The sequence below is a fragment of the Pseudophryne corroboree genome, chromosome 6 (genome assembly GCF_028390025.1).
Source record: "Pseudophryne corroboree isolate aPseCor3 chromosome 6, aPseCor3.hap2, whole genome shotgun sequence".
Taxonomy (NCBI): Eukaryota; Metazoa; Chordata; class Amphibia; order Anura; family Myobatrachidae; genus Pseudophryne; species Pseudophryne corroboree.
The window spans coordinates 810,178,841-810,323,019 of NC_086449.1; positions in this window are offsets into that span (position 1 = coordinate 810,178,841).

The following is a 144,179-nucleotide window of genomic DNA, read 5'->3' on the forward strand; positions in this document are numbered from 1 at the left end:
TCCTAACTGCATAGCAAATTTACTTGGCGCAGTCGCAGTGCGAACATTGCGCATGCGCAATTAGCGGAAAATCGCTGCGATGCGAACAAAATTACCGAGCGAACAACTCGGAATGACCACCATAGTGCAATGCCATACTGACAATTTGGCATTAGTGGGGTACATGAAGCGTAAATGAACCTACATGAACTTAACATTTCCGTCAGGTCGAGAAATCAACCGGGTGCTTTTTCTGGAGCCTTCAGCCCGTCTGAAGAGGGAAAGGAGCACAGTGGTTAGGTGTGCAGCTGAGATATGGACAGAAGCCGCACCCTGACTCTACTGTCCCAATTACTGTGGCTGGAGGCTTTATTTCCCTATGCAGTGGGAATTCAGCTCTGTATTGGTGGGAAAACAGAGGGAAGGTCTGCACAGCTCCCAGTGTGGATGAAATGACTAAAGTCAGCCGCATACTTACCTACATTTTAATTCTCCTTTCCGGAAGAAGCCTGGAGAGGAGACGCAGCAGGTGTCTTCGGGGGGGGGGGGGGGGGGGGGGGGGGGGGGCCGGACTGTGACATCACTAAGCCCCGCCCCCCGCATCGGGAAAATGCCGCGATTTGCGGGTCCGCGGGAAGGGGCGGGGCTAAAATGACGCGATTTGCGTCATTTTAACCCCATCTCCACCCAACGGACCCGCGAATTCGGGAGGTTATCTCTCATCCTGCTCGCATCACTAGGGTGCGAGCAGGATGCGGGAGACCTGCCCACTCTTCCGGGGGTGCGGGGGGCTACCCCAAAAAACGGGAGCCTCCCGCAGCTTCCGGGAGAGTAGGTAAGTATGAAGTCAGGCCTAGGGCCTTATGGAGTAGTCTGCCAGATGCAACATGGGGGGTAATTCAGACCTGATTGCTCGCTAGCGTTTTTTGCAGCGCTGCAATCAGGTCAGAACTGTGCATGCGTATGCACCACAATGCGCAGGGACGTTGCACAGGTACAAAGCGGATTGTTGCTGTGCGATGGGTTTTTACGAAGAATCCATTCGCACAGCCGATGGCAAGGTGATTGACAGGAAGAAGGCGTTTGTGGGTGGCAACTGACCGTTTTCTGGGAGTGGCTGGGGAAATGCAGGCGTGTCCAAGCATTCGCAGGGGCGGGTGTCTGACGTCAATTCCGGCCTCGGACAGGCTGAAGAGATCGCAGCGGCTGAGTAAGTTCTGGGCAACTCAGAAACCGCACAAAGTTTTTTTGTACCCCTCGGCTGCACATGCGTTCGCACACTTGCCAAAGCTAAAATACACTCCGCTGTAGGCGGCGATTATCTGATCGCTGGACTGCAAAAAACTGCTAGCGAGCGATCAACTCTGAATGATGGCCATGATCCTTGTATAACAGCGGTTCTCAACTCCACTCCTCAAGTACTCCAAACAGGTCATGTTTTCTGGATTTTGTCAATCATGCTCAGGTGAGTTGATTTATGTTGCTGTGTCAGTAATTATTCCACCTGTTTCCATATAAATAAATCCTGAAAACATGGTCTGTTGGGAGGGGGTGGGGTGCTTGAGGTCTGGAGTTTAGAATCATTATTGAAGATCTAAGGCGGATTCATTGCTGATTTAAATAGCTACAACATATAAAGATTTCCCCGGTATATGTTCTAGAGTTTAATTTGCATTTGGTTTTTATAACTGCTACAAAACGTAATGAGCCACCGCTGAGGTATGCTGAACAAATATATAGGAATAAAATAAACGGAGCCAATAAACAGATTTTTAGCCATCATTTTAATTACCAGGCATTTGGTCGGGGCAAAAACATTCCGCTCTAGAACATTCTATCATATAAACATCTTTAACATTAACTGCAGAGATAACAGAAGTCTATGACGAGAGTATATTCTCAGGTCATAGGCAATAAGTTGAAATATTTGGATATTTGCAGCAAGGTACAGGAGTGCTGCATGTGTTTCCTGCAATATGTGAACAGTGTATTAAAGGAGGGAGGTCGTTTTTTACCTGCTTACGCTGTAAGAGTCATTTACCGGGCATGATGTGTCACTGTGCCCGTTTATACAGAGAGCGAATTGCTGATCGCGCCAAGATGTGCAACGTCTGTCAGATACACCAAATGTTATTACTGGGAAGAGGATCTGGGTGAATCTTAACAGATTGGGGCAGAGGTTCCCAAACTCGGTCCTCAAGGCATCCTTTCAATTCAGGTTTTAAGGATATAAATAGAAGAGACAGGGGCGGGCTGGCAGGGCTGTTGTCTAGGTCGCTGTGGCCTGGGGGCGCAGTCAGTGGCGGATTTAGCGGGGGGCGATTAGGGCGAATGCCCCCCCCTACACATACCGGCACCGGGATGGAGGCCGGGTCCCGCCGCGGTGTTGGGAACGAGGTGGAGAGCGGTGCAGCGGCGGGGGGGAAGGGGAGAGAGAGAGAGCGTCCTGACGCGAATACAGCGGCTGAGCGGCCTCTGTTCTGACCACGCCCCCTCTTCCTGTACGCGCGTCAGGACGCTCTCTCTCTCTCTCCCCGTCCCCCGCCGCACTGCACCGCTCTCCACCTCGTTCCCAGTGCCGCGGCGGCACCCGGCCTCCATCCGACTCCTACATGCTGCTGGCTGCAGCAGGGTGTCACTGTCAGTGTATGCCATGTCTCCTACCCTCCAAACTAAAGTAAGTGTGTGTGTGTGTGCCCCCCTCTGTGTTCCATGTCTCCCCCCTCCGCTCCTAGCTAAAGTGTATATGTCCCTGCATTATTTTGGCTCATTCAGTGTACTGTAATGTGAATTTTGGCTCATTCTACATGCTGTAATGTGAATTTCGGCTCATACATTGTGCTATAATGTGAATTACGGCCCAGTCAGTGTACTATAATGTGAATTTTGGCTCATTCTGCGTGCTATAACATGAATTTTGGCTCATTCTGTGTGCAATAACGTGAATTTTGGCTCATTCTGCGTGCTATAACGTGAATTTTGGCTCATTCTGCGTGCAATAACGTGAATTTTGGCTCATTCTGCGTGCTATAATGTGCATTTCGGCTCATTCTGCGTGCTATAATGTGCATTTCGGCTCATTCTGCGTGCTATGATGTGCATTTCGGCTCATTCTGCGTGCTATGATGTGCATTTCGGCTCATTCTGCGTGCTATGATGTGCATTTCGGCTCATTCTGCGTGCTATGATGTGCATTTCGGCTCATTCTGCGTGCTATGATGTGCATTTCGGCTCATTCAGTGTGCTATGATGTGAATTTCGGCTCATTCTGCGTGCTTATAACGTGAATTTTGGCTCATTCTGCGTGCTATAATGTGAATTTTGGCTCATTCTGCGTGCTATAATGTGAATTTCGGCTCATACAGTGTGCTATAATGTGAATTTCGGCTCATACAGTGTGCTATAATGTGAATTTTGGCTCATTCTGTGTGCTATAATGTGAATTTTGGCTCATTCTGCGTGCTATAACGTGAATTTTGGCTCATTCTGTGTGCTATAATGTGAATTTCGGCTCATACAGTGTGCTATAATGTGAATTTTGGATCATACTGTGTGCTACAATGTGAATTTTGGCTCATTCAGTTTGCTATAATGTGAATTTCGGCTCATTCAGTGTGCTATAACGTGAATTTTGGCTCATTCTGCGTGCTATAATGTGAATTTCGGCTCATTCTGTGTGCTATAGAAACACAGAATTTGTCGGCAGATAAGAACCACTTGGCCCATCTAGTCTGCCCCTTTTTTTTTTTACATTATTTTTTATCTCTAACCTTATCTGATCCTTATTTCTTTGTAAGAATATCCTTATGTCTATCCCATGCATGTTTAAATTGCCCTACTGTCTTAGCCTCTACCACCCCTGATGGAAGGAATGGCGATTCGCCAGTCTGTATCACCGGTGCGCAGGGTTCTCTCCACTAACTGGCAACATTTTATTAGTAATGGCAACAATAGGAAATTTAGAAGCGAACGGGAAGGGCATTACTAAGTGGGAGGGGCTATGATTAGGGGGAGGAGTCATAATTCTTAAACCGCCCCCCCTAAAAGTTAAGTCTAGATCCGCCATTGGGCGCAGTCGCGGTCAACCTGCCAGCGCTGTGTACAGGAAGCCAACAGCCGCTGGCCTCTAAGACCCAGCGGTTCTCAGAGATGCGCCTTATGCGCATGCATGGCTCAACGCCGCTCATCCAAGCCATGTTCTTGATTAGGTAAGAGAAGAGGACTCAGGAGCAGGAACAGAAGATGAGCATGTAAGCTGATAAGGGGAAGGTAAGACGAGGCTGGAGTGACAGAGGCCAGGAGGCTGGAGTGACAGAGGCGAGGAGGCTGGAGTGACGGGGGCAGGAGGATGGAGTGACAGGGGGCAGGAGGATGGAGTGACAGGGGGCAGGAGGATGGAGTGACAGGGGGCAGGAGGATGGAGTGACAGGGGGCAGGAGGCTGGAGTGACAGAGGGCAGGAGGATGGAGTGACAGGGGGCAGGAGGATGGAGTGACAGGGGGCAGGAGGATGGAGTGACAGGGGGCAGGAGGCTGGGAGTGACAGAGGCGAGGAGGCTGGAGTGACGGGGGCAGGAGGATGGAGTGACGGGGGCAGGAGGATGGAGTGACAGGGGGCAGGAGGATGGAGTGACAGGGGGCAGAAGGATGGAGTGACAGGGGGCAGGAGGCTGGAGTGACAGGGGGCAGGAGGATGGAGTGACAGGGGGCAGGAGGATGGAGTGACAGGGGGCAGGAGGCTGGAGTGACAGAGGCGAGGAGGCTGGAGTGACGGGGGCAGGAGGATGGAGTGACGGGGGCAGGAGGATGGAGTGACAGGGGGCAGGAGGATGGAGTGACAGGGGGCAGGAGGATGGAGTGACAGGGGGCAGGAGGATGGAGTGACAGGGGGCAGGAGGATGGAGTGACAGGGGGCAGGAGGCTGGAGTGACAGAGGCGAGGAGGCTGGAGTGACGGGGGCAGGAGGATGGAGTGACGGGGGCAGGAGGATGGAGTGACAGGGGGCAGGAGGCTGGAGTGACAGGGGGCAGGAGGATGGAGTGACAGGGGGCAGGAGGATGGAGTGACAGGGGGCAGGAGGATGGAGTGACAGGGGGCAGGAGGCTGGAGTGACAGGGGGCAGGAGGATGGAGTGACAGGGGGCAGGAGGCTGGAGTGACAGGGGGCAGGAGGATGGAGTGACAGGGGGCAGGAGGATGGAGTGACAGGGGGCAGGAGGATGGAGTGACAGGGGGCAGGAGGCTGGAGTGACAGGGGGCAGGAGGATGGAGTGACAGGGGGCAGGAGGATGGAGTGACAGGGGGCAGGAGGATGGAGTGACAGGGGGCAGGAGGCTGGAGTGACAGGGGCAGGAGGCTGGAGTGACAGGGGGCAGGAGGATGGAGTGACAGAGGCCAGGAGGATGGAGGACAGGGGCAGGAGGATGGAGTGACGGGGGCAGGAGGATGGAGTGACAGGGGGGCAGGAGGAAGGAGTGACAGGGGGCAGGAGGATGGAGTGACGGGGGCAGGAGGATGGAGTGACAGGGGGGCAGGAGGATGGAGTGACAGGGGGCAGGAGGCTGGAGTGACAGGGGGCAGGAGGATGGAGTGACAGGGGGCAGGAGGATGGAGTGACAGAGGCCAGGAGGCTGGAGTGACAGGGGGCAGGAGGATGGAGTGACAGGGGGCAGGAGGATGGAGTGACAGGGGGCAGGAGGCTGGAGTGACAGGGGGCAGGAGGATGGAGTGACAGGGGGCAGGAGGATGGAGTGACAGGGGGCAGGAGGCTGGAGTGACAGGGGGCAGGAGGATGGAGTGACAGGGGGGCAGGAGGATGGAGTGACAGGGGGCAGGAGGATGGAGTGACAGGGGGCAGGAGGCTGGAGTGACAGGGGGCAGGAGGATGGAGTGACAGGGGGGCAGGAGGATGGAGTGACAGGGGGCAGGAGGATGGAGTGACAGAGGCCAGGAGGCTGGAGTGACGGGGGGCAGGAGGATGGAGTGACGGGGGCAGGAGGATGGAGTGACAGGGGGCAGGAGGATGGAGTGACAGGGGGCAGGAGGATGGAGTGACAGGGGGCAGGAGGCTGGAGTGACAGGGGGCAGGAGGATGGAGTGACAGGGGGCAGGAGGATGGAGTGACAGGGGGCAGGAGGCTGGAGTGACAGGGGGCAGGAGGCTGGAGTGACAGGGGGCAGGAGGATGGAGTGACAGAGGCCAGGAGGATGGAGTGATAGGGGGCAGGAGGATGGAGTGACGGGGGCAGGAGGATGGAGGCAGAGGCTGGAGTGACAGGGGGCAGGGAGGATGGAGTGACGGGGGCAGGAGGATGGAGTGACAGGGCGCAGGAGGATGGAGTGACAGGGGGCAGGAGGATGGAGTGACAGGGGGCAGGAGGATGGAGTGACAGGGGGGCAGGAGGCTAGAGTGACAGGGGGCAGGAGGATGGAGTGACAGGGGGCAGGAGGCTGGAGTGACAGGGGGGCAGGAGGATGCAGGAGGGCTGGAGTGACAGGGGGCAGGAGGATGGAGTGACAGGGGGCAGGAGGATGGAGTGACAGGGGGCAGGAGGATGGAGTGACGGGGCAGGAGGATGGAGGCAGAGGCTGGAGTGACAGGGGGCAGGAGGATGGAGTGACGGGGGCAGGAGGATGGAGTGACAGGGGGCAGGAGGATGGAGTGACAGGGGGCAGGAGGATGGAGTGACAGGGGGCAGGAGGCTAGAGTGACAGGGGGCAGGAGGATGGAGTGACAGGGGGCAGGAGGCTGGAGTGACAGGGGGCAGGAGGATGCAGGAGGCTGGAGTGACAGGGGGCAGGAGGATGGAGTGACAGGGGGCAGGAGGATGGAGTGACAGGGGGCAGGAGGATGGAGTGACAGGGGGCAGGAGGCTGGAGTGACAGGTGGCAGGAGGATGGAGTGACAGGGGGCAGGAGGATGGAGTGACAGGGGGCAGGAGGATGGAGTGACAGGGGGCAGGAGGCTGGAGTGACAGGTGGCAGGAGGATGGAGTGACAGGGGGCAGGAGGATGGAGTGACAGCGGGCAGGAGCCTACAAAGGCAGGAGGCTGAGAGGACAGGACTGAAGACATTGCCGAGGGAGGATCAGTTTCTTCAGAGCTTCCCCATTGCAGAGAAACCACCATATACGTAAGGAGTATTTTTTTTTTTAATATACACAAAAAACAGTAATGTTTTTTTTTAAAGGGGGCGCCAAACTTTTTTTTTACCCTGGGCTCTACTTGGTGTAGATCTGGCCCTGATGAGAGAGCCTGGCTCAGGTACTATGAGAAAACCTGACCTAGTTTATATCAGAGAGCCTGGCCTAGTTTACTGTATACTGTGGGGTCTATTCATCATTACTTAAATGTCGCAATTTCTACAGTCCCCGGGGGATGTAGAAAGAAACTGTGACAATCATCAAACTCAGGAAAAAACATTTTTTCAGAGTCTGACTGTGAAACTGTTCACCATCCCGAGATGGCGAACAGCCTCCGAATCTCTGCACAAGCTGCTATTTATACGGGAGCTTGTGCAGCAGAGAGGAACGGTGGCAGCGCGATCTCTGCAGTCGGACACCCCCAGTTATAAGGTGCCGGCAGCAAGGGGGTGAGCGGGGGGGGGGGGGGGGGGGGGGCGGCGCGGGTGGCAGCATGATCCCGATAGCATGGGGGTGTGAGCGGGAGGCCACATGATTCTGGCGGCAGGGGTGGCCACGGCTGCAGCACACGATCCTGGTGGCAGGGGGGGCCACGGCTGCAGCACGATTGCTGCAGCCGGGCACCCCCCAGTAATAAGGTGCCGACGGCAAATAGCCTGGCCTAGTTTATATGAAAGAGTCTGGCCTAGTTTATATGAGAGAGGATGGCCTAGTTTACATGAGAGAGGCTGGCATATTAGAGATGAGCGGGTTTGGTTCGTCGAGATCTCCGAACCCCCCCGAACTTCACGTGTTTTACACAGGTCCGAGGCAGCCTCGTATCAACCCGCCTTGCTCGGTTAACCCGAACGAGGCCGAACGTCATCATCCCGCTGTCGGATTCTCGCGAGATTCATATTCCATATAAAGAACCTGTTATGAGCCACGGCTGTGGCTCATTCCTGTTTTGCATTTTTGTTAGGTATTTCATGTTATACTTCTGTTTATGTTCCCCGTGGGTGTCATGGGGTGCTCGGAGCTCACCCTTAAGGAGGGGATACTGTTATGAACCACAGGTAGTGGTTCATTTCTATTTTATGTTTATTAAGTTGTCTTGCATGCCAGGATTTCCTGTTGCTCCGTTTTAGTATGCTCTTGTCTGCTGCCGCTGGTTAGTCTGTGTAATTGCAGCTTGTTCCATGTGTTCAGCCTCACCTGGCTGCTAATTGCATCTTGTCAGTTGGAATCATGCAATAGGCCAGCTGCTCTGGATTATTAATTAGGCCTCTCTGTTATATGCTGGCTGATTGCAGTTCACAGACGCTGGTGATATTTCTGGGTTTTCAGTCTGCTTGAGTTCTGAGCTTGGTTCCTGCTAGTTCCTGAGCTTCCTGTTTGCTGTATCTGTTGCAGAGAGTGTTTCCAGTCCTGCTCTATCCGGTCGTTCCTGTCCTCAGTGGTCCAGTACTCGGAAGTTGTCATCTGTTCCTGGAGTCCTGACCGAGCACCTTTAACATCCTGTGGTGTTCGTGAGTCGCGGCGTAGCCGTGTGTTGCGGCTTGACCGCTTACTATTAATTATTTGTTATATTTGTGTTCTGGAGCTTTTGCGGAGGATTCCGCTCCCACAGATCCACTCTGGTATCCAGCGGTGCTGGATAGGAGTAACGGATCAGTGGATCTTTGGTTGTCCTTTTCCCTGGCGGCTAGTCCGCACATACCTTTGGTTTAAGTTAGTTAGTTTGTAACCCCTGGCCTGGTTGCTTAGTCAGAGGGCCCCTTGTTATCACCCTGTCTCGGATTTCCCTTTGTCTCCCATTAAGACCTGCGGGGGCATCGGGGTTGGGCAGACATAATCCGCCCTTCGAACGCGGCTGCCATGGGCTCAAGCAACCATAGTCTCGCAAGGGATCTCTGATAACACGGGCGAGACAACGGAGTTAGGGCGCCAGGGGTTACTAGGCTCTCCTGCTCCCACAACCAGCATATATTCCCAGTACTCAGACCTCTGTCATAAGATCTCTTCTGGTCTGGAGTACGGGAATCATAACAGAACCGCGCGTCACCGCCATTTTCTCTCGTGCATTGTCGATTGAGCGGAGAGGACGTGGCTACGTTCTCTGCCTGAAAAGCTCAAAAGTTCAATATCTGTGCTCAGTGTGCTGCATTGTGGTGACCACCAGTATATTATAGTAGTACAGTACAGTAGGCCATTGCTGTATCTTCAACCTCCATGTCTCTTCAAGTATCCATATCTGTGCTGCATTGTTGTGAGCAGTATATAGTAGTACAGTGCAGCATTTTGGTGACCACCAGTATATAGTAGTACAGTACAGTAGGCCATTGCTGTATCTTGCAGCTCCGTGTCACTTCAAGTATCCATATCTGTGCTGCATTGTTGTGAGCAGTATATAGTAGTACAGTGCAGCATTTTGGTGACCACCAGTATATATAGTAGTACAGTACAGTAGGCCATTGCTGTATCTTGCAGCTCCGTGTCACTTCAAGTATCCATATCTGTGCTGCATTGTTGTGAGCAGTATATAGTAGTACAATGCAGCATTTTGGTGACCATCAGTATATATAGTAGTACAGTAGGCCATTGCTGTATCTTGCAGCTCCGTGTCACTTCAAGTATCCATATCTGTGCTGCATTGTTGTGAGCAGTATATAGTAGTACAATGCAGCATTTTGGTGACCATCAGTATATATAGTAGTACAGTAGGCCATTGCTGTATCTTGCAGCTCCGTGTCAGACTCAGTTCTAGTATCCTGATCAGCGCTCAATATCTGCTGCATTGTTGTGTGACCAGTATATACTATATAGTAGTATAGTGCAGCATTTTGGTGACCACCAGTATATAGTAGTACAGTACAGTAGGCCATTGCTGTATCTTCAACCTCCATGTCTCTTCAAGTATCCATATCTGTGCTGCATTGTTGTGAGCAGTATATAGTAGTACAGTGCAGCATTTTGGTGACCACCAGTATATAGTAGTACAGTACAGTAGGCCATTGCTGTATCTTGCAGCTCCGTGTCACTTCAAGTATCCATATCTGTGCTGCATTGTTGTGAGCAGTATATAGTAGTACAGTGCAGCATTTTGGTGACCACCAGTATATATAGTAGTACAGTACAGTAGGCCATTGCTGTATCTTGCAGCTCCGTGTCACTTCAAGTATCCATATCTGTGCTGCATTGTTGTGAGCAGTATATAGTAGTACAATGCAGCATTTTGGTGACCATCAGTATATATAGTAGTACAGTAGGCCATTGCTGTATCTTGCAGCTCCGTGTCACTTCAAGTATCCATATCTGTGCAGCATTGTTGTGAGCAGTATATAGTAGTACAGTGCAGCATTTTCATGACCACCAGTGTATATATAGTAGTACAGTACAGTAGGCCATTGCTGTATCTTGCAGCTCCGTGTCACTTCAAGTATCCATATCTGTGCTGCATTGTTGTGAGCAGTATATAGTAGTACAATGCAGCATTTTGGTGACCATCAGTATATATAGTAGTACAGTAGGCCATTGCTGTATCTTGCAGCTCCGTGTCAGACTCAGTTCTAGTATCCTGATCAGCGCTCAATATCTGCTGCATTGTTGTGTGACCAGTATATACTATATAGTAGTATAGTGCAGCATTTTGGTGACTACCAGTATATATAGTAATACAGTACAGTAGGCCATTGCTGTATCTTGCAGCTCCGTGTCACTTCAAGTAACCATATCTGTGCTGCATTGTTGTGAGCAGTATATAGTAGTACATTGCAGCATTTTGGTGACCACCAGTATATATAGTAGTACAGTACAGTAAGCCATTGCTGTATCTTGCAGCTCCGTGTCACTTCAAGTATCCATATCTGTGCAGCATTGTTGTGAGCAGTATATAGTAGTATAGTGTAGCATTTTGGTGACCACCAGTATATATAGTAGTATAGTACAGTAGGCCATTGCTGTATTTTGCAGCTCCGTGTCACTTCAAGTATCCATATCTGTGCTGCATTGTTGTGAGCAGTATATAGTAGTACAGTACAGTAGGCCATTGCTATTGATATAATAATATTACTGGCATATAATTCCACACATTAAAAAATGGATAAAAAAAAGTGGCAAGGAACGGCTGAGGCCCTGGCCTATGTTTATGGCTAGTGGTTCAGATTCACATGAGGATGGAAGCACTCATCCTCCCGCTAGAAAAATGAAAAGAGTTAAGCTGGTAAAAAAGCACAGCAAAGAACTGTGCGTTCTTCTAAATCACAAATCCCCAAGGAGAGTCCAATTGTGTCGGTTGCGATGCCTGACCTTCCCAACACTGGACGGGAAGAGCTTGCGCCTTCCACCATTTGCACGCCCCCTGCAAGTGCTGGAAGGAGCACCCGCAGTCCAGTTCCTGATATTCAAATTGAAGATGTCAGTGTTGAAGTACACCAGGATGAGGATATGGGTGTTGCTGGCGCTGAGGAGGAAATTGACAAGGAGGAATCTGATGGTGAGGTGGTTTGTTTAAGTCAGGCACCCGGGGAGACACCTGTTGTCCGTGGGATGAATATGGCCATTGACATGCCTGGTCAAAATACCAAAAAAATCACCTCTTCGGTGTAGAATATTTTCAACAGAAATGCGGACAACTGGTGTCAAGCCGTGTGTTGCCTTTGTCAATCCGTAATAAGTAGGGGTAAGGAAGTTAACCACCTAGAAACATCCTCCCTTATACCTCACCTAGAGCACATTCATCAGAAGTCCTTGACAAGTTCAAAAACTTTGGGTGACAGCGGAAGCAGTCCACTGACAACTAAATCCCTTCTTCCTCTTGTACCCAAGCTCCCAGTGCAAACCACACCACCAACTCCCTCAGTGTCAATTTCCTCCTTAGACAGGAAAGCCAATAGTCCTGCAGGCCATGTCACTGGCAAGTCTGACGAGTCCTCTCCTGACTGGGATTCCTCCGATGGATCCTTGAGTGTAACGCCTACTGCTGCTGGCGCTGCTGTTGTTGCTGCCGGGAGTCGATTGTCATCCCAGAGGGGAAATCGGAAGACCACTTCCAGTAAGCAATTGACTGTCCAACAGTCCTTTGCGAGGAAGATGAAATATCACAGCAGTCATCCTGTTGCAAAGCGGATAACTCAGACCTTGGCAGCTGTGTTGGTGTTAGACGTGCGTCTGGTATCCGGCGTTAGTTCAGGGACTTAGAGAATTTCTTGAGGTAGTGTGTCCACGGTACCAAATACCATCTAGGTTCCACTTCTCTAGGCAGGCGATACCGAGAATGTACACAGACCTCAGAAAAAGAGTCACCAGTGTCCTAAAAAATGCAGTTGTACCCAATGTCCACTTAACCACGGACATGTGGACAAGTGGAGCAGGGCAGACTAAGGACTATATGACTGTGACAGCCCACTGGGTAGATGTATTGCCTCCCACAGCAACAACAGCAGCGGCGGCACAAGTAGCAGCATCTCGCAAACGCCAGCTCGTTCCTAGGCAGGCTACGCTTTATAACACCGCTTTAAATAAGAGGCACACAGCTGACAACCTCTTACGGAAACTGAGGAACATCATGGCAGATTGGCTTACCCCAATTGGACTCTCCTGGGGATTTGTGACATCGGACAGCATCACCAATATTGTGCGTGCATTACATGTGGGCAAATTCGAGCACGTCCCATGTTTTGCACATACAATGAATTTGGTGGTGTAGAATTTTTTTAAAAACGACAGGGGAGTGCAAGAGATGCTGTCGGTGGCCCGAAGAATTGCGGGCCACTTTCGGCATTCAGCCACCGCGTGCCGAAGACTGGAGCACCAGCAAACACTCCTGAACCTGCCCCGCCATCAGCTGAAGCAAGAGGTGGTAACGAGGTGGAATTCAATCCTCTATATGCTTCAGAGGATGGAGGAGCAGCAAAAGGCCATTCAAGCCTATACATCTGCCTATAGGCAAAGGAGGGGGAATGCACCTGACTCAAGCGCAGTGGAGAATGATTTCAACGTTGTGCAAGGTTCTGCGACCCTTTGAACTTGCCACACGTGAAGTCAGTTCAGACACTGTCAGCCTGAGTCAGGTCATTCCCCTCATCAGGCTTTTGCAGAAGCAGCTGGAGAGATTGAAGGAGGAGTTAAAACGGAGCGATTCTGCTAGGCATGTGGGACTTGTGGATGGAGCCCTTAATTCGCTTAACCAGGATTCACGGGTGGTCAATCTGTTGAAATCAGAGCACTACATTCTGGCCACCGTGCTCGATCCTAGGTTTAAAGCCTACGTTGTATCTCTCTTTCCAGGAGACACAAGTCTGCAGATGTTCAAAGACCTGCTGGTGAGACACTTGTCAAGTCAAGCGGAACGTGACACGCCAACAGCTCCTTCTTCATTTTCTATCGCCACTGTAGCTGCCAGCAAAAGGATCAGATTTCAAAACCACCCGCTGGCGGTGATGCAGGGCAGTCAGAAGCGAAAACTGACATCTGATCCGGGCTGAAGGACCTGCCGATTACTGACATGTCGTCTACTGTCACTGCATATGATTCTGTCACCATTGAAAGAATGGTGGAGGATTATATGAGTGACAGCATCCAAGTAGGCACGTCAGACAGTCCGTACGTATACTGGCAGGAAAAAGAGGCAATTTGGAGGCCCTTGCACAAACTGGCTTTATTTTACCTAAGTTGCCCTCCCACAAGTGTGTACTCCGAAAGAGTGTTTAGTGCAGCCGCTCACATTGTCAGCAATCGGCGTACGAGGTTACTTCCACAAAATGTGGAGAAGATGGTGTTCATCAAAATTAATTATAATCAATTCCTCCGTGGAGACATTTACCAGCAATTGCCTCCAGAAAGTACACAGGGAGCTGTGATGGTGGATTCCAGTGGTGACGAATTAATACTCTGTGAGGAGGGGGATGTACACAGTGAAAGGGGTGAGGAATCGGAGGAGGATGATGAGGTGGACATCTTGCCTCTGTAGAGCCAGTTTGAGCAAGGAGAGATTGATTGCTTCTTTTTTGGTGGGGGCCCAAACCAACCAGTCATTTCAGCCACTGTCGTGTGGCAGACCCTGTCACTGAAATGATGGGTTTGTTAAAGTGTGCATGTCCTGTTTATACAACATAAGGGTGGATGGGAGGGCCCAAGGACAATTCCATATTGCGCCTCTTTTTTTTAAATTTATCTTTGCATCATGTGCTGTTTGGGGCCAATTTTTTTAAGTGTCATCCTGTCTGACACTGCAGTGCCACTCCTAGATGGGCCAGGTGTTTGTGCCGCCCACTTGGGTCACTTAGCTTAGTCCTCCAGCGACCTCGGTGCAAATTTTAGGACTAAAAATTAGAGATGAGCGGGTTCGGTTCCTCGGAATCCGAACCCGCCCAAACTTCAGGTTTTTTTACACGGGTCCGAGCGACTCGGATCTTCCCGCCTTGCTCGGTTAACCCGAGCGCGCCCGAACGTCATCATCCCGCTGTCGGATTCTCGCGAGGCTCGGATTCTATCGCGAGACTCGGATTCTATATAAGGAGCCGCGCGTCGCCGCCATTTTCACACGTGCATTGAGATTGATAGGGAGAGGACGTGGCTGGCGTCCTCTCCGTTAGAGAAGAGAGTGAGACTAGAGTAGAGAGAGACACAGTATTTACTTTAGTAATTTTGGGGAGCATTAGGAGGAGTACTACTACTTGCTGAAGTGATAGTGTGACTGTATATCTGACTTGTGGGGGAGACAGTGGGGAGCAGTTAGAGTCTGAGAGCAGGAGTACATATTTTAACGTACAGTGCACACTTTTGCTGCCAGAGTGCCACACTGCCATTGTGACCACACTGACCACCAGTATATATTGTGATTGTCTGCTTAGGAGTACTACTTGCAAGTTGCTGATAGTGTGACCAGTGACCTGACCACCAGTTTAATTAATCACCACCAGTTTAATATATATATATATATATATATATATATATATATATATATAATTGTATATAATATATATATAATTGTATACCACCTACCCGTGTTTTTTCTTCTTCTTTCTTCTTGATACATACTACTATAGTAGCTTACTGTAGCAGTCTGCGGTGCTGCTGAGCTGACAGTGTCCAGCAGGTCCGTCATCAGTCATTACATAATAAATATATATACCTGTCCGGCTGCAGTACTAGTGATATTATATATATATATATATATATATATTAATTTCATCTCATTATCATCCAGTCTATATTAGCAGCAGACACAGTACAGTAGTCCACGGCTGTAGCTACCTCTGTGTCGGCAGTCGCTCGTCCATCCATAATTGTATACCACCTACCCGTGTTTTTTTTTTTTTTTCTTTCTTCTTGATACATACTACTATAGTAGCTTACTGTAGCAGTCTGCGGTGCTGCTGAGCTGACAGTGTCCAGCAGGTCCGTCATCAGTCATTACATAATAAATATATATACCTGTCCGGCTGCAGTACTAGTGATATTATATATATATATATTAATTTCATCTCATTATCATCCAGTCTATATTAGCAGCAGACACAGTACGGTAGTCCACGGCTGTAGCTACCTCTGTGTCGGCAGTCGCTCGTCCACCCATAATTGTATACCACCTACCCGTGTTTTTTTTTTTTCTTTCTTCTTGATACATACTACTATAGTAGCTTACTGTAGCAGTCTGCGGTGCTGCTGAGCTGACAGTGTCCAGCAGGTCCGTCATCAGTCATTACATAATAAATATATATACCTGTCTGGCTGCAGTACTAGTGATATTATATATATATATATATATATATATATATATATATATTAATTTCATCTCATTATCATCCAGTCTATATTAGCAGCAGACACAGTACGGTAGTCCACGGCTGTAGCTACCTCTGTGTCGGCAGTCGCTCGTCCATCCATAATTGTATACCACCTACCCGTGTTTTTTTTTTTTTCTTCTTGATACATACTACTATAGTAGCTTACTGTAGCAGTCTGCGGTGCTGCTGAGCTGACAGTGTCCAGCAGGTCCGTCATCAGTCATTACATAATAAATATATATACCTGTCCGGCTGCAGTACTAGTGATATTATATATATATATATATATTAATTTCATCTCATTATCATCCAGTCTATATTAGCAGCAGACACAGTACGGTAGTCCACGGCTGTAGCTACCTCTGTGTCGGCAGTCGCTCGTCCATCCATAATTGTATACCACCTACCCGTGTTTTTTTTTTTTCTTTCTTCTTGATACATACTACTATAGTAGCTTACTGTAGCAGTCTGCGGTGCTGCTGAGCTGACAGTGTCCAGCAGGTCCGTCATCAGTCATTACATAATAAATATATATACCTGTCCGGCTGCAGTACTAGTGATATTATATATATATATATATATTAATTTCATCTCATTATCATCCAGTCTATATTAGCAGCAGACACAGTACGGTAGTCCACGGCTGTAGCTACCTCTGTGTCGGCAGTCGCTCGTCCATCCATAAGTATACTAGTATCCATCCATCTCCATTGTTTACCTGAGGTGCCTTTTAGTTGTGCCTATTAAAATATGGAGAACAAAAATGTTGAGGTTCCAAAATTAGGGAAAGATCAAGATCCACTTCCACCTCGTGCTGAAGCTGCTGCCACTAGTCATGGCCGAGACGATGAAATGCCAGCAACGTCGTCTGCCAAGGCCGATGCCCAATGTCATAGTACAGAGCATGTAAAATCCAAAACACCAAATATCAGTAAAAAAAGGACTCCAAAATCTAAAATAAAATTGTCGGAGGAGAAGCGTAAACTTGCCAATATGCCATTTACCACACGGAGTGGCAAGGAACGGCTGAGGCCCTGGCCTATGTTCATGGCTAGTGGTTCAGCTTCACATGAGGATGGAAGCACTCAGCCTCTCGCTAGAAAAATGAAAAGACTCAAGCTGGCAAAAGCACCGCAAAGAACTGTGCGTTCTTCGAAATCCCAAATCCACAAGGAGAGTCCAATTGTGTCGGTTGCGATGCCTGACCTTCCCAACACTGGACGTGAAGAGCATGCGCCTTCCACCATTTGCACGCCCCCTGCAAGTGCTGGAAGGAGCACCCGCAGTCCAGTTCCTGATAGTCAGATTGAAGATGTCAGTGTTGAAGTACACCAGAATGAGGAGGATATGGGTGTTGCTGGCGCTGGGGAGGAAATTGACAAGGAGGATTCTGATGGTGAGGTGGTTTGTTTAAGTCAGGCACCCGGGGAGACACCTGTTGTCCGTGGGAGGAATAGGGCCGTTGACATGCCTGGTGAAAATACCAAAAAAATCAGCTCTTCGGTGTGGAAGTATTTCAACAGAAATGCGGACAACATTTGTCAAGCCGTGTGTTGCCTTTGTCAAGCTGTAATAAGTAGGGGTAAGGACGTTAACCACCTCGGAACATCCTCCCTTATACGTCACCTGCAGCGCATTCATAATAAGTCAGTGACAAGTTCAAAAACTTTGGGCGACAGCGGAAGCAGTCCACTGACCAGTAAATCCCTTCCTCTTGTAACCAAGCTCACGCAAACCACCCCACCAACTCCCTCAGTGTCAATTTCCTTCTTCCCCAGGAATGCCAATAGTCCTGCAGGCCATGTCACTGGCAATTCTGACGAGTCCTCTCCTGCCTGGGATTCCTCCGATGCATCCTTGCGTGTAACGCCTACTGCTGCTGGCGCTGCTGTTGTTGCTGCTGGGAGTCGATGGTCATCCCAGAGGGGAAGTCGTAAGCCCACTTTTACTACTTCCACCAAGCAATTGACTGTCCAACAGTCCTTTGCGAGGAAGATGAAATATCACAGCAGTCATCCTGTTGCAAAGCGGATAACTGAGGCCTTGACAACTATGTTGGTGTTAGACGTGCGTCCGGTATCTGCCGTTAGTTCACAGGGAACTAGACAATTTCTTGAGGTAGTGTGCCCCCGTTACCAAATACCATCTAGGTTCCACTTCTCTAGGCAGGCGATACCGAGAATGTACACGGACGTCAGAAAAAGACTCACCAGTGTCCTAAAAAATGCAGTTGTACCCAATGTCCACTTAACCACGGACATGTGGACAAGTGGAGCAGGGCAGGGTCAGGACTATATGACTGTGACAGCCCACTGGGTAGATGTATGGACTCCCGCCGCAAGAACAGCAGCGGCGGCACCAGTAGCAGCATCTCGCAAACGCCAACTCTTTCCTAGGCAGGCTACGCTTTGTATCACCGGTTTCCAGAATACGCACACAGCTGAAAACCTCTTACGGCAACTGAGGAAGATCATCGCGGAATGGCTTACCCCAATTGGACTCTCCTGTGGATTTGTGGCATCGGACAACGCCAGCAATATTGTGTGTGCATTAAATATGGGCAAATTCCAGCACGTCCCATGTTTTGCACATACCTTGAATTTGGTGGTGCAGAATTTTTAAAAAACGACAGGGGCGTGCAAGAGATGCTGTCGGTGGCCAGAAGAATTGCGGGACACTTTCGGCGTACAGGCACCACGTACAGAAGACTGGAGCACCACCAAAAACGCCTGAACCTGCCCTGCCATCATCTGAAGCAAGAAGTGGTAACGAGGTGGAATTCAACCCTATATATGCTTCAGAGGTTGGAGGAGCAGCAAAAGGCCATTCAAGCCTATACAATTGAGCACGATATAGGAGGTGGAATGTACCTGTCTCAAGCGCAGTGGAGAATGATTTCAACGTTGTGCAAGGTTCTGCAACCTTTTGAACTTGCCACACGTGAAGTCAGTTCAGACACTGCCAGCCTGAGTCAGGTCATTCCCCTCATCAGGCTTTTGCAGAAGAAGCTGGAGGCATTGAAGGAGGAGCTAAAAGGGAGCGATTCCGCTAGGCATGTGGGACTTGTGGATGGAGCCCTTAATTCGCTTAACAAGGATTCACGGGTGGTCAATCTGTTGAAATCAGAGCACTACATTTTGGCCACCGTGCTCGATCCTAGATTTAAAACCTACCTTGGATCTCTCTTTCCGGCAGACACAAGTCTGCTGGGGTTCAAAGACCTGCTGGTGACAAAATTGTCAAGTCAAGCGGAACGCGACCTGTCAACATCTCCTCCTTCACATTCTCCCGCAACTGGGGGTGCGAGGAAAAGGCTCAGAATTCCGAGCCCACCCGCTGGCGGTGATGCAGGGCAGTCTGGAGCGACTGCTGATGCTGACATCTGGTCCGGACTGAAGGACCTGACAACGATTACGGACATGTCGTCTACTGTCACTGCATATGATTCTCTCACCATTGAAAGAATGGTGGAGGATTATATGAGTGACCGCATCCAAGTAGGCACGTCAGACAGTCCGTACTTATACTGGCAGGAAAAAGAGGCAATTTGGAGGCCCTTGCACAAACTGGCTTTATTCTACCTAAGTTGCCCTCCCACAAGTGTGTACTCCGAAAGAGTGTTTAGTGCCGCCGCTCACCTTGTCAGCAATCGGCGTACGAGGTTACTTCCAGAAAATGTGGAGAAGATGATGTTCATTAAAATGAATTATAATCAATTCCTCCGTGGAGACATTGACCAGCAGCAATTGCCTCCACAAAGTACACAGGGAGCTGAGATGGTGGATTCCAGTGGGGACGAATTGATAATCTGTGAGGAGCGGGATGTACACGGTGATATATCGGAGGATGATGATGAGGTGGACATCTTGCGTCTGTAGAGCCAGTTTGTGCAAGGAGAGATTAATTGCTTCTTTTTCGGTGGGGGTCCAAACCAACCCGTCATTTCAGTCACAGTCGTGTGGCAGACCCTGTCACTGAAATGATGGGTTGGTTAAAGTGTGCATGTCCTGTTTATACAACATAAGGGTGGGTGGGAGGGCCCAAGGACAATTCCATCTTGCACCTCTTTTTTCTTTCATTTTTCTTTGCGTCATGTGCTGTTTGGGGAGTGTTTTTTGGAAGGGCCATCCTGCGTGACACTGCAGTGCCACTCCTAGATGGGCCAGGTGTTTGTGTCGGCCACTAGGGTCGCTTAGCTTACTCACACAGCTACCTCATTGCGCCTCTTTTTTTCTTTGCGTCATGTGCTGTTTGGGGAGTGTTTTTTGGAAGGGCCATCCTGCGTGACACTGCAGTGCCACTCCTAGATGGGCCAGGTGTTTGTGTCGGCCACTAGGGTCGCTTAGCTTAGTCATCCAGCGACCTCGGTGCAAATTTTAGGACTAAAAATAATATTGTGAGGTGTGAGGTATTCAGAATAGACTGAAAATGAGTGGAAATTATGGTTTTTGAGGTTAATAATACTTTGGGGTCAAAATGACCCCCAAATTCTATGATTTAAGCTGTTTTTTAGTGTTTTTTGAAAAAAACACCCGAATCCAAAACACACCCGAATCCGACAAAAAAAATTCGGTGAGGTTTTGCCAAAACGCGGTCGAACCCAAAACACGGCCGCGGAACCGAACCCAAAACCAAAACACAAAACCCGAAAAATTTCAAGTGCACATCTCTACTAAAAATAATATTGTGAGGTGTTCAGAATAGACTGGAAATGAGTGTAAATTATGGTTATTGAGGTTAATAACACTATAGGATCAAATTGACCCCAAAATTCTATGATTTAAGCTGTTTTTGAGGGGTTTTTGAAAAAAAACACCCGAATCCAACAAAAATTTTTAAGGGAGGTTTTGCCAAAACGTGTCCGAATCCAAAACACGGCCGCGGAACCGAATCCAAAACCAAAACACAAAACACGAAAAATTTCCGGTGCACATCTCTAGTTTATATGAGAGAGGCTTGCCTATTTACTGACTGCTTGCACAGGAGGAGGCGGTCAGGGGGTGTGGAGATGTGATTGCATCATTGTAGCCCTGCCCACCGCTTTAAAATGCCCATATTACCTGGATTGTAAAGCAGGGGCGAGGCTACGATGACGCAATTTAGCGAGAATCGTGTCATTGCACAAGGGGTCAGCTGAAGAAACTGGGGGTGCAGGTTGAAATGTGCCCAATTTCCCGGGGGGCTTGGGTGTGCCACACGATTTTTGGGAGCCTCCCGGCCATTCCAGTAAGGTAGGCAAGTATGGTTTATATAAGAGAGCCTGGCCTAGTTTATACTGTACGAGAGAGCCTGGTCTAGTTTATATGAGAGAGGCTGGCTTAGTTTATATGAGAGAGCCTGGCCCAGTATATATGAGATAGGCTGGCCTAGTTTATATGGGAGAGCCTGGCCTAGTTTATATGAGAGATGCTGGCCTAGTTTATATGAGAGAGGCTGGCCTAGTTTATATGAGAGGATGGCCTAGTTTATATGAGAGGCTGGCCTAGTAATATATGAGAGAGCCTGGCCTAGTTTATATGAGAGAGGCTGGCCTAGTTTATATGAGAGAGTCTGGCTTAATTTTTATGAGAGAGCCTGGCCTAGTTTATATGAGATAGGCTGGCCTAGTTTATATGGGAGAGCCTGGCCTAGTTTATATGAGAGATGCTGGCCTAGTTTATATGAGAGAGGCTGGCCTAGTTTATATGAGAGAGGATGGCCTAGTTTATATGAGAGGCTGGCCTAGTAATATATGAGAGAGCCTGGCCTAGTTTATATTAAAGAGGCTGGTCTAGTTTATATCAGAGAGCCTGGCCTAGTTTATATGAGAGAGGCTGGTCTAGTTTATATCAGAGAGCCTGGCCTAGTTTATATGAGATAGGCTGGCCGAGTTTATATTAGAGAGCCTGGCCTAGTTTATATGAGAGAGGCTGGCCTAGTTTATATGAGAGAGGCTGGCCTAGTTTATATGAGAGAGGCTGGCCTAGTTTATATGAGAGAGGCTGGCCTAGTTTATATGAGAGATGCTGGCCTAGTTTATATGAGAGAGGCTGGCCTAGTTTATATGAGAGAGGCTGGCCTAGTTTATATGAGAGAGGATGGCCTAGTTTATATGAGAGAGGATGGCCTAGTTTATATGAGAGGCTGGCCTAGTAATATATGAGAGAGCCTGGCCTAGTTTATATTAAAGAGGATGGTCTAGTTTATATCAGAGAGCCTGGCCTAGTTTATATGAGATAGGCTGGCCTAGTTTATATTAGAGAGGCTGGCCTAGTTTATATGAGAGAGGCTGGCCTAGTTTATATGAGAGAGGCTGGCCTAGTTTGTATGAGAGAGGTTGGCCTAGTTATATATAAGAGAGCCTGGTTGAGTTTATATCAGAGAGGACATGGGGTCCAGAATGATGTCTCTTTCATATATTCTCACATAGAATGCACACTACCGCGACAGTAGCAACTTGATGTTTCTAATTAATGTGTCCAAAATGTTCAGATTTTATTGGAAAAAATATCACTTGATACTGTATGCGTGGATTATCCATGTGTGGCTCACAATACGTAACTTGCGGATCATTGAATCTGCCCCTTAATGTCACCCTCATTTCGCTGCCAGCCTAGGCACGCGATTCTACGTGCTTATAGAGAAAATATGGCTGCGGATGAATTCTCATTTGTCCTAACGTACAATATTGGTTGTGAGGTACGATATTGGCTTTGAGGTATGTAATTGGCTGTGAGGTACGATATTGGCTGTGAGGTACGATATTGGCTGTGAGGTACGATATTGGCTGTGAGGTACGATATTGGCTGTGAGGTATCATATTGGCTGTGAGGTACGATATTGGCTGTGAGGTACGTTATTGGCTGTGAGGTACGATATTGGCTGTGAGGTACGGTATTGGTTGTGAGGTACTTTATTGGGTACCATATTTGTTGTGAGGTACGATATTGGCTGTGAGGCACCATATTGGCTGTGAGGTACGGTATTGGTTGTGAGGTACGATATTGGTTGTGAGGTACGATATTGGCTGTGAGGTACGTTATTGGCTGTGAGGTACGTTATTGGCTGTGAGGTACGATATTGGCTGTGAGGCACCATATTGGCTGTGAGGCACCATATTGGCTGTGAGGTACGGTATTGGTTGTGAGGTACGATATTGGTCGTGAGGTACGTTATTGGCTGTGAGGAACGATATTGCTGCAAAGGGTTTCAGCGCTCATTTCATACCGCTGGTCCACATACTGTTAATACACAGTGTCAAGTGCACTCTGAACTATACAATTATGACAGTATGAATAGAAAATAGTTATAATTCAGTCATCAAGGAACAGAGACCTCTATAGCTTGTGCACACCCTTCAAAGGGTTTTCAAGAAGTAAAGTGAGGTAGCTAATTGCTGTTCAGTGCTAGAAATGTTCACCCTTTATAATAAGCATTTACTTCATAAAATTATTGGATTTGTTTTTCCCTTGAAATAAGTTACCTGAGCAACAGCTGACAGGAATAGCGCCATCTTTTCTCAGTATATTGAATATTGTTTAAAGGGTCATGCTACTATACCTTAAATGGTTGTTTTAAATTGCTCTTCCGAATACCACATGGAGCCACTATCCTGGGGCAGGAGTGGTATATTTTGTCGACATTCATCATTGGTGATCTAGTGATGACTTACCTGGAATGGTAGGTCCGGCGCCTCTAGCTGTGTTTTCCAGATCTGTTGGTGATCTGCTGATGACTTCCGGCAGATCCTGCATTGTTTCCAGCTGTGAGTATAACTAACCCTAACCCTCCCCCTAGTGCCTGACCCTAACCTCCCCTTTTGTAGCCTAACCCTGACCCTCCCACCAGTGCCTAACCCTAACCTCCACTCTAGTGTCTGATTCTAAACCTCCCCCTAGTGCCTGACCCTAACCTAACCTTTTGTAGCCTAACCCTGACCCTCCTACCAGTGCCTAACCCTAAACTCCACTCTAGTGTCTGATTCTAAACCTCCCCCTAGTGCCTGACCCTAACCTCCCCTTTTGTAGCCTAACCCTGTCCCTCCCACCAGTGCCTAACCCTAACCTCCACTCTAGTGTCTGATTCTAATCCTCCCTCTAGTGCCTGACCCTAACCTCCCCTTTCATAACCTAACCCTGACCCTCCCACCAGTGCCTAACCCTAACCTCCACTCTAGTGTCTGATTCTAACCCTCCCTCTAGTGCCTATCCCTAACCTCCCCTTTTGTAGCTTAACCCTGACCCTCCCACAAGTGCCTAACCCTAACCTCCACTCTAGTGTCTGATTCTAACCCTCCCTCTAGTGCCTAACCCTAACCTCCCCTTTTGTAGCCTAACCCTGACCCTCCCACCGGTGCCTAACACTAACCTCCACCCTAGTGTCTGATTCTAACCCTCCCTGTAGTACCTAACCCTAACCTCCCCTTTTGTAGCCTAACCCTTCCACCTAGTGCCTGACCCTAACCTCCCCTTTTGTAGCCTAACCCTGACCCTCCCACCAGTGCCTAACCCTAACCTCCACTCTAGTGTCTGATGCTAACCCTCCCCATAGGGCCTGACCCTAACCTAACCTTTTGTGGCCTAACCCTGACCCTCCCACCAGTGCCTGACCCTAACCTCCACTCTAGTGTCTGATTCTAACCCCCCCAGTGCCTGACCCTAGCCTAACCCCTGACCCTCCCCCTAGTGCCTGACCCTAACCTCCACTCTAGTGTCTGATGCTAACCCTCCCCATAGGGCCTGACCCTAACCTCCCCTTTTGTAGCCTAACCCTTCCACCTAGTGCCTGACCCTAACCTCCCCTTTTGTAGCCTAACCCTGACCCTCCCACCAGTGCCTAACCCTAACCTCCACTCTAGTGTCTGATGCTAACCCTCCCCATAGGGCCTGACCCTAACCTAACCTTTTGTGGCCTAACCCTGACCCTCCCACCAGTGCCTGACCCTAACCTCCACTCTAGTGTCTGATTCTAACCCCCCCAGTGCCTGACCCTAACCTAACCTTTTGTAGCCTAACCCTGACCCTCCCACCAGTGCCTGACCCTAACCTCCACTCTAGTGTCTGATTCTAACCCCCCCAGTGCCTGACCCTAACCTAACCTTTTGTAGCCTAACCCCTGACCCTCCCCCTAGTGCCTGACCCTAACCTCCACTCTAGTGTCTGATTCTGATTTTGTAGCCTAACCCTAACCCTGCTTCTATACCGCCTACTAGTGCCTAACTCCAACCTCCCCTCCCACAGCCTAACCCTAACCGCTATAGGGGGAGATGTACTACGCAGTGAAAAGAGTGGAGAAGTGAGCCAGTGGAAAAGTTGCTCATGGCAGCCAATCAGCACTGAAGTAACATTTATAATTTGCATACTATAAAATTATACAGAGCAGCTGATTGGTTGCCATGGGCAACTTCTCCACTGGCTCACTTCTCCACTCTTTTCACTGCTTAGTACATCTCCCCCTTAGTGCGTAACCATAACCTCCCCTCACATAGCCTAACCTTCCTCCAGTTACTTATCCAATTCCATTCCTCCTGCAGCCTTACACTAGCCTCTCCTCCCATAGCCTAGCCCTAATGTCCCTCACCCCGCAGCGTATCCTGGAGGTAAGTACAGAGGTTGGAGGTTAGGCACTAGGGGGAAGGTTAAGGTTAGGCTGCGGGGGTAGGGGAACTTAGGGTTAGGCTGCGGTAGGGGAGGGTTAGACTGCGGGAGGGGGAGAATAGGGTTATACTGTGGGAGGGGAGGGTTAGGTTGTGGGAGGAGAGGGTTAGGCTGTCGGAGGGGAGGGTTAGGCTGTGGGAGGTGGAGGTTAGGGATTGACTGCGGGAGGGGGAGGATAGGGTTAGACTGTGGGAGGGAGGGTTAGGCTGTGGGAGGGGAGGGTTAGGTTGTGGAAGGGGAGGGTTAGGCTGCGGGAGGGGATGGTTAGGTTGTGGAAGGGGAGGGTTAGGCTGCGGGAGGGGAGGGTTAGGCTATGGCTGCGGGAGGGGGAGGTTAGGGTTAGACTGTGGGAGGAGGAGGATAGGGTTAGGTTGTGGGAGGGGGAGATTAGAGTTAGGTTGTGGGAGGGGGAAGTTAGGGTTAGACTGCGGAAGGGGGGGGTTTGGGTTAGGCTGCGGAAGGGGGGGTTTGGTTAGGCTGCGGGAGCGGAGGGTTAGGGTTAGGCTGTGGTAGGGGAGGGTTAGGGCTAGGCTGCGGGAGGGGGAGGTTAGGGTTAGACTGCGGGAGGTGGAGGTTAGGGTTAGGCTGCGGGAGGTGGAGGTTAGGGTTAGGCTGCGGGAGGTAGAGGTTAGGGTTAGGCTGCGGGAGGTAGAGGTTAGGGTTAGGCTGCGGGAGCGTGAGGTTAGGGTTAGGCTGCGGGAGGTGGAGGTTAGGGTTAGGCTGCGAAGGGGAGGTTAGGGTTAGGCTGCGGGAGGGAGGGTTAGGCTGTGGGAGTGGAGGGTTAGGGTAAGGCTGTGGGAGGGGGAGGTCTGGGTTAAGCTGCGGGAGGGGGAGGATAGGGTTAGGCTGCGGGACGGGGAGGATAGGGTTAGGCTGCGGGAGGGGGAGGTTAGGGCTAGGCTGCGGGAGGAGGAGGTTAGGGTTAGGCTGCGGGAGGGGAGGTTAGGCTGCGGGAGGGGGGTTTGGTTAGGCTGCGGGAGGGGAGGGTTGGGGTTAGGCTGTGGTAGGGGAGGGTTAGGGTTAGGCTGCGGGAGGGGGAGGTTAGGGTTAGACTGTGGGAGGGGGAGGTCAGGGTTAGGCTGCAGGAGGGGGGGTTTGGTTAGGCTGCGGGAGCGGAGGGTTAGGGTTAGGCTGCGGGAGCGGAGGGTTAGGGTTAGGCTGCGTGAGGGGGAGGTTAAGGTTAGACTGCAGGAGGGGGAGGTCAGGGTTAGGCTGCGGGAGGGGAGGTTAGGGTTAGGCTGTGGGAGGGGAGGGTTAGGGTTAGGGTTAGGCTGTGGGAGGGGAGGGTTAGGGTTAGGCTGTGGGACGAGGAGTTTAGGGTTAGGCTGCGGGAGGGGGAGGATAGGGTTAGGCTGCGGGAGGGGGAGGATAGGGTTAGGCTGCGGGAGGGGGGGTTTGGTTAGGCTGCGGGAGCGGAGGGTTATGGTTAGGCTGCGGGAGGGGGAGGTTAAGGTTAGACTGCAGGAGGGGGAGGTCAGGGTTAGGCTGCGGGAGGGGAGGTTAGGGTTAGGCTGCGGGAGGGGGGTTCGGTTAGGCTGCGGGAGCGGAGGGTTAGGGTTAGGCTGTGGTAGGGGAGGGTTAGGCTGCGGGAGGGGGAGGTTAGAGTTAGACTGCGGGAGGGGGAGGTCAGGGTTAGGCTGCGGGAGGGGGAATTTGGTTAGGCTGCGGGAGCGGAGGGTTAGGGTTAGGCTGTGGTAGGGAAGGGTTAGGGTTAGGCTGCGGGAGGGGGAGGTTAAGGTTAGACTGCAGGAGGGGGAGGTCAGGGTTAGGCTGCGATAGGGGAGGTTAGGGTTAGGCTGCGGGAGGGGGGTTTGGTTAGGCTGCGGGAGCGGAGGATTAGGGTTAGGCTGCGGGAGGGGGAGGTTAGGGTTAGACTGCGGGAGGGGGAGGTCAGGGTTAGGCTGCGGGAGGGGGAATTTGGTTAGGCTGCGGGAGCGGAGGGTTAGGCTGTGGTAGGGAAGGGTTAGGGTTAGGCTGCGGGAGGGGGAGGTTAAGGTTAGACTGCAGGAGGTGGAGGTCAGGGTTAGGCTGCGGGAGGGGAGGTTAGGGTTAGGCTGTGGGAGGGGAGGGTTAGGGTAAGGCTGCGGGAGGTGGAGGTTAGGGTTAGGCTGCGGGAGGGGGAGGATAGGGTTAGGCTGCAGGAGTGGGTGGTTAGGGTTAGGCTGCGGGAGGGGAGGTTAGGGCTAGGCTGCAGAAGGGGAGGTTAGGGTTAGGCTGTGGGAGGGTGAGGTTAGGGTTAGGCTGCAGGAGGGGAGGTTAGGGATAGGCTGTGGGAGGGGAGGTTAGGGTTAGGCTGCGGGAGGGGGCGTTTGGTTAAGATGTGGGAGCGGAGGGTTAGGGTTAGGCTGTGGTAGGGGAGGGTTAGGGTTAGGCTGCGGGAGGGAGAGGTTAGGGTTAGACTGCGGGAGGGGGAGGTCAGGGTTAGGCTGCGGGAGGGGGAGGATAGGGTTAGGCTGCGGGAGGGGGAGGATAGGGTTAGGCTGTGGGAGGGGGTGGTTAGGCTGCAAGAGGGGAGGTTAGGGTTAGGCTGCGGGAGGGGGAGGTTAGGGTTAGGTTGCGGGAGGGGGGGTTTGGTTAGGCAGCGTGAGCGGAGGGTTAGGGTTAGGCTGTGGTAGGGGAGGGTTAGGGTTAGGCTGCGGGAGAGGGAGGTCAGGGTTAGGCTGCGGGAGCGCAGGGTTAGGGTTAGGCTGTGGTAGGGGAGGGTTAGCCTGCGGGAGGGGGAGGTTAAGGTTAGACTGCAGGAGGGGGAGGTCAGGGTTAGGCTGCTGGAGGGGAGGGTTAGGGTCAGGCTGTGGGAGGGAAGGGTTAGGGTAAGGCTGTGGGAGGGGGAGGTTAGGGTTAGGCTGCGGGAGGGGAGGATAAGGGTTAAGGGGTAGGATTATGGCTAGAGCTGAAGTACCCGGAAGCCGTCGGGATTCCTGTTGTTGGTCTTCTGACTGTCGGGATCCCAACTGGTATTTTGTACCCAGCAGTAGGTAACAGGTACTCAGCGATGGTTTACTGCATTAAATTGTACAAAACTTCCTATATTAAAATATCCTCATTAATATTGGCTAATAAAGAGGGCCTGATTCTGCGTCACAAACACTTGCAGTCACAGGTCAGTACAGCCGTGGTAACCTACTCACTTCTTTATGTTAATGTGAGAATCCACCCGTGTTTGACAGAGAGCTATGCGTCGGCATGTGGAAGCCCAGACCACCTTTTCTCTTACGTCCTAGCGGATGCTGGGGACTCCGTAAGGACCATGGGGTATAGACGGGCTCCGCAGGAGACATGGGCACTATAAAGAACTTTTAGTATGGGTGTGCACTGTGCAAGGAGGAGGTGGAGCAGATGATTGTGGTGTCTCCGTCGGCAACGCCGACACCTGATTGGTTGGACATGTGGAATGTTTTAAATGCAAATGTAAATTTATTACATTTGAGATTGGACAAAGCAGAGTCCAAGTATTTGACTGTGTCACAGGGCCCTTCAGGGTCTCAAAAACGTCCCCTGTCCCAAATAGTAGACACTGATACCGACACGGATTCTGACTCCAGTGTCGACTATGATGATACAAGGTTACACCCAAGGGTGGCAAAAAGTATTCATTATTTGATTATTGCAATAAAAGATGTTTTGCATATCACAGATGACTCCTCTGTCCCTGACACGAGGGTACACAGGTTTAAGGTAAAGAAACCTGAGGTAACGTTTCCCCCATCTTATGAGCTGAACGCATTATTTGAAAAAGCTCGGGAAACTCCAGAAAAAAACTGCAGATTCCCAAAAGACAGGTTACGGTGGGAATCATCACCCACGGTCGACAAGGCCTTAACACGCTTGTCCAAAAAGGTGGCCCTACCGTCACCGGACACGGCGGCACTAAAAGGTCCTGTGGATCGCAGGCATGAAGCTACCTTAAAATCAATTTATACACATACGGGGGCTTTGCTCAGACCGGCAATAGCATCGGCTTGGGTTTGTAGCGTGGTAGCAGCTTGGACAGATACCTTGTCAGCTGATATTGATACCCTTGATAGGGATACCATTTTATTGACTTTAGGTCACATCAAAGACGCAGTCTTATATATGCTGTGGACCAGCCAATGAACGGGTGATGCCGACTCAGAGAGGCATATGGAAATTTTGCCTTACAAGGGTGAGCTTTTAATTGGGGATGGTCTCGCGGACCTGGTTTCAACAGCTACCGCGGGTAAATCTACCGTTTTTTTGCCTTATGTTCCCCCACAGCAAAAGAAAACGCCGCAGTATCAGATGCAGCCCTCTCGGTCGCATAAGTCCAGAAGAGGTCGGGGCTCTTCCTTACTCGCCAGAGGTAAGGGTAGAGGGAAAAAGAATGCCTGCTACGGCCAGTTCCCAGGAACAGAAGTCCTCCCCGGCTTCTACTAAATCCACCGCATGACGCTGGGGCTCCACTGAGGGAGTCCGCTCCGGTGGGGGCACGTCTTCGACTCTTCAGCCACGTCTGGGTTCAGTCGGATGTGGGTCCTTGGGCGATGGTAATTGTGTCCCAAGGTTACAAGCTGGAATTCAAAGACGTGCCTCCCCCCCCCGATTCTTCAAATCGGCTTTACCAGCGTATCCCCCAGAGAGGGAGATAGTGTGGGCTGCCATTCGAAAGCTGTGTCTACAGCAAGTGATTATTAGGGTTCCCTTAATGCATCAGGGAAAAGGGTACTATTCAACCCTATTTGGGGCAACCGAAACCGGATGGCTCGGTCAGACCCATTCTCAACTTAAAATCCCTGAACCTGTACTTAAAAAGGTTCAAGTTCAAGATGGAATCGCTCAGGGCAGTGATCTACAGCTTGGAAGGGGGGGATTTTATGGCGTCACTAGACATAAAGGATGCATACCTTCATGTCCCCATTTATCCTCCTCATCAAGCGTACCTGAGATTCGCTGTACAGGCCTGTCATTTCCAATTTCAGATGTTGCCGTTTGGGCTTTCCACGGCCCCAAGGGTTTTCACCAAGGTAATGGCGGAAGTGATGGTACTCCTGCGCAGGCAAGGAGTCACAATTATCCCGTACTTGGACGATCTCCTGATACAAGCGAGATCAAAGGAACAGTTACAGAAAAGCGTGTCGTTCTCCCTGAGAGTGCTGCAGCAACATGGCTGGATTCTAAATCTACCAAAGTCACAGTTGGTTTCAACAACTCAGCTGTCTTTCTTAGGCATGATTCTGTACACAGAACAGAAGAGGGTTTTTCTCCCAATGGAAAAAGCCCAGGAACTCCAGAATGGGGTCAGAGACCTGTTAAAACAAAAAATCCATCAATGCACTCGAGTACTGGAGAAAATGGTGGCGACCTACGAGGCCATCCCCTTCAGCAGGTTTCAGGCGAGGACTTTTCAGTGGTACCTTCTGGACAAGTGGTCCGGGTCTCACCTTCCAATACATCAGAAGATAACCCTGTCCCCCAGGGCCAGGTTGTCTCTCCTGTGGTGGCTGCAGAGTGCTCATCTTCTAGAAGGTCGCAGGTTCGGCATTCAGGACTGGGTCCTTGTGACCACGGACGCGAGCCACCGAGGATGGGGAGCAGTCACACAAGGAAGGAATTTTCAGGGACGGTGGTCAAGCCAGGAGGCTTGCCTACACATCTACATACTGGAATTAAGGGCCGCTTACAATGGCCTACGACAAGCGGAGAATCTTCTTCGCGACCTACCGGTTCTGATTCAATCAGACAACGTCACAGCTGTGGCTCATGTAAACCACCAAGGCGGTACGAGGAGCAGAGTGGCAATGGCGGAAGCCACCAGGATTCTGCGGTGGGCAGAAAATCACGTAAGCGCTCTGTCAGCGATATTCATTCCGGGTGTGGACAACTGGGAAGCAGTCTTCCTCAGCAGACACGATCTCCATCCAGGAGAGTGGGGACTTCATCAAGAAGTCTTTGCAGAGATAACAAGTCGTTGGGAGCTTCCTCAAATAGACATGATGGCATCACGCCTGAACAAGAAGCTTTAGAGGTATTGTTCCAGGTCGAGGGACCCTCAGGCAGTAGCGTGGACGCCCTAGTGACACCATGGGTATTTCAGTCGGTCTATGTGTTCCCTCCTCTGCCTCTCATCTCAAAAATATTGAGAATTATAAGACGAACAAGAGTGCAGACAAGGGCCCTCATTCCGAGTTGTTCGCTCGCAAGTGAATTTTAGCAGATTTGCTCATGCTAAGCCGCCGCCTACTGGGAGTGAATCTTAGCATCTTAAAATTGCGAACGATGTATTCGCAATATTGCGATTACACACCTCGTAGCAGTTTCTGAGTAGCTTCAGACTTACTCGGCATCTGCGATCAGTTCAGTGCTTGTCGTTCCTGGTTTGACGTCACAAACACACCCAGCGTTCGCCCAGACACTCCTCCGTTTCTCCGGCCACTCCTGCGTTTTTTCCGGAAACGGTAGCGTTTTTTCCCACACGCCCATAAAACGGCCTGTTTCCGCCCAGTAACACCCATTTCCTGTCAATCACATTACGATCGCCAGAACGATGAAAAAGCCGTGAGTAAAAATCCTAACTACATAGCAAATTTACTTGGCGCAGTCGCAGTGCGGACATTGCGCATGCGCATTAAGCGGAAAATCGCTGCGATGCGAAGATTTTTACCGAGCGAACAACTCGGAATGAGGGCCAATACTCATTGTTCCAGATTGGCCTCGAAGGGCCTGGTATTCAGATCTTCAGGGGATGCCCACAGAAGATCCGTGGCCTCTTCCTCTCAGAGAGGACCTGTTGCAGCAGGGGCCCTGCGTGTTCCAAGACTTACCGCGGTTACATTTGACGGCATGGCGGTTGAACACCGAATCCTAGCGGAGAAGGGTATTCCGGAAGGAGTCATCCCTACTCTGATAAAGGCTAGGAAGGAAGTGACGGCGAAACATTATCACCGTATCTGGAGAAAGTTTGTATCTTGGTGTGAAGCCAGGAATGCTCCTACGGAAGGTTTCCACTTGGGCCGTTTTCTCCACTTTCTACAGACAGGAGTGGATATGGGCCTAAAGTTATGCTCCATTAAGGTACAGATTTCGGCCCTGTCTATAGTCTTCCAGAAGGAATTGGCTTCACTCCCAGAAGTCCAAACTTTTGTAAGGGGAGTGCTACACATCCAGACTCCTTTTGTGCCCCCAGTGGCACCATGGGACCTTAACGTAGTGTTACAGTTCCTTAAATCGCACTGGTTTGAGCCTTTTCAAACAGTTGAATTGAAGTTTCTCACTTGGAAAGTGGTCATGTTATTGGCCTTGGCATCTGCAAGGCGGGTGTCCGAATTGGCGGCTTTGTCTCACAAGAGCCCCTATCTGATTTTCCAGGTGGATAGAGCGGAATGGAGGACTCGTCCTCAATGTCTACCTAAGGTGGTTTCGTCTTGTCGCATGAACCAACCTATTGTGGTGCCTGTGGCTACGGGGGACTTGGAGGACTCCAAGTCCCTGGATGTAGTCAGGGCCTTAAATATTTATGTAGCCAGGATGGCTAGGGTTAGGAAAACAGAGGTTCTGTTTGTCCTGTATGCAGCCAACAAGGTTGGCGGTCCTGCTTCTAAGCAGGCTATTGCTCGCTGGATCTGTAACTCGATTCAGCAGGTTCATTCTACGGCTGGATTGGCGTTACCAATTTCGGTGAAGGCCCGTTCCACTAGGAAGGTGGGCTCTTCTTGGGCGGTTGCCCGAGGCGTCTCGGCATTACAGCTTTGCCGAGCAGCTACTTGGTCGGGTTTAAACACTTTCGCAAAATTCTACAAGTTTGATACCCTGGCTGATGAGGACCTTGCGTTTGCTCAGTCGGTGCTGCAGAGTCATCCGCACTCTCCCGCCCGGTTGGGAGCTTTGGTATAAACACCATGGTCCTTACGGAGTCCCCAGCATCCTCTAGGACGTAAGAGAAAATAAGATTTTAAACCTACCAGTAAATCTTTTTTTCCTAGTCCGTAGAGGATGCTGGGCGCCCGTCCCAGTGCGGACTAAATCTGCAAGACTGGTATATAGTTGTTGCTTACATAAGGGTTATGTTACAGTTGGAATCTGTCTTGATACTGTTTTTTGTTCATACTGTTAACTGGTTGCGTATATTCCAGGTTATACGGTGTGGATGGTGTGGGCTGGTATGTATCTTGCCCTTAGATTAACAAAATCCTTTCCTCATATTGTCCATCTCCTCTGGGCACAGTTCTCTAACTGAGGTCTGGAGGAGGGGCATAGAGGGAGGAGCCAGTGCACACCCATACTAAAAGTTCTTTATAGTGCCCATGTCTCCTGCGGAGCCCGTCTATACCCCATGGTCTTTACGGAGTCCCCAGCATCCTCTACGGACTAGGAGAAAAAGATTTACCGGTAGGTTTAAAATCTTTTTTTTTTTCTTTTACGTCAACCGATGCAGCTGTCATCATTAGTATCTGGGTGCAAGTTCAGATCTGTCAGAAACAGCCGTTGCATTTCCATCTGCACACAGCGCTCAAGCAAGGAAGTCTACTTGCACACCCCCATGTCTGTACCACAAAGCAGAACAATTCTATGTGCCCCTCCCCGAGTTGGTGTTGAGGTATGGTTTGTTTGTTCATGTGCAACTGGCAGCTATACCGAATGTCCCTCCAGAGAGATTTTGAAAAGGAGATAATGATATGTACTGTAGGAGGAAAGTTATTGACTAGTTGAAGGATGCTTTAAAGGTACTCAACTTGGTATTTAAAATGCATTTTGCATCCTTGTCACATTGTTAGAGTGAAATTCCATTTAGAATGGAAAAATATGTTTCCTCTATGCTCCTTTCTACTTTTCTAGAGCAATTGTTTTGTTGCAGAAATGTATTTTAAAATTGTGTGTATTGTGGGTTACTTTAAGCCTGCAGAATGCGTTCAGTATAAATGAATCTAAGCTCTTATTTCAGCTCTATTGCAAAGGGCTGGATGAACTGAACCCCCCTGTGTTGCAGACTTTACATACAAGGCTCATCTTACTGTATTTGCGATCATGGGTGGGTAGCACCCAGAGGCATTTTAAGAGGTGGGGGACAATAATCTCACACTCCTTCCTGTTACCAGTGTCGTCATACTGTATTTATGGCAATGCCTTCAGAAACATGGTGCATACGTTGGCAGAGACTTTGGCACTTTGGTCCTACTTCTCCCCATATTCTAAACCATTTATTTTAAAGTCACTTGAAAAAAAATATCAATTTAAACTGCAGAATCTCAGTACAGCAGATGAAATTGGAACACGCTGTTTCCAATGGCTCCATTCCCACTTGTATTGTTCCTTACTTCCAGGTACGTCACATTTTCTCTGAAACTCTACGTATTCAGGTCACCTCCAAGCGCAAGTGAAAACATCATTAACAGCCGCATGCCCAGCGGAGAGTAATCCACATTAACAGAGGATTAGCGCTAAGGGTCCAAGCGTTTGCGGTTTCTCGGCAGCTTACAGCAAACGGCAGCGAAAAAGTTAACGTTGAGACACTGAAGCAATTAAAACTTGCAGTAATTCTGCCAAATAAATCGTATTAGTTGGCTCTTATGAGAGGATTGATGCAGCCTTCCCGTGAGGAGTGGAAAGTAGCTGATAATATCCAGCCAATGATAGTTGCTGATGGGAAGAAGACAAGCCGCGGTTTTCACTTAATTAGGTTACCCTAAATCTTTCCTATAGAATGATTTTGCTGGGGCCTGGTGGGAGACGGGGAGAGATGCAGTGCCAGCGGTCTGCACAGTATCTGTAACACAGCTGACTCTTTCTATTGCTCAACTCCCTGAGATGCAGCATCAAACACAGGAAATCTGTTCCACTTAATGTGCCGCCGTGCTTAATGCCTGACTTTTCTATTGGCTTTTTCCCGTGTAATTTACTCTATTGTCTTTTTAGTTATTTACCAGTTTTAAATCTAACTCCTTCTCTGCCGGATTTCTGTCACTAGTGGCAGCGGCCTACCGTATGCAAGGAAGAGAGCGGAGACAGGTTCAGCGGCACACTGGTGGCAATAGACGTTTGACTACTTGGGGAGAGATTGTAGTCATTTTCAGTTGCGCCAAACCTTGATAACAAATGCCTCAAAGGGGCATGTAATCCACACACACTGTGCCGGCTCTGGGAGAGGCGCGGGGCTCTGCTGCAGCTCCTGGAGTGCTAGGCGACCCCCAGCATGACAAAAAAAAAGGGGGACATGGATTTCCAGCTTGGCAATCCGCTCGAGACCACTCCCCCTTGCCACATTGCCACGTCCCCTAAAGCACGTATTTGTCCCGACCATCAAGACTCACAAGCTGGGAGGTATGGAATAGCAATAGCGCAAACACAAAGGATTTAGGGGTCTATTCATGGCAACCAATCAGCATTGAAATAACATTTATCATTTGCATACTGTACAATTGTACGGAGCAGCTGATTGGTTGCCATGGACAACTTCTCCACAGGCTCACTCTCCACTCTTTTCACTGCTTCATGAATAGACTCCTAATTCACAAACTGAGTCAGTGTTTGGGGCTAGAAAAAAACAGGCGTGGCAGGACCACTTTCTGAACATTGCCTAGTCAGCCACTTCAATGTCGTTCACAGCTAGAGCGGCCCCGTCGTCTTCGGGGAGCTGCTCAGTCTGAGGCAGCATAGGTTGCTCAGAGTTCAGATGGTGCCACATATATTCCCGTTTATGTACATACAACTGTACCTCTGAATAAGGCCCGTTCTTATTGTCGCTTATCACAGCAATAAGAAATGAAGACATATTAGCCTACTCTCCCGAAACTCAAAGATGCAACAGAATAGAGAAACCAATCCACCAGCGCAAATTCAAATAAATAGTAATAATGAATACTTATATTCGTATTGGAGTAAATATTGTCACTCTCTTCTCCCAATCGGATGGCACAGATATTATAGGAGAGATAATAAAAGTGACATAGTGTAATTCCGTTTTTTTATTACAAATACACATTTAAAACAATTAAAAAATGACCCATCAAGGGTGATAAACAATTGGACACACACAGATTAAAAACAATGAACAATATGCCACAAGAAGCTGATTAATCGATGTAATTACCGAAACAATTGTGAGGACTATCTCATTGGTCCTCTAACACACATGAATCACAATCACTTTGTGTAAAACAGCAGCATGTGGTATATCAGAAAGCCATGGTATCCTGCATCAAACGGTAAGGTGGATAATTACCATATAGATGTAAAGAAATGGCAATGCTGGAATCTTATTCGCACAGGAATCAAGGGAGTCCAAGGCTGCAGCTCCTAGTCTCTCTGCCCAATCCGCCTTCCCGATGGTCCAGTCACCAGGCCACGGCACCCACGCATTCCGACCCTGCCCTGGGGTCTTTCTCAAGGTAAGCCTTAAGCAGTGTGTCCTCATTCATTCAGGGGCACTTATAAATCCCCCGCTCTAGTCCTATTGGTCCCGGCGCGTGAATCCCTAGACAGCTGTGACTACGAGTCCCATGATTCCTTGCGCCAGGACCGTCACTTCCGGTTCCTCTTAATCGCATCTCGTTGTCATAGCGACGCGTATGTACACGGACTTAGCTGTTACAAAGCAGAGAATAGTGTACAATGTTACTGAGACCTATATATTGCAGACAGCATCATCCCATCACCTTTTTTATGCTATATAGGGACAGACGAGCCAAATTATAGTACAAGGTCAGGAATAAGCTTCAAGGTTCTAATGAGGAATTATGCAGCAAGTTCTTTAAAAAAAATCACCATAGCACCCCGTGATACTTTTAGATGACTATTTATAACTCTGCTTTATCCCTATCGCAAGAAACACTGAAACTGCCAAAGAATAAATTATATACCGAACTGAAGACAGAAAAAAGTCTATTAGTCTGGCATCTCGGGGATTGAAAAGGCAATGCATTGTGAAAAGGAGACCTAGCCAGAAAAATTAAAGAAACCATTTTACTTCAAAGTCGGCATTTAAGCCGCCTGGTTTCAGTGTTCCTAATTGGTATATTCTCTTCATTTCGGCTTTTGCTACAAGTCAAAGAGGTGCACCGATATCTCTGTGCGCACTATGCAGCTGGTGATAAGTCTCTCAAAACGGAGGTTTTCCCAGCCCTCCACCAGAAAGTCAAAGATGCAACAGAATAGAGAAACCAATCCACCAGCGCAAATTCAAATAAATAGTAATAATGAATACTTATATTCGTATTGGAGTAAATATTGTCACTCTCTTCTCCCAATCGGATGGCACAGATATTATAGGAGAGATAATAAAAGTGACATAGTGTAATTCCGTTTTTTTATTACAAATACACATTTAAAACAATTAAAAAATGACCCATCAAGGGTGATAAACAATTGGACACACACAGATTAAAAACAATGAACAATATGCCACAAGAAGCTGATTAATCGATGTAATTACCGAAACAATTGTGAGGACTATCTCATTGGTCCTCTAACACACATGAATCACAATCACTTTGTGTAAAACAGCAGCATGTGGTATATCAGAAAGCCATGGTATCCTGCATCAAACGGTCAGGTGGATAATTACCATATAGATGTAAAGAAATGGCAATGCTGGAATCTTATTCGCACAGGAATCAAGGGAGTCCAAGGCTGCAGCTCCTAGTCTCTCTGCCCAATCCGCCTTCCCGATGGTCCAGTCACCAGGCCACGGCACCCACGCGTTCCGACCCTGCCCTGGGGTCTTTCTCAAGGTAAGCCTTAAGCAGTGTGTCCTCATTCATTCAGGGGCACTTATAAATCCCCCGCTCTAGTCCTATTGGTCCCGGCGCGTGAATCCCTAGACAGCTGTGACTACGAGTCCCATGATTCCTTGCGCCAGGACCGTCACTTCCGGTTCCTCTTAATCGCATCTCGTTGTCATAGCGACGCGTATGTACACGGACTTAGCTGTTACAAAGCAGAGAATAGTGTACAATGTTACTGAGACCTATATATTGCAGACAGCATCATCCCATCACCTTTTTTATGCTATATAGGGACAGACGAGCCAAATTATAGTACAAGGTCAGGAATAAGCTTCAAGGTTCTAATGAGGAATTATGCAGCAAGTTCTTTAAAAAAAATCACCATAGCACCCCGTGATACTTTTAGATGACTATTTATAACTCTGCTTTATCCCTATCGCAAGAAACACTGAAACTGCCAAAGAATAAATTATATACCGAACTGAAGACAGAAAAAAGTCTATTAGTCTGGCATCTCGGGGATTGAAAAGGCAATGCATTGTGAAAAGGAGACCTAGCCAGAAAAATTAAAGAAACCATTTTACTTCAAAGTCGGCATTTAAGCTAGGAGGCTCCCGAAAATTGGGTGGCGCTATTGCCACCCCCCCACCCCTCCGCCCCAGCAAAGTGGACATGTCTCCTGAATTCGCCTGCACCTCTCCACTCAGATGCCCACTTACTAAGTGAAGTAGGTAGGCCAATGACGCAATTTGCGCTGAATTGCATAATCATAGCCACGCCCCAAGCTGTACAATTACGGTAATCTCAGCATAGCATGGGGGTGTGTGGCTATGATGACGCACTCATCAATTAACGACCCAACCCACTGCTTCCGTTGCATCATGCCCCCTCCCCACCCACTGTGCCAAGCCATGCCCCGCCTGCATCTCCCGTTGTGCTGGGACTCAATTCACCTCAAAACCAGTGTGTTCAGGTTTTCAGCAAAACCAAACCCCCTCTTCTGTACCTATAGGTGAATGAATCCACGCCATTCTAGTTTTGATCATTTTATCTCCGTGAAGGATCCTGCCCTTCCATACTGGGAATCTTTGCGCTGTGCTGATCTGGCTGGCAGAAAGTCGGCAACTATGAATGAAGTATCAACCGAATGCAACAATTTTTACAACCAAGTGTACACCCTCAAACAAAATTGCTCAGAATACGTCCCTCAGTGTTACAGTATGTGTACACAGAACACATCCCTCAGTGTTACAGAATGTGAACACAGAATATGTCCCTCAGTGTTACAGTATGTGTACACAGAATACGTCCCTCAGTGTTACAGTATGTGTACACAAAATACGTCCCTCAGTGTTACAGTATGTGTACACAGAATACATCCCTCAGTGTTACAGAATGTGAACACAGAATATGTCCCTCAGTGTTACAGTATGTGTACACAGAATACGTCCCTCAGTGTTACAGTATGTGTACACAAAATACATCCCTCAGTATTACAGTACGTGTACACAGAATAAGTCCCTCAGTGTTACAGTATGTATACGCAGAATACGTCCCTCAGTGTTACAGTATGTGTACGCAGAGTATGTCTCTCAGTGTTACAGTATGTGTACACAGAATACGTCCCTCAGTGTTAACAGTATGTGTACACAGAATACGTCCCTCCGTGTCACAGTATGTGTACACAGAACATGTCCCTCAGTGTTACAGTATGTGTACACAGAATACGTCCCTCAGTGTTACAGTATGTGTACACAGAATATGTCCCTCAGTGTTACAGTGTGTGTACACAGAATATGTCCCTCAGTGTTACAGTATGTGTACGCAGAGTATGTCCCTCAGTGTTACAGAATGTGTACACAGAATACGTCCCTCAGTGTTAACAGTATGTGTACACAGAATACGTCCCTCCGTGTCACAGTATGTGTACACAGAATATGTCCCTCAGTGTTACAGTATGTGTACACAGAATACGTCCCTCAGTGTTACAGTATGTGTACACAGAATATGTCCCTCAGTGTTACAGTACGTGTACGCAGAATACGTCCCTCACTGTTACAGTATGTGTACGCAGAATACGTCCCTCAGTGTTACAGTATGTATACGCAGAATACGTCCCTCAGTGTTACAGTATGTGTACACAGAATCTGTCCCTCCGTGTTACAGTATGTGTACACAGAATACGTCCCTCAGTGTCACAGTATGTGTACACAGAATACGTCCCTCAGTGTTACAGTATGCGTACACAAAATACGTCCCTCAGTGTCACAGTATGTGTATACAGAATACGTCCCTCAGTGTCACAGTATGCGTACACAGAATACGTCCCTCAGTGTCACAGTATGTGTATACAGAATACGTCCCTCAGTGTCACAGTATGTGTACACAGAATATGTCCCTCAGTGTTACAGTATGTGTACACAGAATACGTCCCTCAGTGTCACAGTATGCGTACACAGAATACGTCCCTCAGTGTCACAGTATGTGTATACAGAATACGTCCCTCAGTGTCACAGTATGCGTACACAGAATACGTCCCTCAGTGTCACAGTATGTGTATACAGAATACGTCCCTCGGTGTCACAGTATGTATACGCAGAATACGTCCCTCCGTGTTACAGTATGTGTACACAGAATACGTCCCTCAGTGTTACAGTATGAGTACACAGAATACGTCCCTCAGTGTCACAGTATGTGTACGCAGAATACGTCCCTCAGTGTTACAGTATGTGTACACAGAATACGTCCCTCAGTGTCACAGTATGTGTTTACAGAATACGTCCCTCAGTGTCACAGTATGTGTATACAGAATACGTCCCTCAGTGTCACAGTATGTGTACACAGAATACGTCCCTCAGTGTCACAGTATGTGTACACAGAATACGTCCCTCAGTGTCACAGTATGCGTACACACAATACGTCCCTCAGTGTCACAGTATGTGTACACAGAATACGTCCCTCCGTGTTACAGTGTGTGTACAAAGAATACGTCCCTCAGTGTTACAGTATGAGTACACAAGGGGGTCATTCTGACCCAATCGCACGCTGCAGTTTATCGCAGTGGTGCGATCGGGTCAGTATTGCGTATGCGTATGTGTACTGCGTACTGCGTATGTATACTGATTGACAGAGTCGGTTGCTGGGCCGGGGGGACGAAACAACAGCGTTTGGCCGCCGTTTCGTGGGCGCGGTTCGGCCAACGCAGGCGTGGCCGCACAGAACGGTGGGTGGCCCACAGCGGCTGGGTGACGTCACACGAAGCTGCTGCGGGCCGATAAGTAGCTCCCGGCCAACACGCTAAAGCTGCGCTGGTCGGAAGCTACCCTTGAAGTGCAAAGGCATCGCCGCTGTGCGATGCCTTTGCACTTCTGTGGAGAGCCGGCACTGACATGCAGGGTGGGATAGCCCTGTGCTGGGCGTCCTCCCGCATGTCAGTGTGAATGATCGTAGCTGTGCTAAATTTAGCACAGCTACGATCATCTCGGAATGATACCTCAGTGTTACAGTATGTGTACACAGAATCCGTCCCTCAGTGTTACAGTATGGGGGTCATTCCGACCCAATCGCTCGCTGCAGTTTGTCGCAGCGTAGCGATCGGGTCGGAACTGCGCATGTGCCGGCGCCACAGTGCGCCGGAGCATGGCAGCTTTCGTTACCTAACGATCGCCTCTGAGACAGAGGCAGTCGCTAGGCGGGATATGAATGAACGGCGGCGTTAAGCTGCCGTTTAGGGGGAGCGGTCCGGCCAACGCAGGCGTGGCCGGACTGTTGGGGGGGCGGGCCGCGGTGGCTGCGTGACGACTCACGCAGCCGCTGCGGCCAGCGGGAGCGACAAGCAACTCCCGGCCTGCCGCAGGAGCTGCGCTGGCCGGGAGTTACTCCTCAAATACAAAGGCATCGCCCTTGTGCGATGCTTTTGTATTTGGGTGGGGGAGGTCGGCACTGACATGCGGGGCGGACCAGCCCTGTGCTGGGCGTACCCCCGCATGTCTGAGTTTACGATCGTAGCTGTGCTAAATTTAGGGCAGCTACGATCAACTCGGAATGACCCCCTATGTGTACACAGAATATGTCCCTCAGTGTTATAGTATGTGTACACAGAATACACCCCTCAGTGTTACATTATGTGTACATAGAATATGTCCTTCAGTGTTACATTATGTGTACACAGAATATGTCCCTCAGTGTTATAGTATGTGTACACAGAATATGTCCCTCAGTGTTATAGTATATGCACACAGAATACACCCCTCAGTGTTACAGTATGTGTACACAGAATACGTCCCTCCGTGTTACAGTGTGTGTATACAGAATACGTTCCTCAGTGTCACAGTATGTGTACACAGAATACGCCCCTCAGTGTTACATTATGTGTACACAGTATATGTCCCTCAGTGTTATAGTATGTGTACACAGAATATGTCCCTCAGTGTTATAGTATGTGTACACAGAATATGTCCCTCAGTGTTATAGTATGTGTACACAGAATATGTCCCTCAGTGTTATAGTATGTGTACACAGAATATGTCCCTCAGTGTTATAGTATGTGTACACAGAATATGCCCCTCAGTGTTATAGTATGTGTACACAGAATACACCCCTCAGTGTTACATTATGTGTACACAGAATATGTCCCTCAGTGTTATGTGTACAGTCACAGGGTATGCATTGAGTGTTACTGTACCCTGTGATTGCTTCTCAGCATAAAACATTTTGAACACGTCAATTTAAAACCCACAAATTAACCCTTCTACGGCATCTCTACAATCAGCTACTAAACTAACTTGCTGTGATACAGTGTAACCTCCCTGATAGTCATTGCGATTCCTTCACCAATCAATGACACCTCTTATTTCCCATGCGCAGCATCTTTATAAATGGCACAAGTAGAACTGGCTGTTACATAAGACTTCACTAAGAAACCGTGCGCAGGTCTTGTAATCCGTCTGCTCCTCCATGTTGTGCCCCCTACCTCCATTCCTCACTCTTCAGTGTGACCCTTCCCCTTAATTCTATTTTCAAATGTAATTATCTACAGCAATTAGATGCTTCCCTTCCACTAATGACGGCTTAATGACAGCCATCTTTAAGAAGAGCCCTTAACACTAACGTTATTACTTCATGTGCATTTGTCTACAAACTACATTAATGACACTGATGTTGCATCGAGAGTCATTGAAGAACCATATTTATTTCTGTTGTGAAACTAGCAAAATGTGTATTACAGAACAAAACGTCAAATAAGCGCAACGAAACATCCCAAACACCAGCCAATAGCCCTGAGAACTGGGTGCCTAAGTTCCTTTGTAGTGTTGGAACCTTTGCTGGCAGAGTGGTCATGGTTATACCTCCCCTGCATTGATATGCCCCTACAGAAGCCTGTGCCCGAGTACTTTGTTTCCTCTTACCCACTCAGTGCCCCCATGAATACATCAGAAACAACTGACCAATGCCAGGAATCAGGGGCGTAACAAGAACTTTGTGGGCCCCAAAGCAACATATTGAAGGTGCCCCTGTCCCAATGCTTCTATAGAAACACCTCTCCACAGCAGTTATTAATTGTATGCCTCATAATAGTGCCCTAGCTCATTTTTGGAGCCAAAGTAGTGCCCTAGTTAATGTTATGCCTCATTGTAGTGCCCTAGTTAATGTTATGCCTCATTGTAGTGCCCTAGTTAATGTTATGCCCCATTGTAGTGCCCTAGTTAATGTTATGCCCCATTGTAGTGCCCTAGTTATGTTATGCCCCATTGTAGTGCCCTAGTTAATGTTATGCCCCATAGTAGTGCCCTAGTTAATGTTATGCCTCATTGTAGTGCCCTAGTTAATGTTATGCCTCATTGTAGTGCCCTAGTTAATGTTATGCCTCATTGTAGTGCCCTAGTTAATGTTATGCCCCATAGTAGTGCCCTAGTTAATGTTATGCCCCATAGTAGTGCCCTAGTTAATGTTATGCCTCATTGTAGTGCCCTAGTTAATGTTATGCCCCATAGTAGTGCCCTAGTTAATGTTATGCCCCGTAGTAGTGCCCTAGTTAATGTTATGCCCCATTGTAGTGCCTTAGTTAATGTTATGCCCCATTGTAGTGCCCTAGTTAATGTTATGCCCCGTAGTAGTGCCCTAGTTAATGTTATGCCCCATTGTAGTGCCCTAGTTAATGTTATGCCCCATAGTAGTGCCCTAGTTAATGTTATGCCCCATAGTAGTGCCCTAGTTAATGTTATGCCCCATTGTAGTGCCCTAGTTAATGTTATGCCCCATAGTAGTGCCCTAGTTAATGTTATGCCCCCTTGTAGTGCCTTAGTTAATGTTATGCCCCATAGTAGTGCCCTAGTTAATGTTATGCTCCATGGTAGTGCCCTGGTTAATGTTATGCCCCATTGTAGTGCCCTAGTTAATGTTATGCCCCATAGTAGTGCCCTAGTTAATGTTATGCCCCATTGTAGTGCCCTAGTTAATGTTATGCCCCATAGTAGTGCCCTAGTTAATGTTATGCTCCATGGTAGTGCCCTGGTTAATGTTATGCCCCATTGTAGTGCCCTAGTTAATGTTATGCCCCATAGTAGTGCCCTAGTTAATGTTATGCCCCCTTGTAGTGCCTTAGTTAATGTTATGCCCCATAGTAGTGCCCTAGTTAATGTTATGCCCCATTGTAGTGCCCTAGTTAATGTTATGCCCCATAGTAGTGCCCTAGTTAATGTTATGCCCCATTGTAGTGCCTTAGTTAATGTTATGCTCCATGGTAGTGCCCTGGTTAATGTTATGCCCCATAGTAGTGCCCTAGTTATGTTATGCCCTATAGTAGTGTCCTAGTTAATGTTATGCCCCATTGTAGTGCCCTAGTTAATGTTATGCCCCATAGTAGTGCCCTAGTTAACATTATGCCCCCCGGTAGTGCCCTAGTTAATGTTATGCCCTAAAGTAGTGCCCTAGTTCTAAAGAAGACAATTGGAGGCGTTGCCCATTGCGCCTCTTTTTCTGTTTCTATAGTATACTCTCTAAGGGCGGAATGTATCACTTTGCGATACATCCCGCCCCCTGCCGCACGGATACCGGTATGCATGATTAGTTACCACCAGTCTCTTCCAATGTAGATCTGTCCTGGCGAAATACTGACGTTATGACACGGGAACCCTACAGCACATGTGCAGCGGTCGGCCGGCAGATGTGGAAGCTGTGGGGGATGGAGAGGGACTCTTTGGATTCCTCTCTGGGGCTCATTGTGGAAAGAAGCCCATAGGCCTCTATAGGCAAAGCCAGAGCTTAATGCAGCTGCACATTTTGGAGGTTTCACTACATCTTAGCTAATGATCCATACCGTTAGTAGTGCCCTAGTTAATGTTATGCCCCATAGTAGTGCCCTAGTTAATGTTATGCCCCATAGTAGTGCCCTAGTTAATGTTATGCCTCATTGTAGTGCCCTAGTTAATGTTATGCCCCATAGTAGTGCCCTAGTTAATGTTATGCCCCGTAGTAGTGCCCTAGTTAATGTTATGCCCCATTGTAGTGCCTTAGTTAATGTTATGCCCCATTGTAGTGCCCTAGTTAATGTTATGCCCCGTAGTAGTGCCCTAGTTAATGTTATGCCCCATTGTAGTGCCCTAGTTAATGTTATGCCCCATAGTAGTGCCCTAGTTAATGTTATGCCCCATAGTAGTGCCCTAGTTAATGTTATGCCCCATAGTAGTGCCCTAGTTAATGTTATGCCTCATTGTAGTGCCCTAGTTAATGTTATGCCCCATAGTAGTGCCCTAGTTAATGTTATGCCCCGTAGTAGTGCCCTAGTTAATGTTATGCCCCATTGTAGTGCCTTAGTTAATGTTATGCCCCATTGTAGTGCCCTAGTTAATGTTATGCCCCATAGTAGTGCCCTAGTTAATGTTATGCCCCATTGTAGTGCCCTAGTTAATGTTATGCCCCATAGTAGTGCCCTAGTTAATGTTATGCTCCATGGTAGTGCCCTGGTTAATGTTATGCCCCATTGTAGTGCCCTAGTTAATGTTATGCCCCATAGTAGTGCCCTAGTTAATGTTATGCCCCCTTGTAGTGCCCTAGTTAATGTTATGCCCCATAGTAGTGCCCTAGTTAATGTTATGCCCCATTGTAGTGCCCTAGTTAATGTTATGCCCCATAGTAGTGCCCTAGTTAATGTTATGCCCCATTGTAGTGCCTTAGTTAATGTTATGCTCCATGGTAGTGCCCTGGTTAATGTTATGCCCCATAGTAGTGCCCTAGTTATGTTATGCCCTATAGTAGTGTCCTAGTTAATGTTATGCCCCATTGTAGTGCCCTAGTTAATGTTATGCCCCATAGTAGTGCCCTAGTTAACATTATGCCCCCCGGTAGTGCCCTAGTTAATGTTATGCCCTAAAGTAGTGCCCTAGTTCTAAAGAAGACAATTGGAGGCGTTGCCCATTGCGCCTCTTTTTCTGTTTCTATAGTATACTCTCTAAGGGCGGAATGTATCACTTTGCGATACATCCCGCCCCCTGCCGCACGGATACCGGTATGCATGATTAGTTACCACCAGTCTCTTCCAATGTAGATCTGTCCTGGCGAAATACTGACGTTATGACACGGGAACCCTACAGCACATGTGCAGCGGTCGGCCGGCAGATGTGGAAGCTGTGGGGGATGGAGAGGGACTCTTTGGATTCCTCTCTGGGGCTCATTGTGGAAAGAAGCCCATAGGCCTCTATAGGCAAAGCCAGAGCTTAATGCAGCTGCACATTTTGGAGGTTTCACTACATCTTAGCTAATGATCCATACCGTCTTATCAGAACCTATCTGACATTGCCTGCAGATTAGGGATGTATGGGCTGGGAGAGATCACTGGGCCAGATGGGGTAGGGTTTCTTGCATTCATGCCTAGAACAGTGAGCACAAGGATAGGCACCCATTCAGATTTGTGGGATTCTGGCACTTACACTCGCACGTGATTGGATAAGTGGAATAGGGCGAGATGGCGGTGGTCTAGAATAGGCCAAGTACAGTAAGTGTGTGTCTGTGCATTTGCAAACTAGGAAAAAGACGCATATACTCCTGAGAAAGCCATAGTATGTACCGGTGGCCGGGAAATATACAACTAGATGTGTTCCGGCGGATAGAGGGGGCAGGTACTAATTACCCAGGCCCAGACTCGTTGGATCAGGCTGGAGGAGCCGAGTCTGCCGCCACTTCCTCCCTTACCTATCAGCAGCAGCAGCAGCCACTCTCCCCGGCCCAGCACGCTGCAACGGGACCCGGTAGGCTGTTGCAGCAGTAGCCGCCTACGGAATACATATGATATACCGGCTGTTGGGATAGCGGCAGCAAGTGCGAGTCCCCTGGTGGGCTCGCTGCGCTCACCACGTATTGAGCCCGGTGGTTGGGATTCCGACCACAGATTATATTCCCACTCGGATTGTGGCGTGGACATACCACCCGAGGGTGGTTGGGATTCCGACCACCGGTACTTAGTCGCCAGTCGGGATTCCGGTGTCAGGATCCTGAACACCGGGATCCCAACAGGTGGTATATTTACCGCATACCGCCTCGTACACAGCTGTTTCTACTGCAGTTAATTACTGTGTTTCAACTTACATATGAAAACGATGATCATTATCACCTGGTATGATTGGTTAATCCTGACTATAGTCCTACAAAATCCCTGACTTTGCGCAAGTGTACCTAGAAGAGTTATTATTATTATCCTTTATTTATATGGCACCACAAGGGTTCCGCAGCGCCCAATTACAGAGTACATAAACAAATAATCAAAACAGGAAAACAGCGACTTACAGTTGATGACAATATAGGACAAGTACAGGGTAAATAAACATAGCTACATCAGCAGATGACCCTGAAATAAGAATCAGGTGGCAGAAGCCTGCTGGATTTGGTGCAGTTGAAGATTATTAAAGTAAGAAAGGATAAGCACATGAGGGAAGAGGGCCCTGCTCGTGAGAGCTTACATTCTAAAGGGGAGGGGTAGACAGACAGGGGTGAGACAGATGGGGTACATAGAGAGCGTGGACGAGAGGGTTAGGAAGAGATTTGGCTGGGTTTGGTGAAGAAGTGGATTTTGAGAGCCCGTTTGAAGTTTTGTAGAGAGGTGGAGAGTCTGAGGGGTAGAGGTAGGGAATTCCAGAGAAGTGGTGCAGCACGTGAAAAATCTTGGAGGTAGGAGTGGGAGGAAGTAATCCGTAGGCAGGAGAGTCGGCGTGCATTAGCAGAGCGAAGAGGACGGGTGGGAGTGTAAAGGGAGATAAGGTCAGAGATGTAGATGGGAGAGGAGTGGGTGAGGGCTTTGTAAGCGAGTGTGAGAAGCTTGAAATGGATTCTGAAAGGGAAGGGGAGCCAGTGAAGGTCTAGTAGGAGAAGAGAGGTGGACGTAGTGCGTTTGGTGAGGAAAATGAGCCGGGCAGCAGCATTGAGGATAGACTGAAGTGGAGAGAGGTATTTGTCAGGGGATCAGTAGTAAATGCCGCCGAGTTGATGATGTTTTGAAGGCAACGGGTGGTCACACCAACTATTGATTTGATTTAGATCTCTCTTCTGTTCATTCACTGTGCATTTTGTTAATTGATTAAAATAAACTATTACAGGTTGAGTATCCCTTATCCAAAATGCTTGGGACCAGAGGTATTTTGGATATCGGATTTTTCTGTATTTTGGAATAATTACATACCATAATGAGATATCATGGTGATGGGACCTAAGTCTAAGCACAGAATGCATTTATGTTACATATACACCTTATACACACAGCCTGCAGGTCATTTTAGCCAATATTTTTTATAACTTTGTGCATTAAACAAAATGTGTGTACATTCACACGAATCATTTATGTTTCATATACACCTTATACATACAGATTGAAGGTCATTTAATACAATATTTTTAATAACTTTGTGTATTAAACAAAGTTTGTGTACATTGAGACATCAAAAAAACAAACGTTTCACTATCTCACTCTCACTCAAATAGTCCGTATTTCGGAATATTCCGTATTTCGGATATTTGGATATGGGATACTCAACCTGTAATACTTCTATTTTTGAAAGCATTCTTACTTTGCAGCATTTTTTCCACACCTGCCTAAAACTTTTGCACAGTATTGTAGTTCCAGCTCTGCATAATGCACAATTTTCAAATATAACATTTTAAATTGCAAAGGAAACTGATTGTGCGTCCCAAATCTGCATCTGCGGCTTTATCCGTCATGGGGGTCTACATGCATGCACGCGGGCCCAAAATGATGTCTCTCTACAATAAAGAATTCGGAGGACTGTAGGACAGTAGGCAACGGAATCTAGGAATACTCCATCATGGTTGGCATCTATTTCGATTTGACCATCTTTAGGAATCGCAAATCAGTACAAGAAATGAAACACCGGAAATTTGCTGAGAGATGGCTCCATCATTACATTACAATAATTGCAGTTTCAATCAGTTACTGTACATTGGGGGTAATTCAGACCTGATCGGAGCAGCACATTTGTTAGCAGTTGGGCAAAAAACCATGGGGCTAATTCAGACCTGATCACTCGCTAGCTATTTTTTGCAGCACTGCGATCAGATAGTCGCCGCCTATAGAGGAGTTTATTTTAGCCGTGCAAGTGTGCGATCGCATGTGCAGCCGAGCGGTGCAAAAAAGTTTTGTGCAGTTTCCGAGTTGTCCAGAACTTACTCAGCCGCTGCGATCACTTCAGCCAGTCCTGGCCCGGAATTGACGTCAGACACCCGCCCTGCAAACACTTGGACACGCCTGTGTTTTCCCAAACACTCCCAGAAAACGGTCAGTTACCACCCATAAACGCCCTCTTCCTGTCAATCTCCTTGCGATCGGCTGTGCGAATTGGCCCTCCGTAAAATCCATCACACAGCAACGATCCGCTTTGTACCAATATGACGCGCCTGCGTATTGCGGTGCATATGCATGCGCAGTAGTGACCTGATCACAGCGCAGCGAAAAAACCTAGCGTGCAATCAGGTCTGAATTAGCCCCCCTGTGCACTGCAGGTGGGGCAGATATAACATGTGCAGAGAGAGTTAGATGTGGGTGGGTTATTTTGTTTCTGTGCAGGGTAAATACTGGCAGCTTTATTTTTACACTGCAATTTAGATTTCAGTTTGAACACACCCCACCCAAATCTAACTCTCTCTGCACATGTTACATCTGCTCCCCCTGCAGCGCACATGGGGGGTCATTTTGAGTTGATTGTAGCTGTGCTATATTTAGCACAGCTACGATAATCTTCCCTGACATGCGGGGGGACGCCCAGCACAGGGCTTGACCGCCCCCGCATGTCAGCCCCACCCCTCTCGCACAAGTACAAATGCATCGTACAGCGGTGATGCTTTTGTACTTGAAGAGTAATTCCCGGCCAGCGCAGCTCCTGCAGCTGGCCGGGAGTTACTCGTCGCTGCCCTGGTTGCAGCGGCTGGGTGTGACGTCACCCACCCGCTCCGGCTCGCACCACTAAAATGGCGGCCAAATGCAGCCGTGCCGCCCCCTCCCGCCCAGAGACCGCCTCTGCCTGATTAACTGGGCAACAACGGCCGTCTGGCATGCGCAGTTCTGACCCGATCGCACCGCTTCGAACAACTGCAGCATGCGATCGGGTCGGAATGACCTCCATGGTTTTGCCCAACTGCTAACAAATTTGCTGCTACGATCAAGTCTGAATTACCCCCATTATGCATAACTTTTACTTTTATGTTACCCTCCCAATATCCTAAACCCTCACTGAAACAAGACTAGAAGACGTTCTCATTGAGTTGACGTGATTGAGTTACTGTTTTAGGGACTATTACCTGCCAGTGTAATCAATAATCCGCTTCAGGAGATGGACTGCGGGATCTTTCAGAGTATAATAGATACGCTGGCTCAGACCCAATACAAAGGTGAGTGAATATATTGCTGGATAAAAGGACTCTATTTCCTATACACAGATAGATAATGAACCTATACATCAGGCATTTACACCGAAATAATCTATTTATACAATAAAAAGAACCGTGAGTGTAAATTGTTTGTTTTTCTTCTTCTTCTTTCTTCAGATAGAGAGACATTCCAGACAATCGCTGAGATTTGCAGCAGATAAACCTCAGAGGCTGGCATAAATATCTTTCCTTCTTTCATGTCAGTGCCTCATCCCCAGTACTTTGCATGAGGTGCAGGAGATTTATGGGAATGCAGCGGCCACTAAGTAATTGGTGAGCCGCTAGGCAGTGCCTCTACGTATAACCATATATTACACTGGCCCCCACACCCTGAGCTTTCTCACCGAGATGTATGAGTTCAAGAGGAATTACAGCTTAATACAATTATTCCTGTATGAGTCCCACCTATGTGTATTATTGGAATACATATGAAATCCCGCCGGTCACATGACAACAGCGATATCCCGGCACTGAAGAGGCCCAAAACTGGACTGGGGGTAGAATCATTCACCTATAGGTACATATGAGGGGGGTTGGTTTTTGTCGAAAACAGAACACACCCTAATTTTGCAGTTTGGAGGAGAACAGAGTCACAGCTCGGGTCACTATGGGGTTCTATGTCGAACCGAGTCCCAGCTCGGGTCTTCCCGCAAGTTTGGATCTCGAATCTTAAAAACAGATCTCACGTGTTTTGGATTGCATGTACTTTAAGAGTTCAGGTCAGTAGGACAAAACTGACCAGGAATGGCTGGAAATGAATGTTATTGGTGTCAATAATACTACAGGAACGAAAACAGGTCCAGGTTACATTATTTTAGCTGTTTCTATCCAGATCCAAAACCAAAAAACAATGATTTAGAACCAAAATCATAGCATGTATGAGGGTAGCAGTACAGCAAGGCAGCGTTTGGGATTCAGGATCCAGCAGGATACTTGCAGGTGCTCTGGAGATAAGTGGGCACTGTGGTACTCAAACCAAGTAACAAGATGGCGCTTGGTTAGGAACAGATGCTTCAATTGTAGAGCATCATGGAGATAGTACAGTAGCTGACTCAAAATTTCTATATACTTCCAATATATATATATATATACTAGGTGCTTCATCGCGCCCTACGGGCGCTCTTCACACCGTCGCAAGGGGCTACGCCCCCTTAACCCTTGCATGCCTATCTGGGGTTTAATATTTGTATTATATGGAGTATTACCTGCATTCCTTTGTTAGTGGTTAAATATTGCACAATGAAAGGGCGTGCGATGGTGAAGGAGGCGCAGCCCCTTGCGACGGCGTGAACAGCACCTGCAGGGCACAATTTACAGAATGTAGCGGGTGCGGGGCGGAATGCGGATGGGGGAGGGTGTCTGTATATGCTGCGGGTGGAGGGGGGGGGGCTGATGCGGGGGGGGGGCCCGGATAGGGAAGGGTCGGGAGGTGCTGTGGGTGGGGGAGGGGCAGAGGAGTGGGGGCTGCAGATGGGGGAGGGGTCCGGAGGCACTGCAGGTGGGGGAGGGGCAGGTGCAGGGATGTTGCGGATGGATGAAGGGTTCCGGAGGTGCTGTGGGATGGGAAGGGGTGGGGTAGGGGGTCCGGAGGCGCCGCAGGTGGAGGAGGGGCAGGTGCGGGTGGTGCAGCGGATGGGGAAGGGGGTCCAGAAGTGCTGCAGGTGGTGGAGGGGCAGGTGTGGGGGTGCCGTGGGTGTGGGAGGGGGGGACCGCGGATGGAGAAGGGTGTCTGCAGATGCTGCGGGTGGAGGGGGGGCAGGTGTGGGAGGAGACATATATGGGGGTGGATGGTGGAGGGGGTCTGGAGGTGCTGTGGGTGGTGGAAGGGTGGGGGAGTGGCAGCCGCGGGTGGTGTAAGGGGTCTGGAGGCACAGCGTGTGGGAGAGGGGTGGAGTGCCACATGTGGTGAAGGGGAAGGTGCGTCGGTGTTTTGCATTGGGGAGGGGTCTGGAGGCACTGCGGGTACTGTACCTGCCAAAAAGGTAGTTGGAGGGTATGCAGTAACAGGGTCAGGACAGGGGTGACAGGGTCAGAACAGGGGTGACGGGGCCAGGACAGGGGTGACGGGGCAAGGACAGGGGTGACGGGGCCAGCACAGGGGCGATGGGGCCAGGACAGAAATGACAGGGACAGGATAGGGGTGGCAGGGTCAGGGTAGGGGCAGCAGGACCAGGACAGGGGTGACAGGGCCAGGATAGGGTTGACAAGGCAAGCACAGGGGTGACAGGGCCAGGATAGGGGTAACAGGGCCAGGATAAGGGTGACAGGGCCAGGATAAGGGTGAAAGGGCCAGGATAAGGGTGACAGGGCAAGGCCGGGGGTGACAGGGACATGACAGAACACAGGGCACGGGAGAGATTGGTATTAGGGACAGAACAGTGGTGACAGACAGATGTGTCTTACCGGAGTCACTGCTGCTGGCTGCTGCTGTTCCACTCCAACCTGTTGGGATCTGCTGCTGGTGGAGACTTGGCATGGCTGACTCTCTCAGGCTGGAGTCCTGCTTCCTCTGCCTGTCCGCATCCCTCCCCCCACTCCTCAGTCACACACCGCGGACCTCGCGCGGCTGCCGGGCACTGTGGTAAGGGGAGACTGGGAGTGACTGGTTAGCCCCCAGGAGACGCTGCGGCTGGAGGGAGGAGGGGGTCATAGCATGCCAACGGCGCGGACCTCGCGGCTGCTGGACACTGTGGTAAGGGGAGACTGGGAGTGACTGGTTAGCCCCCAGGAGACGCTGCGGCTGGAGGGAGGAGGGGGTCAGAGCATGCACGCGGCGCGGACCTCGCGGCTGCTGGGCACTGTGGTAAGGGGAGACTGGGAGTGACTGGTTAGCCCCCAGGAGACGCTGCGACTGGAGGGAGGAGGGGGTCATAGCATGCACGTGGCGCAGACCTCGCGGCTGCCGGGCACTGTGGTAAGGGGAGACTGGGAGTGACTGGTTAGCCCCCAGGAGATGCTGCGGCTGGAGGGAGGAGGGGGTCGGAGCCTGCAAGCAGCACGGACTTCTGTAGCGCTGCCCACCGGCTAAAGTGTGTGAAGGAGCTGGGCGCACCTCACTGCGGGCGGCAGCGCTGCAGCTAGCAGTGGGGTTGCCGGGGCTGGAGATAACAGAGGCAGTACGGAACCTGCACAGCGGCAGGTGCCCCACAAAACTGCAGCTAAGAAGCGTGGAGTGTGCCAGAAAGTGACGCTCCTCCACGCCAGAGAGACCCTGCTGAGTTTGCTGATGTGGGGGGTCAAGCACACAGTGAGCCGGTGCCCGTCTGTCTGTACGGCATACCCCCTCACACACCCCCATACCTCCCAACTGTCCAGATTTTCGCGGGACAGTGCCATTTTTGGGGGTCTGTCCCGCTGTTCCACCCGTGGGCCAAAGTGTCCCGTGGGGGGGGGGGGGGGCAGTTGGGAAGCTCCTGTACTCGCTGTTCTGCTTAGCATGCGCACAGTGTCTATTTAGTGGAGACGGACGGAGAGGGGGCATCAGGGGGTACGGATTAAGGGGGGGGGGTCTGGCAGCAGATCCGGATTAAGGGGGGGGGCCCGGGGTACGTACCCCGGGCCCCACAGCTGGAGTAGCTCTGTCCCAGCTCTGAAGCTCCCCCGTCCTGCCAGCAACAGCAGCAGCATTGTGCTACAGTCAGCACACGCTTCTGCGTGTTGGCAGGTCTGTGGTGTTGCAGGGAGGTAGCAGCCTCCCTGCTTTCTTCTGCCTGTGCGGGTGTGTAGGTGGGAGCGACCACCCCCTCTGGATTTACCCCTAGCTGAGGGGCTAAAATCCTATTAAAAAAACACAATTCCTGGAATTTGCATAAGGGGGCGTGGCCACGTGGGCCACGATTAGGCCACGCCCCCAAACCCACAGCAGGCACAGCAATGAGATAGGGCCTCCTGTCTCAAGTGACCTGGAACCCCCGGACTCATTATCCGCCCCTGGGGGCATGCCAGCAGCTCAGAGCGCTGGGCATGCCCCCTCACTGACGAAAATGGGGCGTGGCTCGCGATTGTGGGTCCTCCACGAAGCCACGCCCCCCTTGCGTTGACCACGCCCTCTTTTCACTGCACGTGTGTCCCTCCTTCTGCCTGAAGAAAGCTGGGAGGTATGCACCCCTGTCTGCCTGAAGAAAGCTGGGAGGTATGCACCCCTGTCTGCCTGAAGAAAGCTGGGAGATATGCACCCCTGCCTGTGCCATGCCCATACCATCTGCTTCTGCTCCTAGTCTCCTATAGATTTGCCCAGATCTGTGACTCATTTGACTAACTCCGCCCAGTGTTGTGACTCCGCCCAGCGTTAGCAAATGAGGCACAAAGTCACAGATCTGAGCTATTATATAGGATAGATAGATAGATAGATAGATAGATAGATAGATAGATAGATAGATAGCAAAGAGAAGTATTCGGCACTCCAGTACTGTAAAGAAAAACAGCTTGCTTCCGGTGCCCTGCTTGCAGATAGCAGATAATGGGAAACAACAGTAGCCGGCACTCGTGGAGACTCAGACAATAACTTGACACAGCACAGTAGCTATAGTCAACGTTTCAGGAATAAATCCTTTTATCAAGACCAACAGCAAACTGAGAATACAAACATATAAATACCTTACCAATCCCCACGTGTGAACACCAACCTCCGCTCTCCGGGACTCACAGTGACGTCATGGGCGCGCGCCGGCGACCTGCATCCACAGCGGAGCTACTGTGTACTGAACCCATCACCATGGAAACCCGGCTGTAGATGCCTAACGAATGGAATGCAGTCCATGTAAATACATAATATGCGGGTACTTGAGATCACTAGCGCAGCAACATAGTAAATGATACTGAAAGTAATAAACTGGTCTAAAGACATCATACAAAGACAATTGGATCAGTGGCGGATCCAGGGGGGGGGGGGGGGCACCCAGGCACGTGCCCCCCCCTGTCATTTAGAAGATTCCACTTAGCTGCTTTGAGAGCCGAGGATTCGGGAGCCACCGAGCGCTGTGCTCCTCAGCATCAGCGCGCTGGCTCCTCCTGCTGTGTGACCTGGTGCCGGTGGTGATCTCCGTGCTCTGATCGCGGTCCCGCGGATGTCACGTGGTTTCCGGCCGCGACACAGAGCCTGACTGGGGAGCCGTCTGCGCTGTGCAGTGCGTGCGGGACTTGGGAGTGCAGGGAGGATGCGGCTGTCATTGTGCAGGTGGGCGGGAGAGTGTGTAACTATGTGGCCCAAAATACAGTGGGAAGGGGGGATAGTGTATTAATGTTTTAACATTCTGTGGCTGTGTTTGTGTGTATATGTGTGTGGGTGCATATGTGGTTGTTTGTATATATGTGCTGTGTGTGTATATGTGGCTGGTTGTGCTTATGTGACTGTATACTGTATATGGCTGTGCTGTCTGTATATGTGACTGTGTGTGTGTGTGTGTGTGTGTGTGTGTGTGTGTGTGTGTGTGTGTGTGTGTGTGTGTGTGTGTACTGTATATGGCTGTCTGTATATGTGACTGTGTGTGTGTGTGTGTGTGTGTGTGTGTGTGTGTGTGTGTGTACTGTATATGGCTGTCTGTGCATATGTGGCTGTCTGTGTATACTGTATCTGGCTGGCTGTATACAGTATGTGACTGTGTGTGCATATGCAGCTGTCTGTGTACACGTAAACTGTATGTGACTGTGTGTGTATACTGTATGTGACAGTCCGTGCATATGTGACTGTGTATTGTATGTGTGTCTGTATCTGTGCATATGTAGCTGCGTATATGAGATTGCATGTGCATATGTGACTGTGTGTGTGTGGCTATTTATGTGTGTGGCTATGTATGTAATTGTGGCTGTGTGTGTGTGGCAGGTCCCCTACCAGGCCTGTCCCCGCACACTCGCCCTGTCCCCGCACACTCACCCTGTCCACTACCAGGCCTGTCCCTGTACACACACCCTGTCCCCTACCAGGTCTGTCCCCGCACACTCGCCCTGTCCCCTACCAGACCTGTCCCTGTTAGTGATGAGCGGGTTCGGTTTCCGAGAAACCGAACCCACCCGAGCTTTACCTTTTTTTACACGGGTCCGAGCAGACTCGGATCCTCCCGCCTTGCTCGGCTAACCCGAGCGCGCCCGAACGTCATCATCCCGCTGTCGGATTCTCGCGAGATTCGGATTCTATATAAGCAGCCGCGCGTCGCCGCCATTTTCACACGTGCATTGAGATTGATAGGGAGAGGACGTGGCTGGCGTCCTCTCCGTTTATAATTGAAGAAGAGACAGTTAATTGCTTGTTTTATTACAAATTGTGGGGAGGATTTGGGAGCAGCTGTTAGGACTCGGAGTAGAGTGCAGAGTTTTGCTGATAGTGACCACCAGTTTTTTTTTATCTGTTCTCTGCCTGAAAAAAACGCTCCATACCATATCTGTGCTCAGTGTGCTGCATGATATATCTGTGCTGAGTGCTCACACTGCTTAATTGTGGGGACTGGGGAGCAGCTATAGCAGGAGTACAGTGCACAGTTTTGCTGACAGTGACCACCAGTATACGTTTGTCTGCCTGAAAAACACTCCTGTGGTGGCTTTTTTTTATACTAGTTTAGCAGTCTGCTGACAGTGTCCACCAGGTCCGTTATACTGTATATAGCAGTACGGTAGGCCACTGCTGTACCTACCTCTGTGTCGTCACTCGTCGTCCATAAGTATACTATCCATCCATCTACATTGTATACCTGTGGTGGCTTTTTTTCTTTATACTAGTAGTACTAGTTTAGCAGTCTGCTGACAGTGTCCACCAGGTCCATTATACTGTATATAGCAGTACGGTAGGCCACTGCTGTACCTACCTCTGTGTCGTCACTCGTCGTCCATAAGTATACTATCCATCCATCTACATTGTATACCTGTGGTGGCTTTTTTTCTTTAAACTAGTTTAGCAGTTTGCTGACAGTGTCCACCAGGTCCATTTATTATACTGTATATAGCAGTACGGTAGGCCACTGCTGTACCTACCTCTGTGTCGTCACTCGTCGTCCATAAGTATACTATCCATCCATCTACATTGTATACCTGTGGTGCCTTTTAGTTGTGCGCATTAAAATATGGAGATCAAAAATGTGGAGGTTAAAAAAATAGGGAAAGATCAAGATCCACTTCCACCTCGTGCTGAAGCTGCTGCCACTAGTCATGGCCGAGACGATGAAATGCCATCAACGTCGTCTGCCAAGGCCGATGCCCAATGTCATAGTACAGAGCATGTAAAATCCAAAACACAAAAGATCAGTAAAATGACCCAAAAATCAAAATGAAAAGCGTCTGAGGAGAAGCGTAAACTTGCCAATATGCCATTTACAACACGGAGTGGCAAGGAACGGCTGAGGCCCTGGCCTATGTTCATGGCTAGTGGTTCAGCTTCACATGAGGATGGAAGCACTCATCCTCTCGCTAGAAAAAAGAAAAGACTTAAGCTGGCAAAAGCACAGCAAAGAACTGTGCGTTCTTCTAAATCACAAATCCCCAAGGAGAGTCCAATTGTGTCGGTTGCGATGCCTGACCTTCCTCTTTTTTCTTTCATTTTTCTTTGCATCATGTGCTGTTTGGGGAGTATTTTTTTGAAGGGCTATCCTGCGTGACACTGCAGTGCCACTCCTAAATGGGCCAGGTGTTTGTGTCGGCCACTAGGGTCGCTTAGCTTAGTCACACAGCTACCTCATTGCGCCTCTTTTTTTCTTTGCATCATGTGCTGTTTGGGGAGTATTTTTTTGAAGGGCCATCCTGCGTGACACTGCAGTGCCACTCCTAGATGGGCCAGGTGTTTGTGTCGGCCACTAGGGTCGCTTAGCTTAGTCACACAGCTACCTCATTGCGCCTCTTTTTTTCTTTGCATCATGTGCTGTTTGGGGACAATTTTTTTGAAGGGCCATCCTGTCTGACACTGCAGTGCCACTCCTAGATGGGCCAGGTGTTTGTGTCGGCCACTAGGGTCGCTTAGCTTAGCCATCCAGCGACCTCTGTGCAAATTTTAGGACTAAAAATAATATTGTGAGATGTGAGGTGTTCAGAATAGACTGAAAATTAGTGGAAATTATGGTTATTGAGGTTAATAATACTTTAGGATCAAAATGACCCCCAAATTCTATGATTTAAGCTGTTTTTTAGGGTTTTTTGAAAAAAACACCCGAATCCAAAACACACCCGAATCCGACAAAAAAATTTCGGTGAGGTTTTGCCAAAACGCGTCCGAACCCAAAACACGGCCGCGGAACCGAACCCAAAGCCAAAACACAAAACACAAAAAATTTCCGGTGCACATCACTAGTCCCTGTACACACACCCTGTCCCCTACCACGTCTGTCCCCGCACACTCGCCCTGTCCCCTACCAGACCTGTCCCTGTACACACACCCTGTCCCCTACCAGGCCTGTCCCCGCACACTCGCCCTGTCCCCGCACACTCGCCCTGTCCCCTACCAGGCCTGTCCCCGCACACTCGCCCTGTCCCCTACCAGGCCTGTCCCTGTACACACACCCTGTCCCCTACCAGGCCTGTCCCCGCACTCTCATCCTGTCACCCACTGCCCTAGTACTCCATGCCCCCAGCGTGATGAAAACGAGGGCGTGACGCATGGGTATGGCATTCTCTGTGAGGCCAAACCCCTTGTTACAAAGCCACACCCCTTTCACAGGAGCATGTGCCGAACCCCCCCCCTTCCTTCCCCTATTGTGGTGCCCCCCCTGTCATTTTGTTCTGGATCCGCCCCTGAATTGGATCATGTATAAAGAAGCGAGTAGCAAGTCCCAGATATAGAGAAGTGATGGTTGCTTACAAGGTAAAACATTGCTAAAGTCCCGGGCACTAAAACTGAATATATGGGTTGGTGAATAATATTGTATGGTGCACCATACAAGGGGACAACTAGCAAAAGGACCTGGACTAATTACAAGTGTGCCACACTGAAATTAGCAGTGCCCAAAATAAAGAAGTAATCTATACAGACTACGTAATTAAAGGAAACACGTGTAAGAGAGAATGTCATTGAGACCCAGCGGTTTGACTGTTTGTAGAATATAAATCCAGCGTGCTTCTTTCTCTAATAAAATTTTTCCTCGGTCCCCGCCTCTTTTGGATTCAGGCACACCATCAATGATTTTGTAACGAATTGATGCTAAATTATGATGGCAGTCTTTGAAATGGCGAGCCACCGGTTGGTCGGAACCTTTCTCCTCCAGAGCGGCTCTAATGCTAGATCGATGGAGAGCTATCCTTTCCTTAAATTGGTGAATAGTTTTGCCAATGTAGAGGAGTCCGCATGGGCATTTGATATAATAGATGACAAAACGACTGGAACACGTATATGGAGCTGTGATCGTGAACTTCTTGCCCGATCTTGGATGATGAAAAAACTGTCCCGTTTCCAGACAGCTGCAAGTGGTGCAGCCCAAACACCTATAGCTGCCCGGTTTACGTGTTAAAAAATGCGTAGTGGTTGTTTTATTGAAATTAGAGATGTCGTTATGAACAATGATATCTTTAATATTTTTGCCCCTGCGGAATGCTGGAAGGATGGACGTTGCTTTAAAAGTTGGTAAGGCTCTGTCATTTGATACAATGGGCCAAACCCGCTTAGCAGAATTGACTGTGTGGACACTGTTAGTGCAAAAGTCCTGTGGCCACACTATTCGATCCCTAGAGGCCTTGGGGGCTCTTTTACTTAATAGATCGATACGATTTTTAGAAAGTACCTTTTCTTTCGCTTTTTTAAGGAGTTTCAATTTGTACCCCCTAACCAGGAACTTACGTATCATAGTATCAATCTGAAAGCTTGCATCCGTACTGTCACTACAGGTGCGGTAAATCCTGAGGAATTGGGAGTAAGGTAAACCCCACTTCATAGCCGGGGGGTGATGACTATTAGCGTGTAAGGTAGTATTCCTATCCGTGTCTTTAACATAAAGTGTCGTGTGTAGACAGTGATTCTGGTCTTGTGTGACTGTCACGTCGAGATAATGGATGATGTTGTAACTCGAGGAGAAAGTAAATTTAATAGAGGTATCAAGTGAGTTAACTTGGTGCATAGCACTACTGAATTCCTCTGCTGTACCAGACCACAGGATGAAAATATCATCGATGTAGCGATGGTATGACTTAATCTTACTCGACATCATAGGATTAGTAAGGAAAAGGTCTTTTTCTACCTCACACATGAAAAGGTTGGCCAGGCTGGGAGCTACACAAGAACCCATCGCACACCCTGACTGTTGTTGATACAGTTTGCCATCAAAAATAAAATAGTTACGTTTCAAGGTGAGCTCCAAAAGCTGGATGAAAAAATTAACATCAGGCCCAGTATAACTCATATTGCCAGTAATACAGCGTCTGATAGCCTCTATTCCCCGGTGATTGGGAATGTTAGTGTACAGGCTAACGACGTCAACTGTGCACATAAGATATTTATCTGGCAGTGGAGTAAGAGCCAGAATATGAGTCAAAAAGGCGGTAGGGTCTTTAAGACACGTCGCTTGCTCACTTACAATCGGTTGGAGAAACATGTCTAAATACTTGGATATTGTATAGTATAATGAATCCCGTGCCGCGATAATAGGGCGGCCGGGAGGGCATGTAGGGTTCTTGTGTAGCTTCGGGATCGTGTAAAGCACCGGAATAACCGGCCAATCTTGAGTCAAAACTGCTTGTGTCTTATGGTCAATCACATTAGTGCTGACCGCTTCCTTCAATAATGCATCTATTTCGGCCTTGTATTTGACAGTCGGATCCTCAAGCAACAGATGATACGTACGTGTGTCCGCAAGTTGAGTATAGACCTCTGATTTATAGGCCCTCAGGTCTTGTACTACAATTCCCCCACCCTTATCCGCCGGGCGGATTACTATATCAGAATATGAACCTAATGCTTTTAGTGATTTTTGTTCTGTAGCAGTGAGATTAACGTCACCTGTGGTGTTTGCTGATTGGATCTCATCGTAGATATTGTTCATATAACTGATGAAGCATTTAATATTAGGGTTGTGGGAGACTGGATCAAAGGTAGAAGGTTTAAAGAGTGTAGGTACTTCAGGGATCTGTTGTAGACTACCTGCGAAATGTTCTTTCAAACGTAGTCTGCGTCCAAATTTGTAAAGGTAAATTTTATTACGGAAAGCATCTGGATTGTGAGTAGGGACATACGAGAGCCCTTTGTTCAGCACCGAAATTTCATCCTGAGTGAGGCTCCTAGATGACAGGTTGAATACTAGGTTTTCTTGCTCGCCGTCCTTCTGGATTTGGCGCGCCCACTGTCCACCACGCCGGGTGTACCTCCTTTCTTGGGATTTCTCTGGCCCCTTGTAGTCACCCCCGCCGGGGGCTTTGAGGAGTTTTTTGACTGTTGGGCGCCTGCACATTCCGCCTCACTAGATGAAATTGTACTGGAATTTTCTGTATCCTGGTTAAATTTTTTATGGCGTCTGAATCTCGTTTTTTTAGTACTGCTGGTATTACGGTTATACGCCCAGCTGTATATTAAATTTTCCTGGTAGTCTCTATCAACTGTGTTCCGCTTCGCTTTTTTAAATTCTATGAGGTCTGTCCTATATTTTGACAGATCAGCCGTTAATTTGTCGACAAGTGATCGTGACGTATCCGAACGAATCAAGTCACTGTGTGTCTGTTCAAAAGCAATGATTTTGTCCTTTGCACAGGTTAGTTCCCGACGAGATTCCTCTATCACCAGGAGGATAAGATCGTATGAGCACTTGTTTAGCACTGCCACCCACCGTCTGCAAAATTCAGGATTGTGGCGGCCAATCGTGGGGGTGTTACGGATACGAAATCCTCGCTGGATTTTTTTGTCACGATAATAGTCTGATAAGGTAACACCATGAAAATAGAAATCTATTTCCCGTTTCTTTAGTTTGTCCAATTGGAAAAAGACTTGTTCTGCTGTGTCTCCCCCGCAGGAGTCCTGGAATTTGTCCGTAAACAAGATGGTATCTGCCTCTGAATCGGTCAAGCTGAGAGCTTCTCCGACAGGTAATATAACGTTGTGAAAGCCAGGCACCGCATCCGTGTTTGACATATTCCAACAGCTTTTACCCACAGGCCAAAACCAATAATGGTCACCACAGCTAATGAAGAAGAGTTGGGTGCCTTAATAACACATACTAGGAAGCAATCCGCTGTATGGTAAGTATATAGCAAAGAGAAGTATTTGGCACTCCATTACTGTAAAGTAAAACAGCTTGCTCTGGTGCCCTGCTTGCAGATAGCAGGTAATGGGAAACAACAGTAGCCGGCACTCGTGGAGACTCAGACAATAACTTGACACAGCACAGCAGCTATAGTCAACGTTTCAGGAATAAATCCTTTTATCAAGACCAACAGCAAACTGAGAATACAAACATATAAATACCTTACCAATCACCACGTGTGAACACCAACCTCCGCTCTCCGGGACTCACAGTGACGTCATGAGCGCGCGCCGGCGACCTGCATCCACAGGGGGCGGAGCTACTGTGTACTGAACCCATCACCATGGAAACCCGGCTGTAGATGCCTAACGAATGGAATGCAGTCCATGTAAATACATAATGTGCGGGTAATTGAGATCACTAGCGCAGCAACATAGTAAATGATACTGAAAGTAATAAACTGGTCTAAAGACATCATACAAAGACAATTGGATCATGTATAAAAAAGCGAGTAGCAAGTCCCAGATATAGAGAAGTGATGGTTGCTTACAAGGTAAAACATTGCTAAAGTCCCGGGCACTAAAACTGAATATATGGGTTGGTGAATAATATTGTATGGTGCACCATACAAGGGGACAACTAGCAAAAGGCCCTGGACTAATTACAAGTGTGCCACACTGAAATTAGCAGTGCCCAAAATAAAGAAGTAATCTATACAGACTACGTAATTAAAGGAAACACGTGTAAGAGAGAATGTCATTGAGACCCAGCGGTTTGACTGTTTGTAGAATATAAATCCAGCGTGCTTCTTTCTGTAATAAAATTTTTCCTCGGTCCCCGCCTCTTTTGGATTCAGGCACACCATCAATGATTTTGTAACGAATTGATGCTAAATTATGATGGCAGTCTGAAATGGCGAGCCACCGGTTGGTCGGAACCTTTCCCCTCCAGAGCGGCTCTAATGCTAGATCGATGGAGAGCTATCCTTTCCTTAAATTGGCGAAAAGTTTTGCCAATGTAGAGGAGTCCGCATGGGCATTTGATATAATAGATGACAAAACGACTGGAACACGTATATGGAGCTGTGATCGTGAACTTCCTGCCCGATCTTGGATGATGAAAAAACTGTCCCGTTTCCAGACAGCTGCAAGTGGTCCAGCCCAAACACCTATAGCTGCCCGGTTTACGTGTTAAAAAATGCGTAGTGGTTGTTTTATTGAAATTAGAGATGTCGTTATGAACAATGATATCTTTAATATTTTTGCCTCTGCGGAATGCTGGAAGGATGGACATTGCTTTAAAAGTTGGTAAGGCTCTGTCATTTGATACGATGGGCCAAACCCGCTTAGCAGAATTGACTGTGTGGACACTGTTAGTGCAAAAGTCCTGTGGCCACACTATTCGATCCCTAGAGTCCTTGGGGGCTCTTTTACTTAATAGATCGATACGATTTTTAGAAAGTACCTTTTCTTTCGCTTTTTTAAGGAGTTTCAATTTGTACCCCCTAACCAGGAACTTACGTATCATAGTATCAATCTGAAAGCTTGCATCCGTACTGTCACTACAGATGCGGTAAATCCTGAGGAATTGGGAGTAAGGTAACGTAACTATTTTATTTTTGATGGCAAACTGTATCAACAACAGTCAGGGTGTGCGATGGGTTCTTGTGTAGCTCCCAGCCTGGCCAACCTTTTCATGTGTGAGGTAGAAAAAGACCTTTTCCTCACTAATCCTATGATGTCGAGTAAGATTAAGTCATACCATCGCTACATCGATGATATTTTCATCCTGTAGTGACAGTACGGATGCAAGCTTTCAGATTGATACTATGATACGTAAGTTCCTGGTTAGGGATGTAATTGGCATGCTGTTTGGATGTCTCCATTGATTGTCCTGAGAAAGGCCCTAGGGGCCGAAACGTCGACACACTATTGGTGATTATAATGTATCAATAAACCTTTATACTCTTATGGACTGGTGAGTGCCCTCTGTTGGATTTTCCAACACACCTGGTATATGTGAAACCCTTTCGGGGTTATCATGAGCAGCACCCCATGGTGATGATTTTTTGGACGTGAGTGCGGACATTTCTATGGATATATATACATATATATATACATATATATACATACATATATATATACATATATATACATATATATATATATATATATATAGCATCAACAGTGGGTAAAGTTTCCCACTGTCCAATGATCACTTTATGCAGCCGTGACTATACGAAATGCGCAACGCGTCTGGTTTGGGCGCCAGATGATGCAGAAGATTGTTTAATACATAGAGGGCTTGTGAGCGCTGTATTTGATGTTTATATTTTCCGAAGAACAAAACTATAATGACAAAGCAAAACAAATAAAATGTGTTTAATCGCGGATTTCTCAGAAGCCGCTTTCTGCCTGATTTACACGCACGCTATAACAGGAATGTGCGATTGATCTTCTGGTTACAGAGTAAAAGAAGACCTTGTGGTGTGAACCTGTATTTGTTATTTTGTTTATAAGCCAGGGAGGCAGCGCTTTGATCCTGCCGCTCTGCATTAGATGAAGGAGCTGGGAGTACTGCCCCACTGCCCCCCGCCTGGCGGAGCCGTCTTATTTTACATGCACATTAGCAGGAAGAAATGATTCCATTATAACCAGCATGGAAATACGATAACCTCTCAGATACATTATTAATGACTACAAGCTTGAAGCAAACTGCTCAGACCAACTTATACGTTTCTTAACCCTTTCTGGCAAAGTGGCTGACTGTATCTGTTTCCCAGTACTACTTCCCTTGTCCTGTTATGTTGGTTGCAATGCTCAGTATCAGTGGGTGTGTTCTGTTACATACTGTAGTACAAATTGTTTTCTTTTGTATAGTGGATGCAGGGGCATTTGAAGACTAGATGGGAGGCCGTGCAGAGGAGCCGAGAAAGGGGGTGCTGCAGAGCAGATATCTAATATGTGGGCTAGAATCAGAGGTGTAACTAGGAATTTTTGCACCCTTAGATCCCCACTGTTCATACTCTATGATCAAACCACAAATCTACAGTGTGGGGAGACGTAGAATCATTGGCTTTGAGCTGGAGGTCTGTGGCCAAATTCTGCCCCTTAGTGTTGCACTTTGGTGGCGAAACGCGTTTTTCAGAGCACTCCAAAAAAATGCAATAAAACAATTAACAAAAATGCCACATGCAATAAAGACAACCCCCCCACATCGCCTCAATCTTATGTTTCATTTAAGCTAAGGAGTATTTCAAGAGAAAAACAGAAACATTTATTTCCTTGGTTGTGGTCATTGTAAAGGGGTAGGAGGTTGGACCTTGAGATGACGTTGACGGATTTGCACAATACAGCTGGATATTTGGGTATAATAGGCTACGTGTTACTGAACCCTGCTTCAGCTCACTGTGTTAAGGGCACTACACATTGGCCGATCCGCCGCCGAGCTGCCCGACGTCGGATACGGCCGACGGGTGACCTGGCGGCGGAGGGGGAGTGAAGTTTCTTCACTCCCCCCGGCACCCGGCTGCATTAAAGTGCCGGCAAATATGGACGAGATCGTCCATATTAGCCTGCATGTACAGCCGACGGGGGACCAGCGATGGGACCAGCGGGGCCGCGCATCGTTCAACGCTGGAGCCTCCACACTTAAAGATATGAACGGGATCTCGTTCATTTATGAACGAGATCGTTCATATCTTTGACTGATGTCAGCCAGTGTGTAGAGCCTATATGTGTCAAATGCATGATAAACAGTGCAGTGTACACGGAGGAGTAAATATAAGATTCAGAATTAAAAAGTGCAACCTACATGGGAATGAAACACACCATGATTCCGTTTCAGCATTGCTTGGTCTTGTGTCAGGAATTATTTACAGTGACAATAATGATCTATTACAGCAGTGACTGAGATGCTATATATATTGTAAGATTGTCATTAGCATGCATTCTTTATTTCATGATGGTCACTGGGATGCTCTCTGTATTGTGCGACAGTCATTATGATGCTCTCTGTATTGTATGGCAGTCACTGGGATGCTCTCTGTATTTATGGTGGTAACTAGGGTGCTCTCTGTATTTTATGGTAAACGCTGGAACATTCTATGTATTTAGTTGCAGTCGCTGGTATGCTTCTCATCCAAACCCCTACATAATCCAGTTTAAGGTCCTCAAACTCATCTTCAAAGCACTCAATCACTCCTCTGCCTCCTACATCTCTGAACTCATCTCAGTCCACACTTACTTTCACCATGTATATCTGCTCTTCCTCTGTCGGTCACTTCTCCTCCATGCTGGTTATATTCCCCAGACTTCACATTTTATAGTTGTCTCAAGCTACTTTCCTCCTCTGCAACTCAGTCCCCCACTTGTGCCCGCAAATCCTAGGCTTTTACATTTGGGCCTAAATGGCTCACTACTAGCCCGAAGCACTAAAATGCACCTGTTCATCTAAGCCTACCAGCCCTCCTAATAATCCTAGCACGTGCTCTCTGTCATCCCTCCTAAATTCTTTCCAGTTCACCTCCCAGTTTATCCTCACTCCCCTAGACTGCAAGCTGTTACAGGCAGGGCCCTCCAACCTCTTGGTCCTTACAATGCACTATCCATGTCCTCAGTAATACCTGATTTGCAGTTTGCAGCTCCAGTGCTATCTGTCTACTCTCTCAGGGCACTGAGTCATTGACTGCCATTGTAATTATCTGTCACTCACTCAGTTAGATATACATCTCAACATCCCCCTGTACGTGTTTGAATATATTGTATTATTTGTGAATTTGATTCTAATTGTCCCCATATGGTGGTACAGACCTCTGTATTGATGGTTGTCACTGGGATTCTCTTTGTATTTTAGGACCATCACTAGAATGCTCTGTGTATTGTCACTAGGGGGCCCTCTGTGTTGTTTGTTGGTTTAAGGATGATCTCTGTATTGTACAACAATATGACACAGAGACCCCTATTCATCAAGCCTTGGAAAGTTATAAATAGCATGGTGATAAAGTACAAACCAATCAGCTCCTAACTTCCATGTCACAGGCTGTTTGAAAAATGACAGGTATGAGCTGATTATCACTCTCCAAGGCTTGATAAATCCGGGCCAGAGAGAGGTGAGAGGACCCTGCTCACAAGCTTACACTCTGTAATATATAGAAAGATAACAACGGAATTTTGAAAGGCTTAAAAATTTAAAATTCTGAGAGCTTTTACAAATTCTAAAATGGGCAAAAAACATCACAGCAAGAATGCAAAATGCAGATAAATTCTTGTGTGTTAAGAAAACCCAGAAATAGGACAATGTTTCATGAGACACAGAAAGGCTTTAAAATGACTCCATAGATCAAGGAAAGGAAATAAGGAAGACGAGGGAACAAGCCGTGATGCTTCTGTGTTTGTGATTTAATGTTCTGAATTTACACTCTGGCTTTTGCAAAAATCCTCTCAGCTGTGCTCCCACACAGATATATATATATATATATATATATATATATATTTATGTATTCTTATCTGTGCGGTTGTCAGATGAATTAAACATACAGTTCTGTAAGAGAGCGCAATTTATTGCTGGCAGAGGAAAGCCAAAAAGATCTAGACTAGATACCAATCTGTCAAATTTCAGTGACTTCGGTGCCAGGTATTGTGTCTGCTCGGGCTGGAATTCCACAGTACAATAAGAGATGTACTGCTGTACTGGAGCCCAGGTACTAGAATGGCGTCGCCACGCCTGCCAAGCTGTTGTGTCAATAGCCCCCTTCCCCTATATATACGAAGGGCGTGGCCAGAGGTGCCAGGGGGGCAGGTACTATTTACCCGGGCCCAAGCCTCGTAGAAGTCCCCTTCCTTACCTGGCACCAGCAGCTGCAGCTCTTCTCCTCAGATCAGCACACGCTGGTCGATGGTTACTTTATGGCCGATGTTGAATACTTTTGCCATTGATGGGAAAAAACCACATGGTTTCCCTCCATCGATGGCACAGCATAAACGAACATATATATGTTTTTTTTTTTTGCAAGGTGCTGGGACTCAGAGCATAGATCAGACCCGAGACCCGTGAAGCCCCACCCCCGGCCTGTGATTGGCCCGCGGGTCATTCACTGAAATAACAGGGATGACAATCGATGAGTGAAACCATCGATGAGTGAAACAATCGATGGTGTCCCATAACATAATTGGTGACCATCGATGGCCACTCACAGTTTCGCATCGATGGCGAGCGCACACGATGGCCATCCCTACTGTGTGCTGGGCTGCTGTGTATCCAGGGAGGCACTCAAAGTACAATTTTTTTCCACATATGCAAGGCCACGCCTCCTGAAAATTACCTGGGGCCGGGCAGGCTCTATACTGTCCTGGGCACGGCCACACCTCCTGCATGGTGTTGTCACTCCTGCACGGCGCAGTCACTATGTAATAGGGCCCAATAGGTCACAGCTCATGAGAAACTGGTCATATCACCGAGGGACTTCATTGCACCTAAACGCAAATCTGCTGCAGTTACAGCACGCGGGCAACAGACAGTTTCCATTTAGGAGGATGACAATAATTCACTAGAGGGCGCTGCCTATCACCCTTCGTTTGCATAGGTGTGCGCAGGGGGGGTGCCTGGTGCGCACAGGCACTCCCTAATGTCTGGCAGCCCGATCTCACATGCCTGATGCAGCGATAGTCGAGCAGGCTGATTACTGTCCCCTCTGCCCTGCACCCTGTCAGGACTGCATTACTGACCGGACGCCTGGGTTAATCAAGGATGCCACTGCCACCGGCTTTCAAACTCTCGACTCCACCTCCATGTACAAAGACAGCGTGATGTGACGTGATTACGTCATGCTGCTCGCACACCCACCCGTCACACGCGCCACATGCACACCTCTCTCCTTCTATGCTATGCCAACGCCAGCCACTGATGAGGAGCAGCATGTAGCCAGCGTTCCTTTTAGGAGGACAAATTCAATACTGGCAGGCTGTCGGCAGCAGTATTGACACGTCACTCGTTTTTCCAGCAGCAGCAGCAGTACTAGTCTGCGACTGTCAGTGTCAGTGGGTGACTGACTTGTAAGTAACTGCTGCAGCTTGCAGGGGAAAGAGAGGGGGAGCCAGACCAGGCTGAGGAGGGGCACTGTAATTGCAGTGAGTGCCATCAGGGGTGTTTGGTGCACACCACAACATCTGACAATGTATCTGCTTTATTAGGATTAGTCCAAGGGTGGATATTTTATATTGCATTGACCGTCAATAGATGGTGCTAGACACGCCCAAAAGGCGGTGCTATACACACCCCTCCGATGGTGCACCCCCTAATAAAATGTGCTGCGCACGCCTATGTTCATTTGTTGCATCAGACTCGCCTCTATGTAAAACAAAGTCCACCCTCCAACTTAGGGGGTATTCCGAGTTGATCGCTCGCTAGCTACTTTTTGCAGCCGCGCAAACGCATAGTCGCCGCCTACCGGGGAGTGTATTTTCGCTTTGCAAGTGTGCGAACGCCTGTGCAGCAGAGCACTACAAAAACATTTTGTGCAGTTTCTGAGTAGGTCTGAACTTACTCAGCCGCTGCGATCACTTCAGCCTGATTGGTCCCGGGATTGACGTCATACACCCGCCCTGCAAACGCTTGGACACGCCTGCATTTTCCTAACCACTGCCTGAAAACGGTCAGTTGCCACCCACAAATGCCTTCTTCCTGTCAATCTTCTTGCGATCGGCTGTGCGAATGGATTCTTCGTTAAATCCATCGCCCAGCAACAATCCGCTTTGTACCCATACGACGCGCCTGCACATCACGGTGCATACGCACGCGCAGTAGTGACCTGATCGTAGCGCTGCGAAAAACAGCAGCGTGCGATCAGGTCGGAATGACCCCCTTAATGTACTCCGCAAACCCATTTCCCACACCCACTGATTACTCCTAAACATACAGTTGAGCTACAGTAATACATTTACATCACAATTCATCACAACTTGGTGTTTTCTTTTTTGCATGTATGACAGGAAAAATGGTAAAAAGAAATAAATAAATGACAAAATCCCACAAACAACAAATGCGTGATTGCAGATAAATTATAGGCTGGGTCTCCAGCACATTCAGTTGACAAACAAGTCTATTTGTTGTGGAGAAGAAAAGACTTTTCCTGTTGTCCTTGAGGGATCGAATTTTAATCATCTTGACAGTGTAATGCTATGTTATCCTTACGTGCGGAACAATGTTCAGTATCTGTTAAAGGCACAGGCCCGGATCTGCTGGAACACCAAGCAATATATAAGATATGACAGTTATATCAAATTATATAACTGCCGCGGATCATGGCCATTGCCACTTTGCACTGCCCCCGCCCCCTGAACCCGCCCCCTGAACCCATTACATCACGCAAGGGGGCGGGGACGGCTGTACACACTGCAGTGTGCGTGCCGGGAGCATCCTTTGGCGGTCCCAGCAGTGCTGCAGCAGCGCTACTTGAAGCTCCAGGGACCCTACTACCTAGATGTAGGAGTCGTGGATAGAACCATCTCAATAGCATTGTAGGTCCCGGCAATGCACTGTAGCCCCTTATCACCCATTCACACAGGGACCACATGCTTCTATACACAGAACAGCTGAGAGCACTCTGATTGGTGGATAGCTTCAGGCATCCACCAATCACCATGCTGACTGACATTCACTGTCTGGCTACAAACTGGGAGTCAGGAAGAGAATGCTGCATCGACACGCTGAATGTGTGACCGCCCCTGAAGGCCTCAAGAATTGTGGGACCCTGGACAGCTGCCCAGTGTGCTTGTATGTTAGGATGGCCCTGTAAGTGGGTCAGTGTCGGTGCACCAGCAGTGTCCTGCGTCCTGGGAACGGCGCCGCTCGTCATGAATGGTTTAAGAGTAAATGATTTAGGTGCAACAAATATTTACAGGATTTCACTATCTCCTAAATGAATTAGAACTTTATATATTTTGACCTAAAATACTACTCACAAGAGTCAGGGTGCCTACAGATATGCCTGTCACTATGCAAAATGTTCTTGTCTTTCTTTACACAATATGCGATTCTTCACTGCCCCGTGTGGCGAATCCCATCATCAAACAGCCCCCCCGCCAAATCCGGACAGCCCTCTTGAAAAACAACATTGGGCCTAATTCAGACGTGGTCGCAAGCAGTCATTTTTTTTGCACTATCATCGGGACTGGAGCTGACGTCAGGAACCCTCCCTTCAAACAACTGGACACACCTGCGTTTCTTCGGACACCCCCTGGAAACGGTCAATTGACACCCACACCCTTCCTGTCAATCTTCTTGCGAACGCCGGTGCGAACGCTTTCTTCGGTAAGTCCGTCGCTCTCCGGCGTTCCCTGTCGCTGGGGGGACCTCGTGCCTGCGCTTTGCGGCGGATACACATGCGCAGTTCAGACCCAATCATTGCTGTGCAAAAACAGCAGCGATTGGGTCTGAATGACCCCCGTAGAGACATGGGAGGGACAGAAATGTTACACCTTTTTACACATGCAACATAAATTTTGGAAATTATTTTCTCTTTTTCAAGGTTAAATACAGCAGAACAACACTACTCGGAGGAGACACGTAAACGTTTCATCACACTAACAACAGGCGGAGGGTTGCAGCTCTGAGAGCTACAGGACAGGCCGTAAATAAGAGTGTACCTTAATAATAAGGTTGTTCAGCAACTCAGGGACCATTAGTTCTCTATGCAGCAAGGTGCAGTCCATGGACAATGAGCCGCATTCATAACGAGTGCCGCAATAAAGGGAAAATGAGAACACTAATTGGAATCTAGAGCGAGGTGAAATACTCTGACGGGTAAAGACTCCACATACACACTCCTATTAGCTGTACATTTACAGTACAGAACTTACCGTATTATTTATGGCACATAGGTGCACAATATAAATCTTGATCTTGCCATTTGGACGCATGGGACCTGATTCCTGGATGTACGATATTGTACATCCGCAGGGACGCGCAGGAAAGCGGACGCGCAATACGGTATGATATAGTAGGAGGAGTCTGTAGGAGATAGATGTCTGCTGCCAGCATCTGCAAGGTCAGAGTTCCGCATCTGAGGATGGTCGCGACTCGCCATGGCGGTAGCCCTTGGTCAAGTGGAACTGTCTGGAACCTGGCAGAAGGTTGCAAAATAGGTGCAAAACCAGCTGATGGGTGCACACTTGCAGGGACAATGCTGTCTGCATTTGCCTGTAGTACATCGATACTGGACAGCCTTATTTTGACACCAGTCTTGTTGCGCTGCAACGTGCCCCGCTCGCAACTTTAAATCTGTCCAAACATTTTAAATGTACAGTACTCCCCCCAGGAGCGGTTCTTGCTGCGGGCAAGCAGTGCCTGCGCCCGGGGCGCTGCGGCCTGAGGGCACGGCCGCAGTCACCCCGCAGGCACTGCCGCCTACCCGTACCCCTCTCCCCGGCTGCAGCGGACGCCGTGGGCTGTGTGGGCGTCCGCTGCAGCCGGCTCCAGTGACAGACACTAGAGGTCATTATTGACCTCTAGTGTCTGTGCGGCGCTGTTATGGGAGAGATGTCATGACGTCTCTCCCATAGAGAGGAGCCGCGGGAGGCCAGACGGAGCAGCAGCAGCAGCGGTCGGGAAGCAGGAGCGGGGCAATGGTAAGTATTGGGTTTTTTTTTGTGTGTGTGTGTTTGACAGGGGGCACAGCAACAGGGAACACAACTACTGGGGGCAAAGCAACAGGGAACACAACTACTGGGGTCAAAGCAACAGGGGGCACAACTACTGGGGTCAAAGCAACAAGGGGCACAACTACTGGGGCAAAGCAACAGGGGGCACAACTACTGGGGGCAAAGCAACAAGCGACGGGGCACAACAACTGGGAGCATAGCTACTGGGGGCACAGCTACAGGGGGCAAATCTACTGGGGGGCACAACTACTTGGGGCAAATCTGGAGGCATAACTGTGGCCACACCCCTCCCCTATGAAGCCACAAACCTATTTTCTGACGTGCGCCTCCGGCGCGCACTAACTGTTTTGCTGGGGGGGGGGGCGCCAGTTGAAAGTTTCGCACTGGACGCCACAAGGTGTAGAACCGGCCCTGACTCCCCCACATCTTTCAGCTCAGCTTGACTGAATTATTTTACTCGCAATCAAGCTAAATGAGTCTAAATTGAAAGTCTGTTTTTATGCATTGTTTTTTTTATGAAGAGACCAAGGGGTATATTTACTAAAAGTCGATTTTGGTCGATGTTTGTTCGATTTTTAATTGAATTTGTGTTTAAGCGTCTAGACACTTTTAGTGCAAACTAATAAATATTTGATACCTTTTAATAGTTTTACATAAAACATTTAACTAAGGGGGTCATTCCGAGTTGTTCGCTCGCAAGCTGCTTTTAGCAGCTTTGCACACGCTAAGCCGCCGCCTACTGGGAGTGAATCTTAGCTTATCAAAATTGCGAACGAAAGATTAGCAAAATAGCGAATAGACACCTCTTAGCAGTTTCTGAGTAGCTCCACACTTACTCGGCATCTGCGATCAGTTCAGTGCTTGTCGTTCCTGGTTTGACGTCACAAACACTCCCAGCGTTCGCCCAGACACTCCTCCGTTTCTCAAGCCACTCCCGCGTTTTCCCAGAAACTGTAGCGTTTTTTCGCACACACCCATAAAACGGCCAGTTTCCGCCCAGAAACACCCACTTCCTGTCAATCACATTACGATCTCCAGAACGAAGAAAAAAACCTAGTAATGCCGTGAGTAAAATACCTAACTGCATGGCAAATTTACTTGGCGCAGTCGCACTGCGGACATTGCGCATGCGCATTAGCGACTAATCGCTCCGTTGCGAGAAAAAAATAACGAGCGAACAACTCGGAATGACCCCCTAAGAGAGCCCCAGCACAAGAGTCGTCTTTTTTCTTTGTACATGCATAGACCAGTATTCTCCATAGACCCTCACCGCACGTCACTGATTAATACGCAAATATATCCATTATGCCCCTCTTTACTCTCTGCCAGCAGAGTGTGACTGACGGTTTTAAACTTGAAATGCACTCTGTGGATAGGTAGATTCTTACAGGGGTGGGCCCAGTGAGGTCACAGCAGCTCAAATAAGTGCAGTCTCCACTTTGTGTGTGTAGATTTAATGACCTGAACTAGAGCAGGGAGGTCTGTATCAGAGATGTAGGGGTATATTTACTAAGGTCCCGATTTTGACCGAGATGCCGTTTTTTCTTCAAAGTGTCATCTCGGGAATTTACTAAGCAGAAATCACGGCAGTGATGAGGGCATTCGTATTTTTTTGCAAGCCCAAGAATAAAAATACGAATGAATACACCATCGGTCAAAACGCGGCTGTTTAAGTATGAATCTCGGTCATTTACTAAGAAGTGCAAAGCAAAAAAAAAAAAAAACACTGCCGTGAAAAAATACAACTCGTAAAAAAGTGCTAAAAAAAACCAGACCTGCTTTTTTGAGCCGTGATTGGATAGGCATGCACGGATCCATGAGATCCGTGCATGTATATCAGTGGGAAGGGGTGGGAAAGTGTTAATTTGTGGAAAAAAAATTGCGTGGGGACCCCCCTCCTAAGCATAACCAGCCTCGGGCTCTTTGAGCCGATCCTGGTTGCAGAAATATGGGGGGAAAAATGACAGGGGTTCCCCCATATTTAAGCAACCAGCATCGGGCTCTGCGCCTGGTCCTGGTTCCAAAAATACGGGGGACAAAAAGCATAGGGGTCCCCCGTATCTTTAAAACCAGCACCGGGCTCCACTAGCTGGACAGATAATGCCACAGCCGGGGGTCACTTTTATACCGTGCCCTGCGGCCGTGGCATTAAATACCCAACTAGTCACCCCTGGCCGGGGTACCCTGGGGGAGTGGGGACCCCTTCAATCAAGGGGTCCCCCCCCCCAGCCACCCAAGGGCCAGGGGTGAAGCCCGAGGCTGTCCCCCCCATCCAATGGGCTGCGGATGGGGGGCTGATAGCCTTTGTTGATAGTTATGAATATTGTTTTTAGTAGCAGTACTACAAGTCCCAGCAAGCCTCCCCCGCAAGCTGGTACTTGGAGAACCACAAGTACCAGCATGCGGTGGAAAAACGGGCCCGCTGGTACCTGTAGTACTACTACTAAAAAAATACCCAAAAAAAGACAATACACACACACCTTGAAAGTAAAGTTTTATTACATCCATCCACACAAATATACATACATACTTACCTTATGTTCACACGCAGGTCAGTCCTCTTCTCCAGTAGAATCCATGGGGTACCTGTTGAATAAATTATACTCACCAGATCCAGGGTACCAGGCTCCTCGGATAATCCTTTTGTAATCCACGTACTTGATTTAAAAAATAAAACGGAGACCCGAGCCACGCACTGAAAGGGGACCCATGTTTTCACATGGGTCCCCTTTCCCCAAATGCCAGAAGCCCACTCTGACTGATGTCTAAGTGGGTTTCTTCAGCCAATCAGGGAGCGCCACGTTGTAGCACCCTCCTGATCGGCTGTGTGCTCCTGTACTGTCTGACAGGCGGCACACGGCAGTGTTACAATGTAGCGCCTATGCGCTCCATTGTAACCAATGGTGGGAACTTTGTGGTCAGCGGTGAGGTCACTTTCGGCAAGAAAATGCAGAATACGGCAGCTTAGTAAATTAGTTGTAACAAATTCAAAAAGTTGCAGTTTTACACTTTCGATGTCATTCGTGATTATTCTCCCACCAAATCGGGAGAATTACGAATGTTAGTAAATATACCCCGTAGTGTCAGCTTTACGTTGCACAGTGTATATTGCCTTATGTCTTATTACCTCTGGCTTCATGGCTGACAAAATGTTAATGATTTAACAGGTTTAAGAGCAGAGCTAGCCAACCTCTGGCTCTCCAGCTGTTGTGAATCTACAAGTCCCAGCATGCTATGTCACAGTTTTGCTATTAGGGAATGCTAAAACTGTGGCACTGCATGCTGGGACTTGTAGTTTCACAACAGCTGGAGACCCACAGGTTGGCCAGGCCTGCCTTATAGGTTATGAGTGGATTTTAGTCCCATTATAGGCCCTCATTCCGAGTTGATCGCTCGCTAGCTGTTTTTAGCAGCAGTGCAAACGCTAAGCCGCCGCCCTCTGGGAGTGTATCGTAGCTTAGCAGAAGTGCGAACGAAAGGATCGCAGAGTGGCTACAAAAAAAGATTATGCAGTTTCTGAGTAGCTCGAGACTTACTCATAGCTAGCGATCACTTCAGTCTGTTTAGTTCCTGTTTTGACGTCACAAACACGCCCTGCGTTCGGCCAGCCACTCCCCCGTTTCTCCAGGCACGCCTGCGTTTGTATCTGACACGCCTGCGTTTTTCAGCACACTCCCGGAAAACGGTCATTTACCTCCCAGAAACGCCCCTTTCCTGTCAATCACTCAGCGGTCAGCAGTGCGACTGAAAAGCGTCGCTAGACCTTGTGTGAAACTGCATCGGCTTTTGTGAAAGTACGTCGCGCGTGCGCACTGCGGCCCATACGCATGCGCAGAAGTGCCGATTTTTTGCCTGAACGCTGCGCTGTGAACAACGGCAGCTAGCGATCAACTTTTCTTTAAGCCACATCTCTACCCTATCTCTGTGCAAAATATCTCTAAAGAATATTTATTTTGCAGGAAAACAAATAACTACATTTCCCTTCAGGGAAATTATATCCATGTGGTTTATACTAGAAGTGAAGAGATGATTCCGGTAAGCTGATATTTTATTCTCGGGCCCTGTTATGCCATCCTATTTTCTCCTGTCTCTCTCTTATGCTCCGTGCAGAAATAACAGTATCTTTTACGTGGGGGATGAAGTAAATATATTATACTGTAGCATCCAGGAGTCAGACAGACAAATCTAAGAGGTCACTCCTCGAGACCTTTACCTACTATTACTGTATGTACAGAAGTTACATCATGGCCGCAACTAGGGGGGGGCTAAGGGGTCACGTGCCCCGGGCGCCGGAATGGTTTGGGCACTGAGAGTCAGTCACCACAGTGGAGAGCCACCTTCTCCTGCTGCATCTGGAGGAGATCTCAGCGTCAGCCTGACCCTGAGGACCCCAGTGTGTGGAGAGCTGTCTCAGCCATTGCCAGGCTAGGTAGGAGTGCCCAGGAGTAGCACTGCTAGAAGAGCAGCAGTGTCACAGAGGAGGAGACCCACAGGCTGAATAGAGGCCGACAGGAGGAATAGAGAGGCCGCGGATTACCCCAGGCTGACTGGAGGCAAGGATAACTCCTCAGCGCCAGGACCCCGAGCAAGCCCCGTGGAGCAGCCAGCTGCCAGACCCGTACCAGAGAACAGCGCCTGAAGGGACATCGGACGGAGCCTGTGAGGACAGCGTCAGAGTCGAAGGTGACCAGCTGGAGGGAGTGACAAGGACCCTGGACCGAGCGCATCACTGCTCATCGGTCAATCCCGGTGTCCTGCTCTGCTCATCGGTCAATCCCGGTGTCTTGCTGTGCATCACTTCTCATCGGTCAATCCCAGTTTCCTGCTGTGCATCACTGCTCATCGGTCAATCCCCATTGCCCTCAGCTTGCTCTGCACCCTCCCCCCCCCCATCACCCCACCCCACCCCTCCCATTCAAAGCTCTGATGGCCATCCATAGAACAGGACCTGCTTTCCTTCTTCTCCTATCTCAGAGAGGACCGCAATTGAAGACAGGATTGCCAGAGCCCTGATTTTCACACTGCTTCGCCAGAAATGGAAGTATGCATGAATTACTACTTAACACAGCTATATATTGCATCAACCCAATGCGATATAAAGTGAAAGTATTAATTCATATACTGTATGCATGTCTCAGCTCCTAACTGCCGCGTTACAGGCTGTGCTTGAAAAATGACAGGAGCTGATTGGTTGATACTTTATCTCTCACCACTTTATCTCTCTCCACAGTTTAGTACATCTGCCCCTGTCTATGGTATGTATCACACCTTCTAAAGAGGACAAATGGAAATGTTGTCTCTAGCAACAACCAGCTTCTAGCTAACATTCATCTAGATCAGTGGTTCTCGAACTCGGTCCTCAGAACCCCACACATTTTTCCAGGTCACCTGTGAATCTTTAAAACGTGACAGTTGGTGATACTGTACACCTGTGCACCTGCTAGGTGACCTGGAAAACATGACCTGTTTGGGCAGTGTCGGACTGGCCATAGGGGTAAAGGGGAAACACCCGGGGTGCCCCACTTCCTAAGGGCCCCAGCTCCTCTTCTGATGTCAGGTTTCAGACAGTGCTCTTGTAATATACATTGTTAGGGGTCGATTCATGAAGCAGTGAAAAGTGTGGAGAAGTGAGCCTGTGGAGAAGTTGTCCATGGCAACCAATCAGCTGCTCCTTACAATTGTATAGTATGCAAATTATAAATGTTACTTCAATTCTGATTGGTTGCCATGGGCACCTTCTCCACTGGCTCACTTCTCCACACTTTTCACTGCTTCATGAATAGACCCCTTACTCTTTCACAGGGTCAGTTACCTGGCAAAGCTGGAACACGGATGAACCGACCATGCACTGTAATATCCACGTCTGTAGGCTATGTCCTCTTAGTTGGCCAAGCATCTACGGTGGCTGGTCCCGCCCCTTAATCATGGGCCCTGCCACTGATTTCCCCCCGGTGGCCCTTCATGGCCCTGTCCGACGCTGTGTTTGGGGTCCAGAGAACAGAGTTTGAGAACCACTAGTCTCTACGTGTCCGCTATAGAAGGTTTGATCCATCTGCCCCCTTCATCTAGACTGCGCGGCATGTGCTTGAGTGCGTCTTCTACGTCTAAGAGTTAACATTCTTATTTTTAGTTGGTCTTATTATATACCATGTCTCACTGAGCCCTTAGCAGTCTGTTACGTTTCCTGTCCTCTAATCTCTAACCCTCCCTCTCTCTCTCCTGATTGCTTTCCATTAAGGGCTAAGATTTTTTACCTCCAATAATTTCTTTTTCTGCTGCATTAGTTTACAGGCGGCAGAGAGAAAATCACTTTTTCCTTGTGCCGTATTATTTTTGTTTCCTGGCTTTCCGCCTCTTCCTAATAATCACTTATTTTCTATAAAGTGCTGACAAGGGTACAATACACTGCAAGGAGTGGGGTAATGTATTATGCGCAGTAAATGCATAAATGCTGAATTATTTCTAAGGCAATCAATTCCACCTAGCCTCCCATAGCATCTCCATAACTGGCTCTCCGTGGCTGCGTCTGTATTTCAGGAAGGAGTCTGCTGTATTCACGTTATAAATATGAAAAGTAAAGTATACCTTATTTATAAGAAGGGAATATTTTCACTTAATTTGATATAACTGGACAATAAAACACCCTGGTATAGATTAGCTTGCAGAGAAAGCCTCGTTTCACTGCGTATTTGAATTAAGTTACATTTATGGAATCTTCAATCATAGGTTAAATTACATATTAGTGTCAGGCAGGGGCCTGGAAGGCCCAACAGGAAATGCAGTGGTGGGGGTGCCCAAACCCAAGGGGTGTGGCCAGCCAGGAGAGGGATGTGGCCAGCCACCAGTAGGGGGTATGGACAGCCACCAAGGAGGGACAACTATTAGAGAGGGCATGAAAAAAACAGGACTCCTTTATAAAGGAGGGGCAGGGGTGTGTTAGGACTCCCACTTTGAGTGGAAGGAAGGTTAATCTGTGTAGTTTTCATGGAAGCAAACCAAGCAGCCTAAGTTCATCCATGATCCTCCTCCACCAAGTTACTGACCTCTAGATGATGGTGTGAGGCCCTCAGACAGGTCGGCCCCCCCTCCCCCCGTTACAACTGATGGTAGTCCCCGATAGTACATTTTGTTGAAAAACTGTTAAGAACGTTCTTTGATGTTGCCACCAAAGACTATTTCAGATTTTTTCATCTTTACTGCAAATACACCTCCACCCCCACCTCAGATACATAGGTTGTAGATTGAGATTTTGGGTGGTTGCAGTGCGTTAGTTGAATTGCACTTGCCCTGTGGCTAGTCTAGTGCACTGAATGCACAGCACTAAAGGACTTGGGGGTACATTTACTAAGCAGTGATAAGAGCAGAGAAGTGAGCCAGTGGAGAAGTTGCCCATGGCAACCAATCAGCACTGAAGTAACATCTATAATTTGCATACTATAAAATGATACAGAGCTGCTGATTGGTTGATGGGGAAATGTCTCCACTGGCTCACTTCTCCTCTCTTATCACTGCTTAGTAAATGTGCCCCTTGGTTTGCTCTGGTGCACCTAGATGATGCCAGAGGAGGGTAGTAGTGCACTACTACAGGGGGATATGTAGTATGGAATGGATCTGCAGGGGGTTTAAATCACAATAAAATAGCCAGGATTAGCTCCAGGAACAAAACTGCACCCTTAGCACAAGGCAAACTCCGTCACCAAAATATCAGTTATCCAATCCCAATCCCGCACACTGTAGCCAGCCCCTAGTCAGAGGGTCTGTAGAGCAATATGGACGATAAGAGAAAGTAGATAGAAAGGTAGTAATCAGGGGAGTTTGGCCTTCTGCAAAGGGGAGAGTGACGGCTTCTCTGATGTTAAGTGGGCAACCAAGACAACATGCTGTTTTGTCTTCTGGTTCCAGAGCCAAACTGGTGTACTGCAGATTACGCAGGAATATAATCCGGACCTGCAATTGCCTATGATAAAGCTGTTGTAATCAGTGAAACGCGTCAGCTGCCACCTTATTGCCGCTATTTCTCAATTCTTTTCACGACCCTTTACCCTTCCATTCGACTTTACAAGCTGAAGCACTTTCCTGGCATCCAGCTTCGACTATCTGGTAAATTCACCACAGCCTCACCTGGGACTCAACAGGCTGCAGGAATGATGTCAACATATATCTGGAACCATCGACTGTGCCATGCTTGGACTTTCATACCAGACTGCAAACTTATCTACATCTGAGCTGGTAATGCTAAATCATTAGTCGTTCAATAGAGACTCACTCCGATTTGAAGCCATATACAATCCTAGCCAGACTGGTGTAAATTACAGTCTATACGCTGACTGCAGAATTATAATCCAGACCCTGCAACAGGACATCAGCCAGCACTTCTCGAAGAGTGACCAATAGGTCTGGTCAAGGTTAGGCAATGCAGCAGTGTGCAAGCTCCACACGGGAAGGGTGACTATTCCTTGTTCAGGAGAGTGTCCTGGGTATAAGGTATTGTGTAGGGTTCCCCCATGGAATTACTGTTTTATTATATTCTTTGCAGTATAATATTGAGGGTGGGATGTACTAAGGGAAAAAATGCGGTAAAACCCTAGTTTTCGGGGGTTTTACCGCATTTTCAAATGTACTAAGACCCCACCGCTGTTTTTTCGCCGGCCAGGGTATCGCCATCTCTGTAATGGCAATACCCTATAGAAGCCTATGGGCTTCTTATCGCCGGCCACCGCAACCCGCCACAGACCCCTCCCCCCCAGCATACCTTCCTCCAGGCTGCCCTGGTCCCAGAAGGTAATCTCCTCCTCCCCCTAGCAACGCATCCAGGGTGCAGGGGGGAGGAGGCGGCGTCGGGGGCAGCCTGCTGCTGCTTCGCAGCGTGTGGGCAGTGTGGAGACCCCTGGGAGGTGACGGAGACCCCCCGCACACCACCTCACAGGTATCGCGGGGGGCCTCCGTCACCGCATTGCGATGTTGATCGCATATGTTAGTACATATGCGATCAACATCGCCGCGGTAGATGGCGAGGGGCGGCGATGTATTTTAATACGTCCCGCCCTGAGTGTGTAAGCCTGTTTTGTGCTGAGAGAATTTATTAAAGTCGCCTGAAGGTGGAAAAGCACAGAGTAAAACCAGAAGGATAAAGAAGAGTGATTTGTAAAACTCACAGGTGGGTTTACCTGAGAGAATTCATTAAAGTCGCCTGAAGGTGGAAAAGCACATGAAAAAATAATTTCCAGTCCTCACCAGGCTTCTCTGTGCCGCAGTGCCCGGAACACAAGTCACCCGGCAGTATAAGATACCATATTGTTCTTGTACTGTAATCTGTACATAAAGCTACATCCTCGCAGAAGACATCAGTGACTCCCCGCCTGTAAGTGATTGCCATCCTGTCAGTGCGTTTATTACCGTCCTGGTATTGGATTGGGTTTTGTGAGTCTTCAGCATTTTTTCTGCATTTCAATTCATGACAGATTAGATCTTCCCCAGCTGAGACTTGGCAGTTTAATATAGCGGCTGTCCACAAAACACTACACCCCGGACTTGTTATATTAAAATGTGTACGTTAAATGACCCTCGTGAGTGATTCATACCGGCACTATGGATTTGATTGTAATGAGCCCATGCAATGCGTCGCAGAAGGCGTCTTTCATCTTTACAAAACCAACGCATTTCACCCTCCTAAGGGACCGCACTCCCGGCAGTCAGTGTCCTGCCATGCTAACCTTCATGGGATACTTACAGTATAAAAATGAGTGCACAGAAAAAAGTCTGACATTATTCCGGCTGCAGCAGCTGGATAGTCAAAGTCCTTTTTAATTTTTACTAGTACAGTCTAGTAATACAACTAACATTTTGTTGGTTGATATTTTTAACAGCAGTTTTTCAAAATGTCCCATCGCTGTTACGTCGGGATCCCGACAGTCAAAATACCGACGTCAGAATCCCAACACCGAAACCGGCTTCCTGACTAGGGTCACAAGCTAGGCGCCGGAATCCTGACTGGAACGTCTGAGAGGTAAGCTGCCGGGGAAGGGGGGGGGGGGGGGGGAGTTAGGTTTAGTCTGCGGGGAGGAAGGGTGGTTAGAATTAGGCACCACCCCCCGGGGAGGGTTAGGGTTAAGCTGCGAGGGTGGAGTTGGGGAGGGAGTATTAGGTTTAGGCTGCTGGAAGGGAGGGTTAGTGTTAGGGGGCCGTTGGGGGAGGTAAGTATACTTACCTTCCCCTTGTCGTGATTCACATCATTGGATTGCCGCCGACGGTATTCTAACCACTGGCATCCTGATTGCCGGCATATCGATCCCAACCCAACGGAATATCAAGTGGGAATTTGCATGTTCTGGATATCTTATTGGTTGCTTAAGTGGGGTTTGAATTGTTAACGTTACCTTTATTTATTGGCGTGTACGCATCCACCTATAACATTTACTGAATTCATTGATTTCTGTCTTCACCAGTGCTCTTCAGGGAGTCCTATATATCATCAGGAAACATTTTTTTTTCTATTGGATTGGTATGCAACACATATCTACTGTGTTCTAAGCACTGGACTCAAGTGCACCTACTGTTAATTAGCAACTTTGCTGCACCACTTGCTATTACAATGATACAATGCTGATTGGATGGTATTTTTTAACGCTTCCTTTTTCTTCTAAACTCCATCAGCTGTTCCCCAAGTCTATCCCGCAGTAGTATAATATTCTGTTTTGTTTGTAGAGTAAATAGTCTGCACCCTAAGTTCCCGCCAATGCGTTCGATATTTACAATAACAATGACTCAGGTTTGTCTTGTGTTGGGCGGGCTACAAAGTGGCGGTATATTTAAAATGACAGAAAAGGAGCATTTTAATGTGAAGCCCGATAAATTTATTCTGCAATGTCAGCCTATGGAGAAGTTGCCCATGGCAACCAATCAGCAGCTCTGTTTAATTTTATAGTATGCAAATTACAGATGTTACTTCAGTGCTGATTGGTTGCCATGGGCAACTTCTCCACTGGCTCACTTCTCCGCTCTTATCACTGCTTAGTAAATGTCCCCCTAAGTCTCCTGACCCCCATTCCTCTGTACTGCACTAACATGCCGCAGCTGCAGCCTCAGTAGTGGGGGGTAGGAGAAGGTAAATGCCCCATTGAAGGTTCAACCCCGGTGACACAAAGTTTATAATAGATACATAATTTATTATCATGTTACCATATATCCTTCCCTGTTCTCCCTCCATCTGTTTACCCATTCCTCTTAGTATGTAACATCTTACAGGCAGGGCCCTACAGCCTGTTTCTTCCTAGCAATATCCAGGCCACCAGTGCTCTAATGCCTTCTCTCCTTCTCCCTGTCAGTGACTACATCTGCCGCCCGTATGTTGGGTACAGGATCACCGAGAGTACTGAATAGATTCCCACCCGCAACACACCACCTTACGTGGCTGCTATATTCAGCAAGTTCCCCTGCCCAGCATAAGATGTGGTATTAATATTTGGTACTCTATGAGGGGCCCGTTCAAGTCAAAATTACAGCTTTCTGGATATAACGTATAGCTAATTTTTGCTTTATGGATATGATGTATGACGAGATAGATATGATGTATGCTGAGATGGATATGACGTGTACTGAGATGGATATGACATATGCCTAGATGGATATGATGTGTGTTGAGATGGATATGATGTATGCTGAGATGGATATGACGTGTACTGAGATGGATATGACATATGCCGAGATGGATATGACATGTGCTGAAATGGATATGATGTATGCTGAGATGGATATGACATATGCCGAGATGGATATGACGTATGCCAAGATGGATATGACGTATGCTGAGATGGATATGACGTATGCTGAGATGGATATGGGATATGACATATGCTGAGATGGGTATGACATATGACAAGATGGATATGGACTATGCTGAGATGGATATGACATATGCCGAGATGGATATGACGTTAGCCGAGATGGATATGACGTTAGCCGAGATGGATATGACATATGCTGAGACGGATATGGACTATGCTGAGATGTATATGGACTATGCTGAAATGGTTATGAATTATGGTGAGATGGATATGGACTATGCTGAGATGGCTATGAATTATAGTGAGATGGATATGGACTATGCTGAGATGGATATGACGTATGCCGAGATGGATATGACATATGGTGAGATGAATATGACATATAGTGAGATGGATATGACATATGCTGAGATGGATATGACATATGGTGAGATGGATATGACATATGGTGAGATGGATATGACATATGTTGAGATGGATATGACATATGGTGAGATGGATATGACATATGATGAGATGGATATAACATATGGTGAGATGGATATGACATATGGTGAGATGGATATGACATATGATGAGATGGATATAACATATGGTGAGATGGATATGATGTATGGTGAGATGGATATGACATATGCTGAGATGGATATGACATATGGTGAGATGGATATGACATATGGTGAGATGGATATGACATATGGTGAGATGGATATGACATATGGTGAGATGGCTATGGATTATGCTGAGATGGATATGACATATGCTGAGATGGATATGACATATGCTGAGATGAATATGACATATAGTGAGATGGATATGACATATGCTGAGATGGATATGACATATGGTGAGATGGATATGACATATGGTGAGATGGATATGACATATGGTGAGATGGATATAACATATGGTGAGATGGATATGACATATGGTGAGATGGATATGACATATGGTGAGATGGATATGACATATGGTGAGATGGCTATGGATTATGGTGAGATGGATATGACATATGGTGAGATGGATATGACATATGGTGAGATGGATATGACATATGCTGAGATGGATATGACATATGGTGAGATGGATATGACATATGGTGAGATGGCTATGGATTATGCTGAAATGGATATGACATATGGTGAGATGGCTATGGATTATGCTGAGATGGATATGACATATGGTGAGATGGATATGATGTATGGTGAGATGGATATGACATATGGTGAGATGGATATGACATATGGTGAGATGGCTATGGATTATGGTGAGATGGATATGACATATGGTGAGATGGATATGACATATGGTGAGATGGCTGAAATGGATATGACATATGGTGAGATGGCTATGGATTATGCTGAGATGGATATAACATATGGTGAGATGGATATGACATATGGTGAGATGGATATGACATATGCTGAGATGGATATGACATATGGTGAGATGGATATGACATATGGTGAGATGGATATGACATATGCTGAGATGGATATGACATATGCTGAGATGGATATGACATATGGTGAGATGGATATGACATATGGTGAGATGGATATGACATATGCTGAGATGGCTATGGATTATGCTGAGATGGATATAACATATGGTGAGATGGATATGACATATGGTGAGATGGATATGACATATGCTGAGATGGATATGACATATGGTGAGATGGATATGACATATGGTGAGATGGATATGACATATGGTGAGATGGATATGACATATAGTGAGATGGATATGACATATGCTGAGATGGATATGACATATGGTGAGATGGATATGACATATGGTGAGATGGATATGACATATGCTGAGATGGATATGACATATGGTGAGATGGATATGACATATGGTGAGATGGATATGACATATGCTGAGATGGATATGACATATGCTGAGATGGATATGACATATGGTGAGATGGATATGACATATGGTGAGATGGATATGACATATGCTGAGATGGCTATGGATTATGCTGAGATGGATATAACATATGGTGAGATGGATATGACATATGGTGAGATGGATATGACATATGCTGAGATGGATATGACATATGCTGAGATGGCTATGGATTATGCTGAGATGGATATAACATATGGTGAGATGGATATGACATATGGTGAGATGGATATAACATATGGTGAGATGGCTATGGATTGTGCTGAGATGGATATGACATATGGTGAGATGGGGATATGACATACACTGAGATGGCTATGGACTATGGTGAGATGTGGGGATATGACATACACTGAGAAAAGCACATGATGCAGCCAGCCAATCACAGCTCTCCTATATAAGCAGTGGTGCTGGCTGGGAGGAGGATCAGTATAATGTGGAAGAGCTGAGAAGTGGAGCTCTCCCCAGGTGCCATTGTCAGCAGCAGAGCAGTGATACTGAGGCACATTGCAGAGCAGCTCATCTCCTGCCTCAGGCTGCCTGTCCCCTTTCTAGGTACTGTACTACTGGGATGGGTGCAGGAGGGAATATCTGGTCACAAACACTGCCTGGGGGGAGAAGGTTGTGAGTCAGTGCTCAGCTCACACAGGCAGGGAGTGTGTTACTTTCACTTTCTGTGACAGTAAAAAGATGAAGATTCAGACCCCATTGAGCTACAAGACCCTGACCCAGTGCAGCAGCCTCACAGGATAAAGCAAGGTTAGATAGGGGAAGGTGGCTAATGACACTGCTATAGGGGGAGACCTATGGAAAGTGGGGGCACAGGGGGATATGACACTGTTATTGGGCTGTGGGAGCTGATTACACTGCTATTATGGGGGAGGGCAGAGACACATGGAAAGTGATATTGGGAAAGGGGGAGATACATGGGGAGTGGGGGCCCTGGGGGCTAATAGCACTGGTATGGGGAGGAGGGGGCATACACATGTGCACGGGGGGTGCCTTGTGCGCACAGGCACATCCTAATGTCAGGCACCCCCCTCATGCCTGGTCAGATACTGCGCAGAAAGTTGAACCACCCCGCGCCAGCACTATCTGACCAATTCCGCATAATACACAGTCAGACTGGGGGTCATTCCGAGTTGATCGCAGCCAGCAACTTTTAGTCCACGCCTATGGGGGAGTGTATTTTAGCTTAGCAGGAATGCGATCACTTTTGTAGCCCTGCTAAGCTAACATTTTATAAAGCAGAACATGACTAGCCCTGGACATACTTACCCTGTGCGACGATATCAGCGATGCTGGAGCCGGCTATGACGTCAGACATCCGCTCTCCGTTCTCCTGGACACGCCTGCGTTTTCTTCTCCACTCCCCGAAAACGGCAGGCAACGGTCTGGTGATGCCCAGGAACGCCTTCTCTCTGTCAATCTTCTTGCGGTCGTCTCTGCGACCGCTTTCTTCGTACTCCGCTACGTAACTCGGCGACCCCTGTCACCAGCAACGCTGCGCGTGCACAGTGCGGCTGCCGCACATGCACATCCTGGACCCGTTCGCACCGCAGCAACAAACCGCTGCGTGCGAACGAGTCGGAATGACCCTCATTGTGCAGGTGCCGTCTCAGCCCGGCTCCCATTCTGACACCCACACTGTGAGTGATTCCTAACCTACCACCAGAGGTGGATATAGACCTCATGGGGCCCTAAGCAGGATACCAATTTGGGCCCCCCTCCCTCAAATAATCCATAGCATATTTTCATTCCTGATACAGTATATGACTCTTAAAATATTTGTTGTTTTTCCTCCTTGTATTCTATGGGTGGTATTCATGTGACCGGCGATCAGGAGACCGATGGTTACATGACCACCCTTCACTATCCCGATGGTCGGCATGCCGACCAACAGGGACTATTTCCACTTGTGGGTGTCCACGACACCCATAGAGTGGGAATAAGACTCATGGCGACCGCAGATCACCACTGAGCCTGCAGCGTGGCGAGCACAGCGCGTGGCGAGCCCACAAGGGGCTTGCTGTACTCACCCCCCCCCCCCCGCCGGGATCCCTGCGTCGGTATGATGACCGCCGGTCAGCCATACCACACCTGTATTCTATGACAGTATATTACTTTCCCCCTTCACTGATTGCACCACATCCACTTACTGACTGCATTTCATAATAGCCATTATTACCCTCTTCAGTCAGTGTGACTGTATTGATTATATATCAGTGACCCCACTGATTGTAGCAGGCAGGTCCCAATCACCTATACACATAGGGGGTTATTCAGGTTGGATTGCAGAATCTGCTAAAATGCAGAATCTGCAATCCTTTCTATCACATGCTGGGGGCCGACCAGCGCAGGGCAAGACCTCCCAGCATGCTAGCTGGCAGACAGCGATCGCAAAGGCTGTGCATCATCAGATCGACAATGTCCAGGTCGACAATGTTTAGGTCGACCACTATAGGTCGACAGTCACTAGGTCGACAGGGTTTGAAGGTTGACAGGGTTTCTAGGTCGAAATGTACTAGGTCAACAGGTCAAAAGGTCGACATGAGTTTTTCATGTTTTTTTGGTGTCGTTTTCTCAGTACAGTGACTGGGAACCCCAATTAGTGTACTGTGTCCCCTCGCATCTTCGGGCAAGGTGCCTCGCTCTGCTACCGCTGCGCTCATCACAGGTTACTATTCCCAATCATAGTCCACGTGGATTCTTAAGTTTGAAAAAGTAAAAAAAAAAATATTTGAAAAACCCAAGTCGACCTTTTGACCTGTCGACCTATAGTGGTTGACCTAAACATTGTCGACCTTCAGACCAGATCCCATTGCAAAATAATTGTGATCACATCGCTGAAGCAATAATGAATGAGGACACCTGGCATCCGCAGGTAGGCTGCGTATGCAGGAGGTCAGCCGCCATTTTCTTAATCAGACTGGCTGCATGTGACATCACGCAGCTCCCCCGAAAAGGGTCCAGCCACATCTGCGTTGGACAGACCGCTCTCCCACAACAGCGAAACGCCAGCCCCTTCCCACCCACCGCTATCACTCAAACTGTGATCGCACTGTGACTGCTTGCGATTTTCTCCAAACTACGATCCTACCTGAATATCCACCATAGTACTTATAATAGAGTATAATAGCATATTGATATATAATCAGACAGTGTACCCCCCCCCCTTCCCCACCCTGACTGTAGCAGGCGGATGTTATACACTGTACAGCCTAACCCCCTCCCCCACCCCATCCCGCCTGGTTGGAATTTGAAGTAGGCAGATGTTATACACTGGAAGAGCTCATGTTTTTCTCTGCGCCTCCTCTCTCCTCGTCTGACGTCATAAACACGTGTGTTGTGATGGGTCACACGCACAATACTGCAGTACTGGAGACACAGGCATGCATTGGATCTGGCACCCATCACTGGCAGCCTGGAGTATTCAGCCAGCCCAATGCTCTGACAATTTCTGCAGTGGTTGCAGTCCACCAGAAATGCCTTCCATACAGCCTTATCAGCATGCCCCCCTGGGAACCACAGGGCCCTAAGCAGCTGCCTTGGTTGCCTTGTGTAAAATCCTTCTCTGCCTGCCGCTGCCCACCAGAACCAATGGAGCTTACCCCCATATACCAGGAAAGGAGGTATTCATGTGACCGGCGGTCACATAACCTCCCCCCTACATCCTGTCCCCTCACAATCCCGACAGTCGGCATGCCTACCAACAGGGACTTATCCCACTCGTGGGTGTCCACGACACCCATAGAGTGGGAATAAAACCCTTAGCAACCGCAGTGAGCACACAAGGGGCTTGCTGCACTCACCCCACTCTGTCAGGATTCTGCTGCCGGTATCCCGGCGTCGGTATGCTGACCGCCGGTCAAGCATACTACACCCACCAGGAGAAGGTTCTGTGTGTGTGCGCTGCACTGGCTGATAGGGGGAGATCTGTCTGAGGGGAATGGAGAATTTTCTGTATCAGGTGGGAGAGATGATGATCTGTCTGTGGGGAGGGGGCTCTTTTATGGTAAGGGGAGATAATGATGTGTCTGAGGGGAAGGGGGGGACCCACTGTACTAGGGGGAAGTGATCTGTCTGAGGGAGCGAGGTACAGGTGTGAGAGATGGAAAGTGGGAGCAAGGTGCATGAGAGATGGAAGGTGGGAGTGAGGTGCAGGTGTGAGAGATGGAAGGTGGGAGTGAGGTGCAGGTGTGAGAGATGGAAGGTGGGAGTGAGGTGCAGGTGTGAGAGATGGAAGGTGGGAGTGAGGTGCAGGTGTGAGAGATGGAAGGTGGGAGTGAGGTGCAGGTGTGAGAGATGGAAGGTGGGAGTGAGGTGCAGGTGCGAGAGATGGAAGGTGGGAGTGAGGTGCAGGTGCGAGAGATGGGAGGTGGGAGTGAGGTGCAGGTGCGAGAGATGGAAGGTGGGAGTGAGGTGCAGGTGTGAGAGATGGAAGGTGGGAGTGAGGTGCAGGTGCGGGAGATGGAAGGTGGGAGTGAGGTGCAGGTGCGGGAGATGGAAGGTGGGAGTGAGGTGCAGGTGTGAGAGATGGAAGGTGGGAGCGAGGTGCAGGTGGGAGAGATGGAAGGTGGGAGCGAGGTGCAGGTGGGAGAGATGGAAGGTGGGAGTGAGGTGCAGGTGTGAGAGATGGAAGGTGGGAGTGAGGTGCAGGTGTGAGAGATGGAAGGTGGGAGTGAGGTGCAGGTGTGAGAGATGGAAGGTGGGAGTGAGGTGCAGGTGTGAGAGATGGAAGGTGGGAGTGAGGTGCAGGTGTGAGAGATGGAAGGTGGGAGTGAGGTGCAGGTGTGAGAGATGGAAAGTGGGAGTGAGGTGCAAGTGCGGGAGATGGAAGGTGGGAGTGAGGTGCAGGTGCGGGAGATGGAAGGTGGGAGTGAGGTGCAGGTGCGAGAGATGGAAGGTGGGAGTGAGGTGCAGGTGTGAGAGATGGAAGGTGGGAGTGAGGTGCAGGTGTGAGAGATGGAAGGTGGGAGTGAGGTGCAGGTGTGAGAGATGGAAGGTGGGAGTGAGGTGCAGGTGTGAGAGATGGAAGGTGGGAGGGAAGGTGTTTGTGTTGACATACAATGCCAGGTGGGAGGGTAAGTGTAAGGTGACATACACTGACCATGGGGAAGGGGTGTATGCTGAAATATAATTCCAGAGGCGGGGGGTTGCGCAGGTACATACACTGATTGCAGGAAGGAGGGATGTGTTTGTGATGACCTACATGGTTCTTATCTGCCATCAAATTATATGTTTCTTCAGAAACGTGAAGACAGATTTACGCACAAGGGGGGTCATTCCGAGTTGTTAGCTCGTTATTTTTTTCCGCAACGGAGCGATTAGTCGCTAATGCGCATGCGCAATGTCCGCAGTGCGACTGCGCCAAGTAAATTTGCTATGCAGTTAGGAATTTTACTCACGGCATTACGAGGATTTTTCTTCGTTCCGGTGATCGTAATGTGATTGACAGGAAGTGGGTGTTTCTGGGCGGAAACTGGCCATTTTATGGGTGTGTGTAAAAACGCTACCGTTTCTGGGAAAAATGCGGGAGTGGCTGGAGAAACGGGGGAGTGTCTTGGTGAACGCTGGGTGTGTTTGTGACATCAAACCAGGAACGAAACTGACTGAACTGATCGCAGTGACAGAGTAAATCTCGAGCTACTCAGAAACTGCTAAGAAATTTCTACTCGCAATTTTGCGAATCTTTCGTTCGCAATTTTGCTATGCTAAGATACACTCCCAGAGGGCGGCGGCTTAGCGTGTGCAATGCTGCTAAAAGCAGCTTGCGTGCGAACAACTCGGAAGGAGGGCCAATGTGTGAGCCAAAGCGTTCGTGCGTGCATTATACACAGGTGCAGCATACTGGAATTTTGCTGAGTTTTGATCAGAGATGTGTGGAAAAGGTAGGCTTTGCTATTAGGCTTACCACCTCATCCCTTTAATTCTGGACACATATTAATTACACAGGTTCTGTGGCTGATTAAAACCAGGTGAAATAGTCTTGAAGTCAGCCAGCTACAGAACCTGTGTAATTAATACAGTATGATCCAGAATTAAAGGGATGAGGTGGTAACCCTATCTGCCATAGACTTTTTACTCCAGAGTTGTGACTATCAAAATGATTAAAATAATACAAAGAAGATATCTCCTATATATTTGCCTTAGTCTGTGACTCTGTGCCCGTAACGCTGGGCGGAGTCACAGAGCTGGGCGGAGTCAACTGCATCTGCTGCAGGGAGCTACCCCATACCCAGTGCCAGCAGCAGTCAGGTGCAAGACCCTACCTTACAGTACAGGAGGTGAGGCTGCCGGCTGCTGTGCCTGTCCCCCCCCCCCCCCCCCCCAATCACCTGTGACAGCGGAGCTACGGTGCCACGAGGGGGAGGAGCTACACGGAATAGAGGGGCGGAGCTACACGGGACCAGACAGCTGAACAGTGGTGGAATCAGCATTGCAGTGACGGCCAGCCAGACTTGGTAAGTGGAGGGTGAGAGAGAAATGTGTGTGTGTGTGTGTGTATATAGTGGGGGTGGGGGTGTATGTGTATATATAGTGGGGTGTGTGTGTGTGTGTGTGTGTGTGTATATAGTGGGGTGTGTGTGTGTGTGTGTGTGTGTGTGTGTGTGTGTGTGTGTGTGTGTGTGTGAGTGTATATATATGGTGGTGTGTGTGTGTTTGTATATATGTGTGAATTGTGTGTGTGTGAGATATGTCTGTATGTGCGCACTTTATTGGACGCCACTGCTGGGGGGGCCATTACATGCAAGGACGCTACTAATATAGGGGGGGCATTACGTATAAGGACGCTACTACTATAGGGGTGGCATTACGTATAAGGACGCTACTACTATAGGGGGGGCATTACATATAAGGACACTACTACTATGGGGGGGCATTACGTATAAGGACGCTACTAATACTGGGGGGCATTACGTATAAGGACGCTACTACTATAGGGGGGCATTACGTATAAAGACGCTACTACTATAGGGGGGCATTACGTATAAGGATGCTACTACTATAGGGGGGGCATTACGTATAAGGAAGCTACTACTATAGGGGGGGCATTACGTATAAGGACGCTACTACTATAGGGGGGGGCATTACGTATAAGGACGCTACTACTATAGGGGGGCATTACGTATAAGGATGCTACTACTATAGGGGGGGCATTACGTATAAGGAAGCTACTACTATAGGGGGAGCATTACGTATAAGGACGCTACTACTATAGGGGGGGCATTACGTATAAGGACGCTACTACTATAGGGGGGGGCATTACGTATAAGGACGCTACTAATATAGGGGGGGCATTACGTATAAGGACGCTACTACTATAGGGGGGGCATTACGTATAAGGACGCTACTACTATAGGGGGCGCATTACGTATAAGGACGCTACTACTATAGGGGGGGCATTACGTCTAAGGACGCTACTACTATAGGGGGGGCATTACGTCTAAGGACGTTACTACTATAGGGGGGGCATTACGTCTAAGGACGCTACTACTATAGGGGGACATTACGTATAAGGACGCTACTACTATGGGGGGGCATTACGTATAAGGACGCTACTACTATAGGGGGGGCATTACGTCTAAGGACGCTACTACTATAGGGGGGGCATTACGTCTAAGGACGCTACTACTATAGGGGGACATTACGTATAAGGACGCTACTACTATAGGGGGCATTACGTATAAGCAGGCTACTAATACTGGGGGGCATTACATATAAGGACGCTACTACTGGGGGGGGCATTATGTATAAGGACTCTATTACATCTGGGGGGCATTATGTATAAGGACTCTATTACTTCTGGGGGGCATTATGTATAAGGACGGTGCTACTACTACTGGGAGGGCATTACATGTAAGGATGCTACTACTACTGGGGGGGGCATTATGTATAAGGACGGTACTACTACTGGGGGCACATCTATATATTTGCCTTAGTCTGTGACTCTGTGCCTGTAACGCTGGGCGGAGTCACAGTGGCTGCATGCAGGGCAGGAACAGTCCCCTCCCTCGGTCCGCCCATCTCCGCCCAGTGCCCTGTCTCTCTCCTCCCCGTACACTCCCTGTACGTACCCTGGTGATCCTGCAGCCGGGGAGCGGGGACTGTAAGCCGGACTCGCCGTCACTGCACAGTCCGGAGGCCCCCCCTCCCACAGCATTCACCCCACCCGTGGCGCACGGCTCTCCTTTCACCCGCGGCACACACCGCATCCCACCCGCGCCGCACGGACCTCCTTCCACCCGCGGCACACACCCCTCACCCAACCACTGCACTCCCGTCCCCTCCCCCACCTGCTGCACCCCCCACTCCTCCCCCACCCGCGGCACCACCCCAATACCACTTCTCCCCCCGCACCCTCCACCCCACACTCCCCTCCAACACCCGCAGCACTCCCGTTCCCTCCTGTAGCACTCCCCCGCCCCTCCCCCACCCGCAGAACCCCCCCTCCCCCACCTGTGGCACCCATAGCATCCACCACATCCGCGACACCCGCGGCGCACGCCCCTCCTTCCACCCACAGCATCCAACACATCAGCCCCCCACCCGCGAAACACGGCTCACGCCCCCCTCCCACCTGCACCACATGGCCCGCGGCACCCCGCACCCTCCCACCCGCGGCACCCCGCACCCTCCCACCCGCGGTAACCACAGCATCCACCCCACCCGCGGCACACACCCCTCACCCAACCACTGCACTCCCGTCCCCACCCCCACCTGATGCACCCCCCACCCCTCCCCCACCCGCGGCACCCACAGCATCCACCACATCCGCGGCACACGCCCCTCCACCACCCGCAGCACTCCCGCCCCCTCCTGTAGCACCCCCCCTCATCCGCAGAACTCCCCCTACCCCTCCCCCACCCGTGGCACCCACCACATCCATCCCCCTCCCGTAGCACCCACAACCCAAAAAACCCACCCTCTCTCCCCCACCCGCGGCACCCCCCCCCTACACCCATCTCCCCCCCCTACACCCACGCACCCTCCACCCCACCCGCCAAACCCACACCATCCACATCCGCCCCCCACCCGCGGTACTCCCCCCTCCTTCCCAACCGTAGCACCCCCCCCCTCCCCCACCCACAGCACCTCCCCCCATACCCACCTCTCCTCCTCGCTACACCCACACCCCACCAGCCCCTCCCCCACCCGCAGCATCCACGACATCCGTCCCCCACCCGCGGCACACACCCCTCCCCCACCCGTAGCACCCACACCCCTCCCCCACCTGCAGCGCCCCTGCACCTCCCCCCACCATACCCACCTCCCCCCCCCATGCTCCATCCCACCCGGCCGGCTCCCACCCGTGACACCCACAGCATCCACCACATACGCCCCCCCTCCCACCCACAGCATCCACCACATCCACCCCCCACACACGTCCCTCCAACACCCACAGCATTCCCACCCCCTCCCCCATCCGTATCACCCACATCCGCATCACACCCCTCCCCTGCCGCAGCGCATCCGGACCCCCGCAGCCGCCACTCCTCCAACCACAGCACCTCCGGCCCCCACCCACACCTTCCCTAGAGCCTGATTAAGGGGGGGGTCCAAAAGGGCCCCCTGCCACACCACAGATCGGATCTCTCTTCCGATCCGATCTGTAGTGCTGTAGAGATGTGACCTGTGTTCCAGGGCACATCAGAGCTCCGGTGCAGGGACCAGGTGTTTCCTTGCACGAGACTGGAAGTGGCGACGAGCAGCGGCGCTTCAAACTTGGCGCCGTTTTGCCAGCCAATCTGAAGCGCTGGCGGCGGGAGTTCTTTTCCGGCGCCATCCGCCAGTAAATCATGGCTCGCGGGGCGCCGGCCAATCAGATTGTCTCGCCGGGTCATTGGCCCCGCCCACGCCATCTGACTTCAGATGCCGGACGGGAGCCGAAGAAGACGACCGCGCGGAAGAGTGCAGAAGACACCGAGCGAGAGCCGAAGAGGGAGGCCGCGCTGAAGAGCGGTGAACAGCCGGACGGAGGGAGAAGAGCTCTGGTGCCCGCTGAAAAGGCCGGAAGACGCCGTGCTCCTGATGGAAGATGACCCGGACCAGGTGAGGCCTCAGTGAGCTGGTTTCTCACTCACCCCCCCTTTCCTCCCTAGACCGTCAGGGATCGGGCACTAGGCCCGTAGGTACAGTCAGCCCCTCCTGGCCTGTGGGTATGTAGTCGGGCCCTCTCGCCCCGTGGACATTTATAGTCGGGCCCTCCCGGCCCGAGGGCGCATGGTGGGCATTAGGCCCCGTTAATAGGTGCACCCCCCACCCCTCTCTTCAATAGGAACCCCACTGTCTAAAGCACCCCGGGCCCCCCATGGTCTTAATCCGGCTCTGCCTTCCCCCATTCGCGGACCTACCACACCCTTCCCTTCCCCACCCGCAGCACCTCTTGACCACCTATCTACTGGCTTGTGTATGTTCAAAGGCGTGCAGGGGTTAACGGGGCGTAGCCCCAACCGACGGTGTGAAGATCGCCCGTAGGGCGCGATGAATCACCTAGTTTATAATATATTCTTTGTATTTTTTATATACTTTATACAGTCAAAACTCTGGCATATACGTTAGTATGACAGGAAAGGCTCTTTACCCGACTGCATGTCCATAGTTTCTTTGTAATACCTACGGGGGTTAAATGATAACTTTTATCAAATAAAATTTCCAGCGTGTAGATGGTAAATTAGACACTTTGTGCGCTATTCAATTATTATTCTCTCTTTCCCTGATAATGAGCCCCATTTATCAAGGGTCACATATTCAATGTTATCTGGGCGCATTATAAGTGGTGAGGATCACATTGCAATATATGATCCTATCAGGTGAATGTATCACCCGGCACCCACAGGAACAGGGGCTCAGAAAGGAGCCCATCCCTGCAAAGTGCTGAAAGCGGAGTCCGGGCCTCTGCGCATGTGTGGTCACTGTGATCGCCATGCACCGGGTCCATTTCCAGCGGAGGGTTTCCAGGGAACCCTGTTAGAACTACATGCCCCAAAGTGTAGTCCAGCCAGGCCCAATGTCAATACATAGTGCATCAGGCCCAATATTGATTTATAAGGCAGCATCGCATCCCCTATAGGTTTCTATAGAAACCTAAGGGAGATGTGGCTGCCAGCGGTAATGTAGGGATCACAGCTGGTATTGGAGATATGTACTATGATCCCTCCTTCTCACATTCAGTGGATACTATTGTGTGCTAGCCAAAGAAAATGGGTGTTTTCGGGTACATAGCCGTAAATATTGACTGATAAAGGGGCCTCAATGTCTCTCTGTCCATGACACTCTCGCCCAATCTCTCTCTTTCCCTTACACTGTTTCCCTTTCCTTGATACTCTGGTGGTCATTCCGAGTTGTTCGCTCGCTAGCTGCTTTTAGCAGCTGTGCACACGCTAGGCCGCCGCCCTCTGGGAGTGTATCTTATCTTAGCAGAAGTGCGACCGAAAGGTTCGCAAAACTGCTCCAAAATCTTTTCAAGCAGTTTCTGAGTAGCTGCAGACCTACTCCTACCTTGCGATCACTTCAGACTATTTAGTTCCTGTTTTGACGTCACAAACACGCCCTGCGTTCGGCCAGCCACTCCCCCATTTCCCCAGGCACGCCTGTGTTTGTATCTCACACGCCTGCGTTTTGTAGCACACTCCCTGAAAACGGTCAGTTACCTCCCAGAAACGCCCCATTCCTGTCAATCACTCAGTGGTCAACAGAGCGACTGAAAAGCATCGCTAGACCTTGTGTGAAACTGCATCGGCTTTTGTGAATGTACGTTGCACGTGCGCAGTGCGCACCATACGCAGAAGTGCCGCTTTTTTGCCTGATCACTGCGCTGCGAGCGGCAGCTAGCGATCAACTCGGAATGACCACCTCTGTCTCTACCTCTCTTTCCTTGACCCCAACTTTTTCTCGATCCCCTCTATCTCTCTTAACCTAACACTTATACCCCTTTTCCACTAGCTGTTTTTACCCGTGTTTTTGCACGGGGGCGCTCATCGACACGGGTTTTTAGTAGGTGGAAACGGGTCAACACGGGTTGAGTGACCCGGGAATCCTACCCGGCTATTTACCTGGGTAGAACACGGTAATGACACGGATAACGGTGCAGTGTAAACGGTCATTACACGTGTTTTCAGACCCGAGTAACGCTCTGAGACGCTGACTGGTGCTTCTGGGGCACTGGAAGATGATGTCATCCCTGGGAGACACGCTGGGCACATGCAGGCACCGCAGCAGCAAACAAACCCGGATGCACATCTATTGCAGCAGCTACAACACTACGCTGGGCACATGCAGGCATTGAGGCAGCTTGCAAACAAAACACCCCACCCCTCCCTTTTGGTCCTTTTGATGACATCCTCTTGATGAGACAGTAAAAAGTCCATTTGTAATGACAGCAATAGGCTTTTACAGAGCTTACCCGGGTTAGGTGGAAACAGATCAGACACGGGAGTAACCCGTGTCGAAGTGTAGTGGAAACGGGGTGGCCGACACGGGTTGTAGCCGTGTTAAACATCCCGGATCGGACACGGTACTTAGGTGGAAAAGGGGTATTAGCCTTCCCCTAGTGTCAAAACCTAACCCCCCTTCCCCCTCCCCCTCGGCTTAACCATTGACCACCCTGGCATACTTACAATAGAGATGATGTAATTTGGGACTCCTGCATTGGCATTGAAAGCAATATTGTAATTCCTATGCCAGTCTTCTGAGCAGCGTTGGGATTCTGGCGCTGAAATCCAGGATGCTGGCACTGACCGCATTCCTATATATTTTATATTTATTTGTCTTTAAATTTCTTTTTCAGTATAAAGATAGATTATATATACAGAAATGACATCATTAAAAATCTAATTGACAGTACTTTTTAATGTTTTAATGTTTGGTTTATCAGTTTCAGAAAAAGAATGCAGCACCCAACACCAAGATATTCTGTAATTTGTAGCAGGTGCAAATCAGATTCCTCCAATTGGGTTTGACCCACAGCCATCCATTGAATGTCTTGCTGAACTATAAAAATATCCAGAGGCTAACACTAATTCTAGACATGCCACTCATAACTGACATCTGGGTAGAAGTATGAAGCAGGGAAAAGAGTGGAGAAGTGAGCCAGTGGAGAAGGTGCCCAAATGATAAATGTTACGTCAGTGCTGATTGGTTGCCATGGTCAACTTCTCCACTGGCTCACTTCTCCCTTCTTTTCACTGCATCATACCTCTACCCCATTGTTTAGAAACAGCCTGTTATATGACAGATGCAAGTGGATTTGCCAGTACTAGATATCACTCTCAACTTTACCACTTATCAGCAAGCAAGACTGCTAATTATTTGAGCCTCGGACCGCACTATACAGAACACCCTTTAAACTGCAGTTTTCTTTCCGCACTTTTCCACAACAGCTGCCCATCACTTTCATAAGTATCAGTGCAGCTATTTGTCATGGTCTGGCACATTTTCCTAACCAACAGAGTCAAGACTTGGCTGTTCATGTATGATTAGTCTGGGGAAATTGTGTGCCAATCCTGTTGTGAGTAACTTCCCAGCATTGATGATCCTCTCACAGATCATTGGCTGCAGCAGCTCATCGGCGAAACCAACAATTTTAATTTTGAGTGCATAGCAGAGCTGATAATAATACCAAGTGCTAGATTTATCAAGCCTTGGAGATTGATAAATTGCACAGTGATAAAGTACCAACCACCTCCTAACTGGTGGTGTTACAGGCTGTGTTTGAAAAATGACAGAAGCTGATTGGTTGGTTCTTATTTCACTGCAATTTAGCACTCTCCAAGGCTTGATAAATTTTGGCCTGTATATGATCTCATGTTTTTTAGTATGTTGTAATCCAAAACAATTTCTTGGAGAAAATAAGACAAACCACTGGAATGTCAGTGTTTTAATAACGTGTTTCGCACTCTTGTTGTGATTTGGAATTAAAAAGTGTAAAAATTGTATTTGTGGCCGTAAAGCATTGTTTGAAACATTATCAATGTATATTACACAAAGAATCTATGTGGATTTTCAACTTGCATCCTTTAAAATGACTCTTCTCTTTACATGGGCCCTCATTCCGAGTTGTTCGCTCACTAGCTGCTTTTAGCAGCATTGCACACGCTAGGCCACCGCCCCCTGGGAGTGAATCTTAGCTTAGCAGAATTGCGAACGAAAGATTTGCAAAATTGCGAGTAGAAATTTCTTAGCAGTTTCTGAGTAGCTCAGACTTACTCCTACACTGCGATCAGTTCAGTCAGTTTCATTCCTGGTTTGACGTCTCAAACACACCCAGCGTTCGCACAGACACCCTCCCGTTTCTCCAGCCACTCCCGCGTTTTTCCCAGAAACTGCAGCGTTTTTTCACACACACACCCATAAAACGTCCAGTTTCCGCCCAGAAACACCCACTTCCTGTCAGTCACATTACGATCACCAGAACAATGAAAAATCCTAGTAATGCCGTGAGTAAAATACCTAACTTATTAGAACATTTACTTGGTGCAGACGCACTGCGGACATTGCGCATGCGCATTAGCAACTAATCGCTCTGTTGCGTAAAAAAAATAACGAGCGATCAACTCGGAAAGACCCCCATTATTCATATACAATTTTAATATAGTATTTTGATCATTACAATTTCTCTCACAGCATGTCATACATCTCAATTCTGCTGTTTGTGATGTTAATGATTGTGTTGCAATAAAAAAAAAAAAATGAGTATACATATTTTTTAAAAGCAGTAATGCATGTGTACAGGGTGCTTCAATTTGTTTATAACAAGATAATATATAACCATGTGAGAAATTAATTTCCATAATGCTATAACTAAAGCATGTCTTGGCATCCCTTAGCACATGAAGATGTCTCAGTGGCACCCTTGACCATTATCAGGGAATAGATCGCAGGTTCTTTGACTTGGAGCTCTCACAGTTATAGTTGTTCAAATCACCTATGGATTTTAAAATTGTGACAGTTGTGAATACACAGTGCACCTGAGTGTGAGAATGTCTGGAATAGATGTACTGTAATATGCCCTGGGTGGGTTCCATGCACACATTGAGATCATATTTAGTTAATAATAAACAAATACATGGTGGCTAAGGGTATATTTACTAAAGTATGAGTTTTTTAGAAGTGCAGATGTTGCCCATATCAACCAATCAGATTCTACTTAACATTTATCTAGCTGCTTCTAGAAGATAAAAACTGGAATATGAGTGGTTGCTATGGGCAACATCTCAATTTCTAAAATACACACTTTAGTAAATATACCCATATCTTGAAGTAAACAGTCCAGCATTGGTTGCTGAGAACCAGGGAGCTAATTCAGACCTTATTGTAGCCATGCAAAATTTTGCACGGCTACGATCAGCCACCCTGACATGCGGGGGGACTCCTAGCACAGGGCTAGTCCACCCCGCATGTCTAGCCCTACCCCCACCACATTGCTGCGCTGGTAGGTGAATTTTCACCATGTCCCAGGTCACAGCGGCTGCATGTGACGTCACGCAGCCGCCACGGCCCGCCTCCCACATGTTCTGGGCATGCATGCGTTGCCTGGACTGCGCCCCCAAAACGGCAGGCTAACGCCGCCGCCCAGCGAACGCCGCTGCCTGTCAATCAGGCAGAGGTGATCGCTGGGCTGAGATGCCGATTGCATCTCTGGCATGCACACTGAGGCACATGCGCAGTTCAGTCCTGATCGCCTGCTGTGCAAAAATGCACAGCAGCGATCAGGTCTACATTAGCCCTAAGGTGCGTCATGAAAAACTGAATCAAAATATTTTATAACTAAGGAGTGCTGATTCTGTTGTTGTCCAGATAAGGAAATATGCTCACCCCCTAGAGGCTGGAGATGTGTCATATTCACAGTCATTACCATGTTAAGGGTACGGTCATTAGGTCAACACCACTGAGGTCGACCACTATTGGTCAACATGCATTAGGTCGACAGGGTCACTAGATTGACATGGTCATTAGGTTGTCATGTACTAGGTCGACAGGTCAAAAGGTCGACATAAGTTTTTAACTTTTTTAAAATTTCTGGACTTTTTCATACCTTACGATCCACGTGGACTACGAATGGGAATAGTAACCTGCGCCGAGCACAGCAGTAGCGGAGCGAGGAACCTTGCCCGAAGCTTGCTCGCCATGCGAGGGGACACGGTGCACTAATTGGGGTTCCCCATCACTTTACAAAGAAAATGACACCAAAAAAAGAAAAAAAAAACTGATGTCTACCTAATGACTGTCGACCTAAGTTGTGTTGACCCAATGACCCATACTGGTTGTGCTGAAAACAGGCTGCAGGACAAAACCCGAATCTGCTATTGATAATTCACCTCTAAAAATGTCCATATGTCTCTCACATTCCAAATAACTGGGCTCCCCACCAAGCACGCACACCTAAATTATTATAGTTAAACAATCTCTGGTTTAATACATACATTTTAATAAAAATATAAAGTTCAATGAATAAAAAAGAATGCAGTTTAATTATCTGTTTATTTAATTCTTAAGTTTATTATATAACACAGTAAAATACGATGCCCTTTACAAATGGAAACAGAATTGAAACAAAATGGCTAAGGGTGGGGCCACACATAGCAGCCAATGGGAACCTGCTTGGCCGCAAGGAGACTGCACATGGGCGCCTACATGTGCGGCAGTCCTGCCGCCACCGGATCTGACTGCAGCATGCTGCGGTCGGGTCAGATGACAGGGCAGCAGGATTTCAATGTGAACACAAATTTCAGCCGCACTGTGTCTCCATTAAAATCCTGTGTGTGTCACTGGCTGGATCATGTTCTGCGGAATCCCGCAGAACAGGATCCGTGTGAACACAGAGCCACACTCCCGGCTAAGCGGGTCATGTTCAGCGGGACCCGCTTGGCTGCTATGTGTGGTCCAAACCTAAGAACATGCAGTCAGAGATAGGATGGCCCTGCTTGCAAACTTAATGTGCTTACACACGGTGCGATGTAACCTTACGATTTGGATTATATAGTCAAAATTGTAAGGAAAGTTAGCGCAAATCACACCGTGTGCACACAGCTTGCAATACCGATGCGCGGCCCCATGGGTTCGGTATTGCAAGAAATGAAAGACTATTTTTAAGATTGACTAGCCTGCACATTGTGTACAATCTAGTACATAGTATAGTCAAAAATAAGATTTTACTTACCGGTAAATCTATTTCTCGTAGTCCGTAGTGGATGCTGGGGACTCCGTAAGGACCATGGGGAATAGACAGGCTCCACAGGAGACAGGGCACTCTAAGAAAGAATTTAGGTACTGGTGTGCACTGGCTCCTCCCTCTATGTCCCTCCTCCAGACCTCAGTTAAGGAAACTGCCCGGAAGAGCTGACAGTACAAGGAAAGGATTTTGGAATCCAGGGTAAGACTCATACCAGTCACACCAATCACACCGTATAACGTAATAAACTTACCCAGTTAACAGTATGAACAACAATAGAGCATCAGCTCAACCCTGATGCAACTATAACATAACCCTTATGTAAGGTTATGTTATATAACATAACCCTTATGAGCCATGACCTGCACCTTGATTATCTTTTTCTCTGGCAAGAGAACTCTCTGTAGGTCTGAATCCAATATGGCTCCCAAATGAACCACCCGCTGTGACGGATTCAGGGACAACTTCTCCCAATTTATGAGCCACCCGTGTCTCTGTAAACAAACTATCGTCTGTTGGAGATGGCTCAACAGTAAATCTTGCGGCTGTGCTAAGATTAACAGGTCGTCCAGGTATGGGAATATTCTTATCCCTTGTTTGCGCAGACAAGCTGCCATAACCACCATGATCTTGGTAAACACCCTGGGTGCTGTAGCTAGCCCGAAGGGCAGAGCTTGGAACTGAAAATGTTCCTTGAGGATGGCAAACCTGAGGTAACACTGATGTGATAGTGCTATAGGTACATGTAGGTAAGCATCCTGTACATCCAGAGATACCATGTAATCTCCCGGTTCCATAGCCAACATTATGGAGCGTAACGTCTCCATGTGGAACTTCGGGATCCATATGTAGTTGTTCAACATTTTTAGATTTAGAATTGGTCGATGTGACCCATTTGGTTTCTGGATTAGAAATAGATTGGAGTAATACCCCTGTCCCTTTTGTGATGGAGGTAGTGGGACAATCACACCTGACTGCAGTAATTTTTGGACTGCTTCTTGCAGGGCATTGGCCTTCAACTCTATACGAGACGGGCTGGTGCAAAAAAATCTTTCAGGAGGCTGCCTCCTGAATGGGAACCCATACCCCTGAGATACTACCTTCTGCACCCAGGCATCTGTTGTTGATGTGCAAATTGCAGGAGTCGGCCCCCAACCCTGGAATCCTCCAGGCGGAGGCCCGTCTCTTCGGGCTGAGGGTTTCTGTTCAGGTTTGGAAGCTGGCTTCTTGCTAGCCCACTGCTTCCTACCCCTAGATTTAAACTGGGGTTGCTTAGGCTCCTCTCTAGCTTTCGCTTTACTTTGCCAACGAAAAGAGCGAAATTTTAAACCCTTGGACTTAGGGTTATAAGCAGCCGGAAATCTGACCTTTTTTGATTCAGCCTCTGATTCTAGGATATCCGATAAAGGTTTTCCACATAATATATTACCCTCAAAAGGCAATGCTTCCAATTCCTTCTTGGATTCCGCATCTGCCTTCCAGGTCCGTAGCCAGACTGCTCTGCGAGCGACTACTGCCAGGGCTGAAGCTTTAGAAGCAACAGTGCCTACATCGATTGCTGCTTCTTCGAAATACTGGGCAGATTGTCTTAAATGGCAAAAACGATCCTCTTGCTCCCTAGTAGGAGAGGGTATGTCGTTCTTTAGTTCCTCTATCCATTCGCCCATTGCCTTTGCTACCCAGGCCGAAGCCATAGCAGGTCTTACCACTGCTCCTACAAGAGAAAAAATATTTTTCAATAGGCTCTCTACCCTTCTGTCTGTGACATCATTCAAAGAGGTAGATGACAGTGGTAAAGCAGATTTATGCACGAGTCGCAGAACATGCGCATCTACTTTCGGAGGAACTTCTCTCTTCGAACAATCCCCAGCAGGAAATGGATAATAAGAATCCCATCTCTTAGGAATCTTATACTTTTTACTGGGCGCTACCCAAGACTCATCCATCTTTTCTGTCAACTCATCTGATGCTGGAAATTCAGCTTTCACTGATTTTGTTCGTTTGAATACAGGTGCTTTTGCTTTTAACGCGGTTTTGGCTGGTTCTTCCAGAGAAAGCACAGCCTTCACTGCATTAATAAGTTCAGCTACATCATCTGAACTAAAGCTCTGCGACTGATCATCATACGGAGTTGAATCTATTGTATCCGCATCATCATCCGATGTATCATCTTGTGTAGTATGCCATACAGACGTATCTGTCTTAGTCTTACCTACACCTTGGTTGCTTGTAGAGGCTACAGGAACCAAACCATAGGAAGAGAGCTGCATGTATGGGTTCATAGTGTAACCTAACCCTTGAGGGGGTGCTACTGTATTTAACTTGTCCGCTATTGAAGACAGAGTCTTTGCGAACATATTCCATGGTGGCTCCACTGGAGGCTGAACTAACACCTGTTTTTTTACTTCGCTGAAAAGCGAAACAGTTTGCACACAAACCCTCATAAGTGACCAATTGATTCATATCAATTACCCCTGACTTAGAAGATAAGCATGATAGGAGTACTAGGTAAATTCTCTTCATCACTTTTGCCGCTCATAGACATGGTATTAACCTGTTATCGACTACACACTTTGTGACTGAAAAAACACCCTATATGTCAATATATAGAGGGGAGATCAATCTGACCACAGTGCACCTGATTTGAGGGTCAGTACAGGACTGACATTACACAGAAAAGTCAGCACACATACTAGCAGTCAGTCACATGTTAAAGCATTAGACATTGTCATATGAGAATACAATCTCCATAATAACTTATACATAAGTAGGAACATTGTACTTCTGTTTAACCTGGTTCTTTTTTCAACATAATATGCAGAAAACACAGTAATATACAGGTCTCATATGCAATAGGTACTAAAAATTAACAATGCAAACTTTAAGAAGTAGAAGGAATTTTTAGTACTGTATACCATGCCTTCAGAGAGCGGGATACAGGGAGACTCACCACACTTCCATATTCAAGCATAGACGCTCGTAAGACGCTGAGTGGATTCAGACGCTAGTGGTGTACACTGCCGCTCTTGGTAACTGATAACGGACACGGACGCTCACCAACGGACACGGACGCTGAGTGACTCCACGTGCATGCAGATGCTAAAGGCCTGCGACTCTGTCTGGGCGGGTTTATATCCAGTGTACACAACCACAGCGTCTAAGCTGCTACAGAGTACCCTCGTGGTAGCGTCTGAGCCAGAAGTGAGGTCATTTAGTTCATGAAACGAGAGACCCGCGGGAACTGGCCATGAACTGGGAGGAGGGATGGCCAGGAGAGCGTCTGAATCCCCCTGTTGACTTAAACTCCCAGGATCGCGGCCTCTACCTAGTCCTGGCACCTATGATCCCCCGGACCGTAGCGCTGTCACACTCGAGATGTTCGGCGCATCAACACGCTGTTTGTAGTCTCCACCAAATCAGCGTAGCTGTGTCCTGACCCCTCTAATAAGAGGAAGTCCATATACTCACTGTCTCCCCATGCTCCGGCCACAGCCTGGTTACGTCTGCTGGACCTGCTAGAACATCCGACACAAACGCCCGTCGAGACAGCACTGTACCGCGAAGGTAAGCGCTGTTGCGACCCGGTGGGGAGTTGTTGGATCGACTCTTTCTAATATGCGTTTAAGACGCTGTTAAGATAAGTCGCTCTAAAAATATAGTGAGTCTAAAAATAAAATAATAAAAGCTTTAGACTGCTTTCACAGCAGCCCTGCGACCATGCGGCTTCCTGCCGCACCAAGCAAAAAACTGATCTGACTCAGTCAGTGGCGGGACTATAGAGTGGAGGCCCCAATGCATCCTGGGAGGCTGGAAAGCTCATGACCGTGTTGGTGCCATTTTCGCTGTCGCTCGACAATATCCCAATGTTATCCTGTGGACCTAGCCAGAGAAAGCATCCTTTATGTCGACTGACGCCATAAAATCCCCCCCCCCTTCGAGGCTGAAGATCACCACTCGAAGCGACTCCATCTTGAACTTGAAAGTTTTCAAGTATGGATTGAGGGATTTTAGGTTCAGAATCGGTCTGACCGATCCATCTGGCTTCGGCACTACAAAGTGGCTTGAATAGAACCCTTTCCCCCGTTCTGACGGGGAAACCGGCACCACGACCCTATGTTGACACAACTTTTGTATCGCCACCCTTACCCCCTCTCTTTCGGGAAGAGAAGCTGGCAAGGCCGACACGAAAAACCAGTTGGGGGGTATCTCCTGAAACTCCAGTCTGAACCCTTGGGACACTATGCTTAAGACCCAAGGATCCAGAGCGGAACGAACCCAGACCTGACTGAAGAATCGGAGACGGCCCCCCCCACCGGTAGGAACTCCCCTAGGGGCGCCCCAGCGTCATACGGTGGACTTGGTAGAGGCGGGGGAGGACTTTTGGTCCTGGGTGCCTGACACTGCAGGCGACTTCCTTCCCCTACCTCTACGCTTTGAAGCGAGGAAGGAGGAGCCCTTTCCTCTTTTGTATTTATTAGGCTGCTGATGGGGTGCCTTTTTCTGTTGTGTGGGAACATAGGGAAGAAAAGATGACTTACCCGCAGTAGCGGTCGACACCAGGTCAGCCAGGCCGTCTCCGAACAAGACACTACCTTTAAAAGGGAGAGCTTCCATATTCTTCTTGGAGTCTGCATCAGCATTCCATTGATGAACCCACAGCGCCCTCCTGGCTGAAATCGCCATGGCATTGGCATCATTTAGGTAATCTGCAGCGTCCTTGATATAACCAAGAGTCAAAAGAATATTATCTTTATCAAGAGCATCCACATCAGAAGCCAAATTTTCAGCCCACTTAGCAATAGCACTACTCACCCATACCGACGCCACAGCAGGTCTGAGCAATGCACCAGTATTGACAAAAATGGATTTCAATGTCGTCTCCAGCTTGCGATCCGCCAGATCCTTGAGAGCAGCCGTGTCAGGAGACAGCAGCGCCACCTTCTTGGACAATCGCGAGAGAGCCTTGTCCACATAGAAACAGAATTTGACGGCAGATAAGAACCACTTGGCCCATCTAGTCTGCCCAATTTTTTTATCCTTTAGGTAATTGCAACCCTCTTTGATGACTCCCAATTTTCCCTATCGTCAGAGGGGAAAGGATATGCCATCAAAATTCTCTTAGGAATCTGCCACCATTTTTCAGGGGTCTCCCAAGCCTTTTCACAAAGCGCCTTCATTTCATGAGAGGGGGGGGATTTTCCCTCAGGTCTTTTCCCCTCAAATAAACCAACTCTTGTGTCAGGAACGGCAGGTTCCTCAGAAATATGTAAAACATCTTTAATGGCTATAATCATGTACTGAATACTCTTGACCACCCTTGGATGCAAAGAAGCCTCAGTAATATCGACATCGGAGTCAGAGTCCGTGTCGGTACCTGTATCTGCCATCTGGGTAAAAGCAAGCTTTTGAGACCCTGAGACTCTCTGTACCTGAGACAAAGCGTCCTTCACGGACTGTCTCCATGTTTGTGTCTGAGAATCAGATTTATACAGTCTCTTAGATAGTAGGCTGTGCCGACAGAGACATACCTAAATCCTTTTCTGCACCCCCCATAACACCCAGGCTCAGACATGTCGACACCGAGTGCCGACACACTTACACAGGCCACAAGCATGGGGACAGACCCACAGAGAAGCCCTTAGGGAGAAACACGAAACACAGAGGGAATATGCCAGCTCACATCCCAGCGCCCATACACTAAAGTAATTGTATATTTGATCAGCGCTGATTAAACATAGATGAAAGCACCAAATTTCATGTGCCTCCCCCCCCCCCCTCCCCCTGGTTTTCCTCCCTTTTACTTGCGGGAGCTTGGAGGTCAGGGCCGGCGTCTCTGCAGCACTGTAGATATAGGAGAAAATGGTGCTGGTGAGCAATGTGCGGCCAAGCCCAGCCCCTTCCCGGCACGCTGTAGCCCGCTAAAATTCTAATTTATGTACACTGGCGGGGGTAGGGGTACTCTATACTGTGCCCGGGCACCGTATATCACGTTTTTTGCCAACCACCAACCCCAGTAACTGCTGCCCAGGGCACTCCCCCCTAGCGCCCTGAACCCTGCAAGTGCCGTTGGTGACATGTGTGGGAGCATGGAGCGCAGTGCTACCGCTGCGCTGTACCTCGTTACTGAAGTTTTCTGCCGTCACTGAAGTCTTCTGTTCTTCTAATACTCACCCGGCTTCTGTCTTCTGGCTTCTGTGAGGGGGGTGACGGCGCGGCTCTGGGAACAAGCAGCTAGGCGCACCAAGTGATCGAACCCTCTGGAGCTAATGGTGTCCAGTATCCAAAGAAGCAGAGCCCTTAACTAAGAAGAAGTGGGTCTGACTTCTCTCCCCTCAGTCCCACGATGCAGGGAGCCTGTAGCCAGCAGGTCTCCCTGAAAATAACAAACCTAACATAAAGTCTTTTCCAGAGAAACTCAGGAGAGCTCCCCTGTGAGTGTCCAGTCAGTCCTGGGCACAAAGTCTAACTGAGGTCTGGAGGAGGGGCATTGAGGGAGGAGCCAGTTCACACTCAGTCTTAAGTTTTTTCAGTGTCCCCAAGCTCCTGCGGATCCCGTCTATACCCCATGGTCCTTTTGGAGTCCCCAGCATCGTCTAGGACGTAAGAGAAAACAAGAAAAAACTCATGTCAACCTTTTGACCTGTCGACCTAGTACATGTTGACCTAGAAACCCTGTCAACCTTCAAACCCTGTCGACCTAGTGACTGTCGACCTATAGTGGTCGACCTAAACATTGTCGACCTAGACACTGTCGATCTGATGATGCACAACCTTTGCGATCGCTGTCTGCCAGCTAGCATGCTGGGAGGTCTTGCCCTGCGCTGGTCGGCCCCCAGCATGTGATAGAAAGGATTGCAGATTCTGCTTTTTAGCAGAATCTGCAATCCAACCTGAATAACCCCCTATGTGTATAGGTGATTGGGACCTGCCTGCTACAATCAGTGGGGTCACTGATATATAATCAATACAGTTACACTGACTGAAGAGGGTAATAATGGCTATTATGAAATGCAGTCAGTAAGTGGATGTGGTGCAATCAGTGAAGGGGGAAAGTAATATACTGTCATAGAATACAGGTGTGGTATGGCTGACCGGCGGTCATCATACCGACGCAGGGATCCCGGCGGGGGGTGAGTACACCCACAAGTGGAAATAGTCCCTGTTGGTCGGCATGCCGACCATCGGGATAGTGAAGGGTGGTCATGTAACCATCGGTCTCCTGATCGCCGGTCACATGAATACCACCCATAGCATACAAGGAGGAAAAACAACAAATATTTTAAGAGTCATATACTGTATCAGGAACGAAAATATGCTATGGATTGTTTGAGGGAGGGGGGCCCAAATTGGTATCCTGCTTAGGGCCCCATGAGGTCTATATCCACCTCTGGTGGTAGGTTAGGAATCACTCACAGTGTGGGTGTCAGAATGGGAGCCGGGCTGAGACGGCACCTGCACAATGAGGGTCATTCCGACTCGTTCGCACGCAGCGGTTTGTTGCTGCGGTGCGAACGGGTCCAGGATGTGCATGTGCGGCAGCCGCACTGTGCACGCGCAGCGTTGCTGGTGACAGGGGTCGCCGGGTTACGTAGCGGAGTACGAAGAAAGCGGTCGCAGAGACGACCGCAAGAAGATTGACAGAGAGAAGGCGTTCCTGGGCATCACCAGACCGTTGCCTGCCGTTTTCGGGGAGTGGAGAAGAAAACGCAGGCGTGTCCAGGAGAACGGAGAGCGGATGTCTGACGTCATAGCCGGCTCCAGCATCGCTGATATCGTCGCACAGGGTAAGTATGTCCAGGGCTAGTCATGTTCTGCTTTATAAAATGTTAGCTTAGCAGGGCTACAAAAGTGATCGCATTCCTGCTAAGCTAAAATACACTCCCCCATAGGCGTGGACTAAAAGTTGCTGGCTGCGATCAACTCGGAATGACCCCCAGTCTGACTGTGTATTATGCGGAATTGGTCAGATAGTGCTGGCGCGGGGTGGTTCAACTTTCTGCGCAGTATCTGACCAGGCATGAGGGGGGTGCCTGACATTAGGATGTGCCTGTGCGCACAAGGCACCCCCCGTGCACATGTGTATGCCCCCTCCTCCCCATACCAGTGCTATTAGCCCCCAGGGCCCCCACTCCCCATGTATCTCCCCCTTTCCCAATATCACTTTCCATGTGTCTCTGCCCTCCCCCATAATAGCAGTGTAATCAGCTCCCACAGCCCAATAACAGTGTCATATCCCCCTGTGCCCCCACTTTCCATAGGTCTCCCCCTATAGCAGTGTCATATCCACCTGTGCCCCCACTTTCCATAGGTCTCCCCCTATAGCAGTGTCATTAGCCACCTTCCCCTATCTAACCTTGCTTTATCCTGTGAGGCTGCTGCACTGGGTCAGGGTCTTGTAGCTCAATGGGGTCTGAATCTTCATCTTTTTACTGTCACAGAAAGTGAAAGTAACACACTCCCTGCCTGTGTGAGCTGAGCACTGACTCACAACCTTCTCCCCCCAGGCAGTGTTTGTGACCAGATATTCCCTCCTGCACCCATCCCAGTAGTACAGTACCTAGAAAGGGGACAGGCAGCCTGAGGCAGGAGATGAGCTGCTCTGCAATGTGCCTCAGTATCACTGCTCTGCTGCTGACAATGGCACCTGGGGAGAGCTCCACTTCTCAGCTCTTCCACATTATACTGATCCTCCTCCCAGCCAGCACCACTGCTTATATAGGAGAGCTGTGATTGGCTGGCTGCATCATGTGCTTTTCTCAGTGTATGTCATATCCCCACATCTCACCATAGTCCATAGCCATCTCAGTGTATGTCATATCCCCATCTCACCATATGTCATATCCATCTCAGCATAATCCATATCCATCTCAGCATAATCCATAGCCATCTCACCATATGTCATATCCATCTCACCATATGTTATATCCATCTCACCATATGTTATATCCATCTCAGCATAATCCATAGCCATCTCACCATATGTCATATCCATCTCAGCATATGTCATATCCATCTCAGCATAATCCATAGCCATCTCACCATATGTCATATCCATCTCAGCATAATCCATAGCCATCTCACCATATGTCATATCCATCTCACCATATGTCATATCCATCTCACCATATGTCATATCCATCTCACCATATGTCATATCCATCTCACCATATGTCATATCCCCATCTCACCATATGTCATATCCATCTCAGCATAATCCATAGCCATCTCACCATATGTCATATCCATCTCACCATATGTCATATCCATCTCACCATATGTCATATCCATCTCAGCATATGTCATATCCATCTCACCATATGTCATATCCATCTCACCATATGTCATATCCATCTCACCATATGTTATATCCATCTCAGCATAATCCATAGCCATCTCAGCATATGTCATATCCATCTCACCATATGTCATATCCATCTCACCATATGTCATATCCATCTCACCATATGTCATATCCATCTCAGCATATGTCATATCCATCTCACCATACAGCATATCCATCTCACCATATGTCATATCCATCTCAGCATATGTCATATCCATCTCACCATATGTCATATCCATTTCAGCATAATCCATAGCCATTTCAGCACAGGTCATATCCATCTCACCATACAGCATATCCATCTCACCATATGTCATATCCATCTCACCATATGTCATATCCATCTCACCATATGTCATATCCATCTCACCATATGTCATATCCATCTCAGCATATGTCATATCCATCTCAGCATACGTCATATCCATCTTGGCATACGTCATATCCATCTTGGCATACGTCATATCCATCTCAGCATACATCATATCCATTTCAGCACATGTCATATCCATCTCGGCATATGTCATATCCATCTCAGCATATGTCATATCCATCTTGGCATATGTCATATCCATCTCGGCATACGTCATATCCATCTCAGCACACATCATATCCATCTAGGCATATGTCATATCCATCTCAGTACACGTCATATCCATCTCAGCATACATCATATCCATCTCAACACACATCATATCCATCTAGGCATATGTCATATCCATCTCAGCATACATCATATCCATCTCAGCATACGGCATATCCATCTCGTCATACATCATATCCATAAAGCAAAAATTAGCTATACGTTATATCCAGAAAGCTGTAATTTTGACTTGAACGGCCCCTCATATCTGGGGTCTAAATGTGTATGGTATTTATGGTCTGATACCATGTTACTGTAGACTAGATTTACTCTGTATGGGGCTGTGTACACTTTGTGGTGCCTTATAAATGAAAGTAATTATTATTATTATTTTTATTATTATTATTATTATTAATAACATTCTGGATTTGTTAGGTCCCAGAGACCTTCAGTAATAATCTACACTTTACGTGTAGTTTTGAGCTCCAGCTTGTATTATTTACAGAAGCACAGAAGTAACGGGATGCAATGCCAAGAACTTAGACCAAGGTAATATTGCTGCAGTAAGGGAAGCCAGGAGACAGCAGGAGGTATATTATAGGTGAGAGGAAGCAGCTATAAAAGTTGGGTAATTAAACACAGGAGGTCACACAGACCTTCACTGAGAGCTGACCAAGCTACTTGGCGGCTGAAATTCATGCAGCGTTCTCAAGTTCTGGAGAAATGGGTCTCAGGAGTGTCTCTGGGTTGATGGATTGTTCGGATGGAGAGCTGTCCGTGGTGCTGGAAGGATCAGAGACTGAGACAACCTCCCTATCTCCTAATGGACGTTTTTAGACTGTATCATAAGGGTGAAATCCTCTGTACTGACACTGATGTGATAGACTGGACCGTTCATTTACCATTTCTGATTTCACTAGATTTTATGAGACTGCTTAATGTGATGCTCGCAATTTGCAAATACAATTCATTTATATACTTTAATTCTTCACCTGTCTTTTCTTATTGACGTCGTCGTCGTCGTTTATTTTTGTAAGATGCCACAAAATTTTGCATCGCCAGCCAGTATTACAAATGGGTAGCAGTTGATTTACTGTCTGACATAATACTGACGGGTCATAATCCCATCAGTCATTAACCGACAGTCACAATATATGACATAGTCAAAAAAACCGACATTTGAATTGCCGACATGCGTTCTTAAGAAACTTTTGCCAAAAAAACAGACTTGTTTATACTTTACCATCACAGTGGACCTGGAGGGAGAATATAATAGTGCACCAAGCGCAGCGAAGCACCGTGCCCGAAGCGTGGTGAGCGCAGCGAGTCATGGGAGGGGACGCGGTACACTTAAATGATGGTGTCCATGTTGACCTATGTCGACACTGACACAGAAAAAAACAGAAAAACTTACGGCAGTATTTTGAATTGTCTGCATTTCAAATGTCGGTATTCTGACTATGTCGGCATTTTGAGCATGTCGACATAAGGAATGTTGGTATTTTGACCGTGTCTGTATTTTGACTGTAGGCCAATGGCTGTTGGGATTATGGCTGTCGGTACTGTGTCCGTCGGTAAAGCATACTGAACTCGGTTTACAATAGGTACAATCCTGTATAAAATAGAACAAGTACAGCCACGATTGACGAAGGAGGTCCGGATGTGAGACAGACAATAGATGTGACAGTGTAGAGGAAGTGGACAGTGCTGAGACTATTCCAGCCTGTGGGACACAGAGAGGAGAGGATCTACAGTAGTGGAACATGCCGAGAAGGCTATAAGGTGTGGGTAATATAGCTTTAACTGAAGAAATTAGTTTAGATGTAGTGGACATTAAGCAGCTGCTGTTGGACTACACATCCCATCATGTCCTGCCACAATTTTGTTATCAGGGCATGCTAAAACTGTGGTAGGGTATTCTGAAAGGTGTAGTTCAGTAGCAGCTGGAGGGCCATTTATTGCCCACCCCTTTAGAGAGAGTGTATGAAAGATTGACGGTTGGGGGAGAGTCTGGTCAGGCACAGTAAGGAGTTCCGTAGGTGAGGAGCAGCGCGGGAGAAGTCTTGATGCATGAGAGGTGGCACCGATGAGCAGGAGAGAAGCGTGTGTCAGCAGCAGATGGAAGGGACAGCGAGAGGGAGTTTATCTCGCGGCGAGGCTGGAGATATATGAAGTGGAAGAGTTGGTGAAGGCTTTGAAGGTTGACCATAGAGTAGGCTACAGGAGGGTTAGCAACACTAGGAAGGCTGGATATGTGGAGCTTTCAGTAGCAATGGGTTATCCAGTTGGAGATGTAGGAGAGGCAGTAGAACACATGGAATAAAATACAGGGAGGAAGATCAGGAGAGGAGAGGCAGGTGTGCATGCCATCTGCATAGAGGTGGTAGTGTATAAGTGGCAGATAAGGGAGGAGAAGGGATATGTGCAGCCTCATGCGGATCCCCCCCTCTCTTGTTGGGGCATATGCCGAGTAGATTTATCAAAGCTTGGAGAGAGATAAAGTGAAGAGAGATAAATTACCAACCAATCAGCTCCCAATGGTCATGTTTCAAACACATGGCTGTTAGGAGCTGGTTGGCTGGTACTTTCTCTCTCTCCGCTTTATCTCTCCAAGCTTTGATAAATCTCTTCCATAAAGAGAGAAATGTTTGGCAGCAAAAGGGAGATAAGGCAGACGCTACAGGTAACGGTGAGAAGACAACAGACATTGCAGTATATATAGTATATAGATTGCTGGCGGGTGGGCAAGCGCAACAAAGTCCATTGCGGGCTCACTGCGCTCACCACAGTTTCTATTCCCACTCTATGGGTGTCGTGGACACCCACGAGTGGGAATAGTCCCTGTTAGTTGGCATGCTGACTGTCGGGCTGTCCAACGTTCGGTATTCCGGCATCAGTATAGTGACCGCCGGTCACATGACTACTTCCTATATATAACATGTTTGTCTAGTGAGAGCTAAAGATGTTAGAGGCTTCTTTGAAAAGATGGAGAGTACTGTCTTAAGGCAACTGATAGAAAAAGGGGGAAACATCTAGAGCTGGTAAAGGCAGGAGTACAAAGGAAAATTAATTGCACTCATAGCATACATCATTTAAGATCCCTTTGAAGGATATTGTAAAATTAATGCAAATCTTAATCAGAGCAGAATATTCAGGGCATGAGCTCGTTCCTAGTCAAAAAGTACCCCCCCCCCCCCCCCCACTCCTCCTTTATATCCTGACACGGTGGCTTGTGCCATATAAACATATAAACATCTCTGTTGGAATCTCTTTTCCTCTTCTCCATTTCCCGTTATAATAATCTCATAACATTATTAGATGTATAGATAGATGTGTCCTCATACACCAAGCATCTTTACGCCATACAGCGCCGCACCAAGAGGCGTAGCGCCATCTTCATCTTTACATTTTGAATCTTATGTGTATCGCAGGCGCAGGGGAATACCACTCACAGTGTACCAGAGACGCCGGGCTGCAACTTTAACCACAGGCCAGGGAATTTGTTTTAAACTCTTACAAAGTCACAGATGAAGCACATCTTCAGCGAGAAAGACGCTCGGGGTGGCCCAGGAACTTGCGTGGCGAGAGGGGCTGTTCGGCGCGCCTGAAGCCACAGTGTGTGGGAACATCTGTATATTCAAGAACTTTATGGAAGACAACTTTTGTGTCTGGATTCCTGACCTAGTTACTTCCCTTTATAATCATCGAGAAAAGTCTTGCATTTGTGTAGTCTCAGCGCAGCAAGGGTTATGATGGGAAAAAGGACAGTGAGGAATGGCTCGTTCACGCCCCAGCTACCGCAGTCAGACGCGACGCTCCTGTTTGCCTTAACATGCATGCTCAGCAGCATTTTAGAATTATCAGGTTGTGAAGATGCCATACAATTTATCTTCTGCTCAGAATAAAAGCAAACAGTGGGCGAATCCTCTTCCACGGCTGGACTGGGAGGTGATAATGGCGGGGGTCGGCGAGCGTGACTGCTTACCGTCGCTGCATTATAGATGGAGTAGGTCATTCCTGCAAGAAATCATTTTCAGGGGAAAATAAAACAGATGGGCTCAAATTTTATCGAGCTTGGTCATTATTATAATATTCGTGTACAAGTTGTAAAATTAAATCAGGGCCGTGGTTTCCGCAGACCTTTCAGAAGGTCGGTAAATTCACTATAAAATTGTTAATAAACATATGAGAATGGAACCAGGAACACAGGCACGAATGGAATAAGACTGCCCCCCCGATTATCGCATGGAAACAATAGTTTCTGATAGCTGATGCCATCTTGGTTAGCACGCACTTATGGAAAGAGTTCCCGTAGCTAGAATTTAGATCCCTCCGCCTCCTCCAGCTCTGACGGCGTGCATGTGTAACCCAAGGTCGCACATGCTCAGTAACACTGCCGCAGCTGGACCCAGCAGCATAAACCTTCTCCTCTAGTGGTTGATGTGATGAGGGGCTGCCATCAGAAATTGTGGGGCCCGGTACTGTCAAAATAGACAGGGCTCCTCCCTCCCAAAAATATTAAAAATGATTCTGCCGCACTGCTCCAACCTATCTGGGGTCATACATTGTGACGATACATATAGGTGGAGTGCTGAGGACCTATAGGAACGGTTTACAGAGAGCTGATGCGCAGATAAGGCTTGTTTTAAGAAGTCTTCCCTGTGCATCAAATTACTCTCTGTAAGGGCCCTGGACACAGGTCCCCACAGTTCCCCCCTGGTGGCTGCCTTGGCTGTGAAAGTTTTATTGGGCATTAATATTCAATGGGACAGCAGCTGTCCACAGGAACTGTCCCTGATAAAGGCCCACAGGGGAAACCACCGGTGGGCCCCACCACCTGGGGGCCCACCTCTTTCTCTAGGGCTCAGGTTCCAGACTGTGCACTTGAATTACTCATTATATATGTTACCTTATACTGCACAGGACTATGGTGTATTTTCTACAGAGCATTTCTGTTATTAATTATCATGCATGCACTAGCGTTATTTACTACAGTATATATATTTACCAAGGGGCCCAGACCATGGACTCTCTAATGGTTAGCCAAGTCTCTGTGGCAACTGGCCACACCCCTAAACATGGGCCCCTACCAATGCATTTCCCCGGTGGGCCCTTCATGACCCAGTCCGACACTGTAAAGGTGCCTTGATAATTTGCTCCGATAAGTATATTTTTCTTGGCACCAATCACAGCCGGATAGTTTCAAAAAGTAATGCCCCATTTCTTCTAAACTGCTGATTGATAGGCCCCCATAAAATCATATTATTATTTTTTTTTTTAACAACCTAATCCCGGGTATCCCAGAAATACCGGGATTGAGCGTTTTTCAATCTCGAATCCCGAGGTAAAAAAAAAAAAAAAGCCCCGGATTGGACTCCCCAGCGCTCTTGTACAGCAGCACAAACAACTGAATATCACTCATCACTTTAGATGGGAGCTGCCGGTGTGAGAATTTCCCCGGATACTGTGAGTATTTAGACTTTTTAGTACATGCCAAAAAAGTGAAATTTCTGCAGATTTATGCTCTGGTTCCCGGAGCCCCAGGAAGACGTCTCCAGTTTATCCTTCTGTAGTCGGTGATTGAGTGACAACATGATAACAATTCCCCATACATCTGAACTGTAGTCTTATTTATTGCTGAAACTTCGAGAGCAAACTTTCTATAACTTACTTTGGCTATAACACCGCACTGAAATCAAGTCTCCATCTTTCCAGTAAATGTGACATAGGGCCTAATTCAGACCTGATCGCAGCAGCAAAATCTTTCTCTAATGGACAAAACCATGTGCAGTGCGGGGGGGAGGGGCAGATGTAACATGTGCAGAGAAAGTTAGATTTGGGTGGGTTATATTGTTCCTGTGCAGGGTAAATACTGGCTGCTTTATTTTTACACTGCAATTTAGATTTCAGTTTGAACACACCCCACCCAAATCTAACTCTCTCTGCACATGTTACATCTGCCCCACCTGCAGTGTACATGGTTTTGCCCATTAGAGAAAAATGTTGCTTATGCAATCAGGGTGGTCATTCCGAGTTGTTCGCTAGCTGCATTCGTTCGCTGTGCAGCGATGAGGCTAAAAAACAGCACTTCTGCGCATGCGTATGCGGCACAATGCGTACGCGCGACGTGCTATTACAACGACAGATGTAGTTTCACACAAGGTCTAGCAAAGCTTTTCAGTCGCACTGGTGGCCGCAGAGTGATTGACATGAAGTGGGCGTTTCTGGGTGACAACTGACCGTTTTCAGGGAGTGTTCGGAAAAACGCTGGCGTGGCAGAAAAACGCAGGCGTGGCTGGGCGAACACAGGGCGTGTTTGTGACGTCAAAACAGGAACTGAACAGTCTGAAGTGATCGCAAGCGCTGAGTAGGTTTTGAGCTACTCTGAAACTGCACAAAAAAACTTTGTAGCCGCTGTGCGATCCTTTCGTTCGCACTTCTGCTAAGCTAAAATACACTCCCAGTGGGAGGCGGCATAGCGTTTGCACGGCTGCTAAAAACTGCTAGCGAGCGATCAACTCGGAATGACCACCCAGGGCCCATAGTTTTTATGTGCGAATTCCTTGTTGTGTTGTGTTGTGTTGTTATGCTGTAACTTGTAATCATCTACAATGACGTAGGTGCAGCTCTTGGTAAAGCTCGGTAGGAGATAGATGCACTAAAAATATTAACTGAACCAAAGAGAGATAATAATGATATATATAAAAAGGTTACAGTGGCTTTAATGCATTTCATAACAGTAATAGTCCGAGCACTGTTTCTGTAAGACCATTTACCCTTTGCTGTACTACAGTTGATTTTCTTGAGAGCCAATCTACTAACTGCCCCAAAGACCGGTCACCAATATAATGCAGTGTGGCTGCCACTGTAAGTCTGAGCGTTGTATACAGACTAGTAACCAGCTTGTCAACATGACAGAACAACGTCACAGTAATGTCAGAGCCGCCGGCTATGCACGCCTGAAAGGAGCAACACTTGAATTGCTCCACTGGACGCCATCTAGTGGCCGCCGTCACGCAAAACATTTGAATTCCCCCCGTAGAGGTGAGGAGCAGCATTAGCCAATTATTACATATAATATGTATCCACTTTCATCGTTGCCACAATGCATTCGCAAGTGCGCACTCATCGTCGCACTCGCGATCAAACAGTGTATTTCCTATGGATTGCTGGTGTGACTATTCGGGAACACTAATTGCAGTATACATTTATGGTTACGGTTGGGCTGCGGGAGGGGTGAGTTAGGGGCAGAGGTCTGGTTTAAATTCTTACTGGGATCCATTGGGTCAGGTGATGGTGACGAGCAACAGCACCAGGTGACAGCTAGGTTGGAAGGGAGTGGTTAGAGGATCTTGCCATCAGTAGCGGATCTTGCCACGGGCAAGCAGGACTTTTGCCCGGGGCGCCGCCTTCCGGAGGGCGCCGGCACCATCCGGAGGGCGCCGCACCATGGCAAGATCCGCTGCTGCTGTGCCGTGTGCCCCCCGCTGCCGCTGTCCCTCGCCGTGAAGGGAACTAGACGCGTAGCGTCTAGTTTCCCTTCGTGGAGAGGACCTTTGCTTTGCGTTGCGCGATGACGTCATCGCGCACCGCACATAATTTCATCGGCGCTACTACTGTACAGGGGGCGTAAGTGACCACGCCCCCTTATGAAGCCACGCCCCCATCACCCGCCCGGGGCGCTCAAAACCCTCGAGCCGGCCCTGCTTGCCATACAGCACTTTCAATCCGGGAAAGAGCAGCAGGTTGGCACAGCGGGAGTGAGGCGGGCACATGTCGCATCACAGCGGGCGGGCTGGAGCGTGGCTGAGCAAATGAGGCTGTATGAGGGCGTGGTGTCCGCGATAACGTCATTGTAGCCACACCCCCTGCAACGGAATGCTGTAGCCAAGAATCACGTCATTGGCTGCCAGGACCACCCACTTTACTCGCTAAGTGGGCATCCCAAGTCCAGGGTTGCTTGGAGGGCTATACGATTTTCGGGAGCCTCCCGGCCATTCCGGGACAGTAGGTAAGTATGTGGTGGAGAATATGGATTTGGGGCACATACAGTAGGGGCTGATTCAGACCTGATCGGCGCTGTGCATTTTCGCATGGCAGCGATCAGGTCTGAACTGCGCATTCGCCGGCGTCGCAGTGCACCGGTGCGTGGCAGACAGCCGACGACTGTCGTAGCCCTGCGATCACCTCTGCCTGATTGACAGGCAGAGGCGGGAAGGGGCGGGCCGGCGGCGTTTAGCCATTTAGAGGGGCGCGGTCCAGGCAATGCAGGCGTGCCTGGACCGTTTGGGGAGGGGGAGGGGGCAGCTGCATAACGTCACCTGGGCAGCGACGAGTAGCTCCCTGCCAGCTGTGCGATGCTTTTGTACTTGTGCGGGGGGGGCGGCACTGACATGTGGGGCGGACTCGCCCTGTGTTGGGCGTCCCCCCGCATGTCAGGGAACCTGATCGTCGCTGTGCTAAATTTAGCTCATCTACAATCAGGTCTGAATTACCCCCATAATCCAGAAATTTGCTAGAAAAGTTTTTGAAAAAGTTCTAGTTACAGCACTGCATCAGGGATCCACATAACAATTCTATAATAAAGAGAACAATTGTGCAAACGGGTGACATTCCAGGAGGATGAATTTCAGGGCCATCTGCCCTCTGACAAGACCCTTACACAGGATTACAGCCGCGCTCACTTCCAGCCCAGAGAAAGCCACCAGTCCCGGTACATACATTCCCAGTGACAGCGCTAATCCCTCTGTGTTTGGCGTTATTAATAGTATCTTTATAGTGTAGCTGACAAGCCTGACACACGCAGGATTAATTCTGCTGGGATGATGCATGGTGCAGATGGATTGTTCTGTCTGTATTGTCTGTGATGAAAGTAAGGCAAAAAAGTTACGATGAAGCATTAAAGGCACGGTGGCCGGGTGCTTTATACCTGCAATGTTACAATGTTTCAGGTAACAAAACCAAATATTCTACAGGGTCCCTTTAAAGGACACCCATGGGGCGAAATGTAATAGCCACCAATTTTGTAAACACTAAATCGCTCTATGTAATAGTAGCATGTTCTAAATATAAAATGGCAAATGTAACACCCATTGGCCCTCATTCCGAGTTGTTCGCTCGCAAGCGGATTTTAGCAGATTTGCTCATGCTAAGCCGCCGCCTACTGGGAGTGAATCTTAGCATCTTAAAATTGCGAACGATGTATTTGCAATATTGCGATTACACACCTCGTAGCAGTTTCTGAGTAGCTCCAGACTTACTCGGCATCTGCGATCAGTTCAGTGCTTGTCGTTCCTGGTTTGACGTCACAAACACACCCAGCGTTCGCCCAGACACTCCTCCGTTCCTCCGGCCACTCCTGCGTTTTTTACGGAAACGGTAGCGTTTTTTCCCACACGCCCATAAAACGGCCTGTTTCCGCCCAGAAACACCCATTTCCTGTCAATCACATTACGATCGCCAGAACGATGAAAAAGCCGTGAGTAAAATTCCTAACTACATAGCAAATTTACTTGGCGCAGTCGCAGTGCGGACATTGCGCATGCGCATTAAGCGGAAAATCGCTGCGATGCGAAGATTTTTACAGAGCGAACAACTCGGAATGAGGGCCATTGTGCCTAGATGGGCTTACTCCGGAACCCGGTACAGCAGTCACTGTTCCTTAAATGAGTGGGCTTATCCCGCCACCTGTGGGGTATACAGATTCCCTTCTTACTATCAGTAACTGCCTGTTACTGGCTCCTCCTACTGCGGCGTAAGAAGTTAAGTTGATGCCACCACCAGGCTCACGCACCAGCACATGGCGCCGCTTATATCTGGGTATGTGTGGGGTGACACTGCTGCAACCTCCCCTGGATGGTGGCAAGTAATTCCCCAATGGCCTGAGCACCTTCAAACTCAGGAGGTGCTCACTGAATGCAGCTGCCTGATGCAGGGGTTTGTGCATTCTCCAAGAGCCACCGCTGGATTTGGAGCTTCTCCTACATACCCTCACTGGACTTCTTGGGATGGAGAATCCTCCTGTGCTCCAGTCCCTGAGAACAGGAACCATAATGGCGTCCAAGGTCCACCAGTGGGGCCCTGGATCCTTAGTTTAGTCCAATAACTCTTAAACTGTGTGCCGTGGCTGCCTGGGGTGCCTCTGGACACTTGCAGGGGTGCCCCGTCTGGATTTGTGGTCCAGCACCAGATCAAATTATGTATGATCAATGTAATAGGCAAAACCAGTGCTGGTGGCTGCCAATCATAAAACATGTGGACAAACAGAAGCAAATCCTGTCCCTCACCACATAACGGAACCTAAAGATGACATATAAACATAAATTACTTAGTTTAATATTTATTTCTAAATTTCTCAAAAAGAAACGTTTGGCCTAGGGGTGCTGTGAATAAAACTGTGATACTGTAGGGCGCCGTGATTCAAAAAAGTTTGGAAACCACTGGTTTAGCCTCATTAATGGCTTACATGGATCATGATATTATTTTATTAGTCCACCTTCCTGCTTCACAAGATAATGCACCTTGGTAGCAATCCAGGTGCATTGCGTGAACTGAGACATACTGTATACAGTGGGGAGAGTGATATTGCACGGTGTGGTATAAAAAATCTACAATGTCTACAGTCATTAGTTCAACTCCATATGGTTGACATTGACAAAGGTGGACACAGAAAAAGGTCGACTGTTACAAAAGGTCGACACAGAAAATGGTCAACACAAAAATGTCAGCACATCTTTTTGGTGGATGCTGTTTTCACAGTCAGAGCGAAGTAGTCCACCTGGTTGGTAAAGTATGAAAAAGGTGTACACATTTTTTTTTAAAACCCTTTAAAAGCTGTCAACACGTGTCGACCATATGGGTGTCAACCATTGCCATGTTGACCATTTGAACCTGTCCATCTTTTGTACTTGTGGACCTTTTCCAGCGTCAACCTTTTGTCAGTGTCGACTTAATGTGTGTCGACCTTTTGTCAGCGTCGACCATATTGGGTCGACCTACAGTATGGCTTCTTAACCTAGATATTGACATCTAAACATTGGAACCCGATATTGCAATGCGCAGTGGGCGTCTTGCAGCTCATAATTCACCTTCATTACTAGTATATAGTTTTTGATACTTGGTATAATTATTATTATTCCTGCAGTGATTTCACCTTGGTTAGCGTTTTTTTTTTTATATACTCTATTAAACTTTTTTTTTTTTTTTTGAAAGGTCTGAGCCGCTTTAGAACCTGTTACTGCTGCCAGATGATGGGAACGGAAGTTAGGAATGTTTTGATGAAATGGTTGGGAGAGATAATTATAAAGAACACCTATTGTTCAGGCCCCATTACAGCTGAGACAGAGATGACCGAGGTATTGTTGTAAGTAAATTTTGAAACCTTTAATTAGGTTCTTCTTAGAGCGGTGCGTTTTTTCAAGAAGGAACCTGCCAAGTGTGCAGGCTTGACACGTCCTCCTCCCACCAAACATGAAACTACTGGGACTGGTGACACAAACTTGTAGAGAAGAACCTGCGGCTCACGTCTGTTCTCTACTTCTGCAGTTTTATTTGTCTGTGAATCTACATGTATATTTATGCTTATGTCTGTCTGACTTCACTCAGTGGTTAGACGCATGCATCCAACAGGTCATCATATCTCCCAACATCAGCCAATGGTAATTTGGGGGGGGGCATACTGTAGCTACAGCACAATGAGTGCGCATCCACATCAAACACCAATGGCTGCTCTGCTGCAATCCGGGGACTACGGCAGGACTTTACACTGGAGCGGAGATTAATGTGGAGACGGGGCCGGGGTGGGGACATTATAATGGGGGGTGTACTGCTTTTCTGTCAGTACATACAAGAAAATTCTGCTCTCCGTTCCCGGTGGAGTTTGGCGTTACAGATCCCAGAACTGTACCAATAGTGTACTCACTTATCGTGCAGGTTCTGCTGTCCCACTGGGATCACTGGGGAGGAATTACAGGGTAGCTGTCATACCCAATAGACAGCTCCCGGTACACCGCTTGGTGAATAGCGCCAAAGTGCCAGGAACTTCCAGAACCCTGATTGGAGAACTTTCTACAGCGTATAATAGGTTTCCAGGGTGTAAACCTGGCTTCTCAGAACCTGGTTCCATCAGGGTCCTACCCAGCAAAACAACTCCCCCGGGAAAGGTGAAGAAGGAAATTTAGGAAATTTCTTATTTCAAAAGAGCTTTTGACAAAGAGAATTAAATTAAATCTTCTCAACCAAATAAAAAAGTGGTAAGTCCGACTGTATGCATAGTCAGGATCTAACCTAAACCTACACTAAAGGGCCCATTCATTTATTATCCAGTATTAGATGGATCATTTGTTATGGGAGTCTATCACAGCAATCAGAGATTATGGGGGTCATTCCGACCCGATCGCTCACTGCAGTTTGTCGCAGCGCAGCGATCAGGTCGGAACTGCACATGTGCCGGCGCCATAGCGCGCCGGCACATGGCAGTCATCGTTGCCCAGCAATTGCCTCTGAGACAGAGGCAGTTGCTGGGCGGGAGGGGACTGAACGGCTGCGTTAAGCCGATGTTTAGTAGGCGCGGTCCGGCCAATGCAGGCGTGGCCGGACCGTTGGGGGGGCATGGCGCGGCGGCTACGTGACGTCTCACGCAGCCGCTGCGGTCAGCGGCAGCGACACACAACTCCCGGCCAGCCGCAGGAGGTGCGCTGGCCGGGAGTTACTACACAGATACAAAAGCATCGCCTCTGTGCGATGCTTTTGTATTTGTGCGGGGGGGGGGGGGGGGGGGGAGCCGGCACTGACATGTGGGGTGGACTAGCCCTGTGCTGGGCGTGGCCCCGCATGTCTGAGTTTACGATCGTAGCTGTGCTAAATTTAGACCCCCTATGTACTGCGGCCAGGGTGTATTAAAATACACATGCCGGGGGGCAGGGGCTCCTATATACAGTAAGCCCATCCCTGCAATCACTTTCCTGTAGTTTCTGGGGAAGGCCATAGTACTGCACTGTGCTGACCATACATGCACAGCTGATCCCTCTCCTGGATCCACTGATCCCTCTTCTGGTAACTATTGTGCTCTACAGAGCCAACGCTTCGAATTGTGAAACTTGGTAAATTCGGCATTGAAGCAACACCCATATAAACCTTAGGGGGCTATGTTTAGCGTAGACACATACAGGGGTACTTAATATTTGCAGGTACCCCTTGAAAATAATATTTTTTTTCTGCAAATATCTATAAATCTCATAAATTGAATGTCTGTCTGATTGAGATAAACTCTGTAGCCACTGAACCGATTGCGGTGCGGTTTTCACCATTGTGTCGGTAATTTTTCCAGGCAAGTTTTAGGCTAAGTATCATCACGATTGGTTGTCAGGGGGCTGTGGGCGGGGCTCCGCTTGAAGGGATCCTCTGCACTACTCTGGGCAAGTTGACAGCAACAGGCGTATGCACGTCAATAGCGACCGATCGGAACATCGCGGCGCATGTGTACTGGGGTGGTCATTCCGAGTTGATCGCTAGCTGCATTTGTTCACAGCGCAGCGATCAGGCTAAAAAACGGCAGTTCTGCGCATGCGTATGCGGCGCAATGAGCACGCGGGACATACGGCCACAGCGAACGATGTAGTTTTGCACAGGGTCTAGCGATGCATTTCAGTCGCACTGGTTGCCGCAGAGTGATTGACATGAAGTGGGCGTTTCTGGGTGGCAACTGACCGTTTTCAGGGAGTGTGTGGGAAAACGCAGGCATGCCAGGAAAAACGCTGGCGTGGCTGGGCGAACGCTGGGCGGGTTTGTGACGTCAAATCCGGAACTGAATAGTCTGAAGTGATCGCAAGCGCTGAGTAGGTTTTGAGCTACTCTGAAACTGCACAAAAAATTTCCTTTCGTTCGCACTTCTGCTAAGCTAAAATACACTCCAAGTGGGCGGCGGCATAGCGTATGCATGGCTGCTAAAAACTGCTAGCAAGCGAACAACTCGGAATGACCCCCTGGTTACCATGGTAGACTTATTCATAGGTAAGTGTCCTAACATTCTGCACGTCGCCACCCAATATGTTACCAAAATCCGAAAAGCCTACGTAAATGACTTCCGTTATCACCGACTTCCACCCGAGCAGAACTGGGTACTGCAAATAGTTTATTAATAAATAGACCTTAGAATTAATGCCAGTCCTAAAACTGCAATAATCCAATTTATGTTTTTCTAAGTGCCTCTCCCGACTCCCCTACTGATGCAACTGCAGGACCGTGATACTCAGCTCTAACAGTAGCAGAAGTAAGTTAAATTACAGTAAGTAACATTTATCAGACATATGCAGATACAGTAGCGTGAAGCTGTGCCAGCCTGTGCCCCCATATACACGCTGGGAAACTTAGTATTTCTGTAGCAGAATAAGACAATCAATCCCTCTTCATTATGTGCAATAAGCTAAATGCATGGAGTCTGGGAACAAAATCACATTTTTCCCTGACTGTGAACTTCCTCTCTGTCTTTCTTCATCTCGTCAGGCATAATTCTCGATCTCTTTTATTTTGTGCCGCGGGCAGGATAAATCAGCGCAGGAATGCCTGCAGTCATTTTGCTTGTGGTCAAAAATACAAAAATAAAATAAAAAACTCCCAGAAGCTTTTTGGACAATGGTTTAGTTTAAATTCCCATATATTTACTATACTCAGTATAAAAAAAGCGCATCTGGCCGCAATAAATGAATATATTATTAGTTCTTCTTATACGGCGCCAACGTCGTCGGCAGCATGTATCATTCGAAACATTTTCTCCAAAAAGGATTAAAGGGGACGAGACAAGTTTGCAAAAACGTATTGTTTTCCATAGTTTCTTATGCAGTTGCAGCTCCAGGATTCTGCTGGCTTTAAAGTGGGAACCCTGCCCACTCACGCTGAATCGCGTTGTCATAGCCCCGCCCCCCACGATTCAATGGCAATAATACAGGCATTGAATAGCGGGGGTGGGGCTACAATGACACGCCACATATTCATGCCTCCGCACCTTCCATCCATGTTGATGCCACGCCCTCTAATATACCAACTTGGCTGCACCCTCCCGCATCGGTCAGTCAGAACATCGGTAATCATGATCTGTAGTACCCATAAACAGAATCGGACTGGCTCACCGGGGCATTGTCAGGATCCCCTGCCACAGGACAATGGGCCTGATTAATGTTTGTAAGTGAAGCAAAAAAGCAAGCAACTGGGCAAAACCATGCTGCACTGCAGAGTGGCAAATGTAACATGTGCAGAGAGAGTTAGATTTGGCTGGGATGTGTTCAGACTGAAATCTAAATTGCAGAGTATAAATAAAGCTGTCTAACATGTGTGGGCTACATGCAAAAGCAGCCAGTATTTACCCTGCACAGAACAATTTGAACCTAACCCACCCTTAAACTCTCTGCACGTTACATGATCTGGCCCACCTGCAGTGCAGCATGGTTTTGCCTATTGCTTGCTTTTATGCTATACTTGCAAACATGAATCAGGCCTAATGTGTGGAGGTAGGCTTGTCATAGTTTCTATTAGAGATGAGCGGGTTCGGTTCCTCGGAATCCGAACCCGCCCGAACTTCATTTTTTTTTACACGGGGCCGAGCGACTCGGATCTTCCCGCCTTGCTCGGTTAACCCGAGCGCGCCCGAACGTCATCATCCCGCTGTCAGATTCTCGCGAGGCTCGGATTCTATCGCGAGACTCGGATTCTATATAAGGAGCCGCGCGTCGCCGCCATTTTCACACGTGCATTGAGATTCATAGGGAGAGGACGTGGCTGGCGTCCTCTCCGTTTATAGAGAAGAGAGTGAGACTAGAGTAGAGAGAGACACAGTAGTAATTTTGGGGAGCATTAGGAGGAGTACTACTACTTGCTGAAGTGATAGATAGATAGATAGATAGATAGATAGATAGATAGATAGATAGATAGATAGATAGATAGATAGTGTGACTGTATAATGTATATCTGACTTGTGGGGGAGACACTGACAGTGGGGAGCAGTTAGAGTCTGAGAGCAGGACTCAGGAGTACATATAACAAACAGTGCACACTTTTGCTGCCAGAGTGCCACACTGCCATTGTGACCACACTGACCACCAGTATAATATATATTGTGATTGTCTGCTTAGGAGTATACTACTTGCAAGTTGCTGATAGTGTGACCAGTGACCTGACCACCAGTTTAATAATCACCACCAGTTTAATATATATATATATATATATATATATATATATATATATATATATATATATATATATAATTGTATATAATATATATATAATATTGTATACCACCTACCCATTTTTTTTTTCTTTCTTCTTCTTTATACATACTACTATAGTAGCTTACTGTAGCAGTCTGCGGTGCTGCTGAGCTGACAGTGTCCAGCAGGTCCGTCATCAGTCATTACATAATAAATATATATACCTGTCCGGCTGCAGTACTAGTGATATTATATATATATATTGATTTCATCTCATTATCATCCAGTCTATATTAGCAGCAGACACAGTACGGTAGTCCACGGCTGTAGCTACCTCTGTGTCGGCAGTCGCTCGTCCATCCATAAGTATACTAGTATCCATCCATCTCCATTGTTTACCTGAGGTGCCTTTTAGTTGTGCCTATTAAAATATGGAGAACAAAAATGTTGAGGTTCCAAAATTAGGGAAAGATCAAGATCCACTTCCACCTCGTGCTGAAGCTGCTGCCACTAGTCATGGCCGAGACGATGAAATGCCAGCAACGTCGTCTGCCAAGGCCGATGCCCAATGTCATAGTACAGAGCATGTAAAATCCAAAACACCAAATATCAGTAAAAAAAGGACTCCAAAATCTAAAATAAAATTGTCGGAGGAGAAGCGTAAACTTGCCAATATGCCATTTACCACACGGAGTGGCAAGGAACGGCTGAGGCCCTGGCCTATGTTCATGGCTAGTGGTTCAGCTTCACATGAGGATGGAAGCACTCAGCCTCTCGCTAGAAAAATGAAAAGACTCAAGCTGGCAAAAGCACCGCAAAGAACTGTGCGTTCTTCGAAATCCCAAATCCACAAGGAGAGTCCAATTGTGTCGGTTGCGATGCCTGACCTTCCCAACACTGGACGTGAAGAGCATGCGCCTTCCACCATTTGCACGCCCCCTGCAAGTGCTGGAAGGAGCACCCGCAGTCCAGTTCCTGATAGTCAGATTGAAGATGTCAGTGTTGAAGTACACCAGGATGAGGAGGATATGGGTGTTGCTGGCGCTGGGGAGGAAATTGACAAGGAGGATTCTGATGGTGAGGTGGTTTGTTTAAGTCAGGCACCCGGGGAGACACCTGTTGTCCGTGGGAGGAATATGGCCGTTGACATGCCTGGTGAAAATACCAAAAAAATCAGCTCTTCGGTGTGGAAGTATTTCAACAGAAATGCGGACAACATTTGTCAAGCCGTGTGTTGCCTTTGTCAAGCTGTAATAAGTAGGGGTAAGGACGTTAACCACCTCGGAACATCCTCCCTTATACGTCACCTGCAGCGCATTCATAATAAGTCAGTGACAAGTTCAAAAACTTTGGGCGACAGCGGAAGCAGTCCACTGACCAGTAAATCCCTTCCTCTTGTAACCAAGCTCACGCAAACCACCCCACCAACTCCCTCAGTGTCAATTTCCTCCTTCCCCAGGAATGCCAATAGTCCTGCAGGCCATGTCACTGGCAATTCTGACGATTCCTCTCCTGCCTGGGATTCCTCCGATGCATCCTTGCGTGTAACGCCTACTGCTGCTGGCGCTGCTGTTGTTGCTGCTGGGAGTCGATGGTCATCCCAGAGGGGAAATCGTAAGACCACTTTTACTACTTCCACCAAGCAATTGACTGTCCAACAGTCCTTTGCGAGGAAGATGAAATATCACAGCAGTCATCCTGCTGCAAAGCGGATAACTGAGGCCTTGGCATCCTGGGTGGTGAGAAACGTGGTTCCGGTATCCATCATTACTGCAGAGCCAACTAGAGACTTGTTGGAGGTACTGTGTCCCCGGTACCAAATACCATCTAGGTTCCATTTCTCTAGGCAGGCGATACCGAAAATGTACACAGACCTCAGAAAAAGAGTCACCAGTGTCCTAAGAAATGCAGCTGTACCCAATGTCCACTTAACCACGGACATGTGGACAAGTGGAGCAGGGCAGGGTCAGGACTATATGACTGTGACAGCCCACTGGGTAGATGTATGGACTCCCGCCGCAAGAACAGCAGCAGCGGCACCAGTAGCAGCATCTCGCAAACGCCAACTCTTTCCTAGGCAGGCTACGCTTTGTATCACCGGTTTCCAGAATACGCACACAGCTGAAAACCTCTTACGGCAACTGAGGAAGATCATCGCGGAATGGCTTACCCCAATTGGACTCTCCTGTGGATTTGTGGCATCGGACAACGCCAGCAATATTGTGTGTGCATTAAATCTGGGCAAATTCCAGCACGTCCCATGTTTTGCACATACCTTGAATTTGGTGGTGCAGAATTTTTAAAAAAACGACAGGGGCGTGCAAGAGATGCTGTCGGTGGCCAGAAGAATTGCGGGACACTTTCGGCGTACAGGCACCACGTACAGAAGACTGGAGCAACACCAAAAACGCCTGAACCTGCCCTGCCATCATCTGAAGCAAGAAGTGGTAACGAGGTGGAATTCAACCCTATATATGCTTCAGAGGTTGGAGGAGCAGCAAAAGGCCATTCAAGCCTATACAATTCAGCACGATATAGGAGGTGGAATGCACCTGTCTCAAGCGCAGTGGAGAATGATTTCAACGTTGTGCAAGGTTCTGCTGCCCTTTGAACTTGCCACACGTGAAGTCAGTTCAGACACTGCCAGCCTGAGTCAGGTCATTCCCCTCATCAGGCTTTTGCAGAAGAAGCTGGAGACATTGAAGGAGGAGCTAACACGGAGCGATTCCGCTAGGCATGTGGGACTTGTGGATGGAGCCCTTAATTCGCTTAACAAGGATTCACGGGTGGTCAATCTGTTGAAATCAGAGCACTACATTTTGGCCACCGTGCTCGATCCTAGATTTAAAACCTACCTTGGATCTCTCTTTCCGGCAGACACAAGTCTGCTGGGGTTCAAAGACCTGCTGGTGAGAAAATTGTCAAGTCAAGCGGAACGCGACCTGTCAACATCTCCTCCTTCACATTCTCCCGCAACTGGGGGTGCGAGGAAAAGGCTCAGAATTCCGAGCCCACCCGCTGGCGGTGATGCAGGGCAGTCTGGAGCGACTGCTGATGCTGACATCTGGTCCGGACTGAAGGACCTGTCAACGATTACGGACATGTTGTCTACTGTCACTGCATATGATTCTCTCCCCATTGAAAGAATGGTGGAGGATTATATGAGTGACCGCATCCAAGTAGGCACGTCACACAGTCCTTACTTATACTGGCAGGAAAAAGAGGCAATTTGGAGGCCCTTGCACAAACTGGCTTTATTCTACCTAAGTTGCCCTCCCACAAGTGTGTACTCCGAAAGAGTGTTTAGTGCCGCCGCTCACCTTGTCAGCAATCGGCGTACGAGGTTACTTCCAGAAAGTGTGGAGAAGATGATGTTCATTAAAATGAATTATAATCAATTCCTCCGTGGAGACATTGACCAGCAGCAATTGCCTCCACAAAGTACACAGGGAGCTGAGATGGTGGATTCCAGTGGGGACGAATTGATAATCTGTGAGGAGGGGGATGTACACGGTGATATATCGGAGGATGATGATGAGGTGGACATCTTGCCTCTGTAGAGCCAGTTTGTGCAAGGAGAGATTAATTGCTTCTTTTTTGGTGGGGGTCCAAACCAACCCGTCATTTCAGTCACAGTCGTGTGGCAGACCCTGTCACTGAAATGATGGGTTGGTTAAAGTGTGCATGTCCTGTTTATACAACATAAGGGTGGGTGGGAGTGCCCAAGGACAATTCTATCTTGCACCTCTTTTTTCTTTAATTTTTCTTTGCGTCATGTGCTGTTTGGGGAGTGTTTTTTGGAAGGGCCATCCTGCGTGACACTGCAGTGCCACTCCTAGATGGGCCAGGTGTTTGTGTCGGCCACTAGGCTCGCTTATCTTACTCACACAGCTACCTCATTGCGCCTCTTTTTTTCTTTGCGTCATGTGCTGTTTGGGGAGTGTTTTTTGGAAGGGCCATCCTGCGTGACACTGCAGTGCCACTCCTAGATGGGCCCGGTGTTTGTGTCGGCCACTAGGGTCGCTTATCTTACTCACACAGCTACCTCATTGCGCCTCTTTTTTTCTTTGCGTCATGTGCTGTTTGTGGAGTGTTTTTTGGAAGGGCCATCCTGCGTGACACTGCAGTGCCACTCCTAGATGGGCCCGGTGTTTGTGTCGGCCACTAGGGTCGCTTATCTTACTCACACAGCTACCTCATTGCGCCTCTTTTTTTCTTTGCGTCATGTGCTGTTTGGGGAGTGTTTTTTGGAAAGGCCATCCTGCGTGACACTGCAGTGCCACTCCTAGGTGGGCCAGGTGTTTGTGTCGGCCACTAGGGTCGCTTATCTTACTCACACAGCTACCTCATTGCGCCTCTTTTTTTCTTTGCATCATGTGCTGTTTGGGGAGTGTTTTTTGGAAGGGCCATCCTGCGTGACACTGCAGTGCCACTCCTAGATGGGCCCGGTGTTTGTGTCGGCCACTAGGGTCCCTTATCTTACTCACACAGCTACCTCATTGCGCCTCTTTTTTTCTTTGCGTCATGTGCTGTTTGGGGAGTGTTTTTTGGAAGGGCCATCCTGCGTGACACTGCAGTGCCACTCCTAGATGGGCCCGGTGTTTGTGTCGGCCACTAGGGTCGCTTATCTTACTCACACAGCTACCTCATTGCGCCTCTTTTTTTCTTTGCGTCATGTGCTGTTTGGGGAGTGTTTTTTGGAAGGGCCATCCTGCGTGACACTGCAGTGCCACTCCTAGATGGGCCAGGTGTTTGTGTCGGCCACTAGGGTCGCTTATCTTACTCACACAGCTACCTCATTGCGCCTCTTTTTTTCTTTGCGTCATGTGCTGTTTGGGGAGTGTTTTTTGGAAGGGCCATCCTGCGTGACACTGCAGTGCCACTCCTAGATGGGCCCGGTGTTTGTGTCGGCCACTAGGGTCGCTTATCTTACTCACACAGCTACCTCATTGCGCCTCTTTTTTTCTTTGCGTCATGTGCTGTTTGGGGAGTGTTTTTTGGAAGGGCCATCCTGCGTGACACTGCAGTGCCACTCCTAGATGGGCCCGGTGTTTGTGTCGGCCACTAGGGTCGCTTAGCTTAGTCATCCAGCGACCTCGGTGCAAATTTTAGGACTAAAAATAATATGGTGAGGTGTGAGGTATTCAGAATAGACTGAAAATGAGTGGAAATTATGGTTTTTGAGGTTAATAATACTTTGGGATCAAAATGACCCCCAAATTCTATGATTTAAGCTGTTTTTTAGTGTTTTTTGAAAAAAACACCCGAATCCAAAACACACCCGAATCCGACAAAAAAAATTCTGTGAGGTTTTGCCAAAACGCGGTCGAACCCAAAACACGGCCGCGGAACCGAACCCAAAACCAAAACACAAAACCCGAAAAATTTCAAGTGCACATCTCTAGTTTCTATTTAATCCAGGACACCTACAGTACAGTATGATTTGCACAGGTTCTGGGGCTGATTGAAAGGTGAAATGCAGGCTTGAATTTAGCCAGCCTCAGAACCTGTGTGAATCATACGTATCTCAGATTAAAGGGATATTGGGTGTCATTCCGAGTTGTTCACTCGCTAGCTGTTTTTAGCAGCTGTGCAAACGCTATGCCGCCTCCCACTGGGAGTGTATTTTAGCTTAGCAGAAGTGTGAACGCATGTGCAGCCGAGCTCTGCAAAAACAGTTTGTGCAGTGTCAGAGTAGCTTCAGACCTACTCAGCGCTTGTGATCACTTCAGTCTATTCAGTTCCTGTTTTGACGTCACAAACACGCCCTGCGTTCGCCCAGCCACGCCTGCGTTTTTCCGACACCCAGAAACGCCCTCTTCCTGTCAATCACTCTGTGGCTGCCTGTGCGACTGAAAAGCTTCACTAGTCCTTGTGTGAAACGACATAGTTCGTTGTAATAGTACAACGCTTGTGCGCATTGCGCCGCATACGCATGCGCAGAAGTGCCGATTTTTTGCCTGATCGCTGCGCAGCGGCCGAAATCTGCTATCGAACAACTCGGAATGACCCCCATTGGCCCTCATTCCGAGATGATCGTAGCTTTGCTAAATTTAGCACAGCTACGATCATTCACAATGACATGCCGGGGGATGCCCAGCACAGGGCTAGTCCGCCCCACATGTCAGTGCCGCCCCGCAGAAGTGCAAAGGCATCGCACAGCGGCGATGCCTTTGCACTTCCAGAGTAGCTCCCGATCAGTGCAGCTTTAGCGTGCTAGCCGGGAGCTACTCGTCGCTCTCCGGCCCGCAATGGCGGCGCATGATTTCACGCAGCTGCTGCGGGCCACTTCCCGCGCGGTCCGGAAAGATGCCTGCTTTGGCCAGACCGTGCCCACAAAACGGCGGCCAAATGCCGCCATTCCGCCCCCTCCCGCACAGCGACCGCCTCTGCCTGTCAATCAGGCAGAGGCGATCGCAGCCCAGCTACGGCCTTCGGCCGTCTGCCATGCGCAGGCGCCACAGCGCAGTGGGTGCCCATTCACTCGGCTGTGATAAAAAGCAGCGAGCGAATGGGTCAGAATGACCCCCATTATGGCAAGCCTATTTAGAGGCAGTGCTGAAGCCACAACCAGACAGAGATGCCGATTACAGGTGCGTCTGCAGAGAGTGTCTAATAGTAATAATAATACTACTACTAGGGTCTGTCTTAGACATTTTTGCTGCTTTAAATCTCTGGGCTACGTCTCCATAGTCACGCCATTTACTTCCAATCGCAGGCTATTAATAATCGCCATAGTGTACTTCAGGCGTAGAGTACCCCAATCTAATGTGCTTTATTTAAGGTGTCCATTTACCTTCTGATCATCTTCTTCGCCTTTTTCCCATTCACACCTCATTTTACTCTTTAATTCTCCTTTTCCTCTGCTTCAGCCGCAAGCTGAGCATAGAATGATGACGGTCCCCTAATCTCATTGGCTACGGACAGCAGAGTGGATTATTAATGCTGATGATGAGGCGTCTAGGAGTATGTAGGAAACAGCTACAGACAGACTCCGCAGTCTCATAGCACTATGGTCAAATAAAAAGTCACACCTAAAACACAGGGACACGCAGGGCTACTTAATATTAGAGAAGGCTTGGAGGGTGTACACCAACGAGGTGGGTGGGTACGCATTGTGCGGCCTGGGATCAGCGTGGTGCTTATTCTGAGCCCCAAGATATGGTAGGTTTTTGTTCTTCAGGTTCCTTAGCTTTGTGATGCTTTCATATGTATTCTTTTAGGGGTTCATTTATCAACAAGTGATACAATTTGTTGTGAGTGATAAAACTTGTTGCGTATGATAAATGGTGCTGCAGCCAATCAGCTCCCAACTGTCATGTGTTCAATCCCTAACTGAAATGTGTTCAGATCCTAACTGTCATGTGTCCATCTCCCAACTGTCATCTGTTCAACTCCTGTCATGTGTTCTGTACCTGTCATGTGTTTAGCTCCCAGCTGTCATGTGTTCTGTACCTGTCATGTGTTTAGCTCCCAACTGTCATGTGTTCAGCTCCCAATTGTCATGTGTTCAGCTCCCAATTGTCATGTGTTCAGCTCCCAACTGTCATGTGTTCAGCTCCCAACTGTCATGTGTTCAGCACCTGTCATGTGTTCAGCTCCCAACTGTCATGTGTTTAGCTCCCAACTGTCATGTGTTCAGCACCTGTCATGTGTTTAGCTCCCAACTGTCATGTGTTCAGCTCCCAATTGTCATGTGTTTAGCTCCCAATTGTCATGTGTTCAGCTCCCAACTGTCATGTGTTCAGCTCCCAACTGTCATGTGTTCAGCACCTGTCATGTGTTTAGCTCCCAACTGTCATGTGTTCAGCTCCCAACTGTCATGTGTTCAGCACCTGTCATGTGTTCAGCTCCCAACTGTCATGTGTTTAGCTCCCAACTGTCATTTGTTCAGCACCTGTCATGTGTTCAGCTCCCAACTGTCATGTGTTTAGCTCCCAACTGTCATTTGTTCAGCACCTGTCATGTGTTCAATCACCTACTGTCATGTGTTTAGCTCCCAACTGTCAAGTGTTCAGCACCTAACTGTCATGTGTTCAGCACCTGTCATGTATTCAGCACCTAACTGTCATGTGTTCAGCACCTAACTGTCATGTGTTCAGCACCCAACTGTCATGTGTTCAGCTCCCAACTGTCATGTGTTCAGAACCTGTCATGTGTTCAGCTCCCAACTGTCATGTGTTCAGAACCTGTCATGTGTTCAGCCCTAACTGTCATGTGTTCAGCCCTAACTGTCATGTGTTCAGCACCCAACTGTCATGTGTTCAGAACCTAACTGTCACGTGTTCAGCACCCAACTGTCATGTGTTCAGCTCCCAACTGTCATGTGTTCAGAACCTAACTGTCATGTGTTCAGCCCTAACTGTCATGTATTCAGCACCCAACTGTCATGTGTTCAGAACCTAACTGTCATGTGTTCAGCACCCAACTGTCATGTGTTCAGCACCCAACTGTCATGTGTTCAGCTCCCAACTGTCATGTGTTCAGAACCTAACTGTCATGTGTTCAGCACCCAACTGTCATGTGTTCAGCTCCCAACTGTCATGTGTTCAGAACCTAACTGTCATGTGTTCAGCTCCTGTCATGTGTTCAGCACCTAACTGTCGTGTGTTTGGCTCCCAACTGTCATGTGTTCATCTCCAACTGTCATGTGTTTAGCTCCCAACTGTCATGTGTTCAGCCCTAACTGTCATGTATTCAGCACCCAACTGTCATGTATTCAGCACCCAACTGTCATGTGTTCAGAACCTAACTGTCATGTGTTCAGCACCCAACTGTCATGTGTTCAGCACCCAACTGTCATGTGTTCAGCTCCCAACTGTCATGTGTTCAGAACCTAACTGTCATGTGTTCAGCACCCAACTGTCATGTGTTCAGCTCCCAACTGTCATGTGTTCAGAACCTAACTGTCATGTGTTCAGCTCCTGTCATGTGTTCAGCACCTAACTGTCGTGTGTTTGGCTCCCAACTGTCATGTGTTCATCTCCAACTGTCATGTGTTTAGCTCCCAACTGTCATGTGTTCTGCTCCCAACTGTCATGTGTTCAGATCCCAACTGTCATGTGTTCAGCACCTGTCATGTGTTCAGCCCTAACTGTCATGTGTTCAGCCCTAACTGTCATGTGTTCAGCCCTAACTATCATGTGTTCAGCACCCAACTGTCATGTGTTCAGAACCTAACTGTCATGTGTTCAGCACCCAACTGTCATGTGTTCAGCTCCCAACTGTCATGTGTTCAGAACCTAACTGTCATGTGTTCAGCCCTAACTGTCATGTATTCAGCACCCAACTGTCATGTGTTCAGAACCTAACTGTCATGTGTTCAGCACCCAACTGTCATGTGTTCAGCTCCCAACTGTCATGTGTTCAGCTCCCAACTGTCATGTGTTCAGAACCTAACTGTCATGTGTTCAGCACCCAACTGTCATGTGTTCAGCTCCCAACTGTCATGTGTTCAGAACCTAACTGTCATGTGTTCAGCTCCTGTCATGTGTTCAGCACCCAACTGTCGTGTGTTTGGCTCCCAACTGTCATGTGTTCATCTCCAACTGTCATGTGTTTAGCTCCCAACTGTCATGTGTTCAGCTTCCAACTGTCATGTGTTCAGCTCCCAACTGTCATGTGTTCAGATCCCAACTGTCATGTGTTCAGCACCTGTCATGTGTTCAGCACCTAATTGTCATGTGTTCGGCTCCCAACTGTCATGTGTTCATCTCCCAACTGTCATGTGTTTAGCTCCCAACTGTCATGTGTTTAGCTCCCAACTGTCATGTGTTTAGCTACCAACTGTCATGTGTTCAGCTCCCAACTGTCATGTGTTTAGCTCCCAGCTGTCATGTGTTCAGCTCCCAGCTGTCATGTGTTCAGCTCCCAGCTGTCATGTGTTCAGCTTGCAACTGTCATGTGTTTAGCTCCCAACTGTCATGTGTTTAGTTCCTAACTGTCATGTGTTCAGCTCCTAACTGTCATGTGTTCAGCTCCTGTCATGTGTTCAGCTTGCAACTGTCATGTGTTTAAAAAAAATGACAGTTGGGAGTTGATTGGCTGGAGCACCATTTATTATACGCAACCAGTTTTATCACTTACTGATAAATGATTCCCTTAATATTAATAGCAGTGACAAGATTTGCTGGCTTTCAGTGGTAAGAGTTTGTCTGTGCAAAGCCTGGGGAAGGCGGTGTAAAAAAAACATACATGACACACGCAGCGCTATAACAAACTGAGGAAATCATTTTATTCAATGGTCAATACTTTAAATATATTACTTGATGCTATATATTTTTTTACAATCCGCACAAATGTATGCGCACCAAAAGTCAAGCATTGGGGGGGCCAGGGCACTTAAGATGGTGGGGCCCAAGGGAAGGGGAGAGGGGTGTATATTACATTTACACTTATGGTGTATATTAAAATTAAACTAATAGTTTAATAACGCCGGGGCACTGTTTATAGCTCCACCTAATTGAGATGCAACTATTTTATTCAGCTTTCTTGTATTGGAACAAACACAAATTTAACAACCTTAAAATACACATAGAAAAATAAAATCTATAATTTCTCTTGCAAAAATACAATAGCAGCAGCCTCTGTAATACTTACACACTGGGACAGGACTCAGGAAGACTCTCTTTACACCTAAATGCTCTCATTAGAGAACTAGACTGGGAGGAAGAGAAGCTGGGATCGCTGGGTCACTTATACCCCGTTCACACCTCACAAATAACCCGGTACCGACCCGGTATATTGCCGGGTCGACACAGGTCGCTGTGCTGTGTGAACGGGTCGCTGCCGAATTCATGTGTCGCCTGATCCGCCAATTCAACCCGGGAATAAATAAGGGTTATTCCCGCGTTATTACCTGGTCAGACGCAGTGTGAACAGGTTACCCGGGTCGATGCGACCTGGTACCCGTTCACAGCATAGGGAGAGGCGGCGTGGAGATGATCTCATCTCCAGCGCCACCTCCACACCCACCCCCCATGCCGCCTCTGTCCCCACCTCTAGGTGGCAACCCGGGTCGGGAAGTCACCTCGTTCACACTGCACAGGTCCAATGCCAGGTTGCAACCAGGGAAGGACCCTATCCAATTCTGGGTGCGACCTGGCAATGGCAATCTGAATGGGGTATTAGAACACTCTCCCCCCTCCTATCTATCCTCTAGTCGGGTAGCTCCATTGGTAGCTCATGACACCTGATACTCCTGTGTCTCTCCTGCACTGCATACTGTACTGCTCACATGCTGGCTGCCTGGTTCTGCTGCTGCACAAAAGGGAGAGCTACTGATAACAGTGTAATTTGGCTGGGAAGGGGGTGCCTGACAGAGGGGGGGCCAGGGTACAGTATGTCCTGCGCCCCTATCTTAATCTGGCTATGTGTTTACACACCCACCGTATACACACCAGAGCAGCAGCGAACGGGACATACCTTCCAACATTGCAGCCCAGACATCTGCAATCAGGGCAATCCCACCTAAATCAGGGCAGTTTGTATAGTTATTCATCCTGCACGTCAACTGCAGCATAGGTCCATGTCCATATACTGTACGATAGCACCTTATATTGGAATCCAGTAAAAGTACATTAAAATGTAAAAGAAATATTCTTGAGTTTGTCTTGCTATCATGCAGGCTAAAACCAAACACTGGACAACTACAAGTCCCAGCATGATTAATCTTTAATTCCACGACAGCTGGAGAGCAGGAACAGACTGCCTAATCCTTCTAGGTTATTATGTGGCAGCATAAATGATTATAAAAGAAGAAATCAGCCGGTTTTTCGGGCCGCACTTCGTCACCTTGGCTGGCTGGGAAATGTCAGCAGGAGACGGAGCAGAGGGAAAGTCGACGGAGTTAATATTAATCATTTGTGCTCCTATATATAGCCCTGGAATTTACACAGCTTCCATAGCCTGGCTCAGGGTTGAGGGAGCCCTGTCAGGGCAATCAGCTCAGAGGTGGGTAGATTGGAATTGTCCCCAGACCCAAGAAGCTGAGCGGACTTGTTCCAATCAGCAATCACAGTGTAATTCTCTTGCTCGCTGGAAGTTCTGTACAATATGCTGATCACTTTTATCCCTAGTAACCAGCTGCCGTATCACTCAGGTCATTCTCTGCGCTCCTGTTCCAGCTACCGACTGATTATATAATAAGAGATGCTAATACTGTGCCTGCTCAATGCCCAATGTAATATACAGCCTGCACCATGTATTACAGTGAGGCACGATTTATCAGTCACCAGTAGAGCTTACAATCTACTGCACAGCAGGGCGATTTTCTACCCTGTGCCCCCCCCCCCTCCCCCCCTCCGAACATGTGAAGGAGAGGGGCCAGCTCTTCAGCAGCTCCTAGGCATCCTGCAAGCCAATTGTAGGGACAGCGGGCAGCCACGGTGCCACCCACAGGGACCTGCACTGTGTACTATGGGGGTAATTCAGAATTGATCGCAGCAGCAAATTTGTTAGCAGTTGGGCAAAGCCATGTGCACTGCAGGTGGGGCAGATATAACATGTGCAGAGGGAGTTAGATTTGGGTGGGTTGTATTGTCTCTGTGCAGGGTAAATACTGGCTGCTTTATTTTCACACTGCAATTTAGATTTCAGTTTGAACACACCACACCAAAATCTAACTCTCTCTGCACATGTTACATCTGCCTCCCCTGCAGTGCACATGGGCCCTCATTACGAGTTGTTCGCTCGTTCTTTTTCATCGCATCGCAGCGATTTTCCGCAAACTGCGCATGCGCAATGTTCGCACTGCGACTGCGCCAAGTAGATTTGCTAAGAAGTTTGGTATTTTACTCACGGCATTACGAGGTTTTTTCTTCGTTCTGGTGATCGTAGTGTGATTGACAGGAAGTGGGTGTTTCTGGGCGGAAACTGGCCGTTTTATGGGTGTGTGTGAAAAAACGCTGCCGTTTCTGGGAAAAACGCGGGAGTGGCTGGAGAAACCGGGGAGTGTCTGGGCGAACGCTGGGTGTGTTTGTGACGTCAAACCAGGAACGAAACTGACTGAACTGATCGCAGTGGCAGAGTAAGTGTCGAGCTACTCAGAAACTGCAAAGAAATTTCTATTCGCAATTTTGAGAATCTTTCGTTCGCAATTTTGCTAAGCTAAGATTCACTCCCAGTAGGCGGCGGCTTAGCGTGTGCAATGCTGCTAAAAGCAGCTTGCGAGCGAACAACTCGGAATGAGGGCCATGGTTTTGCCCAACTGCTAACAAATTTGCTGCTGCGATTAACTCTGAATTAGGCCCTATGTGTTTGGAGT